This window comes from Grampus griseus (assembly GCF_964374135.1).
Source record: "Grampus griseus genome assembly, chromosome: 1".
Classification (NCBI taxonomy): Eukaryota; Metazoa; Chordata; class Mammalia; order Artiodactyla; family Delphinidae; genus Grampus; species Grampus griseus.
In genome coordinates this window covers 78,466,976-78,611,154 of record NC_139017.1, presented here as the reverse complement: position 1 = coordinate 78,611,154, position 144,179 = coordinate 78,466,976, and the positions used below count along the sequence as shown (strand labels likewise).

Sequence of the window (144,179 nt, the reverse complement as noted above, 5' to 3'; positions counted from 1 at the left end):
CGCCCCCGGAGCGAACCGAGGAACGCACTCGCTTGTGAACCGGAACTTCCGACTTATGTGGCTGCAGCTCAACTTCAGGGCAGGCCTGGGGGCCGGAGCCGGTGTTTCCACGGTTGGAGTCCGCGAGCACCTCGCAGGGTCCGCGCCCCGCTCCTCCCTTTGCTAACAAGTCCCCGCGCAGTTGTGGGCTGGAGCCGGGGGTCTCGGAACCTGAGGGGCTAGCCCGGCGAGGAGGGGCGGGGGCGCAGGTGCGGGCTCTGGGGTCGGGGGGTCTCGGGAAACGCCCCGAATCGGGCCTTTCGCCCTCGCCGTCCGCGCTGAGGTCGTTAGCATCCCAGGACCCGCTGTCTGCGCCCCCGCCCCGCCGCGTCCTCAGCTTCTGAGGCCTTTCCATTAAAAGGAACCAAAGGAAAACTGTTGTGACTCTTCTGCACATTCTCGTGGAATCATCTCCTGTCTGAGGAGGGTGGAATGCTCAGTTCCTAAGCTGTCTCCCCCATTGCCCTTTTTTCTCACTCCTCAACCTCGGATAAAGAATCTGAGCACGTCGAGGGGAAAAATTAGTAAAATCCATACTGGAGTGAAACAGAGGAAATTTAAGTCACAAGACTGCCACCAGGTGATGGTTTTCAGCAACAGCATTTCTGGGCGACTTTAGGTCGCTTTATCTCTCTGCTGAGCTGATGTCATTTGTGGTAGAAAAGTTATTGAATCCAAACGTTTACGTTAATCCCCCAAGAAAAGGAGAAATGGCCCCGAGAAACCTCTTTCCCACAGACGCTGAGAAATTGTTCAATTTGTCTTTCTAGCCTCACTACCATTAACATCTGATAACTGCACTTTCAAAATCGAACTCTCCCCTCCCCAAGGTGCAGCCCTGCTCCCAGCCATCCCCTTATTCTTCCCCCCACCCCTTCCTCGCTGTTTCCTCCTTCTGAAACAATAGCACGGGCTGCTGGAGTCAGTCTGATGATATAATCCTTAAGGCATTCACGGGCAGACCAAGGGCCAAGCTATCAAAGGGCTCAGCTTCTTCTTTTTTTAAAAGCTGTGTACTATTCAGGAAATTTGGTAATTATTTTTTTTCTCCATGTAGTGGTATTACCCTCTTCCTTTTGATATTAGATCCTCTATGGGCCCCTAGCTTCATGCTGTAGAGACAGGGGGAAGATAAAGGGGCTGAATTCTGCATCAGAATGTAATTTTCCTTTATGTCATCATTGCTGCTAAAGACCAGCTGAGGGCTTCCAAAAGAACAGGAACCCCCAGAGCAGGCGGAGAGTCCTCATGTTTCTAGGAGCAGAAGAAAATGCCGATTTCATTTATTCCTTTACATCACAAACTTGGTTTATTTTTGTACTTCACTCAACCAAAATAATTTCAGTACTTTTATAGTAGGATTGAAAAGTCACCTCAGTGGGAGAGCCAAGTTCAGGACTTGGTCCACCAGAGACCTCCCAGCTCCACGTAATATCAAATGGTGAAAGCTCTCCCAGAGATCTCCATCTCAACGCTAAGACCCAGCTCCACTCAAGCAGCAGCAAGCTACAGTGCTGGACACCCCATGCCAAACAACTAGCAAGACAGGAACACAACCCCACCCATTAGCAGAGAGGCTGCCTAAAATCATAATAAGGTCACAGACACACCACCGGACATGGTCCTGCCCACCAGAAAGACAAAATCCAGCCTCATCCACCAGAACACAGGCACCAGTCCCCTTCACCAGGAAGCCTACACAACCCACTGAACCAACCTCACCCACTGGGGGCAGACACCAAAAACAACGGGAACTACGAACTTGCAGTCTGTGAAAAGGAGACCCCAAACACAGTAAGTTAAGCAAAATGAGAAGACAGAGAAACACACAGCAGATGAAGGCACAAGGTAAAAACCCACCAGACCAAACAAATGAAGAGGAAATAGGCAGTCTTACCTGAAAAAGAGTTCAGAGTAATGATAGTAAAGATGATCCAAAATCTTGGAAATAGAACAGAGAAAATACAAGAAACATTTAACAAGAACCTAGAAGAACTAAAAAGCACACATACAATGATGAACAGCACAATAAATGAAATAAAAAATTCTCTAGAAGGAATCAATAGCAGAATAACTGAGGCAGAAGAAGAACGAATAAGTGACCTGGAAGATAAAAGAGTGGAAATAACTACCACAGAGCAGGATAAAGAAAAAAGAATAAAAAGAATTGAGGACAGTCTAAGAGACCTCTGGGACAATATTAAATGCACCAATATTCAAATTATAGGGGTCCCAGAAGAAAGAGAAAAAGAAAGGGACTGAGAAAATATTTGAAGAGATTATAGTTGAAAACTTCCCTCATATGGGAAAGGAAATAGTCAGTCAAGTCCAGGAAGCTCAGAGAGTCCCATACAGGATAAATCCAAGGAGAAACATGCCAAGACACATATTAACCAAACTATCAAAAATTAAATACAAAGAAAAAATATTAAAAGCAGCAAGGGAAAAACAACAAATACCATACAAGGGAATCCCTATAAGGTTAAAAGGGGATCTTTCAGTGGAAACTCTGCAAGCCAGAAGGGAGCGGCAGGACATATTTAAAGTGATGAGAGGGAAAGACCTACAACCAAGGTTACTCTGCTGAGCAAGGATCTCATTCAGATTCGACAGAGAAATCTAAACCTTTACAGAGAAGCAAAAGCTAAGAGAATTCAGCACCACCAAACCAGCTTTACAACAAATGCTAAAGGAACTTCTCTAGGCAGGAAACACAGGAGAAGGAAAAGACCTACAATAACAAACCCAAAACAATTAAGAAAACAATTAAGAAAAGACATAGACTGACTGAATGGATACAAAAACAAGACCCATATATATGCTGTCTACAAGAGACCCATTTCAGACCTAGGGACACATACAGCCTGAAAGTGAGGCGGTGGAAATGGAAATCAAAAGAAAGCTGGAGTAGCAATTCTCATATCAGACAAAATAGACTTTAAAATAAAGACTATTACAAGAGACAAAGGACACTACATAATGATCAAGGGATCAATCCAAGAAGATATAACAATTGTAAATATTTATGAACCCAACATAGGAGCACCTCAGTACATAAGACACATGATAACAGCCATAAAAGGGGAAATCGACAGTAACAGAATCATAGTAGGGACTTTAACACCCCACTTTCACCAATGAACAGATCATCCAAACTGAAAATAAATAAGGAAACACAAGCTTTAAATGACACATTAAACAAGATGGACTTAATTGATATTTATAGGACATTCCATGCAAAAACAGCAGATTTAACATTCTTCTCAAGTGCACATGGAACATTCTCCAGGATAGATCACATCTTGGGTCACAAATCAAGCCTTGGTAAATTTAAGAAAATCGAAATAATATCAAGTATCTTTTCTGACCACAATGCTATGAGACTGGATATCAATTACAGGAAAAAAATTTGTAAAAAATACAAACACATGGAGGCTAAACAATACACTACCAAATAACCAAGAGATCACTGAAGAAATCAAAGAGGAAATTTAAAAATACCTAGAAACAAATAACAATGAAAACACAATGACCCAAAACCTATGGGATGCAGCAAAAGCGGTTCTAAAAGGGAAGTTTATAGCAATACAATCCTACCACAATAAACAAGAAACATCTCAAATAAACCTAACCTTATACCTAAAGCAATTAGAGAAAGAAGAACAAAACCTCCCAAAATTAGCAGAAGGAAAGAAATCATAAAGATCAGATCAGAAATAAGTGAAAAAGAAATTAAGGAAACAATAGCAAAGATCAATACAACCAAAAGCTGGTTCTTTGAGAAGATAAACAAAATTGATAAACCATCAGCCAGACTGATCAAGAAATACAGGGAGAAGACTCAAATCAATAGAATTAGAAATGAAAAAGGAGCAGTAACAACTGACATGGCAGAAATACAAAGGATCATGACATAGTACTACAAGCAACTATATGCCAAAAAATGGACACCCTGGAAGAAATGGACAAATTCTTAGAAAAGCACAACCTTCCAAGACTGAACCAGGAAGAAGTAGAAAATATAAACAGACCAATCACAAACACTGAAATTGAGACTGTGATTAAAAATCTCCCAAAAAACAAAAGCCCAGGACCAGATGGCTTCACAGGAGAATTCTAACAAACGTGTAGAGAAGAGCTAACATCTATACTTCTCAAACTCTTCCAAAATATAGCAGAGGGAGGAACACTCCCAATCTCATTCTACAAGGCCACCATCACCCTGATACCAAAACCAGACAAAGATGTCACAAAGAAAGAGAACTACAGGCCAATATCACTGATGAACATAGATGTGAAAATCCTCAACAGAATACTAGCAAACAGAATCCAACAGCGCATTAAAAGGATCATACACCATGATCAAGTGGGGTTTATCCCAGGAATGCAAGGATTCTTCAATATATGCAAATCAATCAATGTGATAAACCAAATTAAGAAACTGAAGGAGAAAAAACCATATGATCGTCTCAATAGAGGCAGAAAAAAGCTTTCAACAAAATTCAACACCCATTTATGACAAAAACCCTCCAGAAGGTAGGCATAGGGGGAACTTACCTCAACATAATAAAGGCCATATATGACAAACCCACAGCCAACATCGTTCTCAATGGTGAAAAACTGAAACCATTTCCTCTAAGATCAGGAACAAAACAGGGTTGCCCACTCTCACCACTACTACTCAACATAGTTTTGGAAGTTTTAGCCACAGCAATCAGAGAAGAAAAGAAATAAAAGTAATCCAAATCAGAAAAGAAGAAGTAAAGCTGTCACTGTTTGCAGATGACATGATACTATACATAGAGAATCCTAAAGATGCTACCAGAAAACTACTAGAGCTAATCAATGAATTTGGTAAAGTAGCAGGATATAATATTAATGCACAGAAATCTCTTGCATTCCTATACACTAATGATGAAAAATCTGAAAGAGAAGTTAAGAAAACACTCCTATTTACCATTGCAACAACAAAAAATAAAATATCTAGGAATAAACCTACCTAAGGAGACAAAAGACTGTACGCAGAAAACTGTAATACACTAATGAAAGAAATTAAAGATGATACAAACAGATGGAGAGACATACCATGTTTTTGGATTGGAAGAATTAATGTTGTGAAAATGACTATACTACCCAAAGCAACCTACCTATTCAATGCAATCCCTATCCAACTACCACTGGCATTTTTCACAGAACTAGAACAAAAAATTTCACAATTTGTATGGAAACACAAAAGACCCCAAATAGCCAAAGCAATCTTGAGAATGAAAAATGGAGCTGGAGGAATCAGGCTCCCTGACTTCAGACTATACTACAAAGCTACAGTAATCAAGGAAGTATGGTACTGGCACAAAAACAGAAAGATAGATCAATGGAACAGGATAGAAATCCCAGAGATAAACCCACGCACATATGGTCACCTTATCTTTGATAAAGGAGGCAGAAATGTACAGTGGAGAAAGGACAGCCTCTTCAATAAGTGGTGCTGGGAAAACTGGACAGGTACATGTAAAAGTATGAGATTAGATCACTCCCTAACACCATACACAAAAATAAGCTCAAAATGGATTAAAGACCTAAATGTAAGACCAGAAACTATCAAACTCTTAGGGGAAAACATAGGCAGAACACTCTATGACCTAAATCACAGCAAGATCCTTTTTGACCCACCTCCTAGAGAAATGGAAATAAAAACAAAAATATACAAATGGGACCTAATGAAACTTCAAAGCTTTTGCACAGCAAAGGAAACCATAAACAAGACCAAAAGACAACCCTCAGAATGGGAGAAAATATTTGCAAATGAAGCAACTGACAAAGGATTAATTTCCAAAATTTACAAGCAGTTCATGCAGCTCAATAACAAAAAAACAAACTACCCAATCCAAAAATGGGCAGAAGACCTAAATAGACATTTCTCCAAAGAAGATATACAGACTGCCAACAAACACATGAAAGAATGCTCAACATCATTAATCATTACAGAAATGAAAATCAAAAGTACAATGAGATATCATCTCACACCAGTCAGCATGGCCATCATCAAAAAATCTAGAAACAATAAATGCTGGAGAGGGTGTGGAGAAAAGGGAACACTCCTGCACTGCTGGTGGGAATGTGAATTGGTACAGCCACTATGGAGAACAGTATGGAGGTTCCTTAAAAAACTACAGATAGAACTACCATATGACCCAGCAATCCCACTACTGGGGATATACCCTGAGAAAACCATAATTCGAAAAGACTCATGTACCAAAATGTTCATTGCAGCTCTATTTACAATAGCCCAGAGATGGAAACAACCTAAGTGCCCATCATCGGATGAATGGATAAAGAAGATGTGGCACAGATATACAATGGAATATTACTCAGCCATAAAAAGAAACAAAATTGAGCTATTTGTAATGAGGTGGATAGACCTAGAGTCTGTCATACAGAGTGAAGTAAGTCAGAAAGAGAAAGACAAATACCGTATGCTAACACATCTATATGGAATTTAAGGAAAAAAATGTCATGAAGAACTTAGGGGTAAGACAGGAATAAAGACACAGACCTACTGGAGAACGGACTTGAGGATATGGGGAGGGGGAAGGGTGAGCTGTGACAAAGCGAGAGAGAGGCATGGACATATATACACTACCAAACGTAAGGTAGATAGCTAGTGGGAAGCAGCCGCATAGCACAGGGATATCAGCTCGGTGCTTTGTGACCACTTGGAGGGGTGGTGGGATAGGGAGGGTGGGAGGGAGGGAGATGCAAGAGGGAAGAGATATGGGAACATATGTATATGTATAACTCATTCACTTTGTTATAAAGCAGAAACTAACACACCATTGTAAAGCAATTATACCCCAATAAAGATGTTAAAAAAATATATGCAAATCAATCAATGTGATAAACCATATTAAGAAACTGAAGGAGAAAAACCATATGATTGTCTCAATAGATGCAGAAAAAGCTTTCAACAAAATTCAACACCCATTTATGATAAAAACCCTCTAGAAAGTAGGCATAGGGGGAACTTACCTCAACATAATAAAGGCCATATATGACAAACCCACAGCCAACATCATTCTCAATGGTGAAAAACTGAAACCACTTCCTCTAAGATCAGGAACAAAACAGGGTTGCCCACTCTCACCACTACTATTCAACATAGTTTTGGAAGTTTTAGCCACAGCAATCAGAGAAGAAAAGAAATAAAAGTAATCCAAATCAGAAAAGAAGAAGTAAAGCTGTCACTGCAGATGACATGATACTATACATAGAGAATCCTAAAGATGCTACCAGAAAAGTACTAGAACTAATCAATGAATTTGGTAAAGTAGCAGGATATAATATTAATGCACAGAAATCTCTTGCATTCCTATACACTAATGATGAGAAATCTGAAAGAAAAGTTAAGAAAACACTCCCATTTACCACTGCAGCAACAACAAAAAAATATCTAGGAATAAACCTACCTAAGGAGACAAAAGACTGTATGCAGAAAACTGTAATACACTAATGAAAGAAATTAAAGATGATACAAACAGATGGAGAGACATACCATGTTTTTGGATTGGAAGAATTAATGTTGTGAAAATGACTATACTACCCAAAGCAACCTACAGATTCAATGCAATCCCTATCAAACTACCACTGGCATTTTTCACAGAACTAGAACAAAAAATTTCACAATTTGTATGGAAAGCCAAAAGACCCCGAATAGCCAAAGCAATCTTGAGAAAGAAAAACAGAGCTGGAGGAATTGGGCTCCTGGACTTCAGACTATACTACAAAGCTACAGTAATCAAGACAGTATGGTAGTGGCACAAAACCAGAAATATAGATCAATGGAACAGCATAGAAAGCCCAGAGATAAACCCACACACATACGGTCACCTTATTTTTGATAAAGGAGGCAAGAATATACAATGGAGAGGGGCTTCCCTGGTGGCGCAGTGGTTCAGAGTCCGCCTTCCGATGCAGGGGACATGGGTTCGTGCCCCAGTCTGGGAAGATCCCACATGCCCTGGAGCGGCTAGGCCCGTGAGCCATGGCCGCTGAGCCTGCACGTCCGGAGCCTGTGCTCCTCAGTGGGAGAGGCCACAACAGTGAGAGGCCCGCGTACTGCAAAAAAAAAAAAAAAGAATATACAATGGAGAAAAGACAGCCTCTTCAATAAGTGGTGCTGGGAAAACTGGACAGCTACCTGTAAAGTAATGAAATTAGAACACTCCCTAACACCACACACAAAAATAAACTCAAAATGGATTAAAGGCCTAAATGTAAGGCCAGGCACTATAAAACTCTTAGAGGAAAACATAGGCAGAACACTCTGACATAAATCACAGCAAGATCCTTTTTGACCCACCTCCTAGAGAAATGGAATAAAAACAAATATAAACAAATGGGACCTAATCAAACTTCAAAGCTTTTGCACAGCAAAGGAAAACATAAACAAGATGAAAAGACAACCCTCTTTCTCCCTCAGAATGGGAGAAAATATTTGAAAATGAAGCAATTGACAAAGGATTAATCTCCAAAATTTACAAGCAACTCAATAACAAAAAAACAAACAACCCAATCCAAAAATGGGCAGAAGACCTAAACAGACATTTCTCCAAGGAAGATATACAGATTGCCAACAAACGCATGAAAGGATGCTCAACATCACTAATCATTAGAAAATGCAAATCAAAACTACAATGAGGTATCACCTCACACCAGTCAGAATGGCCATCATCAAAAAATCTATAAACAATAAATGCTGGAGAGGGTGTGGAGAAAAGGGAACCCTCTTGCACTGTTGGTGGGAATGTAAATTGATACAGCCACTATGGAGAACAGTATGGAGGTTCCTTAAAAAACTAAAAATAGAACTACCATACAACCCAGTAATCCCACTACTGGGCATATACCCTGAGAAAACCATAATTCAAAAAGAGTCATGTACCACAATGTTCATTGCAGCTCTATTTACAATAGCCAGGACATGCAAGCAACCTAAGTGTCCATCAACAGATGAATGGATAAAGAAGATGTAGCACAGATATACAATGGAATATTACTCAGCCATAAAAAATGAAATTGAGTTATTTGTAGTGAGGTGGATGGACCTAGAGTTTGTCATACAGAGTGAGGTCAGAAAGAGAAAAACAAATACCGTATGCTAACACATATATATGGAAGCTAAAAAAAAAAAAGGTTCTGAAGAAACTAGGGGCAGGACAGGAATAAAGACGCAGACATAGAGAATGGACTTGAGGACATGGGTCAGGGTGGGGGGAGGGGAAGCTGGGATGAAGTGAGAGAGTGGCATGGACATATATACACTACCAAATGTAAAATAGATAGCTAGTGGGAAGCAGCCACATAGGACAGGGAGATCAGCTCTGTGCTTTGTGACCACCTAGAGGGGTGGGATAGGGAGGGTGGGAGGGAGACGCAAGAGTGAGGAGATATGGGGATATATGTATATGTATAGCTGATTCACTTTGTTATAAAGCAGAAACTAACACACCATTGTAAAGCAATTATACTCCAATATAGATGTTAAAAAAAAAACAAAGAAAGAAAGAAAAGTTACCTCAGGAAGGGAAAGTGAAGATAATAACCAAGTTAAAAAAATCATTTGTTTAGAATGCATCACAATGAATCATGTTTTCTCAGGGGTGTTATTGATAGGTATTAAATCCGTAATATGTTATGTCTACCAAGGTTTTCCTTGTGCCCAGCATAGTGCCTTTCTCATAACAAGTGTCAATGAATATTTGTTGAATGAATGGACAAATGAAGAAGTATAAAGCAAAGGAGCACAAAAGGGATTGGATATTTAACTTCATTCAGTTAAAAACCCCTCTATGACACATTTCTTTTGTTTGTTTTAATAAGTTTATTTATTTATTTTTGTTTGTTTTTGGCTGTGTTGGGTCTTCATTGTTGCACGTGGGCTTTCTCTAGTTGAGGCGAATGGCGTCTACTCTTCGTTGTGGTGTGCGGGCTTCTCATTGAGGTGGCGTCTCTTGTTGCAGAGCACAGGCTCTAGCCATGCAGGCTTCAGTAGTTGTGGCACGCGGGCTCAGTAGTTGTGGTGCACAGGCTTAGTTGCTCCGTGGCATGTGGGATCTTCCCGGAGCAGGTTTCGAACCCATGTCCCCTGCATTGGCAGGCGGATTCCTAACCACTGCGCCACCAGGGAAGCCCTATGACACATTTTTTGAGTGAATGTGTCATATAAAGCAAAACTATTTTTGTTGGATTGTGAGGGACTGACCATGTTTAATGGATTTAAGTTTTATCTCACTGACTAAACTGTAACGTACAAGATCAGAAACTCAGTGCTAACACTTTCCTTATATACAATGTCTTTCATATTTCTGGGCACATTATGAATCATCTTAAAGTATGGTGAGGGGGAAGACTCATGATGAAAAATGTTAAGAGAAATTTAATGTGCAGGCATCCCTTTGGGCAGTGCCAGGTAGAGGGACAATAGTGGTTCAGGGGTAGGGAAATTTCGGTTGAGACTGCTTCTTCCATCGGGCCATATATTATCTTGCCCAGATCCTCTCGAGAACCAATATCCTCTCCTCTGGTACCTTCCCACATTAGGCTATGAAAGCACAGAGAAGCGGATGTGTTGACCTGAGAATGACTCTTCCGTTTTACCTCCTACCTCACCCCCACCACCCATAGCTATTTTAGTTTCTCTGTTGTAAGCTCAGTAGGTTTGTGTGAGTACTAATGAAACCATCACAAAGTTTCCATCCACTTGGGCCCTAGTTAGTTTGGCCTATTCCAAGCACATCCATGATACCATTTCTTATAAATTCATGCTATTTGGCCAAAGGAAAGTGCCACCCTTAATATATTCTTAATATATTCTTAATATATTCTTACAGGAGGTTTTGTGTTTGGAAAAGGTATGCCAATCAACTGGATTTTCCCATAGGAGCCAAGGTATCACACAGGTTTATCTGCATGTGTAACACTATGTAAAAAAAAAAAAAAAAAAGATATAAAACATACTTTCAAGGAGCTTTCTGTTTTTCACTTCTTTTTATGTTTTTCATTTAAAATTTCTCCATGGCAAGCATAGGCACTCAAGGTCAAGTTGTCCATCATTCTTTGTGGCTTTCCAAATAGAAAGACCTTCTGCTTTCTTGAGGAGCCATCTCATTATCACCCTGCACTTAGACATAAAGCACAGTACACAAGCATTTAAAATGCTGGCCTTCCTAACCATGAATAGTTCATCCTTTGATTCCTCACTGTGTTTCTGCTTTAGCATGTTCAAAATTCTCAAATATTTGAATTGAATGTTGGCTAGATTGGAGGCCAAACAGTGTTGAGTTCGATCCTAAATCTACCAAGTCAGAAGTATTTTCTGTCTCAGCCACAGGTCCTGCCTGTTATCTTATAATGGTGAATAGCAACTGTCACTAGGCAGGGCTCTTTCCTTGGATCAGTTAAAATTTTTCTAAAGGATTGAAAGCTGACTAGAAAGCAATGAGACTGATATATTCTTTTAAGTACCAGAATTTATTTATTCAAATTGGAGATGTCCTTCAAAGAAGTACCCTGGGATTCTACCCTGTATTCAAATGATTGTTCAAAACATTTTTGGAATGCCTCTCTTGGAAATGTCTTTAGGGATAGCTTACCAGCCACATGAAAGATGGCATCATCACTTACTCCAATACTATTTTCCTCCTTGCTGGCTAAGATGAGTACAAAAGCTAGGAGCGTCAAGTGCAAAGCAGCATCTTTGCCTAGAGAGAGCGTGTCACTTCGATGGTGTCCTTGTGACATACACAGCAAGCAAAGTGGTGGCATAAAGCAACTGTGGGCCGGTCCCAACTACATCCAGTGGCTCTAGACCTCCAGAACAAAGCAGCTGCAGGAAATTAGCAGATTCCTACAGGGGTGCCTGGATATTCCAGATATTTCAAGGGTCCCTTTATTTGAGAGAGAGCTTGTTCCAGGACAGCATCCCTATTTTGAATGGTCTCAGAGGAATTGGACTAAGATGGTCTCAGAGGAATTGGACTAATTGACTGTCAGGCCCTTCACCTTACCAACCCCTCTAAACAAAAACAAGCAAAACAAAACAACAAAACCACAGCATTTAGACTAGGAATCAGACTAGTAGGGCCAAACAGCAGAATTACAGAAGTTTGCTGATGGCTTAAATGATAATGGATCATCTACAGGTTAAGAAATAACTGTCCAGTGGCCAACCATATGTTTCTGAATGTGCCCAGTATAATCTTCCAAAGCGTAGACTGAGGAAAAACTTCATGCTCACTATCCAGCCCAGGCCTCTTACCTAGGAGGTGCTGGAGTTACAGGAAATCTTGTGATACAGCCTATATGCAATATTGGCAGCTGGAGGTGGAATAAGTATCCCCTTTGCTTCTCATAGATACTTCAAGATCATTATCTCTCTGTCTTCCCCAACCCCCTGGTTTTGGAACTCATGTCATTAGCTTATAGCCTCCTAAGACCACTCTCCTTCATTTCTTAAAGATTTAATTCCTGGCTTACACTCACTGTTTCCATGCTACTCTGGGCATAGTCTTTGTGGTTGCACAGTGAAGTAAATGGTCTTTGCAATATTGCAGTTTTGACCTTCTCTTATGCAGAGATAATATTTTCCTCCCTATATCAACAATCATTCCTCAGGCCATACCTCAAACTTTGTCAGTATCAAGAATTGCTTGCCCATAATCTTGAATTCAAGCTCAGACCAACATCTCCTGTCTTTCCAGTTCACTCCCTCAATTCTTTGACATCACCGGGACCTTCAATCAATTGATCTTGCCCTCTTTTCACCGTCTCCATATCCCTCACGCTCTCACTTTCACCTTTGCCTAATTTGGGTGCCATGGCTAATTGTTATATATACTTAGGTCCTTTGCCACTTTGCCCTATTTTTGCAATTACCTAGCAAAGCCCAGTTCTAGGTTAATTCCAAGTTTTCCTACACCCCACCTATACCCACACAGTGGAATGAGGCTGGAGCAAAACAATCAACTATGTTGGCTGCTCTCATGAATTCATGTTCCCTAGTCTCAAGAGAGCCCTTACATATGGCCTGGCAATTCTATTACATTTCTCTGGTCCATTCCCTTTCCTTTTGTCTATGTGACTATTTTACACCTCCCCCTTCTCTCTCCTCAAACCTCCAAGACGTCCTTCTTCATCCTAATTTTCTGTTGCAGACCTTGATTCCTTTTACACTAAGAAAATTGAAGCAATGAAGAGACTTTCTACTTGCTTTTCTACCACATGTAAAATCCACCTTCATGTGCATCCAGATATTCTTCCTTCTCTTCTCTGTTCTCCCATCTAATTCCAACCTGGTCTCATGTGCTCTGGATCCCATCCCTTCTCACTCAAGGACTTCAGTAATTGTTCTCACTCACTCCTGTATCATCAAATTTTGTTCTTCACTGGACCATTCTCAACAACATACACTCATGAAATTATTGCCCCCCACAATTAAAAGTAACAAAATGCTCTCCTGAGTCCGTATCAATATCATACTGTTCCATTTCCCTTTTCCTGTTACAGCATCACTGCTTGCAAGGGCTGTCAAGATCACCATCTCTCATTTCTCTTTTGCCATTTCCTCTTAAACCTATTCAACTTTGACCTCACCATCCACACAAACTGCTTTGATCAAGGTCACCAATGACCCCCAAATTGTTAAATCCAATGGTGTTTTTTCAGTCCTTACCTTACTTGACACAGATTAGTCCCTTTCCAGAAAACATCTCTTTCACTTGTCTTCCAAGGCAACACTCTCTCCTAGTTTTCCTTCTATCATATTGGTCTTTCTCGGTCCCATGGCTGCTTATTTTCTCATTTCCTTCTACCTTGAAACGGGGTCAGTCCTTTGACCTCCCCTTTTCTCTGTCCACACTTACTTGTTTAGAGATTTCATCAACACTCTTGGCTTTAAATGCTACCTGTATATTGAAGACTCCCAAATTAATATCTCTTGCCTGGACCTCTCCCTGACCTCTAGTTTTAAATATCTAACTGCCCACTAAACATCTCCACGTGTCTGAAACAAAATTCCTGAACCTTCCAAATTTGCTCCTCCTGCAGTCTGTCCCATCTCAGTAACCAGGGACTCCATCCTTCTAACTTCTTAGGTCGAAAATCTTGAAGTTACCCTTGACTTTTTTCTCTCTCTCAAATATCACAACCAATCTATCAGCAACTCCTGTTAGCTATACTTTCACAAATATCGCAAATTTGACCATGTCTTACAACTTCGATCACTATTACCCTACTCTAAGCCTTCCCTCTTATAGGGATGATTCAAATACCTTCCCAACTGGTCTCCCCACTTCCATCTCTGACCCCTATAGTCTGTTTCCTAACATAGTAGCCAACATGAAACTTTTAGAACTTAAACCTGCAATGGCTTCCCAATTCCATTGCCCTAAAGTAAAAGCCAAGATCCTTACAATGGCCTGTGAGGCCTTGACCGTGCTACAGTTCCGGACCTCATCTACCCCTATCCCCTATCAAGGAGCCACACAGGTCTCCTTACTATCCTTTAACACGTCAAGCAGGCTCCTGAATCAAGGCTTTTGGGTTTGATGTTCCCTCTGTCTGCACTGATTTTCCCCAGATATTACATGGCTGTCTTCCTCACCTCATTCAGTTTTCCGCCTAAATTTAAGTCCAGCACAACCATCCTTTATAACCCTATTTAAAAGAAGTGTTCCATATTAGTTTCCTAGGGCTGTCATAACAAGATACCACAGACTGTTAAACAACAAAAATGAATTTTCTCATAGTGTGGAGGCTGGAAGTCCAAGATCAAGGTGTTGGTGGGTTTGGTTTCTTCTGAGGCCTCTCTCCTTGGCCTGCAGATGGACACCTTCCCCCTGCACAGTCCTCACATGGTCTTTTCTCTGTGTGTGAGCATCCCTGATTTTTTTTTTTTTACATGTCCTAATCTCTTCTTCCTATAAAGACATCAGTCAGATTGGATTAGGACTCATTCTAACAGCCTCATTTTAACTTAATTACCTCTTTAAAGGCCCTATCTCCCAATAAAATCACATTCTTAGGTGCTGGGGGCTAGGGCTTCAACCTATGAATTTCAGGGGGTGGGGGAAAAGACACAATTCAATCCATAACACACTCCACCCCCACTTTCTTTATATTTCTACATAGCACTCATCACCTTATGACCTACCATTTACTTTCCTTGTTGGTTCATTGTCTGTCTCTCTCTGCTACAATGTCAATTCAGAGAGGGTAGGAATTTTTGTCAATTTTATTCACCACTGTATCCTCAGTGTCTAGGGCAGTGCGTGGGACATAGCAAGTAAGGAAAAAATATTTGTTAAATTAGTTAATGAATTTACTTAGTTATCTGTCTCGTGGAGCCATTGAACTTGGCAGCCCCTAAACTCTCTCTCTCTTCCCAGGGTTGTTTTCAATCAATAAGCATTTATTTAGCATCTACTCTATGCCCAGTACTGTGCTCCAAACTATGAGTAGTTTACAAGACAAAAACAATAATAAAAAATAAACCAAATATTTTTGCAATGGTATGCACTGAAAGGCACTTACAAACAAGTACATATAAGATAAAAATAATAGTAATTTATGGCACAAACTTCAAGTGCAGTAAATAGACTAGGGGGTGTCGAAGTACACAGGGAAAACTTATTTGTAAAATGGGGATAACAGTTCTTATGCTTGATACAGGTTTGTGAAGATGAAATATGGTTATAGTTTATCAAACACTTCTTCATATGGTAAATTTGGAAAAGACTGAAAACTCACAAGAAAAAAGAGACTTCTAGAGTCACATAAACTCTCTCTTCTGGATGAAGAAGGAGTTAACCTGCCTGGTCTGGTGGGTTACAGGGGTCTGGTGGGTCTGGTCAGCCAATATAAGCAGATTACTGTGACGTAATTCTTGTAACATGAGTCCTTGCTGGGGTGCACCGGTGGGGCATGCTGGAGCCTCACAGAGGAGCCCCTCTCTAGCCTGCCCCATGCAGTTCAATACACTCTCTATAAAAATGCAGTAAAAAGCTCACTTGCCTTCACACTGCTGAATGCTTTTGACTCCAAATTATTTGAAATAGAAATCCTGACTGACAGTATTTAGGGGAAGAAGATGCATGAAATATCCTTAAAGGGAAAAAGGAGGAAATGAAGGAAATAAAATGGCTGTATTTTACCAAACTGGATGGTCGTTGAAAGACACTGCAAGATTTTGAAAACGTATCAGTCAGGGCTAACATAATTTCTAGCAGCAAAGGATGTTGTGTTCCTAATAGTGGGTGGGGAGATTAAACCCTTTCTTCTAAAGACTCAAATAACTTTGGGGAAGCTGGGCAACGCTAACTGCTACCTCTTCATTATCACAGAGTCTAGAGTTCCTGAGTCTCAAGACTGGCTAGTGTGGGGACGTGCTCACACTTCTTCAATATCAGTGCATTATCCCGAGTGTTTAGCTCCTGCACCAAAAACCTAAGATCAGTTTGCTGTGTATGGTGGTAATAATACTTTATTTAGCTTTTGGATTATCTACAGATTTATCTGGATTGTCCCCCTCCCTTTTTGTTTTTGGCTGCGTGGCTTGGTCTTGTGGGATCTTAGGCCCCCTACCAGAGATAGAACCCAGGCCCTCGGCAGTGAGAGCGCTGAGTCCTAACCACTGGCCTGCCAGGGAATTCCCACGGATTGTCCCTCATTAATAAGAATAATGTCAAACTGGCTTTCATCTGAAATCATAACAAATTCTTTTATGAACTACATCAATTGTCTCCCTTATCTCTTCCACCTTTATCACCCATCAGATCTGAAGTGTGTACGGGTTTTATACAAAACGCGCTAAGTACAGGATTCCTTACTCTCAGGCGCTCGCCTTTCCAGCCCACCACCGATACCACAATGGCCTCGTCTGGTCTAGTCTAGAGTTCTGGACATGGATGACAGGATGATAAGAGTGGTGACAGCAAACACGGTAGTTTTCTTTTATGACACTGACGTCTGAGACTTTCAGAAACAATTTAAACGTTCCTAACCTGTGCTTCATGTAATTTTATGACTTTCTCACTCATAAATTTAATCCACACTCAACTGTTTTTATTTCTAGGCCATATAACCCTCTATAGGGTAATAAGTAGTATGATTTTACTACCCACGGTGTAAAATAACTCCCTTTTCTTATGTCTCTCTTGCCTTCAGGAGATTCTCATTGCTTCTAATATTGATGACCAATTCTCTGTTTACTCTACAGAGTAACTTATCTACACTTGTCTACAAGTGTAACTTCAGTTATTTTCCCTTTTAGGATTTGCATAGACCCAAATGACCTAAATGTTTAGGCTGTCTATAAATAATCACATATATAAAAAAATCATCTGAGTTAAATTATCTTGAGTTAATCTGATGAAAAAGGTGAGCAGACAGGAAACAGCAGAAAGTCAAGACAATAATTATGTTTTTATGGCTGACTGTCTACTTGCGCCCCTTTCACTCCAATGTAAACTCCTTGACTGAGGCCGGGTTTTACTCCTTTTTTATCCCCCCAGTACAGTGGTTCTCAAACATTAGTGTGCATCCAGGTCACCTGGAGGGCTTGTTATAACCGATTGCTGAGTCTCACCCCCAGAGTTTCTCATTCAGCAAACCTGGAATGGAGTCTGTGGACTATCTAACAAGTCCACATATTCAACAAGTTCCCAGGCGAGGATGACCCTGCTGGTCTAGGAGCCATACTTTGGAAACCACCGCCTCACCACAAAGAAGGCTCACACAAAATGCTGGTTGAACTGAAGTAATCCAGTCAGAGGAAGACATTAGACAAAAAGGCCAGTAAGAATTAGTGTATTAGTTGGGATAATAGCTAAGGCACTATTACAAAGAGATCTCAAGTTACAGTGGCTTAAATGTGATAAAAGTTTATTTCTCACATAACAGTCCTGAGGTAGGTGGGCAATCCAGGACAGAAAGGCAGTGCTGCTTGCCAAGTTCAGGGACCCCAGCTGGGGTCTGACCCTCCCCATGTTTCTCTTGTGGCTTTCATCAATGGGCCGTTCCAGGAAGTGGGAGGGGGAAGAAATTTCCTTTAAAAAAGATGTGACTTGGAAATTGCACATATCACTTTTGCCCACGTACCACTGGCTAGAACAAATTTATACCTTGCTGCAGGGTGGGCTGGGAAATGTAGTTTCTACATTTGAGACTATGTGCTCTACTAAAATTAAGGGTGAGAGTTCCATTCCAAAAGGGAAGAAGCAGAGGTTGGATACTGGGGCATAGTTAGCAGTCTCTGCCACAACTTTATGGCAAACCCACATATAAAGTGACAAAAATCTGAACCACAAATACAATAAGAGTTCTTTGTGTATCTGCACATATTGTTTTCTGGGAGGGGTGGTGGGACGGGGTGGGGTGGAGAAGCATTTATGCTTAATACAGAGGTTGTTACTTCGAAATTAAGATGAATCAAAAGGCAACAACTCTTCCATTTACCTTGACACGTCAATATGCCAGTACATCAAAGGGACACCAGAATGTTCTTTCCTCAAAGGAGGAATATGGAGGAACAGGTGTTTTGATGAATATGAAATTCTGGAAGGTGTGAGAACGGCACTGAAGTCATGATAGTGGCTGGTGCCGAAAGGAGAGTGGGGCTGAGAGTGGGTAGGAGTGATAACACAGTGGTAGTTATTGCAGAACGGTGGGAAGGAAATAAGAAGGAATACACAGATGCCCAGACACAATATGAACCGGCGGAGGTAGCTTATGTTGGCTGTCGTGGTGTGAGACATGGAGACTTGAAGAGAAATGAAACCTACACAGGCATCAGGGAAGATCTTGAAACAGCAGGGTGGGAGTTGTGAAGCACTGAGCTAGAAGAATGCCAAAGTTGAAAGGTGTCTTGTTTATTTGTTTCTCTAGAAAATAAGTAGAAACAGTAGGTAAGAGAAGCAGCAGCAGTAGCTAGGTTGGGCGTCCATTTAGATATGGGGAGTGGGGAAGAGACACCCCAGAGCAAAAGCACATGCCCATTCTGCATCATGTGCACACGAATCACCAGGGCATCCTTTGTCTTCGTACTGAGCTTGCAGGGGTTTTAAAGATGACTAGAAAATAGTGAGTAGAAAAGGCAAGCATGAAAACAATGTAATATAATAATCACTGAGGAGACACCAAGCTCAGAAATTCCACTATTTGTTAATCTCAGGAGAGGAATCCATCAGAAAGCAATTTCTGGCCTTGAATTCCCATGAGTACTCACCTCCCCTTCTAGTGTAGGAATAACGCCTTTCTTGCTCACTGGCTGGCTGGTTCACGGTGGGAACACTTCTCTCCCCAGATCTGGCTCCCATGGTCATATCTGGACAAGCCACACAGTTTTTTTAAAAAAAAAAATTATCACAGGAGCTCCTTTTAGTGGTGGAGGCTGCTGAAAACTCAAGCAACTCTCTGGACAAACTATGTTGCTGGTTTTTTTAATCATTCAACTATTTATTGAGCATTTATTTGTTGCCAATGTACTAGATAGACAAATAGCCATGCACAAAAACGACAAGGTCATTCTGATAGCCACAGGAATAAACAAACAGAAAGCATTCCAACAGTAGGGTCTAACTCAGAAGGTGGGGGTAGAGTGGAGAAATGAGGGCCTTCCTCTCTCTGGTCCTTGAACAGGCCTGGCTTCTTCTCAGATCAAGCACTCAAGGAAAGATTTCACCCTTATTCCTACTGATCCTCAAACTATGTGTTTGAACTAACCATTGCTGTCAGTGAGCTTCCCCGTGGGCCAGGCAAGTGCAGGGAGATGTGGTGGTAAATGCCAGGCACACGTGTTTCTTCATCCTGCACTCACAGATAGGACATGGGATGTGGCTTTCTTCCCAGGAAGACTCTGTATCTGAACATCTTAACTGAAAAAGGGATTAAGGTGGATATGATGAGTAAGACAGTGACTAGGTAAAAGTAGATTACTTTATTATAGAGTCACATAAAGTCACGTCATCATCTGCTTTTCAGAAACACTTCTAGAAAATGATGACTGTCATCCTGTTTTACCGTGTGTACGTGGGTAGGAGTGGGGAAGGAACGTTTAAAAGAAACGAGTTCATTCCACAGAGCCAACATGGTTATACCCAATACTAAGGATTCTATTCGAGAGCCACTGAGTGCAACATTTAGAAGCTGTATTTCAAATAATTAAGAGTGAATGCCTGAGTTGATGTATTCCGGGGAGGTACAAGACTCAGAAGACTTTGGTTCTAGTTGCTACTCTACCTCTCACTGGCTTTCCATGTTCATCTCCACACAGGCAGGGAGGATTCTGAGGCTGGGGACTGTGTCTCATTTCTAATTCTTGGTGTTTAGATGGTGCCTGCAAAACAGGCACTCCACAAAATGCTTGTCCATTGGATACATCGGGTGGATCCACATGGAACGACCAGCTTTGTTGGTAAAAAGGTACTAATCAAATACTGACAATTTCATATGGTTCAATCTAATATTTCCATTCTCAATTTGTTCACATACTGTATGGATTTGCTTCGCCCTAAATGCAAATTTCATGTTTCTGTGTCCTAGGATAGGAGAAAGCCCTTTCTCCTATCCTATATCTGTCTTATTCCTTCCCTAAACATCTTGGTTAAGTGCTCATTCCTGTGCTCAACCAACATGTGCTAGCTAGTATCTCTTGTGTGTTCTCCTCTAAGTTATAGGCATATTGCATTTCCCCTGTGCTTTTCACAAAGCAGGCCCTACATAAACTTTTGTCATAATGCTGAATTACATATCTGAGGATAAGTCACTAATGCTCTGAGCCCCAGTTTCCTTCCTAGAGAAATAAGATAATCCCAGCCTAGCCAATATAACAGAACTGTTGAAAGTTAACATATGAGGGCTTAAATGATTAACGGTGAAGCCTCTAGCTTGTCTGTCTAGGGGGGGTGTTTGAAAATGTTACGTGCTAGCAATAGGCAATCTGTTTTCAGCTCAATTTTAGAGAGGAATTGACTCTTCCCAGCCAAAAATATTTCAAAAGTCCCCTCCAGCTGACAGAGTGAAAAGAGTATGTTGGTCACACAGGGAAAACACAGAGTCGATGAGAACAGACACAGTCATCATGTTAAAGAGGAGACCAAGCGCTATCCCATGGCACAGTCCCATTACCTAGTAACACAGGCACACAGTGCTGGACAGAGTGAACCGCAGGAAACAAAGCCTGGGAGAAAGCAGCCTAAAGACTGTGCTGTGTGCACGAAACAAGACCTTTTGGGGAATAATTATAAGAGCATTGAAGGAAGACAGAAGGCAGGGAGGGAGATGTGAGGGCTAAGACAATGGGACATGAAGGAGAGGAACAGAATCTAGACTAGTCAAGAAGGGGCACACCATTTCCTTGGGCACACTTATAGTTAAGATACCACTGGGTTCCTAACTAGGAGAAACTACAGACTAATAATAACGTGTGTCTTCAGGCAAGTTACTGAGTCTTTCTTTACTTTTTTGAAGAAATAGCACTAATAGTTTCTATCTTATGATATAAATAGTAAATGAGATATCACATATAAACACACAAAGTACCTGGCATATAGCAAGTATGTAATATGTGCTCTTATTATCTAAGAAACTATAGATACTAAATTTGGGAAACCATAAGGTCTGTCATTCTCAACTAATCCTTTTACTACCTTCATAAATTCTCCAGTTGAAGAATTCTCCAGGGAGGGCTTCCCTGGTGGCGCAGTGGTTGAGAGTCCGCCTGCCGATGCAGGGGACACGGGTTCGTGCCCCGGTCCGGGAAGATCCCGCAAGCCGCGGAGCGGCTGGGCCCGTGAGCCGTGGCCGCTGAGCCTGCGCGACCGGAGCCTGTGCTCCGCAATGGGAGAGGTCACAACAGTGAGAGGCCCGCGTACCGCAAAAAAAAAAAAAAAAGAATTCTCCAGGGAGATTCCTCAACTCTATGTGCTTGACCTATTATAAGCAAAATCAATAAGCTGAATGCCTTAAAGCAGCAGTGTCCAAGAGACATTTGTGATGATTGAAATACTCTCATCTGTACTGTCCAATACGCTAGTCAATAGCTATTGAGGCCACTGGGCACTTGAAAGTGCTGCTGAGGAAATGAGTTTTTAATTTAGTTTGAATTAATTCAAATTTAAATGGGCATATACCATATTGGACGGTGCAGTTCAGAGCATATTACCCCACATACAGCAGGAGACATTGTGCAGGAGCCACTGTGGTCTAGTGGGACTCTGGATCAGACGACCTGACTAGCTCTTGGAAGCTGAACTATCTTAGGCAAATTATTCACCACCCCCGCAGCTTTGGTTTCATCCTTAATAACATGAGATTGATAATAGTTTCACTTTATTGTGTTATGAGGACTAAATGAGAGAATATATATAAAAGCAGTGGTTCTTCAAATTTAGCATGCATTAGAATTACCTGGACGGCTGTTAAAATGGATTGCTGGGTTCATCTGCAAAGTTTTGCTTCAGTAGGTCTGGGGTAGAGCCAGAGAATCTGCATCCTTAATGAGTTCCCAGGTGATGCTCATGTTGCTGGTCTGGAGACCACACTTTGAAAAACACTGTTATAAGATATTGAGTAATGGTGCCTGAGACCTAGTGAGGACTCAGGTGTTAGTTATTGTTTTATGATGAGCATTTTTATGGTCTGCATCAAGAAGGTTTCTTACAAAAAAAATCCATACTTCATTAGGACTCTCTAGCCCATGTTCTGACATTATTTTGATAGTTGTTTGTGAGGCACCTACAACCGGCAAGATACCTCCATTGTATTTTGAGTGACAGTCTGTCAAGGCGGGTTTGAAGTATGGTTTGTCAGTAGGTGGAGCTACAGAGCACCAAGTTACCTGAGCATTATTACCACCATCTAGGTGTTTTTCATTTCAACTCTCCACAAAACATACAGAAAAAAACAATTAAAATCACCTAGAGGGTAAGTCACAAGTTGGATTTCTCTCCAGTTTTTCATCTCGATAAGAAGATTGTGCTGAGTCCTGTAAATGCCAAGTGGAAGGGTGTAAAAACAAATCTAGGTTCTAGCCTTGGCTCTTTTATCAGCTTCCTGAGATCAAGGGACACCTCTCTCCATCATTATGGACTTGGATATTAGACTTGATGAGTCCTCAGGTCACTTTCATACAACAACAGGATTCTCACAAGCCCAACCTCTTCTGTACAGGGATTTGCTCCTTAGAAGTTACCACAAGTCATCTAGTTTTCCTCCTCTGAGATTCTTTCCATGGTGCCTTTAGTTCTTTGGATGAAAGGTGTGGCAAGGGGGTAAAGAAAACACACGGACAGTTTGATAGATCCACCTTTAATTTAGTCATTTTCCAGTATTCATACTAGGGTTTCTTTGAAAGGAAAAAACCAACCAAACAACAACAAAAAGAGAGGCTTGCAGAAAATAATGCCAAAGAGGCTCCTCAGAGCCCACTCTAGACAACCCATTCCAAGAAGAGATCCAAAAAGGGTCTTTTAATTTGGATTCTGGGATGCAGTGTTAGGTGTATTTACATCTGTTCTGATAAAAGGACCACTCTGCTTTCTTCTCTTAGGAAACGAGTAAAAATTCTTTGCCCAACATGCTCGTCACTCATATATAAATGGTGACAATTGGCAAAAAACTTACAAGTAATTTCTGTTACAAAATCAATCAGGCCGTGGTGCGCTGAGTCACAATGATCATTTCCGCTTTCAGGTGTGGGAAAGGGATGTGCGGAGAAGGTAGTTTTTAGAGTGACTTGCTACTACTTAGGCTGAGGTAAAGGTAAGACGAGAAGCTCCCGCTCACTGGGAAAATCTGACTTGTCAGGCCAACTACTCTTGCAGTCGGGCAGAATATACTTTGAAGTGTCTCTGAAACAAGCATAGGAGACAGGACTTGGGACCGGCCTTGGGGATTCTGAGTAACAAATGTGACCAAGGTTGGCTGAATCCAGGTTTAAAGCTGGCAGCTAGTGGTTGACTTGCTGATATAAACAGTGTCAGTAGTTCAGGTCTTATATTTCCAGTACCCACTTTCAAAACAAGAATGCTTGTAGTCTCAAACATGCTGGCTTCTGTGACTTCTGACTTCTGTACTGACGAAAAAAGCACTATTCTTAGGAATAAGGAGTAATGGTTTTGATCCTGGATTTGCTTCTTACTCACGGAGAGATACTGTACAAGCTAATTGTACTCTCTAAGCTTCATGCTCCTCAGGTGTAAAATGGCAATTCCTCTCCTCTAGATTTCACAGTGGGTTGGTGATATTACACTGAGAGACAAATGCAAGGAAGTACTTATTAAGAACATAATGTATGGACTCGGGCTTTTGTACAATAAATAAATCAAGCTGAAATAATGCAACCTTCTCAGAAGGTCATACGATGTATCTCTGAATTTAAAAAACAAGCAAAAAACCCAAATAACACTTGCTAGAATAGTCAGTGTGGTCTCTTGGGAAATAAATAGATTAAACACAATAAAGCAGGTACCATCTCAGTGACAAATGAATGATAATCATCAACCTATTTTTAGGAGATCTGAACACAAATTGGTTCAAATGGCATCCCAAGGATTATAAGCCTAAAACGTCTACATATTACTTTTTAAAAGGGGTGGGATAGATGAAGTGAGCACCTGTGACATTAAGGACTTCAGAGAGAGACACAAATGAAACACCCACTTGCCAAATTGCTACTTACCTCAATCACATTTGTGTGAATAAATGAGGCCGAGTGTGCCTCACATAATTGAGGATTCAGATAGCTATGCCTTCTTTGTTTGCTCTTTTTTTTTCCCACAGAATTTCGCTGATGGGATTTAGAACACTGCTCTATTTGAAGGCTACAAATCATTATTCATCAGATGAAGCCAATGATCAGGTATACCAAATTGTGTGTCCCCAAACTATAATCGTTCCCTTGTGAGGAAAGCTGCCTTAATAGGAGTGCGTGGACCACAAGATAGAAAAGACTTTTTGTGACTCGTTGAAACTTCCTATAGAAACCCCACCAATTTCTTCACCTCCTGGCACACGGGATATGCTAATTCTTTGGCTTTTGCTGACCCAGCTTGTAAAACCTTCTCTAAGTGGTCCTTGTTCGTCTTCAGTTTTTCAATTTCCCTCTTAATTGGAGCAAATTTCTCAATCACAGCATCTGCCACCACCAGCTTGTAGCGAGCGGTGTCGATGCCAGCGCTGCGGCAGACCACCTCCTCCACAGGGAGCCCTGTCACTGCTGCATGGATGGCCACCAGGTTGGACACGCCCCCTCGGCTGGCTGGCTCATAGGTGACCTCCGAGGTGAAGTCCGTCACAGCCTTGCGGAACTTCTGCACTATCTCCTCCGGGCTGTCTGTTATTCTGACAGTGGCCAGTTTATCAGGGTCTGATTTTGACATCTTGGCAGACGGATCACGCAGGGATTTTACCTTCTTCATTGATGCTAGGTAAAAACACCAACACACACGTACCAGAAACAAAAATCAAACAAAAAAACAAAACAAAACAGTAAAACACCAATAGGAATGTCAGTGTCTAGATCTTAAAAAGTGCCAAGAACACCAAATAGCTTTATTATTTTTATCTTATTATACTCATTATAATAAATTAGCAATTTCTATAAGCATGAAAGTAAAGGTGTCTGAAATGTGTAATAAAATGTTAATATTTTGATCATATTTTCATGCATCTGTTAATGCATATATAAACATCAAAACATATAATCTTACACAAATGAAATTGTATCAATCATACTGTTTTTGCTGTGCATACCTATTAAAAAAAGTATTGTCTATTTCCTTCTTCTCTGCTCTTCCTTATTGGCTAATCACCCCCTGCCCACAACCACTGCCCTTCCTACCCCCATGCCAGTTTTCACAACCTGCGGCATCCTTCCATTTCTTTACCCATGATTATATAAGTAATTACCAACACACACACACACACACACACACACACACACACACACACACGCAAGAGTGACAGAAGTGACTTGTTTGTTGCTCTGATAGAATCAAGATGTTAAGCTGTGCTTCATAAAACCTGTGTTATTAATAATTGCCTAATTTATGGCTATTACAGAAACATATAAAGTTGAAATAGGTAAAATAACAATTAGCCAAAGCATTAGAATAGTCCTCGTTGCTAAAAGAAGGTTGATTTCAATGCATGGGGTGCCCTGAATTTATTTGTGTGAACTGTTGGAATAACTTAGTAATTTATATCCACCTTATGCTTCTAAATTGACACTAGGCACATGTTATATTCTTTAAAATGCAGCCACCTTAATAAAGATGGGCAGAGCTTAGGTTCAGCGATCTCCGCCCCTGCCACAAGTTTACACTGCTACCAAAATGTTGATAGAGATTTACAGCTTTTTCTCTTGAGAAGATTCCAGACTAGCATAGCCTTGCAAGCAGATGAGGTTTTGGATTCAGTAGGTAGATTGTACATTCTATCTCAGTTGTGTATTTAAGAAGGCAAAGTGCGAGGATGATCAATGCCCTCTTGTTTTATCTAGATTATGATCCAGCAGTTCTCACTCTTATGACTTTTGTTCTACTGTGAATAGAGAAGGCAAGGTCAGCTGGCTTTGGAACCAGAAGAGCTCAATGTAGGGCCCAGCTTTGCCACCAGCTAGATACGCGACTTGGATACAAAGTCAGGCTTGCCAATCCTTAGTTTACTCATCTATGAAATAGGGAAAGATACCTGCTCTACCAAATGAGATATGTTTATATATATACATACATATATATATATGTGTGTGTATATATATATATATATATATATATATATATATGATACTCTATAATGAAAATGATTATTTGTAGTTCCTAGTCTCTCCCATACTTTTCAAACTTTTGGTTATTTTAGTCAATAATCCAATGAGGTCTACTAGTCCTACATTACAGAAAAAGATGGGATTCTCATTATAAATCCTGAAATCTGTGCACGACGAAGCCAAGTTTAGTCCCAAAAAAAGTTCCAAGCTTCTCAGTCCGTTATCCAATCCTCTCTTCAAAATGCATCCTGATTGAAAAATCGTATGTTTGTTACTTACTCAGAATGGACCTGGGTACTGGGAAGAACTCCCCGTACTTCTTGTTAAACCCCTGTGCTAGATCCTGAACTAGCTCCATGTGCTGGACTTGATCCTCCCCAACAGGAACGTGTGTGGACCTTTAATAAAAGACAGACAGAGAAACTCAGCAAGGCTCCTGCTTATACTAAAATGATATTGCAAGCAGCTGCATTTCCCATGCCTATTTCACTGCTCATGTTCAACAAATGTTCACCAGCTACGGAGGGAGTGTTGAGACCCAAGTCTTTATCTGTGTATCAGACAAATGGCAAGGAGACATTTGTCTACTCTAGTTCTGTTTCTTCCACAGCCGAAGAATACAGCCTTCAACAGCAGGGTGACAGGATCTTGCTGGGAGGGAGGAATGGTATCTTATATAGCATATGTTCCAAGCATAAGTGTATTTTAAACCACTCCTCTTTCCCTCACCCAGTTAGCACATATTATCCTAGCTTTGACCAGATGCTTTTTACTTCAGAGCTTGCACTCACACTTGAAAGACACTCCAGCCCACTCTTCACATCAAAGATGGCAGAAAGCTCTTGGGGCAAGAGTTTTCCTTCCCTGTCACACAGCGAGTAACTCAAGATCTTTTTGGAATATGCCCTTTCGTTTTCAAGTAAATTGTAATCACAGAACAATTAATATACTGCGGGGAACTTAAATGAACAATATCTATTAGTACAATGTTGATGGATCTCCAAAACAATGTTGAATGAAAAAAAGCAAGTCGCAGAAGACGTGTAGGGTACATGAACATTTATCTTAAAAGTACATATGACAATATTATATATTGTTTATAGATGCATACATAAGTATAAAAACATACTGGAAGCTCCTCTACAAATTCATGATCATAGCTGCCTCTAAAGAAGGAAAGAGAATGGGTCTGGGGAAAGGAACAAAGGAGACCTTGATTTTAGCTGCAATATTTTATTTTATTAAAAAATGAAGATGGGGCTTCCCTGGTGGCGCAGTGGTTGGGAGTCTGCCTGCCGATGCAGGGGACGCAGGTTTGTGCCCCGGTCCAGGAAGATCCCACATTCCGTGGAGCAGCTGGGCCCGTGAGCCACGGCCGCTGAGCCTGCGCATCCGGAGATTGTGCTCCGCAGGGGAGAGGCCCCAACGGTGAGAGGCCCGCGTACCGCAAAAAAAAAAGAAGAAAAAAATGAAGATGTAAAATGAAAATTATCAACATACAAGGACTTTATTTATAATTATTTTAGTCCCATATATAAAGATTGCAGTGTTGGATCATGACGAGGTACATCAAACAAGGGAAGAATTAACCATTATAGAGAAGTCTTGATGGGGAAACTGTTATACTGAAATATTAGTGGGGAAGGAGGCAGGTGACTTTAAGTATTTAATGTTTGGCTGGGAGTTGACATTTGATAGTATAGTTAATAAAGTGCTGTAGTATCTTGATCAAGGAAGTTTAATATTCTGCCTGTGAAAGCAGCAGCCTTAAAGTAAACTTGAATATTTAAATGACAATTGTACATATGAGTAGAATAGCAACTTTTCAAAACAACCACAGAAAAGAAAAACTGCTAGAAAACTATGGTACTTTGTTATAGAGAGAACCTCCTAGCCTCGTGGTTAATTAGTGGTCCTTGAAAAGCTGGAAGAGATATTATTTTCCTTGTGAATTACTGTCCACAGGCTACTGGTTTATTGAAAATAGTTGTGTAGAGCACGAGGAAGTGAAGATAGTTTTGACTATCATAAAGACTAGCTACTTTATCCCTGATTTAAAGCTATACTACAAAGCTACAACCATCAAAGCAGATTATACTGGCAGAAAAACAGACACACAGATCAATGGAACAGAATAGAGAGCCCAGAAATAAACACATGCATGTACAGTTAATTAATCTATGACAAAGGAGGCAAGAATATACAACTGAGAAAAAAAACTCTCCTCAATAAATGGTGTTGGGAAAAATGGAAGGCTACATGCAAAAGAATGAAACTGGACCAGTAACTTACACCATATACAAAAATTAACTCAAAATGGGATTAAAGACTTGAATGTATGACTTGAAACCATAAAATTCCTAGAAGAAAACATAGGTGGTGATCTTCTTTACATTCGTCTTAGGGATATTTATTTTGGATCTGATTCCACAGGCAAGGACAACAAAAGCAAAAATAAACAAATGGGACTGCATCAAACTAAAAGGCTTCTTTTTCATTGACTTTCTTTTTTTTGTTTGTTTTTTTGCGGTACGCGGGCCTTTCACTGTTGTGGCCTCTCCCCTGCGGAGCACAATCTCCGGATGCGCAGGCTCAGCGGCCATGGCTCACGGGCCCAGCCGCTGCGCGGCATGTGGGATCTTCCTGGACCGGGGCACGAACCTGTGTTCCCTGCATCGGCAGGCGGACTCTCAACCACTGCGCCACGAGGGAAGCCCCCTAAAAGGCTTCTTTGTGAAAGAATTAAAAAGTAAAGTGCTGAAGGTGAGAGAATGAAGCAGGATGAGACCTGGTAGCAGTGTATCCTGGTGACTATTCTTTTTCATGTGATACATCTGCTCAGAGAATGAAAGAGCCAGGCAGACAGGAGTAGGAGAAAATCTAAGGCAGAAATACTAACCTTAGATAGTATTGTTGCTAGTATTGTTGTGTTGCTTAGTTGAGCAACACAAACAATTGCGCTAGGTGCACAGTGCACTATTCTGCTCTCCTGTTGAATTCTGAGCAGGGAATTCAACTAGCGTCCAGGTAGACAGAAGGTGGACACAAGGGCCTTTCATAGATTTTGTCTATGGGCAGACGCTATTTGAATATAGTTTTCTTGTTCCAATATGGATTTTAAAAACCCAACACATAAAAATCAATTGATCAAACAGACAAGTAAAAGGCCCCAATAACAGGGCCTATGAAAAATATCGTGGAACAAAGGAAGGGGAACTTTACCCTTCAGACCCTGAGGAAGGTCAAACATTTGAAAAGCACTTGTACAAGAAACAGTTCTGTCTTGTTTTTTTTTTTATTTTTATTTTTTGTTTTTTGCGGTACAGAGGCCTCTCAGTGCTGTGGCCTCTCCCGTTGCGGAGCACAGGCTCTGGATGCGCAGGTCCAGCGGCCATGGCTCACGGGCCCAGCCACTCCGCGGCAGGTGGGATCCTCCCGGACCGGGGCACGAACCCGTGTCCCCTGCATCGGCAGGCGGACTCTCAACCACTGCGCCACCAGGGAAGCCCCTAGTTCTGTCTTGTTTTTTAAAGAAAATTGCTGGGTAACCTCAATAGGATTAAAAAATGCATGGCTGTTATGAGACATGAACAAGAAATCACAAAAGGAGAAAAACATAGGTGGTGACAGAAAACAATAAAATGAAGGGAAAGTGAAATGATGAAATAAAACCAAACACATAATAGAAGAAATGGGAGAAGTAGGAGCAGAATCCTAAGGACAGGTCATATCAGTGACATAGATAAGAAACTTGAGGCTCTTCAGGAACTCAGAGCAAGAGGAAAAAAAGAAGTGTGATGAGCAAATGACAGGTTGGAGGACCATCCTCTGATCTAGGATTATGGTCCTCCTCAGGAAGACATCAAGATCATGAACGAAGCAATAACCTCAAACAGAAGGAGGATTTACTGAACTAAGAATAAACAAGTAAGCAAACAAAACTGAGTATCGAAGGAACTCAACAAGTTTCAGGAAAAAAACACTGGAGAATCACACCAAAACACAACCAGAAGAAATTTTAAATGACAAGGTAAAGAAAAAAATCCTATAGGCCACAGTCAGAAAATAAAGACAAAAATAAGAGAAATCAGGTTGATAATACAATGGAACAATGTTTATAGGGTTGTGAGAAAAAAGTATTAAAAACCTAGCCAAGCTGTGTTTTATATGTGAACTATAATAATAATGATGATGATGATAATAAAGTAGCTAATAGCTACTGAACACTTCCTATATGCTGTACACTTTGTTAAGCACTTTTAATGTATTGTTATTGTACTTAATCCCATTTTACTGATGAGGCAAGCTGAACAGAAAGAAATTCTCAGGCATGTAAAGGACTGGAAAAAAATTTGAAGCAAATCTACAGACTAAAGAACTCAGAAATGGAGATGCCAAGGTATAAGGACTGGCTGTAAAGACTAAAAAACATAAAGTCTAAATTTTGGTTACAATTTGAAATAGAAAATGATGTAGTCTGAAATCAAGCCATTTAAATAACAACAATCTATTGAAAATCCCAGGTTAGTTTACAAAATCAAAACGAAGTGTGAGTATTGACTGAGGATCTACAAGTGTGATTAATAACCCATCTTACCACATGATATCATGATAACATTTTTATTTGGAATGATTAGCAAAAGATTCAAAAACACATATTTGAAAAGAGAGAAACTGGCATAGAAATGGACAATGGCCAGACATTATATGGCCAAAAAAACTGACCCAAAACCTCTGGAGCAACTAGCTCAGGAGGCCAAGCCACAGTCTCTGCAGCAATGGGCCCAGCATGGTCAAGACTTGGTCAATGACTGCCAACGTCCCAGTTCTTTGTCCTAGCTTTGTCCAACTCAGGACCAACCAGAGAAAGTCAAATATGCTTCCCAAACCAATCACATAAGATGCCTCGTTTCTAGTTAGTCAGCCTCCAGCTTCCCCGTGGCAACAACCTCTAAACAGAGCATCCCTGAAGACTTTCTTTCCTATAAGGCCTCTGTACTCCCCTGCTTGCCTGCGGAACACAAGTGATGGTGGCTGAGTCTCTTGCTGTGACAAGTTCTGAAAGGCTGTTTTCTCATTTGGGTGGTCTTTGTTTAAAGATGGTCACTGCTAGAATTAAAAACAGAAAGCACACCTTCCAAACCATTGGAATACATAAAAGCAAAAAACCCACAATCTATATAGCAAAAGGCAGAAAACAAAGAAGACATTAAAATCAATAAAAACAGAAAACATTTAATGATGTGGGAAAATATAAGCCAAAAAAAATAAACAAAAACCCAGGATGCAAGCTTTTTGGAAAATACATATAATGTACATTCAGATAAAGGAGAGGCCATAGCGGTTAGAGGGGGCGCTCTGCTGTCAGGCAGTTCTGGGGTCAGATTCCTGCTCTGCCACTCACCAGTTGCGTGTTCCTGGGAGAGGTATTCAACCTAAATCTGTTTCATTTTTAAAGCTGACTAATAATAAGTTCCTACTCATGGGGTTGCTTGATGAGTGAGTAAAATAATGCATGCAAAGCTCACAGTTTGGTGCCTGGTAGACAGTGTGCAAACAAGGAATGTTAACTTCAAAAACTGGTTTGGAGGAAATGCACCAATATGTTAAAAAGAACAGAAATAGTAGCAGTGATTTTTAATTTTTTCCTGTTGAATAGAGAATGCTTAAATTATAGTAGAACATTGAAATGAACCTGTGAGAGACCATTGACTCTCCTACTACTAGACCCTATAGGTCTACAGAAGACAGAAAACAAAATGGTGTATCCTGGAAAGTTTACAATTCAAGTGTTTAAGGCAGGGAGCTGGATCTATTGAACATATTGCTCTTCTATCCTACCAGAATGTTCCTCCCTTAAATCCTGCCTATTGTTGCCTTGATTTCAGGTCTAAGCTTAAATATCACCTCTTTGGAGAAGACATCCCTAACTACCACCTCCACAGTTGGCTTCCCCCTCTTATTCTTTTTCACAGTATCTTATTTATTTTCTTTATAGTATTAACCCTAGTCTAATTATTTTACTTCATTTGTTTGTTTATTTAATTGTATGTTATTTTCTCTCCTGCTATCAAATAAGCTTTTTGAGAACTTGTCTTGCTTTTCAATCTATTTCCAACGCCTACTAGATTTGCCTGGTAGGTAGGAGAAACTCAACAAATATTTCTTCAATAAATGAATGATCTTAAGAGGAAGTAAGTATAATGTATATAGTTATATACCAAGAGAAAAATTATAATAAAATCAGCTTATGATCAGACTGAATCTAAATCATAGCTCCAACAGCTACTAGCGAGTTACCATAGCCAAGTGTCTTACTGTTCCTAAGCCTCCATTTCCTCTACAAAATGAGGATCAGAATGGTGTGTACCTCTTACTGTTGTTTCAAAGATTAGATGAGCTAACCAAGCATAGCACAATACTTGATAGTAAGAGCTCAATCAACACTGGCTATAACATATAGTCATTAATATCTGATACCATGAAGGACAAAATGATACAAGAAAGGTATATTAGGGACCTTGATGTGAGGTACCTTGTGGCCTTTTTCAAACCAGGACCATTTTCCTTTTTGATAGCTGACTCATACCACGAACATAAATATCAACATAAAATCCCAGAGACAGTCACAGACCTGGGCAGCAATCCTGATTTGGGAAGAAGAAATATTTCAAACTGATAGTTTATATATCTGATTAGGTTATACCCAAATATAAATGGTATGTTATAGGAATTCTAAGGAGTCTTTTAATTTAAGGAAAACAGAGACAGGATAATGAAGGCAAAGGGAAAATCCAGGGACCATGACAAAGGATCAGAAAGTAGTTTCTCTTCTTCTAAGGTCAGTAAATAAATTTAGGAAATTCTACAAAATGATTGTTAGGCCATGTCCAGTGCTCTCTTCCACACAGCCTGGAGAAGAAAGTCACTGGCTTGACAAGTGGCGAAAACAAAAATGTTCCTTTTTATGTTTCCCTCCTGTCCACAACCCTGTACGTGCTCCTCTCTGAGATGTACGTGCACACGCCCACCTTCCTAAATTCCTGTCCTTTGACTGGACTTTGCACTCCTGTCTTGTAATTATAGTGAGGCTGACACGCAGAGGTTACCTTGACTCCCCCAAACCAAATTAGCCAACAGGGCAGGTTAAAAAGCAATTACAGTAGCCCATAGGAAATCACAATGGACTGCAACTAACACAGAAAAAACAATTACCATAATCAATACACTTTAAGCACATCAAAATGAATATTTCCACATGTCAAAATGGTTCCAGATTCACCAAGCAACCAAACTAAACAGAAAACACATTTAGTTTTCATAATGACTCTGCATGTGTCTTTGCCTTATGTCGGATCCTAGCCTCTTTTCTTACAATTCTGTGAGGTTTTTCTTTTTCAAAAAAGGATTAAAAAAATTTTAATTTTTTTCACCTGGACCTATTGCTCCACTTGGCTTTTTCATCTGATTTTAGTTTGTTTGTTTCTAGTCTTTCCTCCCTCTGCTCCAGCTGGTCCTTTCACCTCCTGTAATTTATCTTGGCCCTTACTTCTCATCCATTGAGTTTACACTCTACATTAATTCAGTCTGTCTTTGATTCTGCTCACTTATGGGGCTGATTCTCTTCACATTTCAACCTCTCTACTCACACTCTTCCTCTCACTTCAAATAATTTAGTGCTGTTCTTTTAAAATTTATACCCTACATAATGATCTCCATATTAATATGTCTTCTCTTTTTCCCCATTTTCTTTTTTTTTTTTTACTTACCCTGACTGTACTTTCTTAGACACAACATAAAACAAAAGTCTTTCATAATTTTGATTGTTACAACTTCTGTCACACAATAATGCGTCTGATCATCTTCCTTGGTGACTAAACCATTTTTCTTTTGCTTAGTTCCTTGTGGCATCTACGTTTACTTGGGATCCACCCCACCCCTCTGGCAGAATTAGTGTCCAGATGAATAATCATTGCCTACAAATATCTGCTCACAGAGATTTGTTCTCTTATTTTTCTTCCTACTTCTTTGGCTGTGTTTATGCATTTTCGGCGCTACTGCCTTTAACCAGCCTGGCTGCGATAGGAGTTTGGTGCCGTTTTTCCTTTTGTAAAGGATGAATTCACCACCACTGGTTGCTTGTTGGCTATATTGTAATGACTCTTTAATTTAGCAATTATTTATTGAAGACCTATGCTATGCAAGGCCTGGTGCCAGTACTATGAGAGATATAAAGAAGGTTTTAACTTCTAGGGAGTTAGCTTCCAAGAGGAGAGAGAACACTAACTGCAGCTATAAATTCTTCTGGCTAGTCCTCTTACAGTATTCCCTATCTCAATGAATGGCAACACCATCAATCTAGCTGCATAAGTCAGGAACCTGGGGACATCCCTGATAGCTCTTTCTCATACACATCCAATCCATTACGAAATCTTATCCACTTTACATCCTAAAATCTCTTAAATTTGTCTCTTCTCTTCATCTTCACTGTCACCATCATGGTCTAAATAGGCTAACGAAAGAGCCTCTTAATAGACTACCCTGGCTGCTCTTGTGCCCCTATAACTCATTCTGTGTATTTTAATTAGTTCTTTTAAAAGTACAAATCAAATCATTTCACTCTGTCCTTAAAAGCGCACAAATAGCTTCCCCCTGCTTTTAGGAGAGTGTACTGGATTGTCTCTTGACCTCTCAGCATCATTGTTTCCTTCTACGTTATTTCTTGATTTTCAGGGGCTAGCAGCCTGTAAGCTACATTTCTCAGACTGCTTTCCAGTAGGGTTCTGGTTTACTGTAGGCGCTTGTCAGATAGCTCAAAAGTGAAAGAGAAAGAGAAGAAATGATTGCTTTGGCTGTTGTGGGTAAGTATGTGAACCTCAGCAGAGTACTGAAATGACATTTGGCCAGCAGCTTTCAGAATCTCATAAACATTCAGGACACACTGACTTCACAAAGAAAGAATGTAATGCAAAAACTAGATGTCTCCAAAGCAGTTTTAGGAATGAATTATCTCAACTGTTCTCAATGGCAGTGGTCTGATCCTCAGACATTACAGCAACTCAGCTTCTCTCTGGAATTACCAAGTCTGACGTTTCCGACCAATCATCTTACTCTCTGTACTCTTGGCTTGGGGTTGGTTTTGGTTCTGCTTACTCATAGTTCCTTGAGGCCTCTGTTTCCACATTTTCCTTTGTCATTTCAGCTTTTGCTTTCATTATCTTCTTATCCTCTTCCTGTATTTCTCTGTTCTAGTTCTTGAGAAAGAGAAACTGAGTAGCCCAGGTAATCACGCTCATCTCTAGTTGAGCAGACTTAGTGGTACCTCTCTAAAACTTCTTCTTTTTTTTTTTTTTTGCGGTACGCGGGCCTCTCACTGTTGTGGTCTCTCCCGTTGCGGAGCACAGGCTCCGGACGTGCAGGCTCAGTGGCCATGGCTCACGGGCCCAGCCGCTCCGCGGCACGTGGGATCCTCCCGGACCGGGGCACGAACCCGTGTCCCCTGCATCGGCAGGCGGACTCTCAACCACTGCGCCACCAGGGAAGCCCAAACTCCATTTTTTTATCTGTAAAATGGGAATAACACCACTTAACTGTCTTACAGAGCTGTTGTGAGAATCTGAATAGATAACGTATGTGTAGCCCCCAGTATGGCACCTAGCAAATAATGCTCACATGTGAATTCCTTCTTCCCTTTCCCTCAAGTCCATGCACAGTGCATTTTTCTAGATTAGTGGCCTTACAGTTACTTAACAAGTATTTGCTGTATGTTAATAAAAACTATGTATGTGTGTATATATATCTGTGTGTGTGTGTATATATATATATATATATAGAGAGAGAGAGAGAGAGAGAGAGAGAGAGAGAAATATTTACTTAATATATATATCTAGCTATTGGAACTTAGATATTCAGAATAATAATGTAGATATAAAATAAAAAATTATAAACATTTTTTTTGAGTATTTGTCTCTCTTCAGATACCTGCTATTTTACTATGCTCTCAAGCTTAAGATGGTCTCAGGTCTCCATTCCTGGGTTCCTTACGAAGTTCTGCCAAAACAATTACATTAATCTCTCAAACACTTATCTGGAAGGCTCCTCTTCCATTCCCTTCCCTCTTGTTTGTTCTCCACCCCACCATGTACCACTCAATTCTCATGCTGATTTTGACAAAAGCAAACATGAAATCTATAACTGCCCTGCACATCAACATTTTATGAAGAGGCCACATACACATTTTCTGGTGAGAGAAAATATGAATGTTTTTTGTATCTATTTTTATTTTTTGTATTTATCTATGTTTATAATGTATATATTCATAGACATTCTAGTTATGATATTTTTCAAAATCCAGAAATATCTGAAGCAAAACCAAACAAAAAGTAACCCCAAGTGCTTGAGCTCTGTTATAGGCAAAACAATGGTACAGGCTAAACATCAGACCTGGGTTTGAGTCCTGCCTCTGCTACTTATTATCAAGCAATTAGGAAATTTCTAAACTTGGAAGGAAGCACAGTGATACAGATGAGAACTGTATGTTAGCAGATAAATGTTGTAGTAGACAGAGCTGATTTTATTGTACTTGTCTGCACACTTTGCAGTGGTCCAAATGACACATATGCCCTGGTGTGGCAGTGGCGCCCTGGGGAATAGTCTGAAGGAAGATGGCAGGAGGAAAAAGCTCAGAGGAACAGAGTCTATGGGAGCATGGTGGCTGGTAGCAGTATGTCCAGCCTAAGACCAGACAGGAAAGAAACGTAGGGCTATCTCCCTTTAGAAAAGGAGCATGCAGGTACCAGCTCCACATCTTTGATCTAATCGTGACATTACAGGGAGATAGTTTCTAGGCTAAGGTAGGAGACAATCATCTTGAATACTGATAATTACCTAGTTTTGTAGAAAAATACTTTTGTCTGTTTAACAAGTTATATATAAAATATCAGAAGCCTGATGGGGATAGAAAAACATATGCCATGAAAATTTTCTTTTCAGAAAATAGGAAAAAGAAAGGCATCTTATGGCATTCTTAGTACATATTCTAACCACCAAATAGATCAATAAGCGTTAAAGAAGGAATATTTATAGTATGGGAATTTTTCTGCTACTGGGGGTAGGCTGGGGTTACTGAGGCTGGAGAAGTACTTATCCTTGGAATCCTTAACCGGCTGTGAGAACCTGCTGATGTTGGGCAGAGTAAGACAGACCGGAAGCTATCGGCAAGCTCTTGGTGTTTACCTGCCCCCTCTGAAATAATTATTGTTTTGTGTAAGAAAAGAGGACATTCTCAACTTCAGGCTTGGGTTGAAAGAAAGGTAGATGATATGACCGATTTGGGGATGTTAAGGAGATATTTCTGCCAATATCAGCCTTTTAAAATGTTGCTTGCACTCTTAAAATGTTTGTATTGAGTATATACTAGGTGATATCAATTCATACATAATCTGTTTAATAACCCCCTGAGCTATGTCCCATTAATGCACTTCATGAATGAAAGAAACTGCAGGATTTTTATCATTCTGACAATTGTATTTTCGGGCTCCTGATCAAAATAAATTCATCATCACTTTGTTATATGTTATCTATATTGCTCTGGTTGTTCATGTGATGACCTTGTTTCCTAACACAACGACTGGCTCCTTAAGGAAGGTGGGCACTGGCCTCGGGAGACCATAGTCACGCTCTGGGGCTCCTCTGTCCGCTGTCTGGCTGCATGGCTTGGGCAGATTGCTTAACCTGCCTGGGCCGCATTTGTAAAGCAAGGGAGTCGAAGAAGAGGCCCTTTAAAGTTCCTTCCCACCCTGTGCTCCATGGTATCACAGAGGGCAGTCATTCTTGTTCAAGTTTACTCTTTTTCACAGCCCTGAACTCACAGGACTCCCCCATTATAGCTCTTGAACTGTTGAAGAAATCTGTTGTTCTGTGTGCTTCCAAATCCTGGTGCTGAAAAATCAGCCTTTGGTTCTATGGAGAAGTAGCCCTTGAAAACGAAACTAGACATAAGCTTGTAATAGTCAAAGACATCATCATCAATCATAGCCAAGTGACAGATTTCATTTTAATCCTTTAATAATGATTTTTCTCATCTTTACAGGTGACAAAATCAAAGTTCTTTACAGAACCTTTCTAAGTAAATATGCTACTTCACTGGGAAATATGTTATTAGACCCTCATTAGACTTTCATTTGCTGCTCCTGGAGAAAAGTGTTCTAGATTTCCCAGGATAAGTCAAAAGTTACTTATTATAAATAATAAATGTTATCAGGGGTCCAGCATTCAAGTTAATATATCAAACAGACACATAATCCTAACACATAAGGTTGAATCAGAATTAAAGATAGATTGCATGTACTAATGGACATTCCTTATATGTAAAGTTAAGCAGCTATTCTTCTAGCTGTTTCCATCATAATTGCACGAGGGCTCTGAGGTCATGTCACAAGGTACATATACTGTCATCTCCATGCTATTATCACATTTACATGCAAAGAATTCTAGTTTTACCACAGAAGAATCACTATTTTGTTTTTATAAATTTATTTTATTTTTATTTATTTTTGGCTGTGTTGGGTCTTCATTGCTGCGCGCGGGCCTTCTCTAGCTGCGGTGAGCGGGGTCTACTCTTCGTTGTAGTGCATGGGCTTCTCATTGTGGTGGCTTCTCTTGTTGCAGAGCACAGGCTCTAGGCACGTGGGCTTCAGTAGTTGTGACTCACGGGCTCTAGAGCACAGGCTCAGTAGTTGTGGCATATGGGCTTAGTTGCTTCGCGGCATGTGGGATCTTCCCGGACCAGGGCTCGAACCCATGTCCCTTGCATTGGCAGGCGGATTCTTAACCACTGCGTCACCAGGAAAGCCCAGAAGAATCACTTTTATGGGGTCAAGGTTTTAGGGGAAAGGGGTAAAAAAGACCCATATAGTTTCTCTTTTTCCTCAGAAGCTTTCACAGTAGCAAGGTTTGGCCATGACTGTATGCTGACTGGGAGGCTTTATCTCTAGAAGGCCAAATGGGGGCCGAGGGAGGTGATGTGGGGATCGGAGGGAAGAATCGGGAGAGGAATGGGGTCAGAAGCCCTGGCCAGCCCTCCAGAGAGCGCACGTATCCTCTAGTTGTATAGTTTTGAGACCTGTAAGTAGCAGCAGTAGCTGACTTATAGATTATGGGTCCAAGAAAAGTGAGGGCACCCTATACCATGTTGAAAAACTTGATCTCAACCTGCAGGTCCAATATAGTAGCCACTACAACAGGCAGCTATTTAAATTGAAATTAATGAAAGTTAAATACAAGTTAAAATTCAGTTCCTCTGTCAACATTTCAAGCGCTCAATAGCCACATGTGACTACCGGCTATGGTCTTCACGCAGGTAGAGAACATTTCCATAACTGCAGCAAGTTCTATGGGACAGCATTGCTTGAGAGTCTAGATTATACAAGAAATCAACATTTAAAACTCTTGAAGTGTAATTATTACTAGGGAAGGATATATTCTATAGTGGTTAAGAGCACAGATTTTGTACCCAAACTTTCTAGACTCAAATCCTGGGTCCAAGCCTCGCTAGCACATGACCTCGAGCAAGTTACTAACCACTCTGAGCCTAAGTTTGCATATCTGTAAACTAAGGATGATGATGGTATAGTTTTACAAGGTTGTTGTGAGGATTAAATGGGTTAATGTATGTAAAGCACTTATAATTGTTTCCAACACATGGCAAGTGCTATTTAAGGGCTACTTCTCTTTTTTTTTTTTGCGGTACGCGGGCCTCTCACTGTTGTGGCCTCTCCCGTTGCGGAGCACAGGCTCCGGATGCGCAGGCTCAGCGGCCATGGCTCACGGGCCCAGCTGCTCCGTGGCATGTGGGATCTTCCCGGACCGGGGCACGAACCCGTGTCCCCTGCAGCGGCAGGTGGACTCTCAACCACTGCGCCACCAGGGAAGCCCTAAGGGCTACTTCTTAATATTATTAGTTTCACATTAAAACATACTTCTATAATTTAGTATTATTACCAGGGAATAGACACAAATAGATTCATGTGTCTGATCCTTTCTGTACCCATCTTTCCCCGTGAACCGAATCTTTTTGAGATAGGTGAGACATTCTCTTGTCAGCATGACTACATCTAGGACGAGGGGTGAACTCTGCTCCTTACTTGTACAGCAGAATGTCAGCTGCCTGGAGTACTGGGTAGGTGAGCAGGCCCATGGTTCCATTCTGCTTCTCCTTGGCAGTCTTTGCCTGCGGGGGTGGAAAGAGAGGAGGGAAACAAATCCGACATGAACCTAATTATAATGCTAAATTAGGAAATCTTTAAAGCAAGCAAGGGGTGATTTGAAGCCACCTGTAACAACATTCTATCTCAGTTCCTGTTAGTAACTCTGGCCATCTTCTGGCTGGCTTGTCTCCATGCTCCAGCCTTGGGCAGGAATAAGGTGAATCTGCTTCCCCACTGCCCCTTGAAACGATCCTGCACTGCCACTATATCTTTTTCATTTTATTAAAGTAAGGACATAAGATTTTCTAGGTTCCAAATCAGATAAATTCTAGATTTCACAGGGAAGGTCAGAAAAAACCATGAAATTAAATTTTTATAAATTAACATTAGTTAACATCAAATTGTTTGTGGAAACTTCCCAGAAAGTCTCACACTCTGCTATTGACAAAACTGTAATGTTCCCTTAAAATCACATTAAAACAAAACAAAAAACCAGAAAATCATGGCATTAAAAACAATGAAACTAAGAGAAAATTTCATCTAACCAATCCTAATTATCTGTCCTGAGAGTAAAGTGATCCAATAAACAGTACAGGTGGTATAAATCAAAATATTTCCTTAACAGGGAAGCTGATGGAAACACTGGAGGTGATACTAGAAATATTTAACAACTGGCGAGCACTGGGTGCTGAATGTGAGCCCTAGTGATACTAACTCCCTTGCTGCAGGGAATCTGGCTTTCTGAGCAGAGCTACTTATTAGCAGGGACTATTGTGTGCAGTTCACTGGTAATTGCTTCTAAGGCCTAGGTATATCATATCTTGTAAAATGATAAATGGATATTTTGGTATATTTTGGTGTGTAGATAAGTTTTATTTGTTGAGTTAATATGAATCACTTCCCTGAAATCCAAAGATTCCTGAATGAAATGAACAACTCAATTTATAAATCTGCATGATTCTGAGGACCAAACTCACGTGCTCACAACTCGGGGTTCCCCAACCAAAATGCAGACACACCCTTTGAGACGGGGTCTGAAAACAACAGCTTCTCTCTTTAATCATCTTAATGTTCCATAATTTAGTTACAAATTTTTCTAGTTACTTCAAGTAGTTTCCGGCTTACAGCACTACTAATGCTATAGGCCATTCATAGGAAATTTGAAAGTTTGATCATACAATTCCTTCAGTACACCTTATTACTATGTTCATGATAAAGGCCAGTTTGCAATGATCATAGGGTAATTATAATAAAAATTTAATTTGGGGGGCTTCCCTGGTGGCACAGTGGTTGAGAGTCTGCCTGCCAATGCAGAGGACACGGGTTTGAGCCCTGGTCTTGGAAGATCCCACATGCTGCGGAGCAACTAGGCCCATGAGCCACAACTACTGAGCCTGCGCATCTGGAGCCTGTGCTGCGCAACAAGAGAGGTCGTGATAGTGAGAGGCCTGAGATGAAGAGTGGCCACCGCTTGCCGCAGCTAGAGAAAGCCCTTGCACAGAAACGAAGACACAACACAGCCAAAAATAAATAAATAAAAGTAAAGGAATTCCCTTAAAAAAATTTAATTTGGAAATGAGCAAATGGGAAAAGAACCCAGTCTTTAAAAATTGCTACTGTCAGGCTTCCCTGGTGGCGCAGTGGTTGAGAGTCCGCCTGCCAATGCAGGGGACACGGGTTCGTGCCTTGGTCCGGGAAGATCCCACATGCCGTGGAGCGGCTGGGCCCGTGAGCCATGGCCGCTGAGCCTGCGCGTCCGGAGCCTGTGCTCCGCGACGGGAGAGGCCACAACAGTGAGAGGCCCGCGTACCTCAAAAAAAATTAAAAAAATTGCTACTGTATTAGATTTATAGTCTTTTTATATTAGAATACTGGACCTTGAAACTACAAAGGAAGTGGGGAGGTGTGGAGAGCTCTATTACTTATTGGATGCCTATTATGGGCCCCAGATGCCTCACATCTGTGCTATCTCATCAATCCTCCAAATAACCCTGACCTCTCCAGCCCTGACCCTACCCTTCCTCCCCCCTGTTTTATCCCTCACTGCCCCAATCAAAACCAACCTAGGGGTTCTTAGCTCTTCCCATAGAACTGGAACCTTTCCCTCCTAAAACTTTTTACACTTTGATTGTTTGTTTACCTGTCTGTTCCCAAATAAACTATAAGCCTCATGAAAGGGGCTGCATCCATCCATCTTGGTAACTGTAATACCTCCAGGCCTTAGTGTGATATGAGACTAGCAGAAGGCATCACCAGTATTTGTTAATGAAGGAATGACCATAGAAGGCAGTATACCATGCTCTACAGTTAAGACTGGCTTTGAAAGCCATGTTTTCCCCAAAGATAAGAAACCATGGACTAGTAGAAGCCTTCTTCAGAATCATTCACTAGTAACGTGTTACCAGGAGGTCCTTAGACACTATTTTAAAGTGGGAGGGACTTCTCTGGTGGTGCAGTGGTTAGGAATCCACCTGCCAATGCAGGGAATACAGGTTCGATCCCTGGTCCAGGAAGATCCCACATGCCGCGGAGCAGCTAAGCCCGTGCGCCACAACTACTGAGCCCGCGAGCCACAATTACTGAGCCTAGGTGCCTACAGTCCATGCTCCACAAGAGAAGCCACCGCAATGAGAAGCCTGCACACCACCACAAGGAGTAGCCCCTGCTTGTCCCAACTAGAGAAAGCCTGTGCGCAGCTACGAAGACCTAATGCAGCCAATTAAAAAAAAAAAAAAAAGTGGGAGCATTTCCCATTAAATCAGTTCTTATAAAAGGATTTCAGCGTTCAGTGTTCAGCTTAGCATTACCATATTACGATAAAATGGGAAAGTCTTGCCCCAAACCAAAATACGGTAGAGAACATTACAAAATTTTGTTTTTAACTCCTGGCAGGTAACGATTCTGCAGCATCACCAGTACCTCCTATTTAGACACTGCCATGTTAAAGCTCTGTCTGTTTCTCTCTGCAGCATATGTGAAGCCTTCTAAATAGGAAATCAAAGCCTTTTGAGGAAATTAATGGCCCTGAAAATATGCTGGAAAGATGCTTGATACTGATATCAGTGTTGACATAGTGGTGGGCCACCTACCCTCACGTTATCCAATTGCAAAAATACATGGGAGTAAAGTACTTTGAATTACCCAATTTATATTTCTCTGCTGAACTTCTTAGAAAAAGAACAGGCTTAATTTTTCTGTGGGTTTGAACTGTTGCTTGGACTCAACTTGTTTAAATATTAAATAAAATATGCTGTCTCTTCTCCCCACAATGAAAACGTTCTGGCCTTAATGCCAGTTAATTCCAGTGGAGGCAACTTCAGAGTCCAGTAATCCAGAAATGGTGATTGTTTGTTAATTAGAATGTGGCATGTTCAAAGTCATTACCAAGTCTATGTAAAGGTCACTCAGGACCGACCATGCACAGATAAAATCAAATAATTAATAAGCTGGATATTTTCATCCAGTTTTTCAGTTGGAAAGAATCTTAGAGAACCCTCTTACTATCTGTTTCATACCCTGAGGCGGTGAGGTTAAAGATGCTGGTCTAGCTAGCTGCTAGAGTAACAGACCAGGGAGGCCAGCAAACTCAGGATTCCCAGAGCCTAACACAAAAATAAACAGAAAGAGGAAGAATAGCTGCACTGGGAACTGAACTTCTTTCTGTTTATTAATCAGATCACTGGCATTTACCTTCCACTGGTGTAAATGCTGTAATCGGGGTAGTTTGACCATGCAGGTAAGGATCCAACTTAATTGTGTGTGTTCAGACACCTGAAGAAATAAAACAGAACATTAACAAAGGTGGTCAATATCTTCTTGCATATAAGGCAAAACCAAACAGACAACAGGTATTACCTTGGCTAAAAATACCGCAAATGAGGGTAATTAAAAAAATTAAGGGGGCTAATTCATAATGCATAGAATTTTAGATGAAGAAGACATCTTCAAAACTACCCAATACCATTACTATTCTAGTGTTTAAATTCTCTTCACAACATCCCTAGCTAGCAGCTGACAGTGAGAGGGTTTCATTATGTCCTGAGGCATCTATTTCAGCACAGGGCATCTAGTCAATATTTTATAATAACTTTGTATGATGTGTAATCTATAAAAATGTTGAATCACTATGTTGTACACCTGAAACTAATATAATAAGTCAACTATATGTCAATTTAACAAGCCAATGTAATTAAGAAGACACACACACATGCACACACACACACATGCACGCATGCACACTGGTCAAATCCTCTCTAAACGAATTCTAAATATATGAAAGCAGTCGTAATATCTTACATGTAAATGGCAAAGAAAGGTACTGGACTTAAAGACTGAGTCCTTTAGACCCACAGAAATTTGAAATTTAGGAATCACTTATCATCTGAAAGCATGTTTTTAGATAGTTTCTATTTCTTCCTTTTTTTTTTTCTTTTAAGAAGAGGTTTAGTCAACAAGAAAATATAACCTTTTCCCAATTTGTTTTTGTTTTAACCAAATTCAATCAAGTCACCAAATCTGGCAACAATTGGGATGATTCTTGGGTCCAGGCCAGGTTCTAATTGGTGACCTAGAATTTAAGGCCTATGCATCCTGTTTCTGGACCCTGGGGATTCCGAGCCCTTCATCCATTGTGGCTTTTTGTGTGTGTGCCCATCTGATTTCCTTAAAAAGCAGAGGCTGTTGCCAGCTCTGAAAAGTGGCCCCAAATGTGTTCTTTGTGGGTTTTGCAAATGGAACATAAAGGAATGAAGCTGAATCAGCCCAGGCCTATTTTACTAGCAAGGAATCGCCATCTGGCATAAGATAATTTCTCGTTTTTTTTCCTCAAGTCATGGAGAGGGAAGAGCTGTTTTTCACATGTTTGACAAGGAATGGCTTTTAAAGTTTTGCAAGTCGCTGGGTTGAATCTGTCATCTTTCTTCCAAGAGGCATTTGGGATTCATTGAGGGCAGTGACTTTGACAGCACTGTCCATGCAAATTGCTAACTGCTGCTGTAAACAAACAGCTATCAGACAGAAACAGTAACCCTGGATGGAAGCAAGAGGATTATAGTTGCTTCCAATCACCAAGCAAAACACATTCCCATTAGAACTAATAAAACAAGAGCTGTTTTTTGACATGAAGAAGTAGGAGAGATTTTTTTTTTGCTTCTTTACTGAATTGGGGAAAGGAATAAAAACACAGAATATAACCATGGATATGTGGAAAGAGACAAGATGATTCCTTTCCTTCAACTAGGGCTCAAGAGCTCAGCTTTGGTGATATGCAAACAGCTACCATGATGTCTCCATGAAGTCAAGTATTTTCCAGTAGCTTTTTATTTGGCTATATGGAATGAAACTTATTGAATATTCTGCAGAGATCTTCCTGGTGTTTCCAAATAATGTGGCATTAATTAATTCAATTATCCCTATTTGGAAAAAGTTAAGTAAAAGGTCAAAGGCAATTAATTTTCACAATTTATTTATAATATTATAATTTATAACATAAATTAATATATCATTAATAATCACACTAGAAGGTAGTATACTTTAGGATTTAGCTCTTTTAATTTATTCATATTCATGGCAACTGCTTGGAAAAGGTCAGATTTCTATCTGGAGAAAAGTGAAAATGGTATTAAATATAGTACATTCTGCCTTATGTTGTGAAATCACAAACAAAATAACAATATAATCTGGTTTAGCCACAGAGAAACAAAAGCATGGAACAATAAGGTGGTCTGTTGACCGTCCACAAATAAGTCAGCAGTGATTAAAGGTTTCTGACCTCCTAATTATAACAAGTAAAGACATGTATTCTTCAGTTAACAGCAGTTTTGCTCATCTTGTTCACTGTTGTAAAACAAGAATCTGGCACACTGTAGGTGCTCAATAAATATCTGTTGAATGTATGAACAATAACAAAGGCTGCAGAAAGAATGGTTAGGACCAAAAAGAATCCATTAGATTTAGCAATGGACTTGTTGGTGATCCAGGCAAAAGCAGGTTCAGGGGAGTGATTGGGATGAATGCTAAATCTATTATAGAGGGGTGGGTTGAAGCGTGACTAGGAGGCAGAATATGAAGGCAGATGTACAAGAAGTATAGCAGAGTGGATAAGAACTCTCTCTCTGAGCTTAGGCTACCAGATCTGAATGCTAGTTCTGCCACTCAGTAGCTGGGTAACCCTGTGTAAATGACTTAACCTCTCTGTGCCTCAGTTTCATCATTTATAAAATGAGATTAACAACAGTATCCACCTGACAGTGCTTAGTACAGTACCTAGCACACAGTAAGCACTCAATAAATGGTAGTTATTATGACTATAGATAACTTTTAGAAAGACTCTTTTAACTTTTTATTCTGAGATAATTATAGATTTGCATACAGTTGTAAGAAATAATACTGAGAGATCCAGTACACCCTTCACCCAGGTTCCCCCAGTGGCAGCACCTTGCATAAATATAGTGCAATATCACAGCCAGGAAACTGAATTTGATACAATCCATCCACCTTATTTAGATTTCATCAGTTTTACATGTACTCATTGTGTGGGTGTATTTAGTTCAATGCAATTTTATCACATGTGTAAGACATTTCTTTTTTAAGGAGTATAGAAATAAAGGTAACTAGTAGGGATTAAGAATAAAAATTTTGTTTTGTTTTGTTTTGTTTTGCGGTACACGGGCCTCTCACTGTTGTGGCCTCTCCCGTTGCGGAGCACAGGTTCCGGACGCGCAGGCCCAGCGGCCATGGCTCACGGGCCCAGCCGCTCCGTGGCAGGTGGGATCCTCCCGGACCGGGGCATGAACCCGTGTCCCCTGCATCGGCAGGCGGACTCTCAACCACTGCGCCACCAGGGAAGCCCTTGTTTTGTTTTTTAAGGTGGGAGAGACCTACATCTTCCACTGAAATAGGAGGAGGAGAAATAAATATAGATGAGGATCTATCTTGTGGGATAGGAGTGGAGAGCAGAAAGTGAGAGAACTTCAACTCTAATGAGTTCTGTTATCTCTGAAAACAGAAGACAGGGTGATTAGAAATAAATGGGGTAAGAAATATACTCAGTGGAATTGCTGGGTTTGAAAGGAAGGAATAAAAGATATTTTGGAATAGAGCTGTCTAAGACTTGATGCTTTGCTGGTGATTTTGTGAATGAAAGAGGACAATCATCTGTAAAATACACTCATGGGGAAACACTGGTATTCTTCAGGGTAGACTAAAATGTTCTGCCTAAGTATTTTAAAATTTTTAAAAATTTGCAGAAAAAATTAAATCAGTTGATTGCATCTTTCCTTTGGTCAGTAAGGATTTTTAATACGATCTAAAAAGTACTAAACATAAAGCAAAAATCTTGATAAATGAAACTACATTAAAATTAATGATGTCTCTTTATCAAACACCACCATTAAAAGAGGGAAAAAAGGCAAGTCAGAGTGGGAGGAGCTATCTGCAAACCTATACAGATTATACTGGTACACAGACTATGTAAAGAATTACCTACAGGGCTTCCCTGGTGGCGCAGTGGTTGAGAGTCCGCCTACCGATGCAGGGGACACGGGTTCGTGCCCCGGTCCGGGAAGATCCCACATGCTGCGGAGTGGCTGGGCCCGTGAGTCATGGCCGCTGAGCCTGTGCGTCCGGAGCCTGTGCTCCACAACGGGAGAGGCCACAACTGTGAGAGGCCCGCGTACCGTTAAAAAAAAAAAAAAAAAAAAAAAGAATACCTACAAATTAATAAGAAAAAAGCAGATAACCTTATACAAATTGGCCAAGTGCATTAAATGCAAATTAAAGTCATACTGTGATACCACTACACTCTCACCAGAATGATTAAAATGAAAAACCCAAAATACTACCAAGTATGGCAAGGATATTGAGTAAACAGAACTCTTATACAGTGCTGTGGGAATGTAAATTGGTCCACCAACTTTGAAAACGGACTGTATCCACTAATGCTCAGCATTCATGTAACATATGACCCAGGTATTCCATTTCTAGGTATATACCTAACAGAAATGTTTACATACGTTCACAAAAATACCTGTGCAAGAGTATGCTGTAACAGCACCATATTGTAAGTAATCCGAATGTCCACCTACAGAGAATGTATAAATTGTGGTATATTCACTCAACGGAATACTACGGCAATGAGGAAGACTGAATTACATTTAACAGGAAAGAATCTCACAAACTTAATGTTGAATGAAAGAAGACAGACATAAAAGAGTGTATACTAAATGGTTCAAATTATATTAAGTTTAAAACCAGGTTATCTTAGGGAAGGGATGTTTAGTGATTGGAAAGGGGCATAAAGAGCAATGCAAGTTACCCATGTAACTTGTACATGGGTGTGTTCAGTTTGTGAAAATAGGTAAAAGCCTTGTAAATCTAACTATACTTGGCCTTGAATAAAAGTTAAAACATTTCTGGTGTTTAAAATGAGGTGGAGGCACTTCTGGAATAGCAGAGCGACAACCTCTGAAAATCTGTTCTTCCATAAAAGCAATGAGAACACAAGCAAAAACTGTCAAAGTCAACTTTTACAAAACTCTGGAAAATTAGCCAAAGGCTTGCAATAATCTGAAGAGTATTTATTTAAGAAAAACATCCAAATCCCAGTAAAAACAGAGAGCTTTGTGGCATTTTAACTTGCCCGATTCCCATTAGCCTCTCCCCATATCTGTGGTAGCCATGAAAACAGCAGCAGAGCAGCCACTGGAAGGGAATGTGAGGGTTTGGAGCTCCTCATAAAGGTCCAGCCCCAGAGAATCATCACTACTCGACCTGTCTGACAGCTCTCCATTTGGAAAATGGGGAAAAGCCCCATTTGCAGGGCCGGCTATTATTTGACCTGATTAGCGCTCACTCAGTGGGAAAAGCCCCAGCCCTAAGACGCTTTTCAAATATAATCATCAGCAATGATTTAATATTACAGCTGCCTGAGGTGCTGATACCAGTAGGAGAAAACAAGAGGCTGTCTAGAAAACTTAAGGAGAAAAGCTGGGAAATGATATGCGTATAGAGTACTTTTAAAAGACCTGACACATTCCTGGGCCTCCAGCAGGCCACAAGTATGTGCAGGGCTGTGCACACGTCCAGGAAAGATCTAAGAAGACCCTAATCTCTTACCTCTAGCTCACCTTGAGGCCCTGTGTAAGCCCCTCAGCAAAGGGTTGAAAATATAGGACCAAAGCATTTAGACATTTCTGCTCAATCATTATCTGAGTACTAAGCTAACCCAGCAGAGACTGCAGTGGCCACACATGACTATGAAGACAGACTTTACAGAATTGCGGCAGAAAAGTCACTAAGTAAACATAGCAACAACAAAAATGAACCCTAGGTGGTGGGTGGAGGGCAGATTTCACTAGTGAATTCCCATAAACATTGAAAAAATTAATACGGATTCTTCACAATCTCTTCCGGAAAAATAAAAGATGAGGGCACACTTTCTTACTCATTCTAGGAGGCGTGTATTATACTGAAACCAAAACCAGGCAAAGACATCACAACAAAAATAACTATAGGCCAATGACATGAATATAGATGCAAAGACCCTTAACAAAATACTAGCAAATTAAATCCAGCAACATATATAAAGTATTACACAACATAATCAAGTGGGATTTATTCCAGAAATGCAAGCTTGGTTTAATATCCAGTACTACAGTAATTTAGAAAATGTATGGTATAAGGATAGAACATATAGATCAATGGAAAAGAAGTGAGAGTTCAGAATTACATTCTTACCTTTATGGTCAATTGGTTTTCAACAAAGATGCCAAGACAATTCATTGGGGGAAAGAATAGTCTCTTCAACAAATAATGCTAGGGCAACTGAACATCTACAGGCACATATCTACAAGCAAAAGCATGATGTTGTAGCCCTACCTCTCACTATACATAAAACTTAACTCAAGATGGATCACAGACCTCAGTATAACAGCCAAAACTATAAACTGCTTAGAAAAAAAATAGGAGTAGGTATTCACGACCTTGGTTAAGCAGTGATTTGTTAGTCCATATGACACCAATAGCACAAGCAACAAAAGGAAAAAACAGATAAACTGGTCTTCATCAAAATTTTAAAATGTTGTGTTTCACAATAAATGCTGGGGAGGGTGTGGAGAAAAGGGAACACTCTTGCACTGTTGGTGGGAATGTAAATTGATACAGCCACTATGGAGAACAGTATGGAGGTTCCTTAAAAACTACAAATAGAACTACCATACGACCCAGCAATCCCACTACTGGGCATATACCCTGAGAAAACCATAATTCAAAGAGAGTCATGTACCAAAATGTTCATTGCAGCTCTATTTACAATAGCCCAGAGATGGAAACAACCTAAGTGTCCATCATCAGATGAATGGATAAAGAAGATGTGGCACATATATACAATGGACTATTACTCAGCCATAAAAAGAAACGAAATTGAGTTATTTGTAGTGATGTGAATGGACCTAGAGTCTGTCATACAGAGTGAAGTACGTCAGAAAGAGAAAAACAAATACCGTATGCTAACACATATATATGGAATCTAAGAAAAAAAAAAAAGGTCATGAAGTACGTAGGGGTAAGATGGCAATAAAGAAACAGACCTACTAGAGAATGGACTTGAGGATATGGGGAGGGGGAAGGGTGAGCTGTGACAAAGTGAGAGAGTGGCATGGACATATATACACTACCAAACATAAAATAGATAGCTAGTGGGAAGCAGCCGCATAGCACAGGGAGATCAGCTCGGTGCTTTGTGACCACCTAGAGGGGTGGGATAGGGAGGGTGGGAGGGAGGGAGATGCAAGAGGGAAGAGATATGGGAACATATGTATATGTATAACTGATTCACTATGTTATAATGCAGAAACTAACACACCATTGTAAAGCAATTATACTCCAATAAAGATGTTAAAAAAATTTTTTTTAAATGTTGTGTTTCAAAGGACACCATCAAGAAAGTGAAAGACTGTTCACAAAGTAGGAGAAGTTACTTGCAAATCATGTCTGATAAGGTAGCTGTATCCAGACTATGTAAAAAACTCATAATTCAACAATGAAAAGACAGATAAACCAATTTAAAATGGGCAAAGGATTTGAAAAGACACTTCTTCAGAGAAGATATACAAATAACTAATAAGCACATGAAAAAATGCTCAACATCACTAGTCATTAGGAAATTGCAAATCAAAACCACATTGAGAAAACAACACATTGAGATACCACTTTATACTCATTAGGATACTTAAAAAAAGACTGACAACAAAAAAATTTGGGGAAAGAAATGAAAAACTTGGAACCTTTATACAGATCTTTCTCAACTTACAATGGGGTTACTTCCTGATAAACCCATCATTGAGTTGAAAATATCCTAAGTTGAAAATGCATTTAATACATCTAACATACACAACATCATAGCTTAGCCTAGCCTACCTTAAACATGCTCAAAACACTTACATTAGCTACAGTTGGGCAAAATTAGCACAGAGTCTGTTTTATAATAAAGTGTTGAACATCTCATGTAATTTATTGAATACTGTACTAAAAGCGAAAAGCAGACTGGTTTTATGGGTACACAACTGTCATAAGTGTGTCTGTCAGTTGTCTGCCCTCGTAATCTTGTGGCTGACTGGGAGCTGTGGCTCGCCGCTGATGCCCAGCATCATTAGAGAGTATCAAACTGCGTATTGCTAGCCCAGGAAAATAAAAAGGAAAATTCAAAGTTCGAGCTACCGTTTCTGCTGAATGTTTATTGCTCTTGCACCATTGTAAAGTCGAAAAATCGTATGTTTGAACCATCCTAAGTCAGGGACCCTCTGTACATTGGTGGTAGAACTCTCATACAAAGTAGTGCAGCCACTTTCAAAACCCTTTAACAGTCCTTCAAAATGTTAAATATAGAGTCACCATATAACCCAGCAATCCCATTCCTAAATGTATACCAAGATAACCAAAAACATGTAACTATACAAAAACTTTATACACAAGTTCAGAGTAGCATTTTCATGTGGAAAACATCTGGAAAAGTGGAAACAACCCAAATGTTCACTGACTCATCCTGAATGAATGAACAAAATGTGGTATAGCCATACAATGGAATACTACTCCACAATAAAAACAAATGAAGTACTGATAAATATTACAGCATAGACAAACCTTGAAAACGTTATGTTAAGTGAAAGAAGCCAATCACAAAATCCACTTGTATGAAATGTTCAGAAAAGGCAAACCCATAGGAGACAAAGTGCATCGGAGGTTGCCATGGAGAGGGGAGAGGGGCAATGGGTACTGGGTTTCATCACGGAGTGATGAAAATGCTCTAAACTTGATTATGGCGATGGATACACAACTCTGTGAATATACCAAAAGTCATTAAATTGTACACTTTAAATGAGTGAATTGTATGGTGTATGAATTTTATCTCAATAAGGCTATTTAAAAAACTATGCAGGTGGAATTCATCACAACTGTTCTCTGATGCATCATCCATTACTTATTCCGTGGCAATAAAGATAATGTAGTTTGAGTAGTCCTGATTTTCTGATCTTTGGCATGATTTCCACTTTCCTCCAGACAGGAATTTTTCTCCCCACAGGAATAGATGGCCCTCAAATCAAAGCCAACTCCAGATCCTTTCAAAACGTGAGTGGGGAGAATGGGTTCTCATCAATGAAGAAAAAGATGCCAGAGCTGCTGCTGTGTTTGACGAGCCTCCCCTTCTCACTTAAGCCCACTCCAATCAGGTTTCACCTCCACTGCTCCACTACAACTGCTCACCAGTCAGCAATGCTAATGGTTAAGATAAAGTTGTTATCTTACTGACATAGTAAACAGCATTTGACACAACTAGTTACTTCTTCCACCTTGATTCACTTTCTTCACTTGGCTCCCCAGACACTGCATTATTGTAGTTTTTCTCCCAGTTTCAATACTTTTTCTTCTCAGTCTCTTTGTGTGGTTCCTTCTCTTCTCCCTGACCTTAACATTGCAGACACCCAGGTTTTAGTCCTTGTTTCTTTATTTACATTCTTTTTTACACTCACTCTCTTTGCGATTTCATCTCATCTCATGGCTTTAACTACGATTTGTGTAACTGATGACTTCTAAATGTATAACTCTAGCCAGACCTCTTTGCTGAACTCCAGATTCATATATCCAACTCTCCATTCAGCATATTCGTGTGGATATCCAATGGACATCTCAAATTCAGTCTACCCAGAACTGAGCTCCTGATCCTTCCTTCCCAAACCTGCTCTACCACAGCTGTCCTTTCTGTTGGTGGCAACTCTACCCTTGCAGTTACTTAGGCGAAAACCTTGGAGTCATTCTTCACTCCTCTATTTCTCTCATACTCTATGCCTAATCCATCTGCAAATCTTGTTGCTTCTACCTTCAAAATATATTCAGAATCTCTTAGCACTTTCACCTCTTCTGCTGTTACCACTCTGGTCTGAGGCACGATCAACTCTCACCTGGATTGCTAACTGGTCTCCCTGCTTCCAACCTAGCTACAATGCGGTCTATTCTTAACAATAGCCAAAGTGACCCTTTTAAAACATAGACTGTGGGCTTCCCTGGTGGTGCAGCGGTTGAGAGTCCGCCTGCCGATGCAGGGGACGCAGGTTCATGCCCCGGTCTGGGAAGATCCCACATGCCGCGGAGCGGCTGGGTCCGTGAGCCATGGCCGCTGAGGCTGCGCGTCCGGAGCCTGTACTCCGCAACGGGAGAGGCCACAACAGTGAGAGGCCCGCGTACCACAAAAAAAACAAAAACAAACATAGACTGTGTCACTTCTCTGTTCCAAATCCTGCACTTCCCATTTCCTCAGAGTAGAAGCCGAAGTCCTTACAATGGCCTATCATGATCATCTCCTCCCTTTCAACCCTGTGACGTCTGGATTCCAACCCTCCTCCTCACCCACTTTGTTCCCCCTTCTCCAGACATGCTGACTTCCTTGTGTTCCCTGAATACACCAGGCATACTCCCACCTTAGGGGCTTTGCACTGACTCTTTTCTCTGATAGGAATTCTCTTCCCCCAGATATTCACGTCACTAACTCCCTCACATTAAGTCTTTGCTTTAATATTATCTTATCAAGGGGGTTCACCAAGCCACGCTGTTTACAATAGCAACATGTTTCCCTTAGTGCCACTCCCAATTCCCCTTAATCTTTTTCTATATAACCTATCACCTTCTAATATACTTTATGTTTGGCTTATTCATTATAGTTATTATTTATGTTGTGTTATCCCAACAGAATGTAAGTACTATGGTGGCAAAGATTTTTGTCTGTTTTCTTCACTGATGTAACATGAGTACATAACACAGGACCTAGGACATGGTAAGAGCTCAATAAATATTTATTAAATGAATGCATGAATGAAATTAAAGGTTTATTAATAGGGTGATGTCTAAATAAAGTGTGGCCTATTTATATAATGACACACTATACAACAAATAGAAGAAATGAACTAGAGTTAGATGTATGAACATGAGATCAAAAAACATACCGCTGTGTGAAAAAAGAAAATTGCAGAAAGGTTCTACAATACGGCACCACTTGTATCATTTTGTTTTTAAACCACACAATTAAAAATATTATATTTATTCATGGGATTACACATGAAAACAAGTGTGAAAAATTGGCTGGATTGATATAGGCCAAGTCCAAGATTTGGTTGCCTGGGGATAGAGAAAAGGGATGTAGGGAGGAGGGGTGAAAGGAGTGGGCAAGGAAAGAATTAAAGGGTCCTTCAACTTTGTTTAATATAGGAAGTCAAGCAAATATGACAAAATGTCAACAATATTCATCCTTGGTGTTGGGAACATGAATGTCTGTTATAGTAGCCCCTGTGTTTTGCTGAATTGAAACTTTTTTCAGAAACATTTAATTAGCAAGGAGAGTACAGGATAGCATGATTCCAAAAAAATACAGCTGCTAGGTATCAATGAAAGCCATTCAAGCAATTAGCTGATTCAGTAAATCTTAGATCCAATGTCTAAGTGTCTAAGTGTCCCTTAGGTATCAATCAAAGCCATTCAAGCAATTAGCTGATTCAGTAAATCTTAGATCAAATGTCTAAGTGTCCCTTAGGATTTTACTACTTCCTATATAAATGTTATCTTCCCAGGAATCAGGTACTATAAGTTTTGGTTAGGACACCTGGAAGACTGTTCAGACTCACAAATTCCCATTGATCATTTCCTCTCGGAAACTAGCAATTTCATGCTGAGTTATTTTTATTAGACTCTTATCATCCTCATCACAAATCCCCTTAACAGGAACCTTGTTTGGGGATCAATTTAAATTAAAAGAACTCTGTTATCAATGATAAACTCTCACTCACTCTCTACAACTGGTCTGCCTCCTGTCAGTATTTATGTTTGTCAATGAATATCTATCTGTACACGTTTGGATTCTTCTATACTTTTTTCTTAGTTCAATATTTACAAAGCTAAATAAGTAGCTTCTATAAGCCTGCTCCAGACTTAAAAGTCACCTCCGTCTAAGTCCTATTGCTTAGTGTGTATATGTGTGTGTATGTGTACACATATGTACCTCTTTACCTAGAGCAGTATATTAGTCAGCTTTTTCTAGGCTAGGCTGGGTAACAACCCTAAATAAGCGGCCCACAGCAATGGTTTCTTTCTCATTCACATCACATATTAGTAGCTGTAGGCTGGCTTTTCCTCTGCTTTACATACCTTCTCATTCCAGGACCCAAACTGAAGGAGTTAGAAGGAAGGAAGAGCAAGAGAGTCAGAACAAACATGGAATGGCTTGCAAAGATCCTGCTTGGGCATGGTGTATCACATGCTCACTTGCTTTCCATTGGCTAAAGCAAGTCATGTGGACAAGCCCAACATGAGTGGAGTAGGAATAGATGCTTCTCCTGTTGAAGGCACTGTCAGTCATGTGGCAATGGATGAGGACATATAATCCTCATACATATGGGTTAGCAAACTGCTGCTCACAGGCCAAATCTGACCTGTGGATTGTTTTTATTCAGCCCATGGGTTAAGAATGGTTTTTACATTTTTAAATGGTAGTCAAATATAAAAAAAGAGAAGAAGGAGAAGGAAAAAGAATAGGAGGAGGAGGAGAGGTGGTGGTGAAGAGGGTGATGACAGCACATGGGGCCTGCAAAGCCTAAACCATTTACTATCTACGCTCTTGCAGAAAAAGTCTGCTGATCATTGTCCTTACAGGAATGAACATGAATAATTAGGAATGATAACAATCTACCATAAACATGCCCCTCCCCCCCCACCAGCAATTCCTACCTTGAGGAAGAATAAGAGAGCTATTCTGTAGAGGACAAAATGGCAGACAGTTTATTGTTGTTTTTATAAAATTTATTTCTTGAGTAAATTTTATGTTAAATTTTCATGTGTGTATATATGATAGACCCCAAAACTTAGGTCCTAAAAAATATTGAAGATTTTGGGGACTACATTAAATTAAATACTTTTATTCATCAAAGGGCATAACAAAGTGAAAAGGCAACCTGTGAAGTGGGAGAAAATAAAGACTAACTACCACAACTCAACAACAACAAAAACAACCTGATTAAAAAATGGGCAAAGGACTTGAAGAGTCGTTTCTCTAAGGAAGTTATACAAATGGCCAACAAGCATATGAAAAGATGCTCAACATCACTAGTGATTAGGGAAATGCAAATTAAAACTATAAAATGAGATATCGCCTCATATCCATTAGGAAGGCTACTATTACAAAAACCCCACAAACCCCAAGAAAACCCACACATACAAAAAAGAAAATAACAACTGTTGATGAGGATGGAGAAATTGGAACCCTTGTGCACTGTTGGTCAGAAAGTAAAATGGTCCAACTGCTATGGAAAACAGTATGGTGATTCCTAAAAAAATTAAAAATAGAATTACCATGTGATCCAGAAATATCACTTCTGGGTTTATACACAAAAGAAACAACAAGAATTCACTGTATAGCACAGGGAACTATATTCAATATCTTGTAATAAACTATAATGGAAAAGAATTAATATAACTGAATCACTTTGCTGTACACCTGAAACTAACACAATAGTGTAAATCAACTATACTTTGATTAAAAAAAAAAAAGAATACAAAGCAGGATCTTAAAGAGCTATTTGTATACTCATGTTCACAACAGCATTATTAAACATAGCCAAAAAGGGGAAGCAACCCGAATAGCCATTGACAGATGAATGAATGGATAAACAAAATGTGATATATACACACAATGGAATATTATTCAGCTTTAAAAAGGAAGGCAATTAAGACACATGCTATAGCATAGATGAACCTGGAGGACAGTATGTTAGGTGAAATGAGCCCAGTCACAAAAAGACAAATACTGTATGATTTTACTCATATGAATTATCTAGAACAGTCAGACTCATAGAGACAGAAAGCAGAATGGTGGTTGCCAGGGTCTGGAGGTTGGGGGGAGGGGAGGAAATAGCTGTTTAATGGCTACAGAATTTCAGTTTTGCAAGATGAAACAGTTCTGGAGATCGGTTGCACAGTAACATGAATATATTTAACACTACTGAATTGTACACTTAAAAAATGGTTAAGATGGTACATTTTATATTCATGTATTTTACCTCAGTTTTAAAAAAAAGTCTGTGTAAAGAAAAAATATAAACATATATCTAAGGTTGGGAAAAAGTAGTTAATGTTATGTTATGTGAATTTCATCCCAAATTATTTTAAAAATTCAAGTGGAGGGGCTGGTTAGAGGTAAAAAGGAAAGATCTGGTTTCAGATATGTTGAAATTGAGATTTTGGAAAGATATCCAGAGATAGAAGTCTAGAAGACTGCTAGAAACACAAAAAACTAGGAAGAAAGGTCAGGGAAAGAGACAAGATTTGAGAGAAAATGGCTGAAAGTTATAGAAGTAGATGAGACTTCAAGAGGGCAGAAAAAATAAAAAATATGGAATAGATCTATCTATGTATCTGTCTAGGTATCTGTCTATCTACCTATCTACCTACCTACCTACCTACCTACCTAGCTCAGGACAGAATTCTGGAGATTAAAAGGAATGAGCAGTTAATATATCAATGAATCAGAATAGTAAAGAAGTATAAGAAGAAAAGACTAAGCACAGGTAAATTAGAGGTCACATTGTGCTTCATTAAAAAAAAAAAAAAAACAACACAACCCTGGGTTGTGTTCTTTATCCTGTAGTATATAACAAATAAGTACAAAGTATGTTTGTAAATGATGTCTCTCCCTACATATATTTGTTATTGTTTTGATTTGGATAAATAATGTTTAAACAAGGAAAAACATGAATTAAAAAATCATCTAAAAACAAACAAAAATGGTGAAAGTCTTAAATCATAAGATGATTTTCATATTCTTATTTTAAACTCTTTTCAACTCTTGACTAAAATTCCCTAAAATTCTTGGCAGTAAAGATCCCTTCAGTCTAATTCAAAGCACTGTCCTCGGCAAAGCTGCTCTCTTTATTTAAAAAATTAATTTATTTTTATTTTTGGCTGCGTTGTGTCTTCGTTGCTGTGCACGGGCTTTCTCTAGTTGCGGCAAGTGGGGGCTACTCTTCATTGTGGTGCGCGGGCTTCTCATTGCGGTGGCTTCTCTTGTTGTGGAGCATGGGCTCTAGGCACGTGGGCTTCAGTAGTTGTGGCACACGGGCTCAGTAGTTGTGGCACACGGGCTTAGCTGCTCCGTGGTATGTGGGATCTTCCCGGACCCGGGCTCAAACCCATGTCCCCTGCATTGGCAGGCAGATTCTTAACCACTGTGCCACCAGGGAAGTCCCAGAGCCACTCTCTTTTTATACTTTCCTTGTAGTGGGGTCAACAGCTGCAACACTTGGTTTCATGGGGCTTTTTGCTGGTTTTACAAGAAGTTTAGGGAACATGTTACAACAGCAAACAAAATAATTAGTTTACTGACTAAACTTGTGAGCAGGTTGTTTCTTGGTTTCATTGCGAATGCGTGACTCAAAGCTCAGATGAAATTTTTATGCCGTATTTATTTTGCCTTTGTTATTTTAAATGCTTGAATGACAACTATATTGAAAAACCTGTAGTGTTCTCACACAGTTCTGTGGGTTCTTCTTTTCTTTTGACTTATATATCCTAAGTGCCTACTCATTAAAAAAATTTTTTTAATACTAAGTCAACTTTAGTGAGGCATAAAGTACAAACAATAAGATGGACCCACTTTAGCTGCTCAGTCCACAGAGTTCTGACAAATCTATACATGTGTAACCATCACACCAGTCAAGATATAGAACAGTTCAATGTCCCCCAAAAGTTCCCTCACACAGTTTTGCAGTTTATTCCTCACCCTTCCCTCATCCCTGCTCCTGGGAACCACTGATCTGTTTTTTGTTATTATGGATTAGTTCTGCCTGTTCTAGAATATCATATAAATGTTAGTATATAATATGAATTCTTCTGTTCTTGGCTTCTTTCAGCATAATGTTTCTGCTATTCCTTCATGTTGTTACAGACTCCTTTTCACTGTTTAATAATATTCCATTGATTGAATATTCTACCATTATTTATTTATTCATTGATGGACGTTTGGGTTGTTTTTAGTTTGGAACTATTGTGAGCAAAAACACTATGAACACTTACGTATAAGTCATTTTGCAGGCAATGTTTGCATTTCTCTTTGGTAAATACCTAGGAGTGAAACTGCTGTGTCACTTGGTAAGTATATGTTTAATTTTATAAGAAATTGTCATTTTATACTCTTAACAGCAATGTATGAGTTCATGTTGTTCCACATCCTTACCAAAACTTAGCACTATCAGTATTTTTAATTTTAGTCATTCAAGTGGGTAAAATGGGTTTTAGAAAAAGAGTCATGTATTTGGAAATTAAAACACATATTTCTAAATAAATCACAGATCAAACAAGAAATAATAGAAATTAGAAATCATTTACAAATGAGTTATAGTGAAAATACTACATATCACAACTTTGTAGATGCTGATAAAACAGTACTTAGAAGGAAATGAGTATTTATAATTATATTAGAAACGAAGAATGGCTAAAAATTAATGAGGTCCACTTAAGAAGTTAGAAAAATAACAACAAAGTAATTTCAAAGAAAACAGAAGCAAGAGAGGAAACAATGAAACTAATGAAATAGAAAAGAAAGGTATGATAGAGAGGCTCACAAAACCAAAAATGCAAATTAAAATAAGATAGCATATTCTATCCTTTATAATGGCAAAAGTAAAATGTCTAATTATTACAAATATTGCCATAGACCAAAAGAAACTCTTCACTTGTTGGGAATGTAAATTGGAATACCAATTTGGAGAGCAATCTAGCAATAGCCACTAACACTTATGATATATATACATGTCATATATCCTCATGATTCCACTCTTATGTATGTACACCTAGAAAAGCCTTTCAGATGTACACAAAAAGCATATAGAAGTATGCCCACTGTAGTATTATTTGCAGTAACAAAAAAGTTGGAAAAAATCTAAATACGCTTTGTCAGGAAAATAGATAAATAAATTGTGATAGAGCCAGACAATGGAATATTGTAGAGCAGTCAAAACGAATAAATCTCGAACACATAACTAATGTTGCACACAAAAATATAGATGCAGGAAGATTTGTGCAGCATGATGCTATTTACATAAAGTTTTAAAACATACAAAATAAATGATATGGATTGTTATGGCCAAATTATATGCAATACAAATAGAAACACGTACATGGGAATGATGAGTATTAAATTCAGTATAGTGGTTACCTCTGGGGAGGCAGGAAACATAATGGGGTTAGAGAGAGCTAAACAGAAAGTTTCGACTGTACTTGTAACGTTTGATAGACACATATACACTATTGACACTATGCATAAAACAGACAACTAATGAGAACCTACTGTATAGCACAGGGAACTCTACTCAGTGCTCTGTGGTGACCTAAATGGGAAGGAAATCCAAAAAAGAGGGGATATATGTATACGTATAGCTGATTCACTTTGCTATACAGTAGAAACTAACACAACATTGTAAAGCAACTGTACTCCAATAAAAATTAATTTTAAAAAACCCCAGAAACTACATGCAGCAACTATGCCAAAAGGTTAGCATTTCAAAAAGCAGCCATTCGCCTTCATATTTTTCTGAATGTCTGAAATATTTCTTAAAAAGTCCTGAAAAACCTTTGACAACAAACGCCTGTGAAAATAGTTTGTTATTGAGTATAAAGACAGGCACTGTCATTAATTTGATCCCCACCTTCCAAATCCGCTCTACCCTTAAACAAATCAAGGAGCCTAGGGTGGGGACAATATGTGTCTGGTGATGTAGGGTGAGAGAGAAAGTTAACATCTGCCAGGAATTATACATCATATTATTTAAATATCCCTATTATAGACATTAAAAAGGGGGTTCAGAGAGCTTCAGTAACTTGCCCAGTGTGTCACTACAAGAAGAGATCACAGTGAGATTCAAACTGTATCTGGCTTCAAAGCTCATACTCTTTCCACTACTGCCCTGATAGTAAAAAATAACTCTTCTTGGAGGTGTCATTAAGATATGACCTAACCCTGTAGTCCAGGATGCAAGCAGCACAAATACTACAGCTTCTCATCAAGTCACACATGAGTACAGGTCTAGGCAAGGAAGTGGTACTAGTGGAAACTTTTTAGAGAAGGAAATATAACATGAGGAGTTTGAGTTATATAATAATTCTCCTAACTTCTCTTTATTATTTATGCCATGGGCCATTTAGAACTTTTGTCTCTCCCTGGAAACTTTGGAGGTGACACCAATTTTACAAATAGATTCCTCAAGACCATTAACCTATATAGAGGTCTGTTTGCTTCCTTCCTATTACGAGTTGAATGTACACCTGTTGTTGGTAGCCTAACAACTTGAGAGTTTAACAAATACAAATATGTACTCAAATATGCTTCCAAAATTACTAGGATAAGTGAAAACACAAAAGATTCTCTGTCCTAGTTTAGGCTTTGGCTTTTTACCTCTAAGATAAGGGACAACGAATGGGTCAGGTACCACTTTTGTTTGTATTCAGTGAGCCAAGATTCATGTAGTCAGTTCCTTTGGCCCTTATTCGGAAATTGGTTCCTCCATAGCCCCCTTTCCTTTATTGTTATTATTGATTTTAGTTTCCTGGGAAACAAAACCTACCTCTAATTAGAGAATGAGGCCACATTCCAAAGCTGCAGATTCCATTCTTCTCCCTCGACTCTTCCCTGGACTGTTTTGGACCCTCTGTAACATGATGTCTGATGGTCGAAAACTGTCCTTTTCTCCCAGCCTTGGCAGAAAGCCAGTGCCTAAAGCTATGAACTCCAGCTTTTATCTTCCATCTGCAGGGTGATTCAATCCCAAGCAAAGTAACAACTAAAGATGTGGAAACGTGCACCTCAGAGGCAGCTGTGGGAATCAGACTGGATCTGCACTCGGGCCTGCTAGAAATAAGAGACCACTGACTTTGGCATTGGCATGGAAACCTCTGCCAAGCACACACATAAGCAGGCGATCCCTCTCCCTCTCCCTCCCACTCTCTCTCTCTCACTCACACACACACACACATGCGCACGTGCACACACACACCTTTCAGAGGAGAGGCTCTGTAAAATTCCCCACATATGGCAAACATATTGTAGGGGAAGCACCATGACTAGAGGCTGGTGGGAAAGAAAGAAAAAGAAAATAATGAGAAAAATCTTCAGTAAGTCTAAATCGTTCCAGTCAGACCGCTGAGAAAGAATGCAAAGGACTGGAGATAAAAATTATTGGTAAAATCAGCATTATAACATAGCTAAACTCTTTCCCTATTTCAAATAATTACTAGAACTTACTCTGGTGTCCAACAATGGCACCTGGGGAACTAGTCTTTATATTTATCTGTAAGTACTTTGCTTAACACAATGGATATACATGAAAAGAGCCCTTACATAATATAAAAAGTATTTTTCTCTAACTCACAATTTCAAAAATTCTTCATTTTACTTGGAAACAATTGTCTGTGAGGAGATGTAGTTATAACTAATTTTAACTGGTATTGGCTCCCAACACTTTAATTCTAATTATTTTCTAAATTCCTATCATATTCAGTGATCAACTAAATGCATAAATGTACTGCAAAATTCCCAATATAAAGAAATTAACAAAAAAAACTTGTTAAAATTACACAAATAACCTCTAATTTATGTTTTATAAGTTAAGAATTGATTTATCAAATTTTCTCAAAATAAAACCAGAAGAGGGGCTTCCCTGGTGGCACAGTGGTTAGGAATCTGCCTGCCAATGCAGGGGACACAGGTTTGAGCCCTGGTCCGGGAAGATCCCACATGCCACGGAGCAACTAAGCCCATGCACCTAGAGCCCGTGCTCCGCAACAAGAGAAGCCACTGCAATGAGAAGCCCGCGCACCGCAACAAAGAGTAGCCCCTGCTCGCCGCAACTAGAGAAAGCCCACGCGCAGCAACGAAGACCCAACGCAGCCAAAAATAAATAAATAAAATAAATATATAAAAACAAACAAACAAACAAAAAAACCAGAAGAAAATACTCTAACTTCTGCTTTAAAGAATTATTGGTAAAAGTTAATCAGATCATTTGAACACAAAATAACCTGTGATAAAAAGTGATGGAGTGGAAGAAACACTGACCTGATGTTCTCAGTGGCCTCATGCTTGAAGGGCTTTCTAGAAACTGAGTTTAAATTTTTACCTTGAGGGTAGGAGAGAGGTGCTGATGTATTTTAAGTAGAAAGATGACCGTGGCTACAATGTGGGGAATGGACCATCGATTTGTGAGACTGAAGCAGGAGTGAGAGGGTAATTTAGTAGTCCAGGGTCTTCAGGTCAGCTCTGGCTCTGCACTGCCCCTCTGCCATCAGCTCCTGAGGCAAAGGCATGGTGGGAGACCGAAAAATATTCTCTCCCCATGAGTACAGATCTTCCTCAACTTACAATGGGGTTACGTCTTGATAAACACATGGTTAAGCTGAAAATATTCTAAGTTGAAAATGCATATAATACACCTAACCTACCGAACATCATAGCTTCACCGTGCTCAGAACACTTACAATAGCCCTATAGTTGGGCAAAATCATCCAGCACAAAGCCTATATTATAATAAAGTGTTGAATATCTCATGTAATTTATTGAATACTGTACTGAAAGTGAAAAACAGAACGGTTGTGAGTGTCTCGGTTGTTTACCTTGGTGATCTCGCGGCTGACCTGGAGCTGCAGCTCCCTGCTGCTGCCCAGTACCACAAGAGAATATCGTACTACATATTGCCAGCTTGGAAAAAGATCAACATCCAAAATTCAAAGTACAGCTTCTACTGAATGCATATTGCTTTCAAACCATCATAAGTTGAACCACTGTAAGTCAGAAACTGTCTATATAGCTTCTAAAAGTAGTGCCTTAGGAAGAAAAAAGAGTCCTGGATTTGCCACCTACAAGCTGTTATGACCTCAGGTAGCTAATTAAGAAGATATTATTAAGCATTTACTAAGTACCAGGCACCCTCAGAGATTTTCTGATTACTTAATCTCTTTATACCTTAATTTATTCATCTGTGAAAAAACAGTAATGCCTAACTCATGCACTGCTTTGAAGATTAAAAGAGAGGTCATATACATGAAACGGCTGGTAAATCTTCCACGTTTAAAGATGCTCTATTTTCTTCTCAATCCCCCTCTACTGAAAACTCCACAGGTTGATAAAGACAGTTGTTAATTAATTGGCTTTTGGATAGCAAGACATAAAATACAAACACCATGATGATTCTTTCACCTACTAGAACAAGGCAAATATGGGGTCAGGTCTTTAAAATAATCATTGTTTCAAGGCGACTAGCTTAGTTAATATACTTCTACTTGAGAATGGTCCTATACATGCCTTCACAGTTTCAAGATAAAGCATCAGGAAGAACTTCCCATCATCCTCCATGAACCGCTTGAAGCTTTACAGCATTCTAGAGGAACTGATATCTAGGCACTCCTTTCTAGGCACTCCGTAGGCACTAAGTAAGCATCGTTTCTAGTCAAACTATTATAAATGGTGACAAGCAACTATGTAGGATGGCAGGTTATAGCCATTAAACATCAGCTAACACAGATTAGTGAAAAGAGGAAGCACAAAAAATTAAGGTTTATTTTTATGTCCAAAAGAGCTAATTTTATAGCAAATAAATGAAAGCCTGATTAACATATCAAAGGCAGGAAAAAAGTGGAAGCGTACAAATGAACTTATCTACAAAACAGAGACAGACTCACAGACACAGAGAACAGACTTGTGGTTACCAATGGGGAAGGGGAGTGGGGGAGGGATGGAGTGAGAGTTTGGGGTTAGCAGATGCAAACTAGTATATATAGAATGCATAAACAACAAGGTGCTATGGTACAGCACAGGGAACTATATTCAATATTTATGTAATAAACCATAATGGAAAAGAATATAAAAAAGAATGTATATATATGTATAACTGAATCACTTTGCTGTACAGCAGATATTAACACAACACTGTAAATCAACTATACTTCAATTAAAAAAATACATACCACATCAGGAAAAAAAAAAAGAAAAAAGTGGGAGCATAAAAACCAAAGTTAAAAATTTTTTTTTAAGTGCAGAAGGATTAACTTCCCAGGAAATAAAACTTGATCAACAAATCAAAAGGCATGAAATAAAAAGAGACTTTAAGATCCATAATCAAATGTGATGCATAGACCTTGGTTGGATCATCATTCCAACAAGACAACATTTTGGAAGACATTTTGGAAGAATCAGCATAATTTGAACATGGACTGGGTATTAGAAGATAATATGGAATTATCATTAACTTGTTAGGTGTGATGACAGTATTGTGGTTGTGTAAGAAAATTTCCTTAGTTTATAGAGAGGCATGCTGAAATATTTAGGGCATGAAATGTCATGATGTGTGGTATCTGCTATAAAATACTTCAACAAAGAAAACAACATTGGCGAGACAAATCACAAAATGTGAGTAAATGATGGGGGTAGAGTATACTCTTCTCTCTACTCTTCTGCATATATTTAAAGTTTTCTTTATTAAATATTTTAAAAAGGAAAGAAAATCTGATAAAATATCCAGTCCATCCACTGAGTTGTAATAAGGTTGGTTGCCCGAGTTAAAGAAGGAAATGGCCCACACCAAGCATGTCTTGAGGACAGAAAGACACCTGAGGAAGTCTTTAATACTGTCTTTGTGGGACAAATTGTGGAATGTGGGCTGATGAGTACTTCCTTCAAATTTTACTGGCAAACTATCGAAATTCCCCCAAGGGAGCTGAAGTCAGGGATGGTAGGAGGGGGAACTGGGAGCCAATTTAGAGACCACTGAGGAAACAGGCAACACCAGTTGCCTCCACTCTCTGACCTAGGCCCACATAATGAGCTCACTAGTTTGGGAACCAGTGAGCTCATTTTGTAACATAAAAAAACCAAAAGGGAGGTGAATTTTTTTATCCCTCACTTATGAGAATGTTCTTACAAAGTCTCCCATATTGTGGGTTACTCTTTCAATTGCTATTTTGAACAACAATGTACCATGTGGAAGAAGATACCTCAATTACTGCAAATTTTATACAGTTATGGAGGTCACTGCCAAAAATCCTTTACAAAGGAGAACATTTTTAGAATATGGTAATCATTTCTGGGGCTATGAGCTCAAAGTGCAAGTACTGGATGTGACTGTAAATAAGCCTTTAATTTTAAAGGTCACTTTAAAAAGCAACTGACAAGTGGTTACTTTGTGGAGATTAGACATTTTCACCTACAAGAAGTATGGAAATAAGTACTGAGAATACAATTTTTAAAAAGAATATCACATAAGGATCAAAAGAGAGCTTGTATCAAAAACAGCTAAGATGGAGTGAAGATGGTATGCTTTGGAAAATGCATTAGGTGACTCCAAAACTGGCTCTAAAGATGACCAGCATCATAATTTCAGAGATGGATGTGAAGAGTTTAGATAAACATTGCTTCATGAAATATGAGAGGCACCTTCCTTTCAGAGAGAAGGTAGGAGTGCTTCTGAGGTAGGACAACCAAGAGGGTGAGAGATCTAGGGTAAGCTAATTTGAAGAAGCTAAGGCCTATGGAACAAGGACCTGGAGGGTAAGGATGGTGCACAATTAATGTCTCCAAGTTTGGAAGAGCAGTCATGTGGAAGACAGAGTTGATTTATATGTATTTTTAGCAAGGAGTTAAATGAGTGGCTAGAAGTTACAGGGAGGTGGGTGTTTGCTCAATATAAGCAAGTACTTGATAACAATTACATCTGTCCAGGATTGAATCTGAAAAGCCATACCTAAGGAAATGCTTCCTGACCAACTGTAAAAAAGGAAATTGAGGTAAATTGCCTTTATGGTCATTTTAATGATTAGAATCTATTATTCTATCACATTATCTCTAAGCTGGTAACAAGTTTAAGTTGATAACTGCATTTATTTTTTGAAGATACTCTTTTCATTGATTACATATTTTCAAATGGTTGCTCTGTGTGAATCATTACATTAAGTTCTGTGGGTGATTAAATATATACAAAAATAATGATTGTCAGAAGTTTATGATCAAGAAAGGATCACATGTATAACACGTTCCATACGTGCATACATGTTAACATGTGCCAAAACATGTATAACATACCATTCCTTGGCTGGGGCTCTGTCACCAGGTTAAAGCAGACATGTGATAAGGGCATGATCCAGTTAAAATTTTCACCTTCTTTGCTAGGGAGTCTCTTAAGCGCCTTGTCTCTAGTCCAGGTTATCTGCCTGTCCAAGAGTAAACTGATTCATCCATAGTAAAGATATGAGTCAAATATTTTCGCTTTGTTCTAAAGCCTTTCTTGGCTTGGACTCAAGACACTGGACATTGTCTTCCAATTTCCCAGCTAGTTCTCTCAAATCTTCTCAAAAGTTATTATACGAAGAATGAACAATGGGAATTATCCAATAGACCTTCCAAATGCAATACCCAATAAAGCAACATCGGAGTTATGTAAAACCATCAGTCGCTAAATTCTATCCCTCATCACCAGGAGACTAGTCAACAGCATGAATTCATCTGTTTGAATGCAACCCAGTACAGAAAAACAATTCCAGGGTTAGAAGTACTAATGGGATACAACTTTTTGGTTTATGAAGCATTATAAACTTACCTAGTACAGTGGAGGGAAAGTTGAAAATACTATTGCATTATAATAATACTCAATGATATGAATATAGGGAAAACATGAAAATGAAACAGTCGCATTTGATGAAGTCACACTTTGAAGGGTCAAAAAAAAAAATCAAAAACAGGAGTTATATAAACCATTCGATTTTTTCCTCAATCTGAAAATAAATGTTTTCTCGGTTCTAATCTGAGAAGCTGACCTGAGATTGCTGGAAAAGGATGCTCTTCTCTGGGTTTACGCCACAGGCGAGAAGAGCAGCCGTCATGTCCAAGATGCTCTGCCGGAGGACGGCTGGGTCTTGGGGGACAGTGATGGAATGTAGGTCAACAATGCTGTACAGCACGGAGTCATGCTCGTCCTGTAATCTCACCCAGCTCTCAATGGCTCCCAGGTAATTGCCAAGGTGGGGGATTCCTGTAGGCTGAATGCCAGAAAATATGCGCTTCACGGAATCTTTCTGGAACAAAGGAAAACAAACAACATTGCTTTTGAAGCAGAATCCATGAATCCTATGCCCATGTTTGATGGCTACGCAATTTTTTTTAACTGCAATCTGACAGTCATCATCCTTAAATGCATTTATTTTGTAAAGCACTATGTTAGGTGCTATTAGGAGACAGAAATTATATTAAAAAAATCTTTTTTTGCACTCAAAAGCTTATAAACACAAAGGCACGTAAGAAAAGGTCTGTATCTCCAATCTAACTGGAGATAGAGGATATGCTTATGAAAATAAAAGTAACCGTACAGTATTACAACACAATTGTGACTGGTTTGGAAAGGTAAATAGTGGGGTACAGAAAAGAGTTCCCAAGAGGAAAAGATGACTGTGGTTCTGGTGGTCAGTTGCAGAGACTTCAGACATAGAATCAAATTTCACTGGAGATTAAAGGGGCTCCAGGGGTTTTTCACATGACTTCATTCATTTTGCAGTTAAGGCAATGAAGGCCTTAGCATTAGGGCTAAAGGCTACTCTTACTTAATTCAGTTTTCTTTAAAAATAAAAGAATTTGAAAAAGAATAGATACATGTATATGTATAACTGAATCACTACGCTGTACACCTGAAACTAACACAACATTGTTAATCAACTGTACTCCAATATAAAATAAAAAAATAAAAATAATTGCTGATATTATAATTTAATGTGCAGGATCTGGGCTAAAAATTAGGAAACCTATACTCTATTTCTGATATTGCTTCTTGATAAAGTTATTTAACTTTTTCACGCTTCAGTATCCATTTACTTTTGATAAAATCATAGTTGGTTTTTTATTTCTTCAAACGAAGTTTTTAATTCTGCATAATTTTTTAAATTATAAAATCATTTTTGACATGGTCATGCTATCCCATTGGTCTATACTGTCTATTATTGAAGTTATAATAGAAAATGAGAAGAAAAAAAATGTGCCTCTGTATTTGTAAGCTTTTGAGCACAACAAATTTTTTTTTTTTTTTTTTTTTTTGTGGTACGCGGGCCTCTCACTGTTGGGGCCTCTCCCCTTGCGGAGCACAGGCTCCAGATGGGCAGGCTCAGCGGCCATGGCTCACGGGCCCAGCCTCTCCGCGGCATGTGGGATCCTCCCAGACCGGGGCATGAACCCGCGTCCCCTGCATCGGCAGGCGGACTCTCAACCACTGCGCCACCAGGGAAGCCCAGTGCAACAAATTTTTAAAAAATATTTTCTGTCTTTAATACAGATAAATGATAAAATACATCATTATCATTTTTAACAATAATAAAAAATTACTAATAACAACCATAATTTACTGGACAACTACTATGTTTCAGGCATTTATGCTCAGTGCTTTAATGCATTAATGTATTTATTCCTTATAATATATAATATGGTAGGCATATGATTACCTCTAATTTACAGATAAGAAAACTGAGGCTCACAAATATTAATAGATTGCCTTTGGCCACACAACTAATAGGTGGAACTGAAATTTCAAGTCAGGTATTACTGACTTCAAAGCTCATGTATGCTCCTTCCACTAGCTACCATGTTTTGCTTAAACACCATCTATTAAGACTTCATTACATTCACTGCATTATTTTGCAACGTTTCTGTTGCAAAAAAAAAGTTATGGGGGAAAAAAAGAATATTCTCTACACATATATTTGTGTATTAAGTGCCAAGTCTCTCCAGTGTACGTAGCTAGGAGTTGAATTGCTGGATCATAAGGTATGCATATGTACCTTCAATTGTACTACAGTGTGCTAAACTATTCCTAAGTATCAGTACGTAACAATTTGCAGTTTCTACCACCAATTCCTATTGTTCCACATCCTCAACAACACTTTGCCAGTAGTTCTATTTTTAGCTAACTGATGATATAGGGTAGAATCTCATTATGGTTTAACTGCATTTCTCTGATTATTTATTAGAGAAGTTGAGAACTCATGGCTTTTGGTATTTTTATTTCCTCTTCTGTGGAGAGACTATTCAAGTTATTTTGCCTAGTTTTCTCAGCTTGGATTATCTTTCCAATGATTTAAGAATTTTTGTATATTCTGGATCCTAATATTTTGTCAGTTACATGTGTGGCCAATGTATTCTCTCATTATGTGGCTATTTGCCTTTAGGTTACCTTTTGATGAAGAGATGTTCTTCAAATATATAATTTTTGACCAGATTTTTATGTCATAGAAGAAATCTTTTAATATCCTGAGTTCATGAAGATACGTGTGTGTATATACATACATACATATATAAAGCATATGTATGTGCACGCTTTAAAGTTTTATCTTTCACATTTAAGTCTGTATCCATTTGGAGTTTTTTGCATATGGTGTGAGGTAGACATCTACTTTATTTTCTCTCCTTTTTTTCCCCCTATATGGATACCTAATTTTTCCATCACCATTTATTGAAAAGATCCTTTCCCCACTGCTCTCTGGAATGCCACTTCAGCATAAACCAATTATCTCTATATGTCTGAGTCTGTATCTGGTCTTTCTATTCTGTCTCATTGGTCCATGGTCTATTTGTCTATGTCTGCACCAGTACCGCAGCTGCCTTTTTAATAAGTCTTGGAACCTGGTGGAGCAAGTCTTTCTACCTTCTTCTTCTTCTTCTTCTTCAAGAGTATCTAACCCACCCTTGGTCCTTTATACTTCTCAATACATTTTACAGTCATCTTGCCAAGTTCCAAGAGAAAAAAAAAAAGCAACCTGTTGGGGTTTTTGATTGGGATTACATTGAGTCCATAGATTGCTTTGGGGAGAACCAACATCTTTATAATACTGGGTCCTCTCATCTAGAAAACCATATAGTTTATGAGGATCTAATGTAAAACACGATGACTACAGGATAACATTGCATTGTATAATTGAAATTTGCTAAGAGAGTAGAACTCAAATGCTCTCTCACACACACAAAGACAAATATGTGAGGTGTTGGTTGTGTTAATAATTAACTAGGTGGGGGGGATCTTTTCACAATGTATATCAAATCACCATGGTATATGTACACTTTAAATATCTTACAATTTATGTGTCGATTATACATCAATAAAGTTGAATTTTTTTAAAAAAAAGAATGTAACATTTAAAAAAGTCTTTATCTTTATATCTAATATTAGCTCCTAAGAGCTAATCTACTTTAGATGTGTGAGTGCCAAGACTACTTATATTTTGCCCTTCCCTTTTCCCAAGAATTTCAAATCCTACAGTCTATTTTCCTATATCTGCTTATTTTCCTCTCTATTTCTGAGATAACAGCCCTAAAATAGAATGCTACATCATAGTTCCATGATCTAGAATTGTACTTGATATAAGCACTCAGGAGACCTAAGAGGTTTGTGGCTCTGAGAATATGAAAAATACCTTTTAAGTAACTGAGAATATAATATTACCACTTAAAATCATACACATGTACATACACACATATGAGGCTGTCAAATGACTAACTCCCCAAATCATAATTTAGAGACATTACTTTAAAAATAGTTTGTAGCTGAGAACTGAGGCTGAGGGAGGGAGAGAGAGAGAGAGAAAGAGAAAGAAAGGGAGAGAGAAGCGTTAGCATAGAATAAGTACATATCAGTGAGGCTTCCTTCAGTACCTTAGGCCCTTAACCAGCCCTGGGTCCCTGAAATGGGAATAAGCAAAGGAGCTTTCAGTGAGGTAAAAAATGATTAATGGGCTTTTGGGACTGATTGATGAAGAGAGAAAGCAAAGCAGAAAAACAAGCTCTGAACTTAATAAATGAAGAGGAAAAAAAATGCCGTCCAGAAATGCTTGACCTAGGATGAAAGGGGACTGTTTATGGTCATATAAAGGATTATAAGGGCCAATAATATCAAGCTGAGAAAAAAATACGAATATTTCCACACAAATTCGTCCATGTTCAAACTAAGGAATTATTCCCTGAGAGAAATGGAGAAACTAATTCTTGGGAAAACTAGAAGAGAAAAGCACTAGAGGACAGACTATGAGAAAAAAGAATTGTGACCGGTGGGAATGAACTAGACATGATCTAATACATCTTTTTCGTTCTCTAGTTTCTGTGATTCTACATATCCAGGCAGAGGGAATGATGTTATCAAGAAGTAAGAGCAACAAGAAATGTTTTGTTCAATTTTCAAGGAGCTATTAAAAAAATACAGGATCTAAATGAGAACTGGATTCCTGGTCTTAAAAATATACAGAGAGTGTCTTGCACTTCTGCGGTGAGTTTATGTTCCCGTCTGTTCCCCCTGCAAGAGTCAGCAGGCAGCCTGACAGCATGGCAGGGGAGATATGCCTGGTACCATGAAATCATGGGGCTGGAATGTGGAGTTTGGGTGGTGGGAGGATGGGGGTTCTGTGTTCAAAAGCACTAGAGTTGGAAAAGAATGAAAATGAAAGGAGCATGGGCTTCCCAGTGGACAGGAGGCAAACCACAAAGAAAACAGCTTCAAGACTAGCCCACAGGCATTCGCTCATGGGGAAGTCTAGAGCATCAACCTTGAATCCCATCGCAATGCACAGAGAATAAAAAAAGGCGCATTTTACAAAATAGGTCTTCATTTTTATTTCAGGTGTATTTCCTTAGCAAACGCCACTTCCAATCAATACATGCATTGGCTCAATTTGTAACAGAATCAGCATTACCAATGGGCAGCTTCAGCCCTGGGATTTGATATATTCCAGAAGACAGGGTGGGAGTTTGTATCAAAGAGAGAACTTATCAATCTGACAGATGTAGCTAAAAGCGCTCCTGTCATAAGGTACTGAGCATATCCCAAGTTCATAATTATCATAATTTCAATTATTGCACCCAAAAGCAATTAAAAACTCCCAAGCTGCTAATCATGGCAAAAGATATTTTTTGTGATTAACTAAAGAGAGCTTCTGATTTTAATCCCAAGTGAATAAAATACATCAAAAGAAGGCTGCCTACTAGCTTTGAAACACTTTCAACTTTGGTATGGTGGTGGGAACTAAAGACTTCAACTAAAGATTTCAAGATTCTTATTACAAAGTCCTGCTTGTGTCCAGCTGTAGCATCAATTGTGCACTCATCACACCTGTTTTAACTATACTCGACGGCAGACCAAAAACTTGGCTGAGCAAGCACTATGTCTAATTGGTTCCATGAAAGGCATGTTATCATGGATTGCGATAAAAAAGGAATCAACAACATTAACAACTAATTTGGTTGAAAATTTCTTTTTGTAAGTCTATTTATTCTTCTAAATAAAAAATACAGCTTAAGAAGCTCTCTGTTGGTGCTTCTCAATTCTATCATGTATGTCACCCTACTATTTCAATCCTAGGCCCCTCGCATCTGTCTTCAACACTTTCTTGAAAATGTCTATACCACCAGTTAGTGATATAAGAGCTGAAACATAGGAGACCCGGCATAGAAAATTAGCACTTCGGTCCTGGCTGGGAGGATCCAGGTGCTTCTCTGAAGCTTTCTTTGGCCACAGCTCAGCATTGTTCTGCTACAGTCAGCTCTTTCTTCCAGAAAGTACAGAGGGCTCTGGGTCTGGAGAGAAAAAGCTGACTCAGCACCAAGAAAAAAAAAAAAAAACTGGGTTCATTTCTGCTTAGAAATGAAACCAGATGCTCAGACCTAGGAATCAACATAGTAAATATTAATTCAATGTAAGAGAAAGCAGGTCTTACGTCACCCTCAAACAAGAAGCAATATGTCGGCCAACAATTAAAACTGCAGGAAAAAATTATTTTTAAAAAGAAAAAAGGAGAAAGGAGTGACTAATCTACTAGACCGTGAGTTCCATAAAAGCATAGATGAGAAGTACTTAGCAACGTATTATTAGGTCAGTGAAATAATTTGAAAGGAATAAACTTGGTTTTTTAAAAATGTTTTTTACAGACTTATTTAAGCCGCTTCCAGATTTTAAGAGCTGTGCATCTATTTTCCCTCGGTGCACTGAGCTGTCCTTCTATCATGCAGTAGAATGCTTTTGCAGATGGATTTTCATTCTTGTGCTGAACTTTAGCTATCAGAAACATTCCCTGGCACTTGCATGGACCTCATCGGATGTGAAGGAGGTAGGAATTACTGGCCTTACTTTCCAGGGAAGGACACTGCAAGGTTAAGTAACCCTCACAAGATCACAGGCAGGTGGTTAGATTTGGAACCCAGCTCTCAGCCCTGGACACCGAGCTCTGTCCCTTTCCTGTGCACAGGGCTGCATCCAGTTTAGAACTTCTTGACTTCATGGTTGGTCTGGCCTTTAAGTATCCTCACTCCCGCCCGCACCTCCCCTCCACACACACGCTCTCAGAAAGGGAAGGTGTGCCACAGAGTCGTTTCCTGAAAGGCCCAGGCACACAGCTGGTGGCACACCTGGGGCCAGAATCCAGACCTCCAGAGCTCTGCTCACCAGACCACATGACGCTTTTGCATATTCATCACGTTCTTTTCTTCTGCAGCTATTTCTTTTGTACCTCAGCATCTCTGTGGGCTTATTTTCTTCAGGCCTTTTTTTCCGGTTTTCTTTCTTACTTGTCAAATAGCACCTCAGTGAATGTCTCCCCATCACACAGAGATGATGAAATACAAAATCTGGGGACTTTGCCTCCTAGGAAAGACTGCATTGTCACCTCAGGGCAGCTAAGTTATGTTTAAATGCAAAGCTTATATGTAGGTACAGAATAAACTGGCAAGTCCTTTTAGTTTTTATTGGAAAAGTGACTAAAACTAGATTAATATATGATCTAAACACAACATAAATAATTATAATATGATATGTAGTGAGAAACACTTTTAATTTCTAATGACAATACTGCTTCCTAAACCAAACCATCCAGGGTCAAATTCTTGACATAAACATCTTAACCACCACTACATAATTTATTTTTATATTGGATGGAACAGTAAATAGAGGCAAGAGATCAAGAAGTACTAAAATTTTTAAAGTATAAAGAATGATCTGAAATGCTTATGAAAATACTAGTTTTTCCTCATAAGAAAATATGAACATTGATCTCAAAGTGTTAGAGAGATCATGCTGGAAAGATATGATTTTATCATTGCCTTTTGTGGCCAAATAAAGGTATATCCTACCCATTATCTTTGGTCACAGATCCATGCCTGTCTGGTGGTCCCGTCTTCAGCTGACTGTCTGAGAACATTCCTCCTTTTACAGCCGCTGAGAGATCTGGCTCTCCACACCTAAGTCCTCAGACTGTTACTAAACGTGTGGTTTTAAGATGTGTCTTTTTTAGTTACATGCCCATTTTCAAATGTAATATTCTTACCAGACATGTCTAATATGTAGACGAGCCCAAAGAAATGCTTGGTGTATGGATAACAGGAGTCAGTGAGGGAGCCCCAGTAGGCAGCCCCCTGCGGGCTTGTCCGCCCTCACCCCTGCCAGCCTCTGAGGGGCTTCCTGGAGCACAGGTTTGAAAACAACTTGATTCAGGACATTTAAAAAATATTAATAGTTTGTTGAAAAAAAAAATGTTCTTCCTCAGGGTAGTGGGAAATATACAGAAGAAAGTTCTCAAAAGAAAAGTCTGGGACAACAATGCACATACCGCACGCACAGACTTAGCTCTATGCATTAAGTCTTCTCATTTCTTCCTCTGGGTTAGGGTTCAAAGTTTATGTGGCAGTTAATCCCCTTCCCAGCTGTCCTCCATCATCCTCCACGAGAAGCTGACCTAGTTACTTGCCATTCTTGTATCGCTCATTCCCCTCTGCACTCAGACTGTTCCCTCATCCTGGATGTCCTTCGCCCCCTTCTCTGCCTGGAGAACTCCCCGTGGTCTTCAAGGCCTAACAATCTCTCCTTGATTCTAAACCTCTTAAACATACCTTCTCCCTACCAAACACACACACACACACACACACACATACTGAGTCAGTCTCTCTCTCCAAGCAGAACAGATCCCTCTTTCATCGGTTCTTCATTATTGCACATATCACACGGGTAACTTGGTAAATATTTTCTTATTTGCTTAGGAAATATTTTCCCACCTAGAATATGAGCTCTCTAGGGCTGGGGCTGCCTTTTTCATCTTTATATCCCCAGTATATAGCAGTGTCAGGTACATTGTGAGGATCTAATAAATGTTAGTGGAATAAATGACAAATCTCCCACTCCTACTCCCCACTTTGGCTCCATGTAAAGGGCGAAATAACTATACACAAAATGAACCAGATGTTCCAGTTATAGGCAGTTCCTAAACAAGTTATGTTCTGAGAGCTCGTTTGAAAATTGGTTTTCTGAAACTCAGACACTCAATTCTTTAAATGGCAGTTACGGTCCTGGAAGGCCGCCCGTGGAAGCCTCATTGAACCCACAGTATTTCTGAAGAATGGTTTTAACAGCACCATTTCAGCTGCACCTAAACACCATTCATAAAATTGTTTCTGTGGGAAAGTGAAATCCAAGTTCTATTTTGGGATACTAGAGAATTACCTACCCTGTGGTGGCTCTGATTTTAAAGCAGAAAGTGCTTAAGGGGAGCAATCTGGTAGGAAGAGCAGCTTGTATTTGCATACAGACTTTTAAAATTAGATGTATGATAATCTGGAGGTGGGGCAACGTGTGGGCACGTCCTTCAGCATGAATAGCACTCCTAACACCGAATTGTGTGTATATGGACTGTCCTGGAGGCGGCTGCCCCAGCCGCCATTGTTGGCAACAAAGGCGCAGAAGGAAGGTGGAAGGAAGGCATTGGAGCAGGGGTTCCTACAGCGTGTCTCCGTACCTGCAACATCAGCCAAACAAGGAGCTTGTTAGGAATGCAGATTCCTGGGCCCCGACCCAGACCTACTGACTCAGAAATTCTATGGGTGGACTTATCCCAGGAAAAGAAATGACAAGAGTTTTGCAATCTGTCCTTTGACAAGCCTTCCACGGGGTTCTGATGCCTGCTCCAGTTTGAGACGGGCTTTGGGACACCAATATCTAGTCTTAAAGTTCACTTCAACTATATAAAATGAGGTACAGATGAAAACACTATGAATAAAAAATAGAAGATACCTTCTAAGCCACCAGTTCTCAATCTTATCTGTACAGCGATCACCTGGGAGCTTTAAAAAAATAACGATGCCTGGGTCCCATCCTCAGAAATTCTGATTTAATCAGTTTGGGATTTGGCGTGAGCATCGGGATTTTTTGTGTGTCCAGGATTGAAAAACCACTGTTCCAAGCCAACTACTACATAATTATTCTCCAAAACTGCCAATCTGACTGGAAACATGGGAACACACACACACACACACACACACACACAAATAGAGTGTAAAAATTTGAAAAGTTCACTTGCTTATAATTTACATTTCAAGGTAACAGAATCCCTGAGCATTTATGTATTAATGCATGGTCAGAGGCCCCTTTGACTTCAGGCAGTTCTAGTATCACATGAAGGTCAGCAGATTATTATGGTCAACAGCTTATGAAGATGTGGCTAGTGTGTCTACATTGGTGAGAAAAGACACCTGCGACAAGTAAGCACACCGTCTTCCACCGTTAGGTAAATTGACTTAACAATGCCCAGCTCCATAAATCCTTATGGCTCAGGGATTTAAGAAGCACGGGTAGCCCAGACAGCACTAAGAAAATGATCCCACTAAGAAGGTTTTGACATCAGAATTGTCATGGATAAAATACAAAATTCTCTCTGCATAGGATGCTCTTTTCTACCCATCTCCCTGTGTGGCAAACTCTCTAACTCCCTCCAATCCCTACAGAGAGTCTGAATCCAACACTCAAGCAGCTGTAGGCAGGTCTCATGGTCAGCTCAGCTGGTTGAGGAAAACCTGGACTAACAACTGGTGGCCTTGGCTAAGCAAAGCCGAGATGCCAGAAATTTTTTTTTTTTTGCAGTACACGGGCCTCTCACTGTTGCGGCCTCTCCCGTTGCGGAGCACAGGCTCCGGACGCGCAGGCCCAGTGGCCATGGCTCACGGGCCCAGCCACTCCGCGGTATGTGGGATCTTCCCGGACCGGGGCACGAACCCGTGTCCCCTGCATCGGCAGGCAGACTCTCAACCACTGCGCCACCAGGGAAGCCCTGCCAGAAATTTTTATACCCAGCAAATGAAATAACTCCATGACTTCTCAAGTGTTCTGAACCTTTGAGAGACAGTGTGAATTTCTTACAAGGTACTAATACTAAAATCAGAGAAAAAGATTCTAAAGTTATTTTCCAGGCATAAAGATATTTCACCAAAAAAATCTTGTTGACTATCCTGACCACTACTAGGAGAAAGAAGTCTCATTTTCCAGTGACCCATGGCTCTCTTTCTCATCATCCAACCTGTAGACTGACACAACCCCCAGGGTTGTTTCAACTGAAGCATTTGCTTCTGTTCAGACCCTCCTGTCAGCTCATATTGTTAAGTCAACTTTAGAATAAGTTAGAAAAATGACAAAGTCAAGCAGTAAAATATGACTGTGATAACTTGTCTGGTTATTTACCATGGTTAAGCAGCACGATTTAGCACCAGGTTGCCTGGGCTGAAGTCCTGGCTCTATTACTTATATGTTCTTGAGCATCTACAAAATGGGGATAATAATATACCAATCTCACAGGGTAGATGGGGGGGTATTGTGATGAGTTTATTCGTGTAAAGTGCTTAGTGCCTAGCATGTTCTCCATAAATTATCTGATCATTTATGGGGGTCAAAATTTTAAGTGCTTAAATATTGTGACCCAACCATCCAACATACAGAAATCTGTCCTACAGAAATAATCATACTAGAATGTAAGGACACCTGGCATTCCCCATATGACTCTTTAATAACAAAAGAACTACAAGCAACTAAATGTCCATTAGTAGGGAACATATAAAATAAATAGTAATTTTCTTTTTTATATGATGGAATACCGTGCAGCAGATAAGAAGACTGTAAGAGTGAGAGCAGAGTGGAGGTGAAGAGTCCCAACTCTGGAGTCAGAGCACCAAGTCCAATACCAGCTCTGCACATACTAGCTGTGTTTCCTTGTGCAAGTCACAGAACCTCCTTGTCTGTAAAATGGGTATAATAATAGCACCCTCCTCATGGCCTGAGAACAATGCTTAGCCCACAGTGGTTCTATATAAACATTGGTTAAACAGAAGACTGCTGACAAGGAAGAAGAATACACATTTAACTTACCCCAAGGATTGGGAATACACAATGACTACCTTTTCGACACTTTTGTACTATTTAACTTTTTTTTAAGGGCATGAACATTTTTTGCAGCCAAACTTAAAAAATATGCCTAGTTTTACTGCATATGACTTGATGATAATTAATTGACATATAATTACAAGAGTTTCATACCAGCAGGAATGTCAGCCAGTTATTATCATTTTCATTTTACATAATGGGAAATAAAGACATGAAAAAGTGAAGTGATTTATTAAGCTCACACATGAAGTTATTTGTAAGATGGAACTAGAACGGAAACAATATAGTGTAATAGAAAAGACATCCGTTTTGCGGATCAGACAGTGCTAGGTTCAAATTCCTTCTACATCTCCTAGCACCTTCCACAAATTATTTAATCTCTCTGAACCTCAGTTTTATTATTTGAACAATGAGGTTAACAATAGTAATGGCTAATATTTATTGAGTGCTTACTATGTACAAAGTACTCTAGCAAGAGCTATGAATGCATTATCTCATTTAATCCTCACAAAAAGCCTTATAAGGTAGGTAGTATTATCAACTCTGCTTTATAGATGAGGAAACTGAGGCACTTTATAGATGAGGAAACTGAGGCACTCAGCTGAAACTGAGGGGTTCAGTGAGTAGTGCATGGCTAATAAATAGTGGGGTCAGGACTTGAACATAAATAGATCAAATTCAGCTGTATATACTTCATTTGGTCCAGAGAGCTGGTGTGGGTGAGTGAAGGCAAGGGATCCACTGCAGGACAGAGTGGATGCCTGGAGCCAGCATGCAGCCTCCCCTCGAGGCCAGACTCTCTGTAGATACTTCAGAGGGAGACTATGAGAATACAGCAAGGCACTCAAGAAATTATTTGCTTTTACCCCTCTGATCTAATAAATGATGCTACCTCCTAGAATGTACGACCTCAAATCTGCTTTAATTTTATGTTATAATGAACTTCTAAGGAGATATGTGATTCTTTCTCTTGCACCATTCACAGTAAAGATAATTGCCCTGTGTACTTCTTATTTTCATTTAGAAGTGGTAGCCCGTACAGGGCAGGTGACAGGGACAGTGGTTCTTATTCATCTGGGCAGCAGCTTCAGTGCTAATTCTAAACACAGGTGGTGAGAGAGACAGCCAACAGGAAGGCGGAAAGAATCACTGCTGACATGTGCAACTGGGAAGATTGATGGTTTCCCTCTCTCTTTTTCCCCAATGCGTCGGCCTGGGGGCAGAGACGCAGGAGCTGCTGTGCTGGGGACAGTAAAATACACAGCACAATGTCTACCTTGCTGCAACGCTGATTAATGAGACTGAAATGACACAGAAAACAGGCAGTGCTTCGGAAGGAGAACTCACAGGCCTTTCTTTCTTTAATGATTTCAACAAAAGCAGTTCCCATAAACTGCTGGGTTTGAACTGGAATATCCCGTGGTTAGAGCAGGCAGGGGTGTATTTGGTGGAATGTGTGGAGCAAAGGGTGAGAGGGTAAGGGGAGTTTGTAATGAAGTAAATTCACTTGTGATCGGTGGGTACAAATCATAACAAATGAATTCCTCTCCTCTTTCTGCTTGGCTGAAAAATGCCATAAAATTCCAGGTAAAATAGCTACTTACTTACCTAACAGTGTAAAAAGGACATGAGAATACACCCAAAAAGATTTTTCACCCGGATAAAAGCACTCATTTAGTTTTTTAGAGCTCGGAGATCGTATCACCAATTTTTCATGTTTTACCGCAGCTGCACAATGTATACATTAAAACACAGTATTTTCTTTTTGAGAAAAGATAAATTTTAACACTAAATATTATTTCTAGTACTTATTATTAACTACTTACAAGGCACATCCATTTGGATTTCCCACCAGCAGCTCTTCAAACTTAATACTATATCCAAAACCAAATCTATTGACTCATAACCTTCCAGTCTGCTCCCCACAAACCAGCTGGTCTGTATTTTCAATCCTGGCTAATGAGAGAACCATCCACTCAGTCTCCCAACTGTAGGAGTCACCCCAGATTCTTTCTTTACCCTCACCAGATTCTGTGAGTTAAAATCCTGCCTCCTTCAATCACTAGATATGTGATCTTTGGCAAGTATTTGTGCTTCAGTTTCTTCATCTGAAATCAACATTTTAATAGTACTATTTCATAGGATTATTATAAGAATGAAATACAGTAAGTCCCCTACATACGAACCTTCAAGTCATGAACTTTCAAAGATGTGAACATGCGTTTGCGTGTCCAATCACGTAAGTTAGTTTGTGTGTCTGGAGTAGTCACGTGCGTGCATCCTCTACAAGTGGTTGTGCTTTTGTGTACTTTACTGTACAGTACTGTATAGATTACAGTACTGTACAGTATCTTTATTTCAAGCCCAGGATGTCTGGAAGCAAGCGTAGAAGCAGCTGTGATAGAGCTGGTACTACTGTACTTTTCAAGGTATTGTACTGTAAGATTTAAAATGTTTTCTTTATTTTGTGTGTCTGTCTTTTATGTATTATTTGTGTGAAAAGTATTATAAACCTACTACAGTACAGTACTACATAGCTGATTGTGTTAGTTGGGTACCTAGGCTAACTTTGTTGGACTTAAAAACAAATTGGACTTAGCACGCTCTCAGAACGGGATCCGTTCCTATGTAGGGGACTTACTGTATATTAGTACATAAAAAGTGCTTAGAGTAGTGCCTGGCACATAGAAAGTGCTCAATAAATATTAGCTAAGATTGATCTTAAATGTGCTCACCATGTATATATACACACACACATATATACAAATATATATATATATATAAATAATTATACGGGGTGGTGGGTGTGTTAACTAACTTCATTGAGGTAACCACTTCACAATACACACATGTAACAAACCATTAGGTTGTTCACTTTAAATGTACAAAATGTCAATTATATCTTAAGCTGGAAAAATTAGCTATTATTATTAACATTAATCAATTGCTAAATCTTCAGGGATGTTATCCAACAAAATTTCACTTCTCCCTCTCTATCAACATAGTCTAATCCCCAATCACCTCACCTGTGCTGTATCAGTAGCTTCTATATCCTCCATACCACTACCTGAACGATCTTTTTTTTTTTTTTTTGGTACGCGGGCCTCTCACTGTTGTGGCCTCTCCCGTTGCGGAGCACAGGCTCCGGATGCGCAGGCTCAGCGGAAATGGCTCACGGGCCCAGCCGCTCCGCGGCATGTGGGATCTTCCCGGGCCGGGGCACGAACCCGTGTCCCCTGCATCGGCAGGCAGACTCTCAACCACTGCCCCTTATGTTTAATATTTTATAACATGCTATTTTTCATTCATCATCCTAGCATTAGAGCCAATATCATATTCAACTAAAACCACAAGAGTTATCTTTAGGATCTATAATTTAAAACCCAAAATGTAAAAAAATATTTATATATCAACTGATATTATTCTAGGTCAGATTAAATTTACAGCATTTCCATTGCTGGGTATAGCGGCTTGAATATGTGCCCCCCAAATTCATGTCTATCTAGAACCTCAGAATGCGACCTTACTTGGAAATGGGGTCTTTGCAGATGTAATCAGTTAAGATGAGGTCATACTCGATCAGAGTGGGCCCTAAATCCAATGACTAGTGTCTTTATAAGGAGAGGAGAAGACACAATAGAGACATAGAGGGAAAAAAGGTCATGCCGAAGGAAGCAGAGATTGGAGTGACGTAGCTACGAGTCAAGGAATGCCAATGTTTGGAAGGAGTCCAGGAAGAATCCAGGAAGGATTCTTCCTTAGAGCCCCTGCAGAAGAGCATGGACTTGCTGACACCTTGATTTCAGACTCCTAGCCACCACAAATGTGAGAGAATAAATTTCTGTTGTTTTAAGCCATCTGGTTTGTGGTACTTAGTTATGGCAGCCTTAGAGAATACACTTGGCTAATGTGGTAAACTGATACAGTGAGTCTTTCAGAATCTGTAACTTGCCAGGTTACTGAGCATCTTCTCCAGAGCGGCACAAGCCCATGCTGGGGCAAGGCAGAGTAGAACATGAGCATTCTGCATTGGCTATGATGACTGGTCAAACCACAACCTCACATATAATACATAGGTAGTGTGCTGAGGTGCAGGAAGCATTATTGGGTAGAGCACATCAAATAAACAAACAGCTAAGATCAACTACAGGGATGTAATCCTAAATGAGATGCTGTTACTTTGTTCTGGGAGAAACAAAATTCTAGGATCATATTTGCACTGATTCCATAAAATTACTGTACATAGTTAGCTTTGCTCCATTTATTCCTTCCATTTAAAAAGTACCTCTGAAATTTTCCCTGTGCTGTAATCACTCAAAAAAAATGTAAATTTACACTCAGCAAATACCATTTCCTTTGGTCAAAAAAATATTGATTGTGCACCATTTTTCTGATGAAGTAGTATGATACACACTATTTGAACTGCCGTGATCTATTGTTCTCCTCTGAAAGGACTTTTTTTTCTTTGAAACCTTAAGAGATTATTTTTTGGCATAATTACCCCAGTCCAAATGGTTTTGAGATATAGATTTTCTTAGATAATAAACAGTGAACTATTTATTTTAAAAACCAAGAAAACGTGTCTATAATTTTTCTTTGAAGCTCTTTAGAAATAATTTTTTGGGGGGGGGGCAGGCTGTGCCACACGGCTTGTGGGATCTCAGTTCCCCGACCAGGGATTGAACCCAGGCCCTTGGCAGTGAAAGCGCGGAGTCCGAACCACTGGACTGCCAGGGAATTCCCTAGAAAGAATTCTTATAATGCTTTGTATGAAATAAGCTTGGGGAAAAAATGGGAAAAATTCACATTGGGAAACAAGTGTCAGCTGATCATTAAATCACCATCCCTCTTTATATTTGAAAGATCTCTAGAAGTTATAGATGATAGCCCACAATGTCAGAGAACAAACAGTCCAACGTATTTTTGACATGCCACACAGTTTTCTGCTTGTCACATCTTTGGGCCTTTTATATAAGTTCTGAAAAAACTGGTAACTTATGTAGATGCAGAGATTGTTGTCAAAGAAGTGTCAGTATGGGGGTCATTTCAGAGTTTCCAATTCCTCACACTTGTTAATAAATCTTAGAATTTTGCACAGTCGAGTACTTAGCTCTTCCTCTAAAACTTCACCACCCCACATTCGATTTTCTATTCATGTTTAATGGAAACATCATAGTTCTGATTTGCACTCACTGTGTGTGTGTGTATACATGTACAAAATAATTCTACATTCCTTAGTCAGTTTTCCCATTGTGCATAACAAAATTCAAGAATATTTCTTTATTTAAAGGAGCCTTGCTTTTTCTGATTTGTTTATACAAATTGATGACAGTTTTTGATTCTGCTTTAAATTGTCTCATCATTTATTGTTGAATAAGCTGAAGAAACAGTTATCTCATTTATAAGGTAAAGCCGCATCACTGTTTCATTTCTCTAATTCCAATTGCTTCATTTGGAATTTGTGCTTTTTTGTGTTGATCAAGTTGTGAATATATAAACCAAAATAATTATTCTCTTTTATATTTTAGTTCGATTTCCAATTCCAAAAACCTGCCTTTATCTACCAATGACTATTTATCACGTCCCTTTTACAGTAAACACTGTTTTCCAATAAACTTTCAAGTCTGATTTTATTTTTATATATTTTATCTCTTTATATGGGTATATTCTATTTTGATAAACATGCCTTGATCAAAAATGAAAAATTTTCAACAACTTCACCACAAAATCAGCACTTACATTCAAACTGTAATGATTTTAAATGCACTTTACCTCTGCATTTTTGAGACTCCTTTTTCCTCTCCAACTGGAAATTTTTTATGTTGTACATAATTCTCCTTTATGACTAAATATTAGTAGGTAAGATAATTAGTGTAAATAACAGAGTACTGCTCTTACCTTCAATAATTTCAATCATATGGCTTGAAAGTACATCTTGAAAGTAGTACACTATTTTTCAACTACTTAGATGACAAATTACTATATATTGAATAATGATTAATGATAAAATACTTGCTACCACAAGTGACATTATTGCTTGCCTCAACTCTTGTACATTTTTGTGAAAAATAACACTGACTTATTTTTTGATATTACTATTAAATAATCATAGTTACTGAGAAAGTAATTGCAAATGCTTGTGTCTTAACCATCAAATAATGAAGAAGAGCAAGAAATCTATGTACCAAGTGAAACGGAGCTGTTTTGTGTAGACAGGCAGAGCTCCAACTGGGTAAAAATGATGCTATTGAAATGTCATCAGTTGAGTTATACTAAAGTATTACATATATATATATATATATATGATTTTCTTTTTTTATTTTCCATCTTGATGACAATTTTTTTAATATAAATTTATTAATTTATTTATTTTGGGCTGCAATGGGTCTTCATTGTTGCGTGTGGGCTTTCTCTAGTTGCGGACAGCAGGGACTACTCCTCCTTGAGGTGCACGGGCTTCTCATTGCGGTGGCCTCTCTTGTTGCGGAGCACGGGCTCCAGGTGCGCGGGCCTCAGTAGTTGTGGCACATGGGCTCAGTAGTTGTGGCTCGCAGGCTCTAGAATGCAGGCTCAGCAGTCGTGGCGCACAGACTTAGTTGCTCTGTGGCATGTGGCATCTTCCTGGCCCAGGGCTCGAACCTGTGTCCCCTACATTGGCAGGCACATTCTTAACCACTGTGCGGCCAGGGAAGTCCAACAATTTTTTCTTTTTTAAAGTACTGTTGGGGGGCTTCCCTGGTGGCACAGTGGTTGAGAGTCTGCCTGCTGATGCAGGGGACATGGGTTCCTGCCCCGGTCCGGGAGGATCCCACATGCCGCGGAGCGTCTGGGCCCGTGAGCCATGGCCGCTGAGCCTGCGCGTCCGGAGCCTGTGCTGAGCAAAGGGAGAGGCCACAACAGTGAGAGGCCCACGTACCGCAAAAAAAAAAAAATAAAGTATTGTTGCAGAAAAAATAGCCCAATGACCTATCAGATGATTTACATAACAAAGTATTTTGCAAGTTCTCTCATGTTTCGAGCAATTTTGCCTTTTTTGCTGGTCCCTATCCCACCAGCTCTGCTGAGTTAATAAGACCCAAGTGTACTTTTTCAGCCTTTTTCTTCCACCGCTCTACTCCATGAATTGTATACTCCTTGTAGTTACCTAAAGAAGCCATATTCTTTCTAACCTCTAACCCTTTGCCCATTCACTCCTCTCTGCCTGGTGTGCCTTTCTCCACCTGCCAAATTTCAATTTATCTTTTAAGACCCAGTTCAGATGTCACCACATTTATGAAGTCTTCTCCATCTTCCCACGGTAAGTTGAGTTACTTGTTCCTATAAGTACCTACAATGCTTTGTTCTCCCTCTATTACAGCATGTGGTTGTACTGTAATTTACTTTTCCTGCAAGTCTACTACCCTCACCAGTCAGTGAGATCCTCAAGGGCAAGATCCATGTTTCCTAACATTCTTAACATCAACAGGGTGGAGGTTTTATACATGTATATAAATGAGGTAGAAATGAATACTAACTATATGCCACTTATAGAATGCAGGAGCTGGAAGTCTGGTCTCACCTTCCCTGGCACTCAGTAGCCCCAGGGAAGAAGAGGATGAGGAAGGGATGTTTACAAGACTAGCAGGGCATTTTCAAATTATCCCCTCCCAGGTTACCTAGGTAAATGCCAGGCATCTTTTAGTCAACAATACCTACAACCATCAGAACACCTCTCCAAATTCTTAACGTATTGTAATTTTAGTTGAATCTATAATAAAATACTATTAGAATAAAATGTGCTGATAAAACTGTTTTTATGAACCTCTTATAAAGTTGTTCAACTCTCCTCAGAATGCGAGCAATCTTACCTTAAGGTTGAGAGTAGATTTTATGTGATAATTTCCTGACATTTTATTTTAACAAGGTGCAGTTAGAAGGCATTCACAAGTATACAGGGAGCTCATAGTGTAAATTCAATTTGATTTTTGACTAGTTCTGCCCTTAGGTAGAGTGTGTCTAACCTATAATACAGCACTATTTCCTTTTTCTGGAAGACAAGCACTGTGTGCACCCCACCAGGCACCCAGGAGCACACCTAATCCAGCAGGGGCACAAACACAGCAGAACGCTGCAGGATCAGGATGTTTTGAGTTGAATTAGGGGATGGGGTTTATGGGAAAACTGAGGGGAAATGTGGCTATGTTTTTTAATCTGAATCCTTAAAAAGGATAAATTAACAATCTCAAAATCAACATCAGATGTTGTATGATGACTTCAACACGACAAATAACCTCTTAAAACAAAATATTTTGAAACCTAGTTCCTCCTTTGCTGACCTGCTGCTGCTATGGTTCAAGGGGCCAGGGCTTCCACTGCGACACTTCCGAACAACCAAAAGCAACGTGGAGAAAAATGCTTTGGTCCTACTAGTGTCCCTGGTAGTAATGAAATAGCAAACTCCTAATGTTAACTGGCAAGTGGAGGAGAAATGTTATGTTTCAGAATCATTTCAACCTCCCTTTATTAGGAAATAATCAATTTGGAATATTAGTTCACTGATTTAAAATCAAAACAAGCCCATGCTACTTTTTATAAAGGATAATAAAACAATTTTCCCAGTGAACAAGTTACCTTTTACTAGCCTCATCTGAAGGAGACGGCCTCTGCATACCACAGGTGCTCCATATATAATTTCTGACTACATGAGAATGTCATCACCAGTTTCTTTCTTATTCTCTTAGAAAAATAAAAGACTGGAAGTCTTTTTTCTTTTCTTTTTCAAGTGCTGTCTGTCCCTGTCTTCCTTTCCCTTCAGTCTTCTACTGAAGTAAAGGCACAAGCCATTAAATGTGAAATCTGGATCTTCCCTTATTACATCTGATACAGGATTCCTAACATGGGTTCCAAGCCTCCCTAACACACATGCTAGTCATTCAGTTTTAAGTAAGGACATCTGAACTATCTAAGTTACCAGAATTTAGTAACTTGGATGAGGAGGCAAAAGCAGGAAGGTGCAGGTTCCTTGGGGGCCATTGAAACTGCAAATATGGGCCCAAATATGACATTTCTGAACTTGGGCCAGAAGCTACAAGCAGCAGAATAATGTGTGCTACATCTAGCAACTCACCCTATCAGCCAGCATTGCCAAAACAAAATACCACTGCCATCCCTCATCCTAAGGAAAACCAACACAAAAAACTGGGGGCTTAGGGAAAAGGTTCCGTCTATTCAGTCCTGTTTCCAAACTGCAAACTGTTATGGGCTTAGTCTAATGATTATACTTAATTTCATCTAGGCCCTCATTAGGGGTCAAGAGTAGTTTAAATTCAATTAAAATAAACTTTCAATAAGCACATCTAGATAACAAACCATCTCTCCTTCCTTCCTTCCTGCCAACCATCCACCCATCCATCCTTGCACCCATCCATTCAAACAGTTACTGAGCACTAACCACGCACCAAACATTGTGCTATGCGGTGGGGATACAAGAGCAATAAAATACAGTCCCTGCCCTTGAGAATTCTGCAGTACAATGACTGTCATCCCACGCCTCGCAATTCACTGGTCCATTTTATTTAGAGCTGATTTTAAACCTCTAGTCTACTTAAGCCCCAGGAGCTTCCTTCCTTTTATCAGATGACTCCTGTTCTTTACTGAGTTCAATATGTGGCATCATCTTCTCTACGCTGTACTGCCAAATAGTTCCATGTAGATAACCATCTTCTCTCCTCTTTTGTTTTAGAGAGGAAAATCCCTCTAAGATTAACCTTCTCCCACTGTGCTGATTTTATCCCTTCTTGTGTTCTTAAGACTATTTCTCCATCCAGTTTTCTTTTGCTTTCTTCCATCTTAAATCTTTATCTCTTTACACATTCTTTCCTATCGTGTAGAAATATAAAAAGAGGTCTAGCCCTATCTGGAGTTATTTCTCCCTTCCCTACTCTTCCCCAATATTGCCATGAGAACCCTGTTGCCACCACCACTTTAACTCCCCATAATCTGGTTTCTCACCCACCAAGTTACTAAAGCTTTTCTAAAACCAGTAATGGTCCCTTAATCTTTCACTCCAACAGCCCCTTCCATCTTGTTCTTCAATGATCTCTCTGAATCTACCAACTGACGCTCTTTATTATCATATATTAAAAACACTCCTTGATTTCCACAAAACTACAGTGTTGCTTATATTTTAGCCTATCTGGTATCTCCAATTTTGTCTCTGTTGGTTCCTGATTTTCTATTCTTACCTGCTGAATGGGGTCCTACCACATAGCAGCGGGTTTCAACTTATTTCTGCTATGACAGGTAATGCTCACTGAAAGGAGAGCCTCCCTTCTTCCCCTGTTCTTGTTCCCTACTTGGGTCAAAGAACGGCTCATTGAATTGATCAGCTTCAAGGACTGTGCCTGGGTCATGTTTGTTACCAGATGAATCCTGCCCTTTCTGTCATCCCTATAAGCCTGCCTGGGGGCCAGGTCTGGCTCCCCAGACTCTCTCTTCCCTCATTCGGTAGATCAAGTTGATCTCTTGCACCCTCTATCACGGGCAGCTGGTAACTCACATCTCAACTTTTGGGTTTGGATTTAGGTAAAGAGTCTCGGGCCTAATCAAGTTTACCAGAGCTACACACTGGGGTATCAGGCTCATGCTAAGTTGATAATAAAACAGTATTTTAATTCTCACAGGCCATCATATCCACCAAAGCTCACTCAGAGGGGATTCTTTAAAACTAAGAAGGGGTCCAGACAGATAATGGTAGTAAAAAAAATTTTTTTAAGGACAAACATAAATAAATATCTTTAAAAAAAAAAATCACCGGAGTCTGTGAGGGCCTGAGCTGAGATCAGGCACTATTCTAGATGCTGGTAAGACAACGGTGAAGGAAAAGATGTAATCCCTGCACCCTGGAGCTTACCTTCCAGCAGGGAATGGGGCCACTCAGCTCCTCCAACACACTATACTCTGCTGCAGCTTTAAAGCCACCAGGGCAATAAATGTGACCTGAAGGACCTCCCTTGCTCCAATCTGTCCTGCTTGCAAATCCCTGAAATTCTTTTGGCAGAACTCAAAAATCTTTTCATGTTCAATAAATAACAAAGGGCTCAAAATGCTAAATACTTGGTTGAGGTAAACATGATGAAATCCATTCATACTAAAGTACATCAAATAATAATAACAATAACAACGACAGTAGTAATGTATATTGAGCACTCTGCTGTGCCAGGCTCTTTTCTTCACATTCCTTGCTTAACTGTCACAACGAACCTATAACAACAAAATAGTAGGTGCTATGACTAGTCCCATTTTACAGGTAAGGTGACTAAGGCACAGAGCGGGTAAATAACTGTGATGTCAAGTCATTATTAGAGCCAGAAGTCTGGCTCTAATAATGACTTGACATCACAGCCTTTCCCTTATTTTGTTTTTAAGCCAGGAAGGGGATCTGAGAGCAGGCAAAAAGTATAGGAAAAACAACTCGCCAACTGCAGAAAGGGACAGTCCAGCCTGGGAGTGACCACATGGAAGCCGAGAAGTTGTGAGCATGTGCACAGAGCTTAGCAGGGATAATGCTGCTAAGAGTCATCAACACTGCTTTGCTTGATGTATGGTTTGGAGACCGCGTCTGTGGTTCTTAGCGTAGGAGAACTATTTGTTGTTCTCAATACCATATCTGAAGAGAGCAAAGAAGAACAGGAAGATTCTGAGAGTAAAGCCCCTGGATGATGAGATGAGCGTGCGGACAGTACTAGTTTGGAGCAGAATAAATAATAACTTTGGCACAAGGCACACAACCAGAGTGTTGCTGTCCACGACACCCCCTTCAGTAGCTGGCCAGAACCCAGACAGGGATTCTCCAGCTTCCTAGGTCAGCGTGGGAGACTTGGGAGTGGCCCTAGTATTTAGGGTCAGCTTGTCGACCATTCCTGTCCACAAAGAAAAGTAATGTCCATGGTTAGGGCTCTGAAACTCCTCCTGCCACCCCTTCCTGGCGTAAGAGGCAAAACGGCAATTGCTCTACGATTTTACCTACTGTAGAAGCTATAAATTCATCCCTAAGTACATCCTGCAAAGACCCAAACTAAGCTTGCTGTATCAGAGCTTAGAGTTAGATGGCCTGCAGCTACCTTAAAACACAGCCATATGCTCCCTGATATTACAGGTTCTATTATGCAAGGCTCCTCCCCAATCCCAGAGGAGACCAAACGACATGCCATTGCTTGCTGTTGCTTCCTATCCACATTTTTAAATAACAGAATAAAAAGGAAAAAAAAAATCCAGCCACAATTGGCTCCAGTTGGTGTGAATAATGAGATGTGGTTGTCAGAATCCTGGAAAGCTGCCAGCATGGTCATTAGCTGGCCAGATACTGGGCCCACATATAAAAAGGGTAAGGAATACAACTTTAAATGAGGTCAATTTTAAGGAGACTTTAAATTTGGCATTTGGGTGTGAGATGAAACAATCTAGGAATTAAAATCCTCCTTGCATTAAGTGCTCTCCATAAGAAAGGATATAGGTTGTGATGAGATGGTGCTTCCTCAGTTTTGGGAATCAAGCTTTGCCCAGTTAAAACTGGCCCTTTTTTTGAAGTGTCTGATGGAAGAATCCTGGCTTTGACAAGTTGGCAGTAATCCTTGTGATCTATCTTACTGGGATATATATTGTCACTGCAAAAATAAAACATACTACAAAACTGGAGAGCAGATCCTGCCTGTGATCATTAGACAGACTGGACCAAGTGCCTCAAGCCTTTGATGCCCCTGACATATTATTTTCTGGATGGTGTCCAGCAACCCAGTGCAGAACAGCTTTTTCTCTACTGTATCCAGATGGCAAATGGAAGAGATCAAATTCAACAGTTTCAGAGCTAACCTTAATGGATGTGAAAGGCTGGCTTCTCTACCAGCTTTTCAGGGATCTACAATACAAAAAAGGCCTTTGAAAAAAGAGACAAATAATTGGCTTTTTTTTTTTTTCCTCTCTTCAAAACTAAACCGTGGATGTGGTAATCTGGTTTAAATCCATCTTCTGGTTGAAAAGGACAGCCAAATATCTGATCAGTTCTAATCACTGGCACTCTCATGACACTTTCTGTGAAGTTCAGATGGGTGTTGCTCTTAATATTCTAGACAGTTGTTTTTTGTTTTTTTTTTTACCTTTCAAGCAAATATTTTCAATCTTCCTCTATTTCCTTCAAACTTTAATTATATATATATATATATATATATACTTAAATGTTTAAGCAGCAGCATTTTATAGTAAGATTCACACACCCTCCACTAAAGGCTGAATTTCAGAATTGGCTATCGTGAGCCTTACACATTTGTGTTATTGTATAAGCATACACTAGAACCTCACTATGAAGCCATTTAAACACATAGGCATATGATATGACAGTCTACCTCCCTCTTCAGACAAGAAGAGACAAGAGATTTCACTTGCTGAAGTACCAGAAATACTTCATTATGAAACAATTTCACACAGAAGTCCTATGGTGTAGATCATAAGACCAGCTTTGTAATTAGTAAGTGGTAGAGGAGACAATCTGGAAGCAGGCTATGAAAGAAGAGAATAAGTTTACCTTCCATGAGTCAACAAAACAGATAGGTCAACTTAAAGTAGGAGTTCTTAACCTGGGTTCATGGCCTTGTAAAACTGTACACAAAGTTTTGAGAATCTATGTACATATTTTGCTAGGTAGAAGGTCCATATATATATATTTTTTTTGCTGTACGCGGCCCTCTCACTGTTGTGGCCTCTCCCGTTACGGAGCACAGGCTCCGGACGCGCAGGCCCAGCGGCCATGGCTCACCGGCCCTGCCGCTCCGCGGCATGTGGGATCTTCCCGGACCGGGGCACAAATCCGTGTCCCCTGCATCGGCAGGCGGATTCTCAACCACTTCGCCACCAGGGAAGCCCAGAAGGTCCATATTTTAATGAAAGGAAATAGTGACGCTCCCCCAAAAGCAGAAGAACTCTGAGGACAAGACTTAATGGAAACAAGATGAGGTACATTAACATATCTAAAGAAAGAATATGCCTCCTGGAGGGGTGGAAGCTTAGAAAAAGCAGTTCTTTTGGGAAAACTTTGGCCATGTGTTTTAAAGCGATGTCCAAGGGAAATGGTGCTATGACAACAGCCAGGAATATATTGCCCAAGGAGCATGTATGTTCCAAAATGGGGATGGAGCTTTGGGTTATCATAGCTTACTTACACTAGCCAATGAGGTGATCCAATGAACACCCTCCCACACCTTGTTCTGATTCCACACCCATCAAGCTACCTTATTTAATAATGTGGCTTCCCAATTAAATTTTCCTGCACGTAGAGAAATTAAATTTTCCTGCAAGTAATCAGTGAAGAAAAGTAGCTGGTACTCCTGATCATTCTATCTTCATATATGATACATGGTGTGCATGTATGCATCTGCAAGCACGTGTGTGTGCACATGTGCACATATGCACAGACGCATGTGAATTGGACTCCTACCTACCTGGCTACTACTATCTTGGCTGGTTATTCTCATCATCCCAATCTCTTAATGTTGAAATGCTCAAGGCTCAGTACTTGGACATCCTTTCTCTTTCCAAAAACACTGCCTAAATGATCACACCCAATCTCATAGCTTTAAGCAGTCTGAGGACTTACAAATTTATAACTCTATCTAGACATCTCTTGAGGTTTGGTCTCATACATCCAACTGCCTACCTGACTTCTCCACTTAAATGCTCACTAGGCATCTAAACTCCACACGTCTAAAACTCAACTCCTGCTCTTCCCTCCCACCCCCAAAGTCTTACTCCTCTTGCTGTCTTTACCATCTTTGTAAGTGGCAAATTCATTCTTCCAGTTGCTCTAGCCAAAAACCTTGGAATCAATCTTGACTCTTTCCTCCCATCCTACATCTAATCAGTAACAAAAAAAAAATCTCATTGGCTCTATATTCTTTAAAATAAATATCAAGAATGTGACCACTTCTCATCTTTGATGAAACCATCTTTACTACTCATCCTTGTCCAAGCCACCATCATCCCTTTCTCGGATCTTGTGCTAACGTCTAATTACAAGACGTTGCTTCTATTGTGTGCTTCTATTTTTAACATAACAGCCAGGGTGAAGTTTAAAAACTTGTGTCAGCCCACGTTCTTTCTCCAAACAAAGCCTTCCAATGGCTTTGCAACTCAATACTAGTAAAAGACAAAGTCTTTCCAGTTGCTTCTAAGATTCTATACAGTTGACTTCTCTACTTCCACCTTCCTATTAGCCATGTGACTCCATGTCCTACTACTATAATGGACAGCATAATGCAAAACCAACCTGAAGTTAGGACCCTGGCTCCTTTCCCTTTTTAACTATCTGCATTTTGTTGTCAGTGTGACAAGTTACTTAACATCTGTTTTACAGATCGTCATCTGTAAAATGGGGCCAACAATAGCGCTGCTTTATAAGGTTGTTCTGAGCATTATATGAGTTAATATGTACAAAGTAATCAGAAAAGTGTCCAACATAGTAAGTACTATATAGTATTCATAAAATAAGGAAAATGCTCATTTTTCTTAAGCCACACTGGTCTCCTTGCTGGTCTTCAAACATGCCAGGTAAGTCTCCCACCTCATGGCCTTTCCATTTTTGTTTCCTCTGCCTGGCACCATCTTCCCACAGATATCTACCTTGTATATGTTCTCACCACCTTCAGGTCTTTTCTCAGATCTCACCTTCTTAGAAACCTTTGCTGACTTCCCAATTTAAAACTGTAATACCCTGTGGCAGTTACCATCTCCTGCCCCTGCTTTAGTTTTCTCCATATCGGCTACTATCATCTAACATACTATATATTTTAATTACTTGTCTCTCTCTCCAGAATGTAAGATTTTGTCTGTGTTCTTCATTGGTCTATCTCCAACACTTAGCACATAGTAAGTGCTCAATATTTGTTAAGATATCAATATATGTACAATATTCATGACCTTATTACTTCCATGAATTAGAAATGAGGACATACTTCACCAGGTGACATATCCAAATAATATACTGAACGGAATCTTTTAATAGTTCAGGAAACCTTGGTACAAATGGTCCAAAATGTCTGACATGACGATATAAATGGGAGAAGAACAGATGTTTACACTTACTCAGCACTTTGTTGTATTCTCCCTACCTCCTAAATTGATTAAAGGCTTAGCAAGCTGGCTCTCTTTCTACCCTAACTTCCATCATCTGAAAGAGTTGAATTATCAGGGAGATTACCCATCCAATATTCTAGCATTCAAAACATTTGTTTGAACTCTTCAACCTCAACTACCTGGTCCCATGGTCACACCCTGGACCTTGTCATCACCCAGAATGCCTCTGTTTTTGAAATCATAAATGTCAATATTCTACTCAGTCTACGACCTTCCGCCGTTCAACTCTTTCATGCTTTTATTCCCACTATACTTGCTCTCCAAGCTCACTTAGAAATCAGAGCCTTTGATATTTCCATTCTCTCCTGGTGCAGCAGTCCCCATCTGATCTCTCTTCTTCCCTACCCAGCCTGGCCCCAAGGTCAATCACATGGACTATGCTCTCATTAGCAACCTCAACTCCCCTTGTCATAAATAATGTCCTGACAGCCATGAAAAAACTCCAGTCCTGGATCAAGGCTAGAAAGCTCATTCTTCACTTATATACTTTGGTAGCTGAGCACTTTAGGTGAAAAATCTTAAAACAATGCAGAATCTACCTATAAATTTAAGTTATAGTTCCTTAGGCCCTCAACTCTCAACACTGCTTATTGAACAATTTTTAAAAACTTATAGTACTCACAATGTGCCTGGTACTGTTCTAGACACTTATAAATATTAACTCATTTAATGCTTACAGTAATTCTGTGAGGTAGACACTATCATTGTCTCCGTTTTACAGATGAAGAAATTAAGGCACAGAAAGGTTACGTGACTTGCCAAGGCCATATTGCTAGCTAGTGGGGGAGCTTACTAGCTCCAAATCTGGCAGTCTGCCTACAGAGGTCAAGCTTTTAACTCATCTTACAGATGAAGAAAATGAGGTAGAGATGTTCAGTAACTTGCCCAATGACTTCCAGTAACCAAGTAGAAGAACCTGACTTTGAACCCAGGCAGTCTGACTTTAGTACCCATCTACTAAAGCACTAACTTACTCCATCATCTCAGGACTGAAGCCTCCTGAGAGAATTATATCCATCAGGTTGTAGAGTTCCTGAACTTCCCCTCCCATTCCCAGCAAACTCATCTAGACCCACAGCCATTTCTCCTAGTCTCAGAGTTGATCTGTCTCACCTAGTGTTCAATCATTTGCTCTGGATTGCATTTCTTTCCATCTCTTCCTGTATCTTCAGTCTCTCCATCTTCACTGGCTCCTATAGTCATGCTCAAGTCTGATCCATCCTAAAAGACCCTACCTCCAAAAACTTCTCTTGGTCAGGCCATTCTTTAAAGCTCCCTTCTCCCTCTCTGGGCACTTCCTTCTCATTCAGGCTCCTCAAACTTCCTCACCTCTCATCTCACCATCATTAATCTGCACCAATAACTCTTCTAAAGCTGTTGTTGTTGCTAATGTCATTAGTGATACACCAATTATAAACTCTAAGGGATAATTTTTAGTCTTTATCATACTATAGCACTATCTTTTTTTTGAATTTTTGAATTTTATTTTATTTTTTTATACAGCAGGTTATTAGTTATCCATTTTATACATATTAGTGTATATATGTCAATCCCAATCTCCCAATTCATCACCCCTCCCCCGCCGCCCGCCATAGCACTATCTTGCTCTTCATTTTCTCTTTGAAATTCTCTAGCCCTTTGATCCTTAGATCCACACTCTAATGATTCTTCTCTCGTCTCTCTCTTTGTTGGATTTTTCAACTCTGGTCTCTCTCTCAATTTGAGACTACAAAGGGTTAAAACTCCCTGATTTTTAAAAAATGTTCCCACTTTACAGGCTTTTCTTGATGATCTCTCTAAAGACATAAATTTAAGTGCTACTCAGCTGACAGTAATCCCCTCAGTGGTCTTGGCTTTGTTACTTTTTTTGGAAGAGCCACTCCTCTCTCTCCCCATACCTTCTAACATGTGGTCCACATGGAAGCTGGATGACCCTACCTCCACAGTCCGTGTAAAGGCAGGCATCTGACTCTCAGGAAGACAGGAGTCATGGAAGACTGACCAAAAGTCTGCTATTTAGACAGAAAAATAAGATGAAGGGATAAGCTGTGTCTCTATTTTGAGGCATAGATATGTTAATATATTCTCAATCAAAATTAAGGACACATGGTCTGCTAAAGAATTTCTGTTCCATTTTAGAATGTGAAAAACAATGTGGGAGATGTCATGTGGATGCTGAAACATTGGAATTTCCAAGACATTTTAAAGATTGATGGGTACAACTGGTTCTGGGTTTAACAAGATGTTTGGCCACTATAGTCACGGACTTATCAGGAAGATGCTGCAATCAAACCCCGTCTAACAGACATGACATTCTATAACCGTTCTATGATTAGGCTAGGTTGATTTCGGGTTTTATTAAACATGTAAATGATAAATTGGTAAGCAAGCATGACAATAAACTTTCCTTAACTACTAAAATGCCACTAGGCCACTTTAAAAGAAGAAAATGTAAGTTCTTTGTACTGTAGACATAAATTCTTCAATCATACTACTCTTCTCTTATCATGGTGCAAAGAAAAATGAAATAGCACTAGATGGGAAGCTTACAAATGGCCTGTCTATACAGTAGAACAGTGCAGTGAGACTTAGGGCTGTTTTCTATATCTCTGCAGAGCATACCAAAATCTATAGAGCAAAGGTCCTAGGCATGCCTTCACAGGTTGCTTTAAAGGGACTTAAAATGAACAACTAAGAAAAAAGGCAATGTTGCCACAATAAATGAGCCTTTTACTTCCTTCATGCGTTGAAAGCACACTCTGGATAAAGCACGATGTCGGTTGTTGTATAGATAATATGCACGACAGCCTCTTGAGGCAAAACTAAGGTCAAACTAAAAACTTCTCATCTTAATCCTCAGTCTACAAACTTTAGTATAATATATAGAGGTAGCAAACCCCAGTATAGTTAGATACACCTATGAAAAATACAATTAGGGCCAGAGTGACTGTAAAAGTCAGTTATAGCAACAAGTTGGAAATTCACAGCCTACTTGGCAAATTATTGAAATGAAACCAGTATTATCTCCCAGTCACTTATAAACATCTGGATACTTTAGGCAATAAGAAGATCACTTACTAACTGCAGCGAACATTGAAAATCTTCTGTATTTGAATACATAAAAATATACACAAAAGTGTGTGCTTTAAATTAACAATAGGCTAAATGCCAATGGTATGAACTTTCTCATGCCTTATTAGATTTATTTTTCACTGAATTCATTCACTCAATAGATACTTATTGACCTCTTTCTGTTACAGGAATTATTATGCCAAAGGTTTAAGTGATAACTCATTTTCTCTCACATTTCGTTATCATAGCCGGGGCTCAACAGGAAGAATTCTTCCTGTTCCGTCTTTCACAACTGGGGGTGGCCTCCAGGAACATTCCCCTGGTAAGGTCGGCCTGCTGAGTGGCAGCCTGAGGCTGCACCTGTGGAACAACGTGTGTATCATAAACTATTTCCTGCTGCAGTGTTCACAAAAGGTCTAAATAAAAAACAAAAAAACAAAACAAAACAAAAAAAACCCAGGCTCTCCATCTGTGCTAAAGCAAATGTCTATACACAGAGAAAATATAAGGCAGGATTTGTTAATTTCTATAAGAAAGGTACAAAGCCCTGTAAAATTTCAAAATGGGAGCAATCATTTCCAGCTTAAGAACAAAGTTTTCTGGAACCTATGAGTTTTGTTTTTGTTGTTTGCTTGTTTTTTATTTTAAAGAATGGTGGCATACAGACCAATTAGAATGGGAAGAAAGGTCTTTCCAAGAAGAGACAGTGACGTTAACAAAGAAGCAAAAGGAAACAGCTCTGAGCAAACTTGGAAATTCTCTTAACTCCAGGGCATAGGATCCATGTAGGACAGCAATGGCCTAGAGAGGTATTTTGGATCTGGGCTGTGGAAGGTCTTGAAGGTGGGGGCATAAGGAGTCTAAGCTTTATGAGAAGCCCCCAAAGGTTCTGAGCAAGGGAACAACATAATTAGCACACTGCTTTTGGGAGGTTCATCTGGTCAAACTGATTTTATTTTGCAGGTTGGGGGGAGGATAGTGTGGGCATGGGAGGAATCAAAAGTTATTAAGATTGATAAGGGTAGAGGAGAGAAAGGCTGCTGAGGAGAATTATATGTTATTGAAGAAATAATCGTCATCAAGCACAGAGGACTCACTAGGTGCTGTGCACTGGCCAAGGGCCTTTACACATATGGCAGAATCTCGAATCCACATTAAGTTCTTACCATGTGAGTATTACTATTAATACTGTACAGACAAGAAAGCATGTAGTGGAGCCAGGCCTGACTGATCCCAAAAGCCATGCCCCATCTGCTCTACCATACTTTCTCTTAGTAAGAAGTCAGTCAACTTTAAGATGACAAGTACAGGGCTTCCCGGGTGGCACAGTGGTTAAGAATCCACCTGCCAACGCAGGGGACATGGGTTCAAGCCCTGGTCTGGGAAGATCCCACATGCCGCAGAGCAATTTAGCCCACGCACCACAACTACTGAGCCCGCATGCCACAACTACTGAAGCCCGCGTGCCTAGATCTCATGCTCCACAACAAGTGAAGCCACCGCAATGAGAAGCCCGCGCACCGCAACGAACAGTAGCCCCCGCTCACCGCAACTAGCAAAAGCCCGCGCGCAGCAACGAAGACCCAACATAGCCAAAATAAATAAATAAATAAATAAAAAGACAAGTATGATGTTGATGTGACTGTTGATCCTCTAGACACTTGCTTCTCTGGTTTACTGAGTTTCACAGCTTGGTGGCATGAGGGTGTCTGGAAACAAGCCAGCCATGGGAGAAGCCAACGTTGCCTGCACAGAAGGACTTCCCTTCACAACAAAGATGGCCAGGTACCCAGTAACCACAGAGGGCCAACCTGGCTCTCTCCCCGGATTTGGCAAGGGCTCCACGTAGTCTGGTCCTTAACATCTCCCTCGGGACTCCACTTTCATGCTACACACTTACCCCCAGCCCAAGAGGCTCTTCTCTCTTCCAGCAAATTTATTAACTGGCTGCTCAGAACATTCTCCCCATGGGAGGACAGGAATTCAAATCAGGGATTTAAGTAAACAGCTCCATTTCCCTTCACAATTACATTCTGCTATTTTCCCAAAAGGGGCCCAAAGTAATATAGTAAGAGTGAGGCTGAATGAATATAAAATAGCATGGTCTATGCAAAGTTCATGGGAGTATAGGAAATGTTCATGAGAAGCCCTTTGTCTGGAGTATAAAATAAACTCAGTGTTCATTGTTGCTAATTGTAAAGGCTCAACGGCATCCCAATTAATGTAGTAATTGGTAATAATTCACTTTAACTCAATTAATTACAGACTCGTCTAAGACCTTTTGGAATGAGAATCTTTTAGAATAAAATTCTTACTTATCCCTTGTTGAAATGGCCCACAACACTAATTAATTTAATCTTTCCCATCTTCTCACTTTGCACCTCTGTTACTTTTGAAGAAAGTACTCTAGCTATAAATCCCAACTAGACCCTAGATAGTGGTCCCCTGGCCATCCGTAAGCTTCAGCACTCACCACCTTCCCTCTGCCTGCAAAGCGGTGCACAGGTTGACCTTTTAGCTATAGACTGTGTATAAATACAACTTCCTGCACGCACCTTGGGACTTATGTGTTAAAAGCCCTTATTTTACACAGGGTAATCCTAGTGGCAGTAGCCAAATAAAGACACGGAGATAAATTTACAAGGCAGCTTTGCTCCTTTCTCATAATTCATTGAGCCAAACAAGACTGTAGGAACAGCAACAACAAAGGATGATTTGTAATTTCTACTCTGCATGTCACCATGGCAAGATATATAAATGGCTTTCATGGAACAGATTTGAAAGTTTGCATGGCAGTTATCAGCATATTAACATGGGTAATTTGTTTCGGAATTTAACGTATTTTATTACACCTAATACACAGAGTTTGGAATCAGACTACCTGGGGTTACATCTCGGCTCTAATACTTGCTATGTGACCTTGGGTGAGTTATTTAACCTCTCAGTATCCTCATCTATAAAATGGGGCTAATATTTGTTTGTTTGTTTTTTTGGCAGTATGCGGGCCTCTCACTGTTGTGGCCTCTCCCGTTGCGGAGCACAGGCTCCGGACGCGCAGGCTCAGCGGCCATGGCTCACGGGCCCAGCCACTCCGCGGCATGTGGGATCCTCCCGGACCAGGGCACGAACCCGTGTCCCCTGCATCGGCAGGCGGACTCTCAACCCCTGCGCCACCAGGGAAGCCCAAAATGGGGCTAATATTAACACTCACCTCATTGGGCTGTTAGGATTAAATAAGCTAATGCATGTCAAGTGCTTCAAACCGTGCTTGGTACATGGTAAGCATCCTACAAATATGTGCTGGTACCATCTCCCCCTGTCATCATCGTATTTAGTAATAACTGAAATTATCACAGTCCTATCAGATCAGGGCCCAAAAATGAATTAAACATTAATTCAATTTTAGTACAAATAAGAAAATAATATCCACTGAACTAAAACTTTAAAGAATAGTGATATTTACTTATTTAGATTCATCATCACTATAAAACTGGTAAAAAAAAATGGGAAGATATAATGAAAACTTAATCAATGAGTAAAAATTTTAGATGGCTAAACAGTGAAACACTGTGTCCTCGGGATTAAATGAGAATATGTGAAGCATTCTGAAAACTACAAAGTATTGTATTAGAACAGAATATTATTATTAATGGAAATAATAGAGTCCACTTGAAAATGTTTTACAAGGTGAGATTTGTTATTTTATTTTATGTTTTTGAATGCCTTGATGAAAAATCTACAACTATTATCCCAAGAACCTTAAACAAGGTCATTTAGGGCTCCATCCATGATGGAGTTGCCTGGCACTATAGAGTCACAGCCAGAACACCAGGACAGGAATGTGGTGGAGAAACTGACATCTCTGTCTGTCCCCAGGTTGGTGTCCCAGCCTAGAGGGCAGGGAATGTAAAAGTGGAAGTTGTGAGAACCTCTGTTGGTTAGAAATCAGGGTAGCTCGACTGTGCTTTTGAAGAGACAAAAGGGCAATCAAAAAGGCAATTCTCCTAAATGCCCATCAGCAGAGGAACAGATAAAGAAGATATGGTACATACATACAATGGAATATTACTCAGACATAAAACGGAACGAAACTGTGCCATTTGCAGAGACATGGATGGATGCAGAGACTGTTATGCAGAGTGAAGTAAGTCAGAAAAAGAAAAACAAATGTCATATATTAACATATATATGTGGAATCTAGAAAAAATGGTACAGATGAACTTATTTGCAAAGCAGAAATAGAGACACAGATGTAGAGAACAAACGTATGTATACCATGGGGGGAAGGGGGGTGGGATGAATTGGGAGATTGGGATTGACATATATACACCACTATGTATAAAACAGATAACTGATGAGAACCTACTGTATAGCACAGGGAACTCTACTCAGTGCTCTTTGGTGACCTAAATGAGAAGGAAATCCAAAAAAGAGGGGATATATGTATATGTATAGCTGATTCACTTTGCTATACAGCAGAAACTAACACAGCATTATAAAGCAACTATACTCCAATAAAACAAAAACAAAATAAAACAAACAAAAAAGGCAGTTCGTAGCCAACCAGAAGTAGGTTCAACGCAAGGAAGGCTGAGTGCCAAGAAAAAAGAGAGTTGTAGACAAATTTTGATAAATGATTACAGGACCATTAGAAGTCAGGTGATGGGGTGGTACGAACCTAGGTATGACCTTGCTTTGTTCAGTAAGCAGGGAAGTTAAGAAAAAGTGTTAAGCCTTTGACTGGGAATAAAAGATAAGGTATTGCTAAGAAATGATATATAGAGAAAACTGTAAATGGCTGAGCAGAGTTAAATTCAGTCAAGCTGGAGTCGGTGTATCATCTCTGTGCCTATAAATTAACTCTGCCTCTAGTGTCTCACGTGGCCAGAGCAGCTTCTATCCTAAGCGAGTACATTTCTCCTGTGGAAATTCAGGAAGAAGGCTTAGGCCTCATGCTGCAGTCTCTAGAAGAGAAATTCCTGAACCCCTGATTGGTGGTGGTAAAACAGAGTCAAGAGCAGAACTGGAGTAAGTGCTCTCTGGGAGGAGACTTGAGGCCGGGTTCGTCACAATAGTGACGGAGTGGTCCATAGCATCATCTTTGTGCACAAACATCAGCGTATGTTGCAGAAGTAAGCTGTGTTTGGAATGAAAGAAAGAAGTTAGAAAGGAAGGAAGGAAGGAAAGAAAACTGATTGCTATTATCTCAAGTTCTCTCATAGCTTAAGATAAACGAAGAAAGGTTGCATTTTATTGATAAAATACATACATACCAAAGTAATTACTCCCAAACTACTCATTTACAGAGTAGCTCCTTAAAAATAATCCATCCATCATACGTGGTCCTAAGCCAACAAACTCACTACGATGTTAAGGAAGCTGAAGTATTTTTCAAACTTCATCTTAAGAAGGCCAACACTGTGCGGCACCATCTCAGTGGTCCCTGGTTGTATGTGGAGGGAAGGTGGTAGGCGGGGCTGGGAGGGGCCAAGCAAGCAGGGCTGTAGCTACTTTTCTATTCCTTAAATCAGAAAAGCTCTACTTTTATCTGTTTTATCTAAGAGGGATTCACATAAGATTTTATTTGATAAGAGACTACTACTGGTCGAGTGGGAAAAGCACAGGCAAGGCTGAGTGCGAATCCTGGCACTGCCATTTACTAGCTCTCTGACTTGGGAAAATTACCAGAATAATTTATAATTACTAAATAATCTCTCAGAGCCTTTGTTTCCTGTTTTATACAATGGATAGAATAATATTCACAGGATTTTTGTGAGAAGTAAATAAGATAAAGTGTGTATAGTACATAGCAAGAAGCCTTAGCACATAACAAGCCTTAGCTAAATGTTAGCTCCTTCTCGAAAGACACAGGGATATGCATGCATACAGGCTTAAATATACAAATATATATGTCCTATATATATGCGTAAGCCTCCGCGGACTGTTCTGTAACCTGCAGCCATGCAACAGGTATACTGAGAAAGGATCTGGGGGTCAGCAGCCTCACCCTCTTCATAATTTCCTGGCTGTGGCTGCCATAAGACTTGCTAGCATAAATGCTCAGCATTTATCGACTGTTCCTCCTCTATATTTTCAGCGGTTACCATCAGTAGTTTCCATCAGCTATGCAAAGAGATTTCCAAATTGAAATAATTATTGTTTTGAATGAGCTAAGTCAGTTCACAAGGAAAGATCAACCTAAAAAGCATTTTAAACAAATGGACTCATAGACTAAGCTTAAAAGGAGCTTTAGAGTGGATCCACGCAACAACCTTATTTAAGAAAAGCACAGAGAGATGAGGTAGCCTGATCAAACTGGCACAGTTAGCAACTAGTAAAATTCCCAGATGGCCATAGCAGCTCCTGATAGCCTTCCAGGCTGAGTAGCTCATGTTGCACGTTGGATGAACAATACAAGGCAGAGAAAAGCTAAGGGAAAGGTCACTGGGAACATTACCCCAGTTTAATGCAGTAAGATCACAGAAACCTATAATAACACATTATAATTGCAAAATATGGAGTGAAATGCCAACAGTAAATTTTCCCATCCTAATTCCATAATTAATTAGCTTTCACTTAACTAAAAGGTAAAATATGTTTTTACTTTTTTTCCATATGTTTAAAATAAGGTCTTTTACTTTTTTTCCGTATGTTTAAAATAGGCCTTAATACCTGCCTTAAAGCCTTGTTGTGAACAGTATCTCTGCTGGAGTATTCTTGCCAAAATCCATAACCTCAGTCTAATCATGAGAAAACATCAGACAAACCCAAATTGAGAGACATTCTATAAAATAATTGACCAATTCTCTTAAAAAAGGCCAAGGTCATGAAAGACTGAGGAATTGCCATAGATTGGAGGAGACGTGACAACTAAATGCAATATGGGATCCCAGATTTCATCATAAACCAGGAGGAGACTAGTGGAAAAACTGGTGAAATTTGAAATTGTCCCAAGTTAATTTCTTGGCTTTGATAATTGTATTATATTGTGCAAGAAGAAGCTGCTTGGTGAAGGGTATACAGGAATACTCTGTACTAATTTTGCAATTTTGTGTATCTCAAATTATTTTAAAATTAAAACAATGCTAAAAAAAAGAGAGCAATTTTTTAAAAAGCCTTGTTGTGAGAACTAAATACAAGATAAAAAATTTAATACATTGCCTATTTTTTTGCAGGCATAATTCCTTCATTGAATGGCTACATTTAGCGGCCATAAACAGTAGAAACAGTATGTTAATACTGGCCAAACCCAGGTTGGGGCAGCTAATAATGAAGTGTGTTGTCCAACTGTGATAAAAATGTGGACACTTTACACTGCACCTGAATGATTACAAATATTCTTGCAAAAGTCTTCTAATCGTCAATATTTCACTCTTTGCACAATACAATCATGAGTTAGTGCTTAAAGAAGTCTGGATTCTGTGTTTGGTCAATGATGACAGGCTTAAATTTACCTAACGCCATTATCGTTTAAACATAACATGTCAGATCTTCATTCCTCTGACTCTGTGACTACTCTCGTCTTGTCAGACCTCAGCGGTTTTCTGTGAGGTAACACCTGGCAAAATAAATCACTTTCATATAAATTGTAGACATCTCATAATGAGTATGCCTTGATACACTTTTATTTCTGTTTTCTCTTTAGTTTTTATTTTAAACTTGATTCTACATTTAGCCTTGAGGGGCAAAAGCCTGCTCTTGAGATAACTAAAGGTCCCCAATGCCAAGCTTATTACCCAAGATTTTGCTTTTTTAAGGAAACATGAAAACAACCTAGGAATTGCATTACTCTAGCAAAGTACTGCTGTGGCTCATACGCTTTTGCTTTTCACCTCAGGGAGTAACTGGTGCAGCCAAAACTAATAACAAGCAAATTGCTATTTGTTAGTTTTTGATAGAATCACTCATGTGATAAATATACATTTCTTTCCACCCCTGCAAAATAATTTTTGTTTTCTACAAAGGTTATGAGATATCATAAAAATGTCTAATGCATCTGGTTTAAGGATCCAATTCTTCCTTCACATATTTCTGCATCTGTTCACAAAATCTCTTTGACTTCAAAGGAAGCTTTTCAAGAGAAAAAGAAGATACATACAGGAAAAATGGCCATAAATTTTTAGTTTTCCAAAGCCATTTTAATAACTTTTCTAAGGCCATTTTAATAATAGCACTGTGGGAAAGTAAATATCTCTCTCAGAGAGCTACAATATCACAGATGATATAATGACTATACATTTATCTGAAGATTTATGTTTTAGAACTTTATTCTGGGTCTGAAAGTGATATATCTTCAACTTAGAACATGTGAAAAATACAGCAAGCTTAAAGAAGAAAACTTAAATCACTTTTAATCCACTATTTAGGAAAACCAAAGAGAAACAAAAAATGTTAAGAATAGTTGTTTCCTTCCAGTCTTTTTTTCTCTTGTACATATAGTTATATAAATATTTATTTGCAAATATAATATTATAGTTACACTATGAATGCAATTTTATATCTTTTCTCAATTGGTCTTTCAAAAGACTGCACTAGTCTTTCAAACCATCATTTTTAATGACTGAAAATTATAGGGGGTGGGGGAGGGATAAATTAGGAGTTTGGGATTGCAGATACGAACTACTATATATAAAATAGATAAACAACAGGGTCCTATTGTGTAACACACGGCACTATACTCAATATTTTGCAATAATCTATAAGGGAAAAGAACATGAAAATAATATATATACATATATAACTGAATCACTTTGCTGTACACCAGAAACTAACACAACATTGTAAATCAACTATACTTCAATAAAAAGAAAATTTTAATTTATATGTAGAACTATGCTTTAAGAAGTGCTCTTGCTTACATTTAATTCATATTCTACTCAAAGCTAAATTAAAGGTTTTGAAACACTAATCTGTTCTGGAAATTCTACAACTTGATACCATCTAGATTAACAGTTGATTAAGATAACTGTATTCATAAATGCCACTGAAACAACAGTAGAGATTTAAGAATTCTATTCTTTAGCATTTATAATGATTTAATGCCCTAAACTTCCTAGGACAAGCATTAGTGGGCTGTAGTTTGTTTTTCTTTTCTTTTTGATTCTCTACTTCTTATGACATCCTCAACTCTTGAGTTTGTTACAAGAGGAAGTTTGGGTCTAAGACTTAGTTACTTTGTGTGTGGGGGGGACTCAAGACAGAGGGGATATATATATATATATATATATATATATATATATATATATATATATATATATATACACACATAGAGTTGATTCACTTTGTTCTACAGCAGAAACTAACACAACATTGTAAAGCAATTATACTCCAATTAAAAAAAAATAAGGCTTCCCTGGTGTCGCAGTGGTTGAGAGTCCACCTGCTGATGCAGGGGACATGGGTTCGTGCCCCGGTCCGGGAGGATCCCACATGCCGCGGAGCGGCTAGGCCTGTGAACCATGGCTGCTGGGCCTGCGTGTCCGGAGCCTGTGCTCCACAACGGGAGAGGCCACAGCAGTGAGAGGCCCGCGTACCGCAAAAAAAAAATAAATAAAAAAATAAGACTTAGTTACTCTGAATCCACAGGTTCTAATATGCTACTATTAGCCATAAATGTAATAACCAATTCTGGTTCTGTAGAATCCAACCTCAAACTTCAAAGAGAGGAGTATTTGATGTATTTATCTAATTTTGAATCAATTTTTACCTAACAATGCTGCCTGAAATTTCAAACAACAGTTAAATAGTTGTTTTGACAAATAACTTTCCAGCGTAATATCCTCTATCCTTACAAGAATCTTGTGAGGCCCATATCAGTGAAGGACACTTAGGTACATAAAGTTAAGTAATTTATGGGATGATTAAAATAACAAGTTGAACTTAAATCTTGTTTTTCATAATTAATCTCACTGCTTTACTTTGGCTTCACAATCATGAAGCCATAGATTTTCCAAAGCTTGAAGGAACACTGTCAATCAGTCCAACCCATTTTGCTAAAGAAAATAAGTCCAGCGAGATTAAATGACTTGTCATGCCACACAGCTAGCAAGTGGCAGACAAATCCCTGGACTTTTAGTTTCCTAACTTTCAGTCTAGTGCTCTAATACACCAGTTACCATATAAAATCCAGGACATCACCTAATAGTCACAGAATCCCTAAGATCTCCCTAGTTCCCAAGAGCTATCTCCCAAGAGATGTATGGCAAAGTGCCTACCACTGAGATTGCACTTGCAAGACGTTTAGTAAATGTCTGGGTGAAGTAAAAATCTGAATAAGTGAAAGAGTGTATATATATATACATATATATATATTATATATAATATATATTATATAATATTATATATATTATATATATATAAACAAATATATATATATTTGTTTTGTTTGTTTTTCCCTTTTGCTATGAGGGTAAAATTCTAAATACTGACGGGACGGGTTAAAGGCCGTGTCCATGCTCTCAACACTACAGAGTAATGGTAACAGGAGTGCTGCCAGGACAGGACGACGCCTTTGGCAGCTTGCTGAAATTCTTTCATAGAACCTTCTAGATACAGGTCTACTTCGCGGTAATGAGGAGAAATCAGAGTGGAAGATGCACTGACACTTGCTCAAGTACCGCACTGCCTGAGGGAGGACGTCAAGAGGGTGCACCTACTTAAACAGGTCGATTCCTAACGAGACATCTTCTCTAATTTCTCCGCTGGACCCTTGGCTTGCTATTAGGGAAAGGAGAGTAAAAGCAGCAACGGGATCAAGACAAGGTGTGCAGTGCCGGAGGGACGGAACCTCTGGTATCGTATAACTTCACACACTGCTGGGCTCCCCGCGTTGCCGGGCAAGAGCGGAGGTGCGGCGCTCTCAGGGTGCTCAGAGGGGGAGGGGCTGAGACTAAGTGGGTAAGCGGCGGCGCGTTCCTCCCACCAGGGGCGCATTACGTCACCGCGAATCCTTGCAACGTCGCCACGCTCCGAGTAGGAAGGCAGTCTTAGGCAAATCGACCTTAGGAGCCGAAGGGTTTGGTAGTCTCCAGAGGAAACGGGAAGGGAGAAGCAAACGGAGGGAGGAAAGCGGGATGAGAAGGACCTAGCGGGATGGGAAACTAGTGGAAGAAGGGCCAGCTTCGGTTACCTGGGGAGCGGGAGCAGCTTCGGGTCCTTGATGAAGTGCCCGGATGAAGTTCCAGCACTCACGCGCCTTCCGCATTGAGTGCAGCGCCATCTTGAGAAGGGCGGAGCCGTCTAGTCTTGAGTGACATCTGCTCAGAGAGGACGTCCCAGATTCGCAGCGGTTTTGCTTGTTGCGCATGCGCACTTGCCCTCGGGGGGGCGGGCCTTTGTGCCAGTGCCTGGGGGCGTCCGGTCTTCGCCGCGCGGGTCGCAGGGTCAGGAACTGGGTGGGGCTTGGCTTTAGTATTTGCCCTGGAGACCTAATATTTGCGCAGGTTTCGGAAGGGACAGTCTCCTACGAGGATATTAGTAGCAGTGTCTTTTAAACTGGAAGAAAGTCAAGTGAGTTGCCTTTCGTATCCTGGCCGTCCTGAGGCAAGCTTTTAAGAAGTTTCTCTAGGAGTGGGACCTCCCCAATCCTGTTAGAGGGCAGTAAGTGGTCTTTTGAGACCTATGTGGCCTCTTTAATGCATTCTATCTGCAAACGTTTGTTGAACCCTGCCATCTGCTAGGTACTGAAGGTGCAAAGAAAGGTATATCTTGCCTTCAAGTTGTGCACGGGCTAATGGGATAGCAGATAAATAAATGATGCACTGTTTGAGGTGTTAAAAGAAGCAAATGCCGAGACTGGGGAGGTGGGGTGGTTGTGACTGTGGTGCTTCAGCCTGGTCCAAGGAAGGCTTCAGAAAGAAGATGACACTTGATAGAAGAAACTGTTAAGAGTTTTGCCTTAAATTATGAGAAGAGTTAACATGGTACTCCTACTTCTGTTAGTGCACCCAAAAATCTATCAGTAAAAATATAATTGGGAGAGATTCGTCAGAATTCCTTTATGTGTTTTGTTGTATTTATTCATTAGGAAGAGGTAGGAGATAAATGCAGTAAGGATGCTGTTACTCTTAATGGAATTGAAATCTAACAAGGTAAGACAAAACTTATCAATTTATCAATTAAAAACATACAGTAAAAATCTCTTAAGAGTGGCACATAGTACTGGTGAAGTTCAAGCATAAGTGATGTAATACAGAAATAAGCAGGGAAGGAATTGTAGGAATGAGGACAAAACTAAGGATAAAACTAAGGAAATCAAATGCCATTCTTCAACAAAACTAATCAGTTTGGTTTTGTCTCTTTTAAATTTGAGGTGCTTGTAGTACTTCCAAATATGACACTAATTAGATAAGTCTGGACCTCAGGAGAGAGGTCTGAGCTACAAAACAGATGGTAACTGAATCCAAGGAAATCTTTTGAGACTACAAGGTACAGTTTGTGGAATAAAAGTAGTCGGATGATGGAAATTGAAAGGAGTAGCCAAATAATGTTTAAAAGCCCCCAAAATGAGGTATTACTGAAATCCAGGAAAGAGACCCTGCCAGTGGAAGTGATGATTGATCTTTATAAAGATACAAGGTATCTCTTGTAAACATGCAGTTTTATAAATGCCTAAATGTTTTGCACTCATATATACAGCAAAGCATTAAAATACAGTTTTTTACAGATATATTAATTAGATTTGATGACCCTAGGAATTAGCAAGATTAGACTTCTGACATCCTCAGCCACCTGGATTATAAGATAAAGCCTAGCAATGATATGAGGGTTTTGACAGAAAGCTGTCACAGGGCCTGCGCACTTTATTTACTCAAGCAGTAAGTTTAGTCTTTTATCTCCGAAGACTCACATACATGACTGATAATATTTTCATGGGAGATATTTCCAAGACACTCCCATTGAAGAATGTATATCAGGACAGCTGTGTGTAATCACTTCAATATCTATATTTTTTAAAGTAAGTTATTTTCACAGGGAACTACTGTATAGCACAGGGAACTATACTCAATATTTTTAAATAACCTGTAAGGGAAAAAATCTGAAAAAGTGTGTATATATATATATGTATAACACTGAATCACTTTGCTGCACACCTGGAACTAACACAACATTGTAAATCAGCTGTACTTCAAAAAAAAAAGTTATTTTCAAACTTAGAATAAATTGTGTTTCCCACCACAGTGGTGACCTGGTGACTCTTGTCACTCAGCCAGCATGATGATTTCTTTTGCGTTTCTTACATTTCCCTAGCACCTAGTACAGTACCTTGCACAAAGTAGGCACATCTTTTAAATCTAAATTTTATTTTGACAAAGTAAGCAATTAATTGACAGGTTGGTATGCTTTTAGCCAGAAGGGACAGCTGACAGCAGAAAAGACACTAGACCTATTAAAAGCAAGCTAGTTTTGTCTGCTTTTGCACTTTTTTACAATGGCGGTCTGAAACCTTTTGGTGTTGGCAAAAGTATCACGAAAAAGCTCACCATCATCTAAGCTCACCATCTTCTGCTCTTCTAAGAAGTGCAGTATATTCAGCATATTTTAATGAGTATTGTAAATGTTAATCCTGAATCTTCAGGAAAAGATGTTCTTCAGTGTACCTTTTAAAGAAAAAATTTGTAACTTTTGAGAAGTTTCCATATAAAATGGTTAACATTTTAAAGGTTTGTATAATGCAGGGTTAGTTTGATTACATGGGAAGTTCACTTATGGAATATTTCATTGTCCAACATTGTTGTTTAAATGAAGCACCACTGTATTTATTGGCAATATTTTACCATGGCTCTCATTTGGTAAGCCAAAGAGCTTTAGTAAAATGAGATGTAAATGTTGTATTGAAAGCAGACTTTAGATATACTTAAAATTAAAACCTTTTATTTTCGTATACTTGTAGCATGCACTGTATGTCTACATATGTTCATGCTTAGAATTTTGAACACTTGTTTAAAATTTGATTTCTCATCAACAGTTTTATTTTATAGTAAGTTCTAGTAATTTTGCTCTTTCCTTAACATTCCCTGAAAATCCCATCTTACTTGAAACAATAGATTAAAACCAGACTGGCAGTTGGGGAACGCTTTCTATTGCAACCATGTGTGTCAGAAGAAAGGATTAGGTTTCCTTGACCAAGAACATCAAGGGGAACCTCCACCTCTGCAGACACACCTCTGTTCCTCAGTAATGGAGAGTTTATATCTAGTTAGATTTAAATGGGATAAGGAAAGAGTTTAAATCCACTCTTAGCTCTGGTAGTATAATCAGCCCTCCAGTCTCAAAGTATCCAATTTTGTTTCTCTAATTTAATTCTAAGTGTCAGGTTGGTATTAGATGCTGATCAAGGTAATGGAGAGTTACCCTACACATTTATTCACTTAAAGAAGAATTTTGCAGAATGCAAAGACTAGATGGCATCTATGTTCAAAACTTACTTGAAGCACAATCCATTCACCTCTGACCTTTCATTTATATTGAATATGTTTTTCAAATACAGAGGGAGAGATTCCACAATGAAGGCAAACCTTTTGCTTCATAATCTGGGGTACAGCCACAGTTCTCTGGCCATACTGTCTTATGCTGGACTCATTGTGACCTAAATCACACTGAGGCAGAGTCTCCCTTAGAGTGAGATAGTTTCCAAGAGTCACTAAAATACATGGGAAACAAAAATAATGATTTGGAGATTGTTCTTTTACACCTTTGGCTTAATTCTAGTTCTACCCCTCATTTTATATTTGATGAAACGGGTCCAGAGATATTAAGTACCTTAATGAAAAATCACACAACAAATAAGAGCAGGAATAGGAAGGACTTTGATCTCCAGATGAGTGCTCTCCTTTAAGTGACACCACGGTAAAGCTGGAGGAGCTAAGGCTGGGGCTGGTCCAAGCAAGGAACAGTTTGACCTGAGGGCACATCCTTGTCATGCTTCAAAGTCAGAGCAACTAAATGGCTGAGTTTTAAAGGGTTGATGCTCTCATCTCTCCACCCCTGACATTAAAAGATGCTGTTTTTCCCTAGTAATTTTTGGGGAAGCGCAAATTGTAGCATCTTCTTTGTATGAGGGTAGTAATCAGGAGGCTTATCTGGTCTTTGGGAAGGCTGCTTTGGTGCTTGAAGGGTGGCATTACTATCACTTTTTTCCTGGAAGGTAAAAAAATAAAATCAAGGGAGAGGCTGGGTGATGTGGATAGCAAAGTAGAATTTTTCTCGGAGTAAGAAAACTTAAATTAAGGGCCAATGCCATAGTCTTTTCTAGATTCGCCTTCTTACCTTAAGGACTCTTTCCTACTCCACAACAATGAAGACATTTTGATCAGGGTTGGGAGAAGGTGGTGAGGATGGGGAGAGCCAGAGCAGACATAAGTGAATAATTTACAGTTGTTGATCTTCAGACAACTGACTCCATTACTTGTAGAATCCTTCGTGTGCAGTACCAGGAAGAAGACTGATTATATGGGGGTGTTGCAGGCCCTGTGATTCCTGTTCATTTTTCATGTTTTCTCTCCATACTCTTTTTCAAACTGCTTTTCAACATTAGAATACAGATCTTAAAAGAAGACAGAGAATTGCTGCCTTATTTAAGTATGGATCTAGAATGGAGAGCATAATTTTGGAGGAATGTAAGAGGTTTTTTTCAATGTCCCCATCCCCACTGTCCACCCACAGTCTTAGGACATATGTTCCATGGAGGAAATGGAGCTTAGCAATGAGCAAATTAAAGTTTTGAAGGAACATCTTACTTTGTTATCTCTCTTTGCATGCCATATCTTTTCCAGGTGGTATGGCCCTAAAGACAAGATCCATATGTTATCTGCACACTCATGCTATTTTTAAATTACCACCCTTTGCTCTCAGCTACTTCAAAACTAGGGTGAGTAGGCTTCCCTCTTCTGGATTTATGTTTTACAAAAAGAACTATAGCAAGGTCTCCAAAAAGCTTCCTGGAGTGTCTTTAGATAAGCTGTTTTCTATTTCGTCTATGTAATCAAACTACATCAGATTCCTGCCCACTCTGTACCTGTCTGGTGTGATTCTAGGATCCTAGCTGTGACCACTGAAAGTCAGACATAATCCTTAGGTCTTGATCTTTCTAAAAACAACACCAAAAGATAGCTTAATCTCTCTAAAAACAGGGAGGGTGTTACCCTCACTGTCTCTGTCAAATCCCATCTCTAACCAGTTAGATTCTCTTGGACTTTCCAAAACTCAACTGACAGTTGCAATCAGTGATTTTTTTTTTCACTTTTTGTCCTTAATAAGTAGAAACGAGCATGAATTTGGAGAAAATTTGTATGGTGGTTCCATTCCTGATCTCAGTGAACCGTTTAATCTTCATATGCCTCTTTTCCTTGTGTAAAATGAGTAAAAAGTAGGAGGGCTAAATGACATAAATTGTAACTCTTGTGATTCTAGAAACTAGTTTTTGTCCCAGAATCTAACTGTCCCAAATCAGACTCATTTAGAAGTGTAGAGATGGGTATTAGAGTCAGGATCCATATTTCAAGCATATGCCCTGACCCGTGTCCCTGGCAGATACTGACATACAGATATTGAGAACAGGCCTCACAAGTTTTTCAAGACTGCCCCAGGCAGCTACTCTCAACCGAATAAAATTGGGCCTACTTGTCATCCTGGCACGGCAGGGTTAGGTTTACGAAAAACAGAGAATATGAACCTTTTCTCACCCAACTGTGAACATGAAGTGGCTTTTCGAAGATCACTTTTCAAAGGGTAGGTGGGAAGAGTATCTTGACCTGTTTTCATCCTCTGTAGCTACTTTAGGTAGCAGTTTGCTTACCTCCCAACTACACTGCTTTTTGTTGTTTCGCAGAAATATACTCATTATTTTGTAATTGTCAATCACAATGATTTATAGGACAGTTGCTAATCCAAGTGTTTTAGGAAGGGTTCCCTAACAGATGCTGTGATCTTTAGGAGAGGAATGTAGCCACTGTCCATCCACAGCTTGGCAGGTATGGGGAATGGGAATAGCCCTGCCTGTCTCTCCTCCCACACTCTGATCTTCTGACCTGTCGGTTCCTCTCATTTGCTGAACTCCAGGGCAAAGGAACATGATTTATCTGCTCCATAAGGGTCAATCCTTACCCCTACTCCCCAAGAAGTACACGACAGGTTGCAAAATGGTACACAGTGCACCTGGACGGCCAAATGGAAATATTCAGTACAGAACTATCCATTTATAGAACTAGAAATATAACTGTAAAACAAAAAAAAAAGTGAAAAAACTCCCAGTCTTCTTAGGATAACTTTTTTTTTTTTTTAGGATAACTTTTAAGCAGGCATTAAACTTGATGGAAAACCATGTTTTCATCTCTAACTTAGCAGAGTACTTGGGACATCAGAAAAGGGCTCAATAAATATTGACAGATTGATTAAATGAACAAATGAACACGTGAGGAGAAGGAGGGAGGTGTGCAGTGGGATATTTTAAAGATAGTGCAGGGAATTAGGAAAAAAATGTAAAGCCTAAAATAAGCCCTAGAAGCATTTTTTAAATCTCTGATATATGCTTGCTTTCTTGTGGTTTGCTTTTTCCACTAACAGGCAGAATGCATAAAATATTCTGATTAGTTGAGGCTTATTACTTAGGTTCCAGCTAATGTTTTATATATAAATCTAAATTACCGCTCTTCTTCCCTTCTGCTTCTCTTTCTGTCTGGTCAAATACCTGTGGGAGGGAGTAACATTCCTGTGGTGGGTAAAATAATTTCTATGGAAATTATTCAAAATGCAACTTCAGTAAACACTATGTGAAGATATGATTTATTTCTGGATTCAGTCCTTGTGCTTGCGTCATCTCCCTATTTATCATCAAGTTCTCTGTTTGCTGGCATCTCTTTTTAAGGATTTGTCGATATCAGTTTTGCATCTCAGAGGATAAACTTCCGTCAGGAGGGTTGAAGCAACCGGAAGCAAGAGAGGAAAGATTATGTGAGAAGAGATTGTGTCCCAAGAGGCAATGGGTGTACTGAACTTTATTCCCAGTCCCAGCTCTGCCATAACTTGTAAAGTGACACTGAAAAGTCCTTAACCTCTCAGCTTGCTTTTTATCTGAAAAAATGGGAGTGGTTGAAGCAGATGATGTTCAAGGTTTCTTCCTGCCCTTAACTATATAAGCTTACACTCAAGCAGGTGTTACATGTTTAACCCAAAGATCTCCCAGTGCTTTGGAAATACATCTATAGGCTGATAGGCTGAACTATCTTCACGTTTTGACAGATGGTCCCACTGGGACCTCGGTGACTATTTAATCATTTCATTCTAAATCTGTGAAAGATCCAGAAACTGTGTCTTGAGTAGCGTGTTGGAGGAATCGAACCAAACTGACTAACTTGAAGGGTGTTGTTAGTGAGAAAATCATTAGATGATAAATCCAAAACAAAGGTGGAAAAACGAGTCTTCTGATATTATCACATGCATTGGAGTAGGGGGAGATGGCGTTTGGAATTTGGTGCCAGGGAGAGAACCTAGAGGCAGAGTAAGAACTGGAGGAGATGGGAGATCATTTAACTGTAAAGGTTGTCCAGCAAATGTGCTGTTACTTTTATTGATTCATACTGTTCACTCATTCAAAAATCATTTAACGTATGCTTACTGCATGCCCATGAAACTGAAGGACTAAAAGTGTAATCTTTGTGTCACTACAGGTACCATGCAATGCTTCTTCTATGTTATCACATGTACCGCCTTCTTTTCTTGGCTGTAGTTTCTTAGTTCCCACTCTGAAACCTCAGAGACAGAGGACTTGGAAAGCCAGCATTTTTCCCTGCCTCTCTCCCACCCTTCCTTCCTACCTTCTTCCCACACTTATTGACCACCAACTGTTAACCTGAGACTGTCTAAGTTACTGGGGAACCATGGAGGATAAAGACATGGATTCCACCATGGAGAAGCTTGAGTATTGCAGGGAAGATTTCTTATAAACTTGCTAAAATACAATAATATAGGTGCCATTCTAGAGCATGGACATGGTAGTGTAAACTCAGGTCCCCCAATTTCTAAAAAGTGGCAACCAGATCACTCAATATGAGTCCACAAAGCCCCTGACAGAACAAGGATGCACTTCTTGGGACATCCCTTCTGGTCGACATGCACAGCTCCCACACCAGCCCCGGCTACACCTGTCAATTCTATTGTCACTGTAGTCACCTAAATAAAAACAAAATCCACATGCCTAGGGCACAGGTCACACAAAATAGGACTGTGGTTCCTCCTCAGAGAATAACACCCCTTTAGAACTTATTTTATCCCTCTTGTCTTAGAACCACTAGGGAATCAAGGAGGGAAGGTAAAGAAGGGGGCCTCTGGCTCTGATCTGTACTGGGTTAGGAGGATCCCTCTCCAATCCTGCTGTGGCTCCGTTTGTTAATAAGTCTCTCTTCCTAGAACACTCAGCCTAGGTCTCATAGATTCTTAGACATTTCCGTTTGTCTGACACTCAACACCAGGAGGCGGTGGGGTGAAGTTTGACAACATGATGCTAATAACACACACTCTTCAGGGCCTGACATTCTGTTATTTACTCATCTGGCAGAAACTTACTGGGTGTCTATCCCGTGCCAGCCACCACGCTAAGCACTAAGTACACAAAGCCGAATAAGATACTATCTGTGCTCTTCCAGATCACAATTTAATGAGGGAAACTGCAAACACAAACTATTCCAGGGAAAGTGTCTTTATAGCAAGAAGATCTTTTAATTTCCTTCAAATCACACGTTAGGGACAGCCCTGGGTCCACTATTTACTATTTGGATGACCTTGGACAGGCTTCCGAAGGGTATTTGCCCCACTTTCCTCACCCAAAGATGCCAAGTTCCCCAAGTGCCCCGACAGCTCTGAGAGGAGCACTGAGCTGACTGGTGAATGGAATTTCAAATTGGAAAGAGGAGCAGGATGCTCTTAAGAGGGATAACTACACGCGTGAAGGAAGCATGGATATGCAAATAGAAAGGCGTACAGAGGAGTGAAGATAGGGGAATAAGGTATTAACATGTCTCCCTGCATCTGTTCTTGTCCCCTTCAGTTTATTCTCAACCAGCAGCCAGAGCAACCCATTAAAATGTGTGTTATTGGGCTTCCCTGGTGGTGCAGTGGTTGAGAGTCCGCCTGCCGATGCAGGGGACACAGGTTCATGCCCCGGTCTGGGAGGATCCCACATGCCGCGGAGCAGCTGGGCCCACTGAGCCTGTGCGTCCAGAGCCTGTGCTCTGCAATGGGAGAGGCCACAACAGTGAGAGGCCCGTGTACCACAAAAAAAAAAAAAAAAAAAAAAAAAGTGTGTTATTGTAAATCATGGTCACTCCTCTGCTCAAACCCTCCAGTGGCTTCCCAAGTCCTTCCCAAGACCTATAAGGCCCAGATGATCTGTATTCTCCATCCCAGCCTCCCTTTCTGACTCCTTTGCCTATTGCCTTCCTTTTACCTTGCTCTGCTCTGGACACTCTGGTCTCCTCACCAGCCCTCAATGCTTATCACCATCTAACATATTTTACTTAATTTACTTTCTCATTCTCTAGAATGTAAGCATCATAAAAACAGGGACTTTTGTCTGTTTTATCCTGTATCTAAAACTTAGAAAGTGCATGACTAATAACATACTTGCTAAATGAATTTCTCCAGTTTGTGGCTTAGGAAACTAAGATCCAAAGAAAGAAAGTGAATGAGGTCAAAGTGCTCCTTAGAAGGAGAGTCTGGACTTAGTAAGACTTAGATCTTCTGTCTCTCTGTTCCACAGACTCTATGGTAGACAGAATAATGGACTCCAGAGATGTCTACATCCTAAAGCCCAGAAACATATGGCAAAAGGGACTTCGCAGATGTGATGAAGTTAAGGATCTTGAGATGGGGAGATCCTTCGGATTGTTGGCTTAACTTCTGACATTCCTTCCCTCAGCCTCTTCAACTCTTAGATTTATTTATTCACTCATTTATTCACTCAACCAATATTTACTATATATATTGATAGATCTGTTTTAGCAGAAGAAAAATGAGGATATGAAAGGGTAACTTTTACATCTCTATGTAGTGTTTTTTAAGCCATGGAATTTTACTTTGGGGATTTCTAGTGTTTTTTAATTTAAAAGATAGAAAAAAGATATTTTCTGCGAGATACTCTGAGCCACACACTGTGGTAGATACTGGAGATAAAAGAAAAGTCTTGCGGGGCTTCCCTGGTGGCGCAGTGGTTGGGAGTCCGCCTGCCGATGCAGGGGACACGGGTTCGTGCCCCGGTCCGGGAAGATCCCACATGTCGCGGAGCGGCTGGGCCCATGAGCCATGGCCGCTGAGCCTGCGCGTCCGGAGCCTGTGCTCCGCAACGGGAGAGGCCACAGCAGTGAGAGACCCACGTACCGAAAAAAAAAAAGAAAGAAAAGTCTTGAACTACACACACTTAAAGTTTTATAGGGGTGACAAGTGAACAGAGAATCAGATTGCCCCACCTCAAGCAAATGTCACCAGGGAGGGAAACAGGGTTTCGGTGGAGGCCCAGAGAGGGGAATCTAACCCTGCCTGGAGGACAGCGTTGCAGTGGAGGGGTGGTGAGTAGAGAATCCCAAAAGTAATATCTCAGTTGAGTAGTCTGATCCTTATCAAGGTTTGCCTATCCCTGGCATCGGGTGTTTTGCTAACCAGAGCCAGCTGTTTTGTGGATGCCTTCTCCCCACTGTCCTGCTGTCCCTGCCTGGTCCCTTCACTCACTGCCTCCCATGCCCTGGCATGACACAGGCATTTTCAGGCCCTTTCCCATGAATCTGTTTAGAGCCAGCACCCTGTACAGCTCAAGAGGAGTCACAGCTCATGGTGAGATAAGGGAGGGACTTGGAAGAAAACATGATGAACGTGGACAAAGCCAAGGGGGAAATATGCATGTTTTCATTTGCTTTCCCCAAACAAGATGCTTTCACACCACTTTCCATAATTCAAACAGTATGTTTCTCCTTAACGTACTGTGAAGATGTGGTGGCTATCTATTGTAAAGCTGCATGAGACATGTTTTTCTCCCAAGATGGGGTTAGCACCCCTCCTGGTGCTTCCTTCAGCGCCATGTGCGCCCATATTTTATAGAGTCTCTCATACCCTACCCCAGTCGCAAGACTGTCTGTGTTCTCCTAAGGACTCCTAAGATCCTTCTAGAGCATCCACCAGCCTTGCCTGAGGTTGTATGGCACATGCCCTGCACACAGGGGGTGCTCAATAAATACTTGCTTAATTGCACTGAATACTATAAAACAGTGTAGGTACTAGTTTGGGCAAATTTTGAAACATCTGAAGTCAAGCTGTCATTTTGGAAGGCTGAAAAATCATTTTCAATTTTAATTTATTATTTCTAAGAAAACAAAAATGTTCCCACAATTCTCAAATTAATATTCACCAGTGACATTTTCAACTTGATTTGAGAGGCTGAGGAGGGAATGTAGGTTGCGTACATATAAAAATTATATTTTAATTGCCCTCTAACTTTTGGCTGTGTATAAAGAAGAAACATAGGATATATGAGGGAAAAATGCTTTGAAAACTCTAAAGTGAGTTGCAGATGTTACTTTATGTTTTCACACAACTAAAGCAGAAACCGCCTATGCCCTCAGTCCCTTACAGACTGAAGCAGACATCAGTGTTTGGATGGGACACAGGAATGGTGGGAGGAATGGTTACTTTTTGCACAGAGAATTCAATTGTTCTGGGCTTAGCCAGGATGCAGATGGTTTTCCATTGCTGGAATTGGTCAGGGATGGTGGGGGAAGCGCTTAGGCATGGCTTTCACTGAATTGGCAATGCAGGCCTTCAAGAAATCTTTGAACAATAACACTGCTCGGGTACCTACTTGGAGAAGTCAACTGCTTGATTCGTTTTTTTCCAATCAAACAAGTGACAGTGACGCGTCTTGGTGCCATTTCATACCATCCCTGACTTCTCAGAAGCAGCTGGCGTCAGTTGTCTTCCCTGGCAGGGATCGCTAGCCCTGGCTTTGCAACAGTCCAGAGAGCCTGCAGTTTCTCCAGGGGAATTGCAAAATACTTTTAAATATTCTAAAAATGAAATTAAATATTCATTTTATTTTAATTTACATATGCCATCCAGTACTTTTAGAAGATGTCAGTACTGTGGAATGACATGGCCAACCGTCATATGTTTCAGCTCTGAAACACAGCTGTGAGTTCTCGGAATAAGATGCTGATGGCCCTGTGTCCAGTGCTGTCCGATTTTCACCTTGGCTAGTGTGCGGGTTAACCAATATTTATCTTTCCGTGTGGCTGTAAAAAATTTTATAGGTCCAAGATGGTCAGATATTATTTCATAAAGCCTTGTTCTAGTGAGTTCTAGTAATTCTTAATCTTTCTCAAATAATCATCAACTCGTCTCCAATAACAAAATAACTAAGCACATTTTACAATTGTAATGTAATTTTTGGTATGAGAAAACTATTTCCTGGTCTCCAGGGTATAGAAAGTAAACATATAACAAACAATTAGGAATGTTAGAATCATGGTCGGGGAGGCAGACATTCTGTGCATCTCCATCCCAAGCTCTCCACCTCAGATTTCTTGCTCTTTTTTACTTTTTGCTTAAGCTTATCTTGGTGTGTTGCCTGAGAGTTTAGATGTTTTATTATAACACAAAAAAATTACATGAGACAAAACCCAACTTGCTTTTCTTTTCCCTTCCAGTCCTACTATAATTTAGACAAAACTCAGCCATTTTCTTCCATTATGTAGAATGGCTACTGAAAAGGAAAGATGTAGAAAAAAGAAAACTTTCAGGAAACAGTGAGAAACAAATGCATCATGATCTACTTAACAGAGAACTGTGGGTAAGAGTCATGCACAAGAACATGGAAATGGCTTCTTGAAAATATCTTTTTTTTTCAATTTTAAAAGGAATGCATGCACATGGTAAACAAAAATAATTCAAATTGTAAGGAAAATACAAAACAAGAAGTAAAAATTCTCTTCTCCAATATCCTATCCCAGATCCTGAATCCTGCTGCCCAAAGAAGAACTGTTAGTCATTTGTTATGCATCCTTCCGGAAGTATTCTGTGCATATGACAAAGATGTCACAAAACCCGCATGCTTTTCTTCCCTACAAACTCTACAACTTCATTTTTTCCCTTATTGTGTCATGAGCATCTTAACGTATCAGCAAACGTGTATAACTCGGTTTTAAAGAAAATGATATGCTTCATAGTATTCCATTAAATGAGAGTATCGTTATTTGTTTATACGATCTCTCTTTGGTAGACATTTTGGATTGCTTTTAGATCGTTACTATTTCAAACATCACTTCAGTGAACACTTTTGTAAGTAAGTATTTGTACACGTGACAAAATAAATCTAATATCTACAGGGTTAATTTCCAAAAGTGAATTCTGAGGTTATGTGTATTTGCATCTTGAGAACTATCTCCTCATTTATCTCCAAAGATGTTAACCTATATGTACACACAGCAACAGTGCATGAGAGTGCGTTTCCCACCTGCTCTCATCACTAGAAATTTGTTTTTAGAAATAACTATATAAACACTATCATAGGTTACATCTGGGGTTCAAGAAAGGACTTTTACTTTTTGCTTTCATAGACATCTGAACTATGTAAATTTGATACAGTGATGATGTTTTCTTTTGTAATTAAAAAAGATTAAAGATTCAGAACACTTGGTTGTAACTGTTTGGCGATAAAATTTCACTTGTAAAGTAAAGCCCAGAATATGAGACCATTCTCAAAAGAAGACCATGGGAGGGAGCAGTCAGAGGCAGAGTTCTGTTTGATACGAGCAGACTGATGGAGGGGAAGGGAATACACCTTATAGGCTACTCACCTGTGAGAACTAGAGGACGTAACTCTGTGGTATCAAGATGTAGGAGCCCAGAGATAGCTGTAAATCTCTTGCAATGTTACTATCTTTCCCATGAGGTCATAATCCCTGGAATGAGGGCTTATTTTTACAAGCTACACCTATAATGCAAAGGACAAGTCTAAGGACAATACAATCTATGCTTCTCATTTTAAGTTTTTTGGGAATAGAGTCTGCTCAGTTCCTCTTTTCCTCACATAGACTGGAAAACTTGGCTCTATCCCCAGCTTTACAAATTTTCTTTAGTTTAGAAAATCCACATGTCCCACTCTCAGAATCATTACTGTAGTAGAAGAGTTTTTTTTTTTTTTTTTTTTTTCAGGGCAAGAATTCTTTGTAAAACAGTATCCAGATTCAGGGTAAAATATCTGAGTCATAACAATTTAAAGCCCAATCTGGTCTGCTACCAAAGATGTTTCTACAACATCAAGTATCTCATATGCAATTGATAAATAAGAAAATAACGTGGAATTTGTAGAACTCAAACTTGATTTTCCTAGGGAAGGAGAGCTAGAATAGCTGGAATAAAATTATAACCTTCGGTATGAAAGAAAAAAATTTTAGTGTGGCTACTGCTAAGCAGTAGTTCTTTCAGCTGTATTTTAAGAAATTTAAAAATAAGTGCTTGATTGTAGTACAAAATTGTATAAACCAATGAAGTGCAATTTAACAGCACCTAGCATTTAGTCTTGATTTTAGGCCAAATAGTGTCCCCTCCCAAATTCATATATTAACGTTCTTACCCCCAGTACTTCAGAATGTGACTGTATTTGCAGAAAGGACCTTTAAAGAGGTAATTAAGGCAAAATGAGGTTCTATAGGTGCACCCCAATCCGATACAACTGGTATCTTTGTAAGAAGAGGAGATTAGGACACAGACAACAAACGGAAAGAGGAAAGACCATGTGAGCACACAGCAAGAAAGTGGCTATCTGCAAGCCAAGGAGAGAGGCCTCAGAAGAAACCAAACTTATGGAAACCTTGATGTTGGATTTCTAGCCTCCAGAACTGTGAAAAAATTAATTTCTGTTGTTTAAGCTACCTAGTCTGTAGTATTTTTTTATGGCAGCCTTAGCAAACTAATACACTCTTGGATGTATACTCTGGAGATATACTGCCACAAAAAAAGAAACAATATATAATTAAAATTATTCATTGTGATAATATTTATGATAGCAAAAAAAAATGGAAACGTCATAATTTCCTTCCACAAGAGACTGGTAAGCTATGGTATATCCATACAATGGAGTATGATGCAGCCATAAAGGACAGTGAGGAAGACCTCTGTGAACTGGTATGAAGTGATTTCCAGGATATACTCTTAAGTGAAACGAACAAAAAAAATCAAGGTGTATCTGAGTATATGTAGTATATTACGTTTTGTGTTAGAAGAAAGGAGAAATAAAAATATGTGTATTTGCTTATTTTTGCACAAAACAGACACGGAGGAAAGATTTTAAAAAATGGCAGTGGTACTTGATATAGGGTAAGGGGTAGGTAATGAGCCCAATAAGATAGGGATGGGGAGTGTGATATCCCTGAGTATATATTTCATGTAGTTTGAATTTTTAAATTACATAGGTGTTTTACAGATTCAAAAATAAATTAATTTGAAAAGATTGAAAGTCTTATTTGCAAGGCAGAAATAGAGACACAAATGTAGAGAATAGATGTATGGATACCAGGGGGGAAAGGGGGAGGGGTGGGAAGAATTGGGAGACTGGGATTGAAACCTATACATTATTGATACTATGTATAAAATAGACAACTGATGGGAACATACTGTGTAGCACAGGGAACTCTACCTAATGCACTGTACTAGCCTAAGTGGGAGGGAAGTCCAAAATGGAGGGGACATCTGTATGTGTGTGGCTGATTCATCTTGTTGTGCAGTGGAGGCTAACACAAGATTGTAAAACAACTGTACTCCAATAAAAATTAATAAAAAAAGAAAAGCCTGAAAGAAGTTAACCCTAAACTTGAATACCATCAGAAAAAAATAAACCTGTTTATCCAGTTGATAAACATAACCACGCAGCTAAAAAGAATTAAGGTAACTTTTGAACACAGTAACCTGAATGGGATGCAGTCTAAAGATCTTTAACAAAATCTGGAACTTAGTAGGTTTGTTGTTAGCATTGGTATTGGAGTACTGAAATAATTTTATTTGCATTGTAGGACAGAGCAAGAAAAAAGTGTAGAGATACTTGGGAACTCAAAATATGCAGTGAAGAAAGATAAGAAAGAACCCTGAAATTGGAGGACACCGTTATGAACTCTGTGTCTAGCACACCTAGAAATTAGGTCTTAGTTTCTAAATACCATTTGTCAAAAAACAACAAGGCTTCTTGGGCAGATGGTCAGATCTAGGTTTGGAGCAGGGAAAGCATAAGATAACCCCAGAATATATAGTACCAGAAATCAAGGGAGTGCTCAAAGACTAAAAATTACATGTCTGAAGGACACAGACGAGGTCTTGAAGGGACTGCTAATGGCCACAGTTGAGACAATTTGAGCATCCCAAAGAATAACATAGAACACATTAATATAATAATGTAACACATTGAATTTTTTAAAATCCTTATGTCCATAGTGATACTACAAAAAAGCAAGGCAGGAGGTGGGAGGAAAGTTATACAGAAGGGATGATAAAAGTACAAATTTATCATTTTGCAACCATCAGTGCAATAATTGAATCAGGTGAAGCTCATCAATGGTGGATGTTAACGAGACTTACTGTGAGGATCCTTTCGGTATATATACATACATCAAATCATTGTTTTGTACCTCAGAAACTAATACGATGTTGTATGTCAGTTATATCTCAATTTTAAAAATAGGCAAAAAAAGATCACCAATGGTAAACTGTTATTGGAGAGCAGAGTATCCATACAACTCAAAATATTACATCACAGATTGCTTATTAATTACAAAGGGAAAAAGATATCTTTACAATGAAGAAATTCAGCAAATGCCTCTTAACCAAATGATTAAACTTACCATGCCCAATGGGACAAATGACATTAGGTATATCTACTATGCTACAGTGGGAAGTGTATATCACCTATGTAGGATACATGCCAAAAATATCCAACCTGTATACAAACTTGAGGAACCAGTCAGACAAATCCAGAGTGTTGAATATCCTTCAAGATGCTGGCATGGATTGTTGAAAAAGGTCAATGCCATAAAAATTTTTAAAGACTTGGGGGAGGGGGACTCTTTCAGATCATAGGAGATGAAAACTAAATGAAAACTAAATGCAGTGCATAAGACTTGATTTGAAACCCTAGATTTCCTAGATTAAAAAAAAATAGCAAGATAAAGACATTATTAGGTCAATTAAGGAAATTTCAATATGGGATGTATATTAGATAATATTATTGTGTCAGGGTTAATTTTATTGGTGTGATAACAACATGGAAGGATATTGGGTTGGCCAAAAAGGTCGTTCGGGTTTTTCTTTAACATAGAAAACCCGCACGAACTTTTGGCCAACCCATAGAATAATCACCTAATTTCTCTGATACCTGCTGAAGTACTTAGGGTTGGATTGTCATGATTTGTGTCTGTAACTTAAATGGTTCAGCGAATAAATAACCTCTTGCAGTTTTATAATTTTATGTTTTACATTTAGATGTATAATCCATACTGAGTTATTTTTTAGTATATGGTGTGAGTTATGGATTGAGGTTCACTTTTTTGCATGTGACTATAAAAGTGTTTCAGCAGCTTTTATGGAAAGACTGTCTTTCTATGCTTAATTGCCTTTGTACCTTTAAAAATCAGTGGACCATATGCGTGTAGGTCTATTTCTGGCCTTTCTATTTTGTTGCATAGACCTATCTATCTTCCTTGACACCAGTACCACGCTGTCTTGATTACTACAGCTTTGCAAGATGTCTTAAAGTCAGGTAGCATAAGTTCTCCAACTTTGTTCTGCCTTTCCAAGTGTTTTAAGTATTCTAGGGCCTTGTCATTTCACCTAACTTTTATTATATTTTTTATTTAAGTATAGTTGACTTACAACATTATGTTAGTTTCAGGTGTACAACTTCACATAAATTTTGTAATCAGCTAATCAATTTCTACAAAAAAACCTGTGGGTATTTTGATTGGGAGAGCATTGAATCTATAGATCAATTTGCAGAGAAATGACATTTTTTCCTACATTTTTAAAATTGAAGTATAGTTAATTTACAGCGTTGTGTTAATTACTGCTGTGCAGCACAGTGATTCAGTTATACATTCTTTTTTTAAAAAATATTATTTTCCATTATGGTTTATCACAGGATATCAAGTATAGTTCTCTGTGTTATATAGTAGGACCTTGTTGTTTGACATCTTGACAATATTGAATCTTGTGACCGTGAATTCTGTGTATTGCTCCATTTATTTAGGTCTTTAAAAACTTCTCTCAGCAATATTTTGTAGTTTGCAGTATATAAATATTAAACATCGTTTGTCAGGTTTATTACTATTTTGTATTTATATTAAATGGTATTTTAAAATTTCTAATTGTTGCTAGTACATAGAAGTACAATTGATTTTTGTGTATTGATCTTGTATCTTGCAAGTTTACTAAACTCATTTGTTCTAGTAGCTTTCTTGTAGCTTCCCTAGGATTTTCTACATAGATGATCATGTCATCTGTGAATAAAGGCAGTTTTACTTCTTCCCAAGGGAGCGCCCCTCCCTTCCTCCTTCCTTCCTTCCTTCCTCCCTCCCTCCCTCCCTCCTTCCCTTCCTCCCTCCCTCCCTATGGTACTAGTTAGAACCTCCAGTATGATGCTGAACAGAAGTGATGGCCCAGACATCTTTGACTTTTTTACTGATTTTAGAGGAGCAGTATTTAGTCTTTTCCATTAAGTATGATATTAGCTGTAGGTTTTTGTGGATGCTATTTATCAAGTTGAGAAAGTTTTCTTTTCTTCTAGTTTGCTGAAACTTTTTTTTTTTTGATCAGTGATGGACATTGGATTTTGTGAAATGTTTTTTCCTTCTATCTTTTGAGGTAATCATAGATAGATCATTTTTTTTAAAACATTAGCTCAGATTCCTAATTTTTTTTAAAAAAATAAATTTATTTATTTATTTATTTTTGGCTGTGTTGGGTCTTCGTTTCTGTGCGTGGGCTTTCTCTAGTTGTGGCGAGTAGGGACCACTCTTCATGGCGGTGCGCAGGCCTCTCACTATCACGGCCTCTCTTGTTGAGGAGCACAGGCTCCAGACGCGCAGGCTCAGCAGTTGTGGCTCACGGGCCCAGTTGCTCCGCGGCATGTGGGATCTTCCCAGACCAGGGCTCGAACCCGTGTCCCCTGCATTGGCAGGCGGATTCTCAACCACTGCGCCACCAGGGAAGCGCCGATAGATCATTTTTTAGTCTTTTTTTTTTTTTGCCTCTATATGTCTGAAAAAGTATTTTACTTTAATTTTTAAAGGAATTTTTATGGACTACAGAATTCTAATTTAACAGGTTTTTTTTTCCTTTGAATACTTTAAAGATGCTCTACATTATCTAAAAATCTATGTCATCCTTATTGCTGTTTCTCTGAATGTAAAGAATCATTTTTCTCAGGACTCTTTTAACATTTTCCCTTTATCACTAGTTTTAACAATTTGATTATGTGCCTTGGTGTAGTTTTCTTCATGTTTCTTGTGTTTGAAGTCCATTGAGTTTCCTGGAACTATGGGTTTATATTTTTCATCAAAGTTAAAAATACGTGAGACATTACTTTGTCAGATATTTTGTATTTCCTCCTTGCCTTCTTTCCTTTAATAACTCCAATTTCACACATAGTTGGCATTTTGAAGTTGTCCCATGGTTTATTTTTTTCTTCTTTAAAAAAAAAAAATTCTATGCTTCATTTTAGATAGTCTCTATTGCTGTTTCCAAGTCCACTTACTTTCCTTCCATGAAGTCTAATCTGCTGTTAATCCCATCCAGGGTATTTTTCATTTTAGACATTTTAGTTTTTATCTGTAGAAATTCAATTAAAAAAAAACTTCCACGTCTTTAATATGTTCAATCTTTCTTTTAGATTTTTTGAACATATGGAATACAGTTATAACTGTTTTACTGTCCTTATTTATTTAGTGCTATCATCTATGTCATTTTGTAGTATATTTTGATTAATTGGTTTTTCCTCTTAATTATGGATTTTATTTTTCTGATTTTTTGCATGTCCGGACATTTTTGATTAGATAATGAACATTATGAATTTTATCTTGCGTGATGTCGGATATTTTTATATTCTTTTTTTTTTTTACATCTTTATTGGAGTATAATTGCTTTACAATGGTGTGTTAGTTTCTGCTTTATAACAAAGTGAATTAGTTATACATATGCATATGTTCCCATATCTCTTCCCTCTTGCATCTCCCTCCCTCGCACCCTCCCTATCCCACCCCTCTAGGTGGTCACAAAGCACCGAGTTGATCTCCCTGTGCTATGCAGCTGCTTCCCACTAGCTATCTATTTTACATTTGGTAGTGTATATATGTCCATGCCACTCTCTCACTTTGTCACAGCTTACCCTTCCCCCTCCCCATATCCTCAAGTCCATTCTCTAGTAGGTCTGTGTCTTTACTCCCATCTTACCCCTAGGTTCTTCATGACATTTTTTTGTTTGTTTTTCTTAGATTCCATATATATGTGTTAGCGTACGGTATTTGTCCTTCTTTGTTCTGGGATATGGTTAAGTTATTTGGAAACAGTTGATACTTTTGGGTCTTGCTTCTAGGCTTTGTTTGGTGGGACCAGAACAATATTTAATTCTTGCCCATTCCTGAGTCAAGAATCTTATTACTAACCTCAGCTTCACGAATTATGACATTTTCCACTCTGGATGATGGGAATGGCCACTCTCCTGACCCTGTATGAACCCCTGAATAGTTTGCTCTTATTTCATAAGGCGGTTCATTTCCTAGTCTCAGGTAGTTTACTCACTGACATGTTTAATCAGTTACCTACTGAAACCTCGAAAGGGACACTGTAGTTCTCAGTTCTCTGTGCAGTTCTCTCCTCTCCAGTTCTCTGCTCTGAGAATTCTAGCCACATTGGCTTACCTGAACTCCCAGCTCTATCTCCTCAACTCTTCTCTCTGCATCGCAGACTGGAAACTCTGTTCAGACAGTAAGCTAGGCAATCATAGGGCTTTCTCAGAGATCACTGACCTTCATTGCTTATTTCCAATATCTTGAGAGCTATTGTTTGATTCGTATATTTGTCCAAGCCTTTTGTTGTTATTGTTGTTGCTGTTTTTTACACAGCAGAGCAAACCTAGTCCCTGACACTCCATCTTGGCAGAAGCAGGAGAAATTTGTATGCATTGTATGCATTTTAAAATTTCCCCTGAGGCAACCTCCAGCTGATTGGCTTTTCCTGAGCTGTTCAAGTTATCTCCCACATGACTGTTACTGTTTTTAGTTACAAAGTTGAATATGTTATTTCTCTATCTCCCTTCTATTTTAACCTGCAATTTTATGGTATACAGTGTTTCTGAGGAATGAGTGTATTGTAGTATAACAGTTATAACCTGTACAATTTAAGGACATATGCTATGGTTGGTATATACCTTAAGCAAAAGCAGAAAATACAAAAAGATATGTTTTTACTAACATTTTCAAAACTGAAACTAACTGGTCAGATCTTTGAGGGTAGGTTTCATTTTGTGTGAGTCATTTTATTTCCTCCCCTGTAGTGCCCGGCACATAGATCTTCCAAATCATTTGTTGAATTTTATAATAGATTTGTTGGTAGTACAGGAATATAGTATTATTTTCACTGTTACGATTATGACTAGCTATTGTGTATTAACTGTCTACTCTACGTTCGGCTCTCTGCCAGGCACTTTATATAATATCTAATCCAGTCTTCACTATTGCTCTGTGATAGAGAGGTTTTTAGTCTCTCTTTATAGACAAGGAAATGGATTCAGGGGAGTGTAAATAACTTGTTCAGGATCCCACGGCTAGTAACTGACACTATTGAGATTCCAAAGTCAGTTCTATCTGATTCCAAAGCCAAAGCTCCTTGTATTACTTCATATTACTTATGCTGTTTCATAACGCATAACGAAGCTTAGTGGTTCATTTCTCTAACAGGAACTCTCTTATTTTTCTTTCATTCTCTTACGGAAGGGAATAAAAAGAAAGTTGTTTTAGGACAAGGCAGTTGAGTAAGTATGCATCTTGAGTTTTCTGAATTTCTCAGGGATCAGATTTGAGTCCAGGGCGATTTCACATGGCTGTATTACACCTGCAGACCAGGAATAGATTACGTTCATTCAAGACAATAAACTAGGAATATGCCAGAATCCCTTGTTCCCTTGTAAAATAACCTTTGCAGTTTCTACCCATAGAGATGCATTTACTCTTCAAGCACACCCCAGTTCTTTCAGTCACGACAGGGAACATTGTTTCACCTAGAGACTCCGTAGCTACGCAAAGGCTTCTCTCAGGAAGGGCCTAAACTAGACAAAAAATTGAGTTCTGATCTCAAATCGTTTTCCTAATAATATTGTGGTGTGGGCTGAGCAGGCGCGTTCCCCGAGAAAGGGAGGATAAAATTATATTGCCCTCACAATGGTGCATTTTACAGTTCCCCACATGTTACTTCTCCACGACCAGGAAGCCAGATTTCATGTTACTTGGGGGTTGGGTTTGAGCTTGGGAGGGTCATGAACAGGGGCCTGTTCGTGGAGGAGATCAAAGAACATGACCCCAGAGTGTCCTCACAAGGGGAAAAGGAACCTGGATTCATGGACAGGGCCCACAGTTTATCTGAATTGCCTTCAATCTCGGTCAAGGCTTAGCATCAGGTCATGGGTGCCTATCACTGTGGCAATGAGGGATTATTTTTATTAAGCATTTTGTGTTTGTCCAAGAGCTTTCGGTCATTAATCATTTAACTCTTGTTCCCCATGAGACTTTTGTGAAGTAAATGGGAAAGAAATAACACAATTCTTATTTTGCAGAGAGAGATACTGAAGCACTAGTGCACACTGAAAGAGCTAAAGCCATCCATTAGAATTTGGGAAAACCAGACGGGGAGTTTGATGAACTTTTGTTCCACCATAGAAGTGAGGTTTTCTGTTTTTACACAAAACGAATTTGCATAGTTTTCATTTTGAAAGCAACATGATGGATACTGAGGTGTGCTGAAGAAAAAAACAGGCTTTACTTCCCTAACTAATATAGTGTAAACATTTTACTGAGTTCCTACAAAAAATTTGGAAACCAAATATACATTTATGTTTAAGTTGTAAAGATTGTAAGGCATTGCTAATCTTGAGTTTTCTAATAAGAAAAAATATAAGCAAACACGTCCAGTGTGGTTGCGTTTAGCCAATAGCAAGTTATAAAGGGACTGTGAGAGGTTAGCAGGGGAATTTTGCTGCCTGGAATTAATCTGGTGGGCTTCCTGGAGGGGGGGCGGTGTTTTGAATTTCAATTAAAAAAAAAGATTTCAAAGACAATATGCCCTTCAGACCAGAAGCTTTGAAATATCTTTCTTGTCTCTTTCCAAGGAGCATAAACACTACCAAAAAATTGTCAAATATCACAAGAAGGAGGAATCGACTGAGGGGTCCACAAGGGCACGTTTCAGAGTAATGGAAAGGAAATGAAGAAACGTTTTCTGACAGTGAGATCTTTCAGATCTATTAACAATGAGGTAGTTCAGGGGCAGATGGTTAGGGTGGCAGGGGAGGCGTCAGTAGAGCCCATTTAAACCAGACTAGATAAAGCCCAGAATGGTGACTTCAGGAAGCAGTGTGCCCCCGGGTGGGGAATATGGTTAGGACTAGCATTCATTACTTCCTTTGGCATAAGACAGACCTTGGATTCAAATCTATTTAGAAGCTGCATGACTAAAAGTCTCCGGTTCCTCCTTTTTAAAATGGTACAAACAAGGACTACCTTATAAGTTGATGAGTGAAATAAAAGAAAGTATGTTTACATGGTACATGGCACCAGAGGCAAATCTGGGTTATACTGAGTCTGAAGCTTTTACAATATTGGAGGCCTTCTTTAAGAAAAAGAATACACAATTCTGGTTATCAAATTAAAGCAAATATTTATTTAGAATGAGAAAAGAAATCACACTTTTAAAAACCCCAGCAAACCAATAAATACCACAAATATCACAGAATCCACAAACATTACATCATGATGTTTTAACTTATTAACTACCTCAAATATCTCTATTTGCTATGTGTGTGTGTGTGTATGTCTGTGTATATATTTTGATGGCCTCTTCATATGACCAAAATTTTGTAATACGTTGTATAGAGAGAATGGAAACATTTCAACTTACCTCTATTATGATTCATCAAAATTTGTTTTTAACTACCGATAGTTTAGGAAAAGTTTTTTCAGCACAACTTGTTGCTTCTACTGTCCTGCAAAATTTTACGGTTGTTGTCAAATTTGGGAAAACTTCTACAAAGGTTTTTCATGAAAGTGTTGTAAGATTTAGTCTTCCCGGACTAGCTTCTGACTATACATGTCAAATCTTGTTTCTCCTCCATTATCCTCCTAATTTGGAGGCTGGTCATTATGGGATGCATTCACACCTCAGCATGACATACCTCGGTCTCAGCTCCTTGAGTGAACAGACAATGGTAGGAGTGTTTCTGGACTCCACTCCTATAACTGGGTGGCTAGGGTCCATTATACACAGAAGCAGTGTGTATCACACATAATACATCCCACTCTACTCAAGCTGAATGTATCTTCAGCTCAACTCTGAAGCCAACTTACACAAAAGCAAGTGTGACAGAGGGGACGTCAGAGCAGTATTAACTCGTTGGCGTTAAATACCTTAATTTTGTAAACTTTATAAAAACATATAACCATGCCCACACACTGATAGAGCCCCTAGCAGGGCCTTGGAAGGGTCTCGTGCCATTAGCTTCGTGGTCAACTGCCCCTACCTGTGATAGCGACGTGCAGAACAATTCTGTCCCCCCTACTGGCAAGTCTTCCTCGAAGTGAGCAAGATGGTGGTGGGGATTCGGGGTAACAAATTCAGGAGACTCCCTGAAGGCAGCAGCTTGTCCACCCACAGATGTGGGATGTGTCCCCTTCAGCAGTGGGGAATCGAAATCAAATAGAGTCCTGAGGATCTGATGGCAGCACCTCAGAAGGAGCTCTTTGTTTCTCTTGAATTTTGCTGTTTTTTCACCCCAATGTCAGCTGGTCACATTTGATTTCAAAGCTCCTCTTTGAAATTGCTGTGATTTACCTGACTCTGAACTCTGCCCTCTTTCAGAAAATCCGTTCTTAGAGCCCCATGACCCCCTTGGAGCCCTGTGATACGTGGAGGTGGTGGAGGCATGCTGTACCTCAGGGCCACTCCACGTGGTCCCGGGCAGAGGTATTTTCAAGGCTGGTGCAAGCAGCCATTCGAAAACAGGGCCTAGTGGCGTGGTGGTCATTCCAGAAATGTAACCCCTCAGAAATGTGCTGCCCAGGCTCTCATAAGAAGGGTAAAGCAAATAAAGTTGCTGCCTGTTTGGAACATACGCTGGCTCCTTCCACATCTGCAGGACATTTAGCTCCTTGCATCTGGTAATGTTTGTGCAAATATAATTCCATATTCACTAATAATTCCCGGGGCTAAAGGCCCCCCCTCGGGTAACCTTGTTAATATTCTCTCAAGGCCTGGTGTGAACGCCTCATAGCATTTTGATTAGAATTCAATCTTGTGTTTTTTTCCCCTCTCTGTCTCTCTCTCTCCCTCTCTCCTCTCATGCTTTCCTGGCCCCTGGTTTCCTGGCCACCCACATCAGGAGACATTCTCCCTCCCTTCCACTCTCCATTCTCAGTTTCAAGGAATTTCCTTGTGTCAAAGGCAAAGTGTGATTGACATATTTTTCCCCTCTTAAGAGCAGTCATCTCAGTGTTTGATTTAACCATCTCCTTATGGGGCCTATACAGTCATTACCTGGGTGAAAAAGAGACCTCCTGCTCACCCCCATGCTCGAGCACCAGGCTCAGACCCATGGAGCTCAGTATTTTTATAGACTTTTACATTGCTGCTCTCCTTCCCCTTCTGTCTACTTTTCTTTCTTTTTCTTTTTGGTAGGCACTAGCAAATGATTTCCTGGTGTGTTGTACCCTGAGCCTTAAAGAATTTTAGTTATCTAGAAACAGGTAGACCAGCTGCCCCCTGCCAGTGCCCTCTGCCTGCCAAGAAAAGCATCTGCTATTCTTCAGACCTGAGGGAAAGAATGGATACATAACGAGTTCTCTAGTTTTGAATTCACCATCTCTAGGCAGGTTGTCCTTCTTTGGTTCTTTACTCTTACTTGACCAGCTTATTTGTCTCTCAGGAGAAGAAAAGAGAAAACAAAAGCAAATTAGCCATAGAAATGAAGAATTATGTTTAAATCCAAGAAGAATTTCTTGGCAGTGAAGTTCTTAATGTTGGAGTGATTCTGGAATGCAGGCGCCCTCTCTCTCTCAGGCTGCCTTATCCTCGAATTACTATGGCATCTAAGGGTTTCTGCCTGAAGGGGATGAACTAGATGACCTTGGAAGGTCACTTGCAGCTTTTAAATTCAGCAGCCATCCCCTTCTTTTCTGTGAAGGGCCACACTTCTCCCAGTGTTGGAGCAAAGTCCGTCTTAAGGGGATTTACTCATGTCTCTCCAGAGGATCCTGAATCACAGCCTGCTCTTCTCTTTCATGAATCATTATCTCTTGCTGCTGATTATGATATGCTACCTACTCGAAGTCCCAATTGCAGGCAGCTCTGTTGTCATGCAATAATTATATTCTTAAGTAACCTCGTGTGTCCCAGATACCATTGTTTCAGAAGGAAATGCAGTGCTAGAAGATAGAGGCTTGGATTTGCAGTAACAAAATTAATCTTTTTCCTGCTGGAATTTCAGTAACAAAAGTAGTTTTAATAAAAACTATATGTATATAGCTATAATATTTTAATTCATTGTACAAAGCCAGCATTCAGTGACATTTCACTTTTAATCAGGAGGAATGACCTGCCTATGGTGATTACTAAAAGCGCTCTTATTAACATAGTGTGACATAAACACTTGCTTGTCGTAATTATCATCCATGTTATGGTAAACAAAGCACAAAGCCAATCAGACAAATCAGGCATATATTCTTACACTGAGAGTAACAGCAGTATATTATAAATTGTGTTTTTGATTGATGTTATACCCCACTGCTTAGGAAAACCTGGCTGTGGAGGAAATGCCAGTACTTCCCATTATATAAACACTCATAAGAATCCATGTCAGTCTGTGGTCCACCCCGACCAGTATCTGAGTCTGAAAGTAGAATTATGGGATTGTGTGTGGAAAGTAATGATTACCCTACAAAATACTGGCCCCAAAAGGTTAAAATAGACTTCAAGACATTTCTAGCTTATCTCAAATTCCTATTTCAGGTTTCCAAGAGCAATTCACTGAAGTCAGGACCTGAAGAACTGATGTGGCCCATCGTGTATCTAAATCTTTTCTGTATCCAATTTATACTTTCACCTTGTATGCTCACTTGAAATAATAGGATTCACAAATTCGCCACCTGCTTCATAGGGTAGTACTTCTTCTTCTTTGTGGTGTATCTGCTTCTTTCAAACTCAAGGAGTTTCATCAGCTTCTCATATTCCAGGATTTGGTTAAAGAATCTATGGTTCTCCATTTCTGTATCCTTCATGACTTGGAAAATTTTAATCAGATTTTTATTATATATTCCACTCATTTGTCCATTCCCCCCACCACCACTTTCATCTTCTCAGATGGATAAACAGGAATTTTCAAAACTTGAATTCATGGAGAATCCCTTTCTCTCCTTCTAAATAGTTTAGTTCATGATGTTCAGAACCTATTTTAGTACTTAAATCATGGTGACTGGTATTGCTTATCTCAGTTAATGTTGCTATAGGCTGGGGTTTTTTTCTTAGAAGAGTAGGTATACTCATGTCCTTTTATTCAGTTTTTCTGCAATACTGCGGCGTTTAATATCATTAGACCAGCTTTACTGATGATCACTATTAATAAGTTTAATACTTAAGCCAGTAGTTTCTAATTTTTTGAGCAGTGGAAATTGTTTTTCAAATACAAAGTTATGTGGAATGCAAAAACATGAATATCATGTAAGCGGTAGGAGCTGGGGACCAATACCTAGCTCATTTGGCCTCACTCAGGCCTCTGAGGTATTCCATGAAACAAGGGTTCCATGAAATGTGCTTTGAAAATCACCAAGTTTACCAATCACCAAAGTGAGCACCAACTAGCACTCACTTAAAAAAGGCAGAACTTAGTCTAAAATGCATGCCTCCACATTTTGTTAACCAATTCCTTCTTTACAAAACATGATTTTGGAGTATGTCTTTTACTTCAAGTCACTCAAATATCCTCCAGGTCTCACCTGCTCATGGTTATAAATGAGGTCACATATGTGGTTCAGCACAAAGTTCATTGACCAGGTAACCCTCACCTGTGGGACAGTAGGACCCCAGCTGACTTCTGAGGTGGTATACCCTCTGGTATGTCTCAGGGAGTCTCCAGGAGATGTCTAGCTTGTGTCCCCGCCCCCCCACTGCCATCAGTAGTAACAGCGTAGACACATTGTCTCTGAGTGTGAAGTGGCTCTGCTGCTCCAGAAAGCTCTCTGTGGCCACTGCAGCCACCACCAAAGCATCTGAGTGCTGCTCTCCCCTCTGCCCAAGAGTGGACACAGAAACTCTCTTTAACACCCCACAGAGCAGCCAAGAACAGAACTTAATATTACTTTTTTTGGTACAGGCTCAGGTATAACCAAAAGGAAGCATACACCAAAAGCGTCCTTTAGCTGGCAACTATACATCCTCATGCAGTTTGCTATAGGCCACATTTCTGCCCAGCTACTGCAGAAAAACTCCATCCAATATCCATTCTCTCCTCTTCTTTCACTGTAGAAAAGCAATTTCATTTGAGATGATGATGAACCAGACTAAAAGGATACCTTTCTCAGCCTCTCTTGCAGCTAGGTATGGTCACAAGACTAAGTTCTAGCTAATGCAACAGAGGTGGAATTCTGGAAAGGCTTCCTGCTGGAGCTGATACAACTAGGAGATGCTTCCTTTTTGCCTTTCCTAATACCTGAAATTGAGTATGTGAGGACAGAATTGATAGCAGTCATTTTGGAACATGAGGTGGTCTTGAGGCTGGAAGCAAATGCTGAGGATGGTAGAGCAGAGAGAAGGAGGTGGAGTCACCAGTTACTTGGTGAAGTCACCACAGAATCCTCGGAATAATTAGTTCTGTACTTCTTCGTGTGTGTGTGGGTTTTCTGTAATCTACAGGCAACCCTAATCATGGCACAGCAGTGATGAGCCTGCTTCCTCCTTTGCTACGAAGCTGCTTAGCTGCTGACCTGGTTGCATGTGGCAGAGTCCAGTTTCTCTCCATTGTTTAGGAACACGCTTCAGCACTTCTAGACTTTTCAGAGCCTCTTCCCAAGAGAACCAGAGCCCAGAGAGAGCTCCTTACCCACAGTGAAGGGCCCAACTGCCAATTTTTCATCTCCTGATGCAGAAGCTGCCTCTTTCCTAGGATAATTGAGTTATAATGATTATTCCCCCAGACCCTACTTTCTGCCCACAGGGGTGTGGCCTCGCCTGCTTCTGCCAGTAATAAGCACATCGGGCTCACATTTCAGCCACAGCTCAATTCCTTCATCTGATAAATGGGGAACATTTAAAATAAATATAAACCACAAGTGGTTTTAAAATATCCTCTTAGGTATTAGTTTCGGGATCCCTACCAGAGAGCTTCTTAAATTTTATTTTTGACTCATCTTATTTTTGGCTCTTCCTACCCATACGTGCATTTTCTTAGATACACAGCCATACATGAATATGAGCCCAGAAGTGCACACACAGACTGGTGCATGAGTATACATGCACACATAGATGCTTGTATATACTCCCTCATCAATATATACACCCTTAAACATACACCTGACACACTGATACACAAGCTCAAAGGAATATGGATTGAAGTTTAGTTAATAGGAAAAGTAAGGAATGGAGTAGATATAGCAGCTAAAAAGGCTAGGCAGGGAGGTGACAAAAGAGCAAAGCAACCCCCATGGTACTTATTTTTAATGGCATTGCAGTAAAGTAAATTTTGTATATACTCCAGCGATAGGCTTAGTAAGAGGCTGATTAAGGAGATGGGCTTAATGCACAGCCCAGTGCTGTTGCTAAGTTGGTCTGTGTCAACCTGGTTATCTCACTGGTCAGTTCTTGGCAGAATTCTCATAAGCTGTCGTGAACTCCCTGAGAGTAGCAACGAATGGCAATCTTGCTCTCCAGCCTAATTATAGGCACCCAGCAAGATTTTGAAATATGAATGAATGATTAATATACTTTGCACAGACCCCCCACCCCACCCCAAAGACTGACCCTCATTGAGTATGCATGGGGAAGAGAGTAAAAGCAAGCAAAGTGCCCACTTGGATCCAGGACAGCAGCGGTTCAAGGAGATGGGTAGTGGGGAAGGGGAGCTTAGGTAGAGATAAAACGCTTCTGCGGTGACATCTCAACCTCTGGTCTGGGAGCTGGTGTGGGCCTGTAACTCTGCAAAGGAAAAACTTTCCTAGGATGTTATCCAAGGAACATCCATGGCTTTCCTGGAGAGGCTGCTCTGGAGATAGACAGAAAGACGGAGACACTTTGTTTTTCTTTTCATATTTTCATCCTTCTCCTATTAACATCCTCAACTATTCCTCTCGTTTCCTGGTGATTGAACGCTTTGGATACTTGTATGCTCTAACCACGGCCTGGCCCTGCTGTCCTTTAGCCAAATTACACACATTTAGGTCTTTTCATCTTTCTTTATGAACCAGTCTCTCCAGTCTATTTAATCATTTTGGCAGTTCTTTTCTGAATTCCACCCAATTTAAAAATAAGCTAAATTCTCCACCCCTGTGGATTTAAAAGCAGGCTGTTGCAAACCCATGCAGAGTTCTAGCCTGGGTTTGGTACGTACAGAGGAAAGATAAGCCCATGTTTTAAACTCTCTATTCCCAGTTTTCCTCAGCAGTGACAGCCTGGAAAAGGCCAGGGGAGGTAGGAAAAAGGGGCAAGAAACTTTGCTGGCCACAGCGGAAGACCATGCTGATTGTGCTGGATTTGTTTTTAAATTTTCTTATTGACTGACTGATTAGTTGGTTGATTGTTTATAGGTGATAGTCACATTTGGTTCAGAATCTAGAAGGTATAAAAGTATATAAAATGAACGGAAAGTATTGCTCCTATTCCTGTTACCTAGTCACCAACCCTGAAGAAACAACCAAAGTTATTTGTTTCTATACGTATAATTCCAGAGATATTGTATGCACGCGATCAAATATATATCTGTGTGTCCATGTATCTCTCCACCTCCATTTTTAGACAAATGGTGATATACTACACACATTGCTCTCCTCTGTGCATTTTCTTAACAGTATATGTTGGAGATTTGGAGATTGGTCCATATTCACACATAAATAGCTCCTTAAGTACTTTTTATGGCTACAAAGTATCTTTACCCTAATGTGCTCTAATTTTGTAGACCACAATTAATGAACATTTATATTCTCTCTGATTTTTTATGGTTACTATCAATGAACATTTAGAGATCTTACCATTCTTTTAAATTGCCGACAGTGACTCACTGAATAACTTAAAACGTTTTACACATGTGGGAGTAGATACGTAGAGTGAACTTCCCTGGTTAAAAGGTACGTGCATCAGGCTGTCTAGCTCAAAGCTGGCCGATTTGTTGGTTTATACACCCATCACTATAAATGGGTGTTTCTCCATACCCACATGAATCCCGTTTTTCCATACCCACATAAATACAGAAATTTTAGAACTTTGACAATCTGATGGCGGGAAAGGTAAATCATTTTTGTATATTTCCCTTATTGCAAGTGAGGTTGGTTTCTTTTCACAAATTTAAGAGCCATTTGAATTTCCTTTATAAATTAGGGAGATTAGATCCATGTGACATAATTTGCAAATATATTTTCCTATTTGTCATTCTTTTCTATTTACATATATTAATATATTCACCTTTTATTTCATGATTTCTGGGTTTTGGTTTTGTGACATACTTACGTAAGTTTTTCCCACTTTGATATTGTTTTTAAGAAATTCCATGGTTTCTTCTGGTACTCATATAAATGACAAGTAAATCAAGCTCTGTTTTTCCAGATGGCTACCCAGTTGTCCCAATGTTGTTTATTGAATGCATATCTTTTTTTTTTTTAGTGTGAAAAATTTTAATATACATCTCCTTATAACTGAAAGAGTAAGTAGACAAAAATCCAGAAAAAGAGAGTATTTAAACTTATGTAGCACACTTTAGCTAATTGACATATATAAAACACTGTATCCCAAACTACATATACCATTATTTTCAAGGGCACATAGAAAATTTACCAATACGAATAGATATCTTTTTTTTTTTTTTTTTTTTTGTGGTATGCGGACCTCTCACTGTTGTGGTCTCTCCCGTTGCGGAGCACAGGTTCCGGACATGCAGGCTCAGCAGCCATGGCTCACGGGCCTGGCCGCTCCGTGGCACGTGGGATCTTTCTGGACCGGGGCACGAACCTGTGTCCCCTGCATCGACAGGCGGACTCTCAACCACTGCACCACCAGGGAAGCCCGAATAGATATCTTTTATTCACAGATTTGAATGTTACTTTTACAATATATAAAATCTCCATGACATTTGTGTCTCTTTTTGGTATTCCTAGTCCGTACCATTTATGTCATGCCAGTATCACATTATTTAATTGTCCGTAGCTTTTAAAAATTGTTTTATTATCTAATAGAAATAGTTCTTCTTCATTAGTCTTCTCTTTCAGAATTTTCCTGTTTTCCTTGTTGGTTTTTAAAATGAATTTTAGAATCAGGTTGTCTATTTCAAAAAAAAAAATCTGGAGGAAACCTTCAAGATGGCAGAGGAGTAAGACGTGCAGATCACCTTTCTTCCCACAAATACATCAGAAATACATCTGCATGTGGAGCAACTCCCACAGAACACATACTGAATGCTGGCAGAAGACCTCAGACTTCCCAAAAACTGTGTGGCTGACAGGGTCTTGGTGCTCTGGGCGGGTGTCAAGCCTGTCCGTCTGAGGTGGGAGAACCGAGTTCAGGACATTGGTCCACCTGAGACCTCCCAGCTCCATGTATTATCAAACAGCGAAAGCTCTCCCAGAG

At 39.6% G+C, this 144,179-nt stretch overlaps 1 protein-coding gene across 3 annotated transcripts; it reads right to left on the bottom strand.

The window, feature by feature from the left end:
* Window positions 1-23,387: 23,387 nt before the first annotated feature.
* On the bottom strand, window positions 23,388-111,307 carry WARS2 (tryptophanyl tRNA synthetase 2, mitochondrial). Of its 3 annotated transcripts, XR_014298055.1 has the most exons (7): window positions 111,205-111,307; window positions 69,448-69,705; window positions 44,752-44,832; window positions 40,999-41,084; window positions 27,134-27,252; window positions 24,770-25,513; window positions 23,388-24,339 (listed from the first exon to the last, which is right to left on the bottom strand). XR_014298055.1 is itself a non-coding variant. In XM_082675579.1 (6 exons), exons 1-6 carry the CDS (start codon window positions 111,292-111,294, stop codon window positions 25,065-25,067), a joined length of 1,083 nt encoding a protein of 360 aa, XP_082531705.1. In that variant the 5' UTR covers window positions 111,295-111,307; the 3' UTR covers window positions 23,388-25,064. The 3 variants fall into 3 exon arrangements, 2 of the variants coding, with proteins under 2 accessions (XP_082531705.1, XP_082531706.1); XM_082675579.1 differs by having other exon boundaries at window positions 23,388-25,513; XM_082675580.1 differs by lacking the exon at window positions 44,752-44,832 and having other exon boundaries at window positions 23,388-25,513.
* Between the last annotated feature and the right edge of the window lie 32,872 nt (window positions 111,308-144,179).

What these genes read in the sequence shown, in the direction of transcription:
- WARS2 (XM_082675579.1), bottom strand. Translation starts at nt 111,294, where the DNA reads ATGGCGCTGCACTCAATGCGGAAGGCGCGTGAGTGCTGGAACTTCATC. An exon ending in AAGCTGCTCCCGCTCCCCAG is followed by an intron (nt 69,706 to 111,204) that starts GTAACCGAAGCT and finishes CCTTTGTTCCAG; the next exon opens with AAAGATTCCGTGAAGCGCAT. An exon ending in AGCATTTACACCAGTGGAAG is followed by an intron (nt 41,085 to 44,751) that starts GTAAATGCCAGT and finishes CCACCCCCGCAG; the next exon opens with GCAAAGACTGCCAAGGAGAA.